The sequence below is a fragment of the Pelodiscus sinensis genome, chromosome 4 (assembly GCF_049634645.1).
Source record: "Pelodiscus sinensis isolate JC-2024 chromosome 4, ASM4963464v1, whole genome shotgun sequence".
In the NCBI taxonomy this organism is placed as follows: Eukaryota; Metazoa; Chordata; order Testudines; family Trionychidae; genus Pelodiscus; species Pelodiscus sinensis.
In genome coordinates, this window is record NC_134714.1 from 133373196 (window position 1) to 133508807 (window position 135612).

Below are 135612 nucleotides of genomic sequence, written 5' to 3' on the forward strand. Positions count from 1 at the left end.
TTGCCAGCAGCTATTTTGTACCAGCACCCTTGCGGAACCAGAAAAGTATGGGGTCTCGGGTGTTTGGGGCTCGGGTGGGGGGAGGCCAGGCACTGAGTGTTTATAGGGTTGCCAGGTGCCCGGCATTTTCGCCTTCTGGCTGGGGAAAAAATCAGAAAATACTGGACATTTCAGGTGTCTGGTATTTTCTGAATTTTTTTACTGGACAGGAGGCAAAAATACCAGACTGTGCAGGTGAATACCGGACACCTGGCAACCCTAGCCAGGGTGAGCATTTATAGGCAGATGCCAACCCAGAGCAGGAGAACTGACCCCCTCAGAGGCCCACACCCTCTGGGAAGAGAGATGTAATAGACCCACTTGCTGTTTTTTTGAGCCCCCATTCTAGCTCCCTTCCCCCGCTCCAGGGGCGAGGGCAGGAAACGTGGGGGTGGGGTGGGCTCGGCTCTGATTGAACAGCTGCCTCCCGAACTGTAGGAAACTTCAACAGTCTTTGCGAACCGCCCAGCCCCTCTGCCGGAGAAATTCTGATCGATTGTGTCCAAAGCTGCAGGGAACAAAATTAAATGTTTCCCCTGAGGATTCAAACAGACATGGGGCTGGCCTTGGTGCTCGATAAAGAGACACCCAGCTTGTTGGACACATGGATTAGGTCTTTACGGGGTGCATTGGTGGATGTGTGGAATCCCAGGGAGGGCATGTTCTTTCTGGTCTCTGTGCCTCAGTTTCCCCAGTTTTCTCTATGGGGCGGGCAGGTGAATTGGCTCTCCCCCCAGTGGGAGGCAAGCTCGGCCAATCAGCACCCAGCTCACTGCCTGATGGACGGAAGCGATTTCCTTGCTGTGCCCTGGGCGTGGCCTTTCCTAAAGCTGGGGGGGTGGTTTCCCCGGCCCAGACTCCAGGAGCCCCGTGTGGCCCAGCCGCCCTCGGCAGCGAGTCTGACCCAGACCGGACCCCTCAGAGGTTTGTGCACCGGCCAGGCAAGAGGCAGCCGGAGATGATCCGGCACATGGCGCCTTCACCAGCTTCCCCAACAGCCCCAGTGCTAGGGCAGGCTGGGCCCAGCCAACAACCGGCACCGTGATACCGACAGTGTTGGCCAGGCTCACGGGCACAGGGGTCTCTCCAGGGATGCCGGGAGACACGGACAGAGCACGGGGGGCGGGGTGGATAATCAGCTGGACGTGGGTCCCCAGGGGATGCTCTGGCCAAAAGGGAGGAGGGCGCACGAAGGGGAATCACGAGTCGGAGCAGGGAGTTTATTGAACCTCGGGCTTTGACCCTGATGTGAGCGCAGCCGCGATCCCGGGCCCAGTTCTAGAGCCCTCGGTTCAGGGAGCGGGCGGATCGGTCGGAGAGGGGGTGGGACGAGCCACATCAGTGAATCAAAGGTTAGAAAACATGGCCCGGCGCCCGTGACTTAGCTACCAAAGCGGAGCCCCACCGCTGACTCCAGCTCAGTCTAGACGGAACAAATATTTCCTCCCGGGCTCCTCAGGCGAGCAGAGAAGTTCTCAGGTGACCCCGCGGCTGGACGTGGGAGCTGGACCCCAGCAGTGAAGGTTAAGCTGGGAGCAACGTGCCCCGCAGCGCGGGGGACTCTCCGTCAAGGGGCCGTTTCTAGGAGACCTGCTCTCATACACACAGGAATTTCCTGGGGGCCATTCTCTGGCCATTGCTCCGCCTGGTCCCTCCAAGCCTGGGAATCTACCAACCTGCTCTATGGCTTCTGAGAACCTGGTTTCTTGCTGTAGGAAGGTAAACTGAGTCACGGACTTTGTTCTCTGAAACATTCCCCCGTCTCCCTCTTCCTTCCACCCAGCCTCCTGCTGTCAGGAAGGGGCCCAGCTGGGCCGAGATCAGCCGCCCGCCAGGCGAGCCCTTCCGCTGCTCAGCCAGTCGGTTCTCCCCACTCAGCAGACAGGAGGGATGGAGCGACTCCGGGAGGACGTCACCTGCTCCATCTGCCTGGACGTCTTGGAGGACCCCGTCTCCATCGAGTGCAGCCACAACTTCTGCCGGGGCTGCCTCGCCACTCACTGGCACGGGGTCTCGGCCCAGGCACCCCCGTGTCCCGAGTGCCGCCGGCCCTGCGCCAGGGACAGGATGATCCCAGACACGAGGCTGAGAGCCCTGGTGGAGAAAATCACGGAGCCTCCGCAGGACGCGATAGAGCCGGTCAGACCAGACAGGCCAGAGGGGGAAAGGGGCCGGGCTCCTGCTGGCCCCTGGGCAGGGATGGGCTGGATCTAGGGGTGGGGAATGGGACATGAGGACCTTCATCTCTAGGGGGTGCTGGCTCTGATTTGGGGGTCAGGAGACTGGCTGGCTCTGGGGTGGGGTCCCAGCTCTGACCCTGCTCTCTCCCTGCAGCAGGGGCCAGGGGCTCAGCAGGGCCCGGGGGCTGAGCTGGAGCCAGGGCGCCCAGTGCAGCTGGTGTGTCTGGACGAGGACGGGGGCCTGATCCTGGACGAGGAAGCCCTGAGCCGCTGCCTGGAGCAGGGTGGGGTGGGGGGCGCCCCCGTCTGCCTGGTATCCGTCATCGGGGAGCAGCGCCGGGGCAAATCCTTCCTGCTGAACTGCCTCCTGCGCCGGCTCCGCAGCCCGGTGAGTGGGGGATGGGACACCCAGCTATGCCCCGCCCCTTATTCCACAGACCCCGCCCTCCCTAGCCAGGGTTTGCCCTCCGCTACCTTTTCATCCAGAGCCCCACCCCCTTCACCCCAGGCCCAGGGTGGCCAGGGCTCCCATTTTTGGTCATCACAGAAACCTGGCCGTGTCCGCTCAGCACAGCCGACCAGATGCTAAAAGTCCAGGTGGCTGCAGTAACCGGCCTCTGCCACTGGGGGGCGGGAGGGGCAGCGGCACTTGAGGGGGTGACTGGAGCTACATGGGGGAGCTGCTCCCCACTCACAGACCCGTGGCGAGGCCCCAGGAGACGGGTGCTGCCGCCCAAGGAGAGGATCCCGCCTGTCTCCCCTTCTGCCCCACTGTGCCCCGATTGCCCCAACCCTTGGCCCCACCTTATACTGCTGTGCCCCAGACCAGCCTGCCCTGCTGTTTCTCAGATTTGCCCTCCTGCTGCTGTTCATCTGACTCCTCCTCCCGCCTCCTGTGCCCCAGCCCCCTCCCCGCAATGTGCCCCTGTAGCTGAGACATCTCCCTCCTCAGCCAGGGCCCCTCCCCCTTCTCCACAGGCCCCGCCCCCTAAGCACCCCAGACCCAAACCCCGCCCCCAAGTGACCTCTCTCTGGTTCCCCCACAGGAGGCCGGGGACACGGCGTGGATGGAGCCAGAGGACGAGGCGCTGGGAGGATTCGAGAGCTGCACTGGGAAAGCCAATGTGACCAAAGGGGTGTGGATATGGGGCCAGCCCCTGTGGGTCCAGGAGCAGGGGAGGAAGGTGAGTGTGGCAGACGGGTGGATGGGGCTGTAGGGAAGGACAATGAGGGAATGGGGGGCAGGATTCTTTGGGGAGCAAGGAGGCTGGAGGGTGCTGGAGTAGTGGGGGAGGGGAATGGGTGAATGCGGGGTGGGGGGGAGAATACCAGCCCTGGGTCTCCCCACACAGATTGGATGGAATAGAGGATGGGGGGTGCTCACAGCCTGAGTCTGCTCCCCCAGAGGCTGTCTGCAGCCAGCCCACCTAGGCCACGCTGGTGTCAGTTCAGGGACCCATCATGCTGACGGGTGAATGTGTCCGTGTGTCTGTCCCTGCAGGTGGCCGTGTTCCTGGTGGACACCGAGGGCTGCCTGGATCTCCAGCGTGACATGGAGACCAGCATCAAGCTCTCCGTGTTCAGCATCTTGCTCAGCTCCTACTGGGTGGGGGCGCTGGGCTGCAGGGAGCGGGGGTGGGGGTTTAGCAGGGGGGTGCTGTGCTACTAAGAGCGGGGTGGGGCCCAGCAGGGGGCGCTGTGCTGCAGGGAGCGGGACGGGGGCCCAGCAGGGGGCGCTGTGCTGCAGGGAGCGGGGCGGGGGCCCAGCAGGGGGCGCTGTGCTGCAGGGAGCGGGACGGGGGCCCAGCAGGGGGCGCTGTGCTGCAGGGAGTGGGGCAGGGCCCAGCAGGGGGCGCTGTGCTGCAGGGAGCGGGGTGGGGACCCAGCAGGGGGCTCTGTACTACAGGGAGCGGGGTGGGGCCCAGCAGGGGGCGCTGTGCTAAAGGGAGCGGGGCGGGGGCCCAGCAGGGGGCGCTGTGCTGCAGGGAGTGGGGCAGGGCCCAGCAGGGGGCGCTGTGCAGCAGGGAGCGGGGTGGGGCCCAGCAGGGGGCGCTGTGCTAAAGGGAGCGGGGCGGGGGCCCAGCAGGGGGCGCTGTACTACAGGGAGCGGGGTGGGGCCCAGCAGGGGGCGCTGTGCTAAAGGGAGCGGGGCGGGGGCCCAGCAGGGGGCGCTGTGCTGCAGGGAGTGGGGCAGGGCCCAGCAGGGGGCGCTGTGCTGCAGGGAGCGGGGCGGGGGCCCAGCAGGGGGCGCTGTGCTAAAGGGAGCGGGACGGGGGCCCAGCAGGGGGTGCTGTGCCAAAGGGATCGGGGCGGGGGCCCAGCAGGGGGCGCTGTGCTGCAGGGAGCGGGACGGGGGCCCAGCAGGGGGCGCTGTGCAGCAGGGAGTGGGGCAGGGCCCAGCAGGGGGAGCTGTGCTAAAGGGGCGGGGCACTCACCTCTTCTTCCAATCATTTTCTAGATCTTCAACATTTCCAGCACGTTTACGCGGTTGGAGGCCGATTACCTGGAGGTGAGGGGGCCGCGGGATACACAGCCAGGCCCTGCTGTGCCGACACAGGGATCCGGGCGGTGTGATGATCGGAAAGGGGGCAGGAAATTCCAGACACTTTGGCCCAGGCCACGGTTTGGGGGCCGGGAGCCGGAGCAGCAATGGATTGTCAGGCATTAATACGATATTAGCGACTGTTGCATTTGCAGGTCGTTAGCATTCCCTGGCAGCTCTGATGCCCCAACCCCATTGGCTCTCAGCGGTTGAGTATCACAGCTGGGAGCCAGCTCTGTTGGGGACCCAGAGGAGAGGGGATCTCTGTGTTCTGGTCCCCATGCCCCCCAAGTGATGTAAAAAACACCTGCAGACTTGTGTTGCCAGGAGGTGACATGTTTGTGGTGGGAGACTCGTTCCATTGGACTATTTCTAACCAGCGCTCACCCTGACCCCATGTCCCACCCCTCACCTCTATCTGTGTGTGGGCCTCCCTTCTCCCGCCCTCCCCCCATGCCAGGGGCTCTGCTTGGTGCCACTACTCTCCAAGCTCAGCACCTACAAACTTCTCTTACCCCATTCCCCCAGAGCGGTTGGCTCATTGGCTGCTGGTGCTCCTCCCCAGAGCTAAACAGAAATGGGACTTTTCTGGTTTTCCAATTTCCACCGGAAGCAGTCGTGTTTTTCTCGCTGACACCGAACGCATCCCCTGAAATGTGCAATTAGATGTGGCCTCGAAACTTTATCTTGTTGCAGACAGAAAGAGAAATGCCATCGAGCTGTGAGTCAGTCAAATAGTTCAGCCAGTCAAATACTTATCTAATATCTATAATAGGTGACATATTCATTAATAGCTGCCAGGTATTGGTTGTTTTTTAATCACTATTTGTGGGCAGCTGTTTGTTTTTCCAGTACTCACCGTCCATTGTCGGTTGATTTCTTAGTGACCGTGGGTAGAAATGGAAACTAAAAGGTTTTGTTAAAAATGGAAAACAAAATCAGAATGTTTTATGCTCGTTTTCATTTGCAAAGACGTTTCGGACTCCAATTATTGACTTGCTCGGTTGCCTTTCTCCACCTTTGATGGCTCCTTTTCTACAATCACCGTTGTGTTTTCTGAGCTGAGTTCCTACTTTCGTGTCTGATGACGGGTGTTGAGTTATAGGTGTTTGAAACGATGTTTTTTCGCTTCTTTTAATCTAGTTATTCTCTTTGCTGATCAGTTTTCACTGAACATTGTTCAGGTTTTGTTCCGATTTTCTTTTATTTCAGTGGCATTTGTCTCAGTTGCATATTTTGCAAGACGAATCTTGATTGGTTACCTTTAGTCGTGTAACCCCCTTTTTCCTCCCCCGATTATTTGGGGGCAGGTCACACTGACAGGTGTGCCTGGGCACCCGATGGTTTTAACATAAAAGGAGATCCTGAGTACCCCAGTGGAGATGATGTTTAGTTGGGGAAAACCCTATTTCCCCCTTGCTGTAGTTCCTTGCTCCAAAAGAACATACAATGCTGGTGCCTCCACCTGGCTGGCTCTGTGCACACTTGCTGGTGTGCCTTGGGAGCCTCCAGGAATAAACTCATTCCAGCAATAAACTGGATCTAACTCCAGAACAACAATTACAAATCATACATAATGTACATCTAATAGATTGTGTTAGAATGAACAACCTTTACTTAACCACTTAAAGAAACAGGGTTAAACAAATGAACAGTGAATAACATCAATTAACAAAGCACACAGAAGTAAAAGGAACTTATAAAGTTGGCATCTGCAGAGCCAATATTTATCCCACCCCAGAGTGTGCACACCCCTGGACTCAGAGTCCCGGACTCTTGCTTGCGCGGATGCACTTGAAGAGCTGCAGCCGTAGTGGAGATTGTCTGGAGGTGGTGTGTGTTTATGTGGGTCCAAGCTGTGCAGCAGCCCTGGTTCTCAGACCCACTTCCCCAGATCATTTTTGATCTGAGGAAGTGGGTCTGGCCCACGAAAGCTCATCATCTAATAAACCATCTTGTTAGTCTTTAAAGTGCTACATTGTCCTGCATTTTGCTTCCACACACATGGAGAGACCCGGATCCCACAACAAAGTCACTTCCTTCCTCGTTTCCTCCAGGGCTCATGGGAATTGTCGTCTCTGGGGCTAGACTGCAGCACACGGGATCTTCCCAGAAAATAAACAGACACACCTTGGCTGTGTCTAGACTGGCCACTTTTTCCGGAAAATCAGCCGCTTTTCCGGAAAAACTTGCCAGCTGTCTACACTGGCCACTTGAATTTCCGCAAAAGCACTGACGATCTCATGTAAGATTGTCAGTGTTTTTGCGGAAATACTATGCTGCTCCCGTTCGGGCAAAAGTCGTTCCGAAAAACTTTTATGCAAAAGGGCCAGTGTAGACAGCTCAGATTTGTTTCCCGCAAAAAAGCCCCGATGGCGAAAATGGCGATCGGGGCTTTTTTGCAGAAAAGCGCGTCTACATTGGCCACGGACGCTTTTCCACAAAAAACGCTTTTTCAGAAAAGCGTCCTGCCAATCGAGACGCTCTTTTCCGCAAATGCTTTTAACGGAAAACTTTTCCGTTAAAAGCATTTCCGGAAAATCATGCCAGTCTAGACGTAACCCTTTAGTAAGAGGACTACAGTCATTTGTGAGACGGTGTTTTATTCAATGTGGGGAAAAAACCCTTCTCTCTCTTTTTCTCTCAGATGTTTCTTCGTGTTGCAAAGGAGGTTGGAGGAACCTGCAATCTACCATCAATTCAGGTTCGTCCTCATTTCCCATCATGCCCTCTGACAGTCTGCCCCACTCTGTTCACCCCTTTTACAGGACTATGATGAACTGAATACAGCTTTGTGAGGTATCGTTTGAAAACTCATAATTTGCTGATCATTATTGTTCCGGTAAAATATGTGTGGCAGCACTGTCTGTAAAATTGTAAGATTCCGCTCTGTGATATGACTAAGACATATTTGAAGTCTGTGAAATGGCCACACACCAGTTCCTCGGAGACAAAAGGCAACATGATGCCTCAGCCAGACAGCAACACAATCCAATGGGCCCTTCTCTACTTAAATGGCTGTTCTTTGGCAGGAAAGGGTGTGGGGGGGGGGGGGACTACATCTTGACAACTAAACATTTTGAGATTCCAGGTGTAGAAGGAGGCTCTGCAGGCAGGTGCCTTTGAGAAAGCCCAGCTGTTCAATGAATACAGACCTGCTGGTTCTAGGTCCCACTCCCATCGGCCAGACAAATTGTTCATTGTCTTTGTTCCTAGAGCACCACAGAGCCCCAGACCTGGGGCTGGAAGCAACCACCAGCTCTGCCCCTCCTCCCCCCACCGTGCCCCTCTGTGACCCCTCCCTGTGCTCTCTCCTGCAGCCTCTGGACCTGTTGGTGCGGGACTGGCAGCTCTCGGAGCCCTGCGGTGCAGCCGGGGGGCAGGAGTATCTCAGAGACATCGCCCGGGTAAGGTTCAGGGCCGGGCTGTTCATGGCAACAGCTGACTCTGGGGTTGGGGTGGAGCTGAACAGGTCCATGGGGGGGCTGATTTCCCGCTGACATCTGCAAATGTCCCTTTGGCTCCTGCAGGATCTGGAGGCCACTGCTGAGCAGCCCCTGCTGTTGGAAGCCCTGCAGGCAAGTGGCACCCGGTGCTACCTACTGCCCCACCCCGGCACCAGGTTCACCAAGAGCGGGGCAGGGACACCGCATGGTAAGAGCCATCTTCTGCCCTCTTCCTCCCCAGCCCCATCTCCCTGCCTTGCTCCCCCCCTCCCCAAAATCCCAGTGCCAGGCTCACCACATTGACTTAGAACTGGCTGTACTGCCCACTGCACAGGGATGCCCAGTGGGTCATGCCTGTTGCAGAAAAAAGTCTCCTTCTGAGCTTACTTGATTTCACACACGGATGCATTTTCTGGAAATACACTAATCTGTAAGGCCTAAGGCTTTAAATTGCAACTCGTTGTAACCTTTGTCAAACTTTGTAACCCTCCGCAACTTTGCTTTATAAATTCAGCAGCTTCCTGTCAGCTGCAACTTTGTAACCTCTGTAACTCTTAGCCACTTTGTTTGTAACTTGCTCTACACTGCATTCTCCTCTGAGTGATGGAGAGAGAGAGAGAGAGAGAGAGAGAGAGAGAGAATGTAACTGCAAGTCTGGGAACGTGGATCACATGGTGAGGAGTCATCAGACTGCTCCTTTGCTGGATAAAAGGAAGTCTGAGCATGCTCCCTGGTGACCAGATGGATCAGTCACAAGGGCCGTACAGACACAATATAAGGAGAGTACGCACATGACAGAACTCTCTTTTCCCCCCTGTTCCTGAGAAGCACCTCTCTACAGCCATGTAGAGACCCCCCCCCCCCCCCCAGCCATGATCAGCAGCCAGGCCCTCCAGGATCTACGTGCCTTGGCTCCTAACGCAACCCATATGCCTATGTGAGTGTATGAGGGCAGGAATGAATGTGAGTGAATGAATGAAGGGCTGCGTGTGTGTGTGAGAGAGACAGAAAGACAGAGAGAGAGAGAGAGAGAGAGAGAGAGAGAGACAGAGAGAGATGGTTCCCTTTTAGTTTAAACCTTTGGTGGCCGCTCTATTTTTAGTTTAACCTTGTAGTGCAAATAGTGGAGTGCTGTTTCCTCAGTTAATAAACTCATGCTAGTGTAACCCTAGGTGGTCTCCAGTGGGAATTTTTTGGGTAACAATGCCATCTGTGGGGGGAGGGAAGGGGGACGTGGGGGGTGCTGCTGGGCCCCTCCTTTTAGGTTTTCAAAACTCCCCCTACACTAGACAGCTGGCCCCTCCCTGCTGCCCTGCGCTGTCCCCTTTTCCTCAGGCAATGGAGGAAGGTGCAAAGCGGCCACTGCCCAGAGATGGGGCCTCATTTCCCTGGGCCCAAACCAGCCCCTTCTTCCCCACCCACCCATTCCCCATTCATTTGTGCCCTGCCCCGGACACCTGGGTCCTTCCCCCTGCAGACATGGAGCCAGACTTCCGGCAGCACCTGTGCGACTACGTCAGCAGCCTGGCGCGTGCCACATGGACCCACGTGCGGACGGACCGAGCCGGGAAGGTGCTGAGCGGGGCCCAGCTGGCTCCCAGGATCAAGGTGGGAAAGCGGGGTCTGTTGGGGGGGAGGAGCAGCTGGCACAAGGATAAAGGGGGCTGCTGGCAAATGGGGGGGGTCTCAGCCGGGGATGCCATGCTGGGGGGATGGGCAATGGGAGGCTGAGCTGTCGCTGATCCCGGGGCACCATGTTCTGTTCCTCACAGGACGTCTCCCGATTCTTGAAGACCAAACGCTACGACTTCTCCTCCCCTGGGAAGGTACCGGGTTGTCCCCCACCCCTATGTCACTCTGCCCAGCCTGGGTTTTCCTGTTGCCCCGGCCCCAAGTCCTCCCACTATGAGAGAACTGAACTGAGCTCGCAGGGGGCACCACCCTCCCCCCCATCCCCCGAAATGCCCTGATCCAAGCCCCCCAAGGAACCAGAGAACCAGCCCCCTCCACAGGCCTGGTGGCTGTAGGGCCGTGCTAGGGGGGGTTAGAAGGTGCTGATGCTGCCTTGGGGGGAGTGTGGTGAGTGGGGGAGGAGACCGCAGCGGGCGGGGTCCTGGAGGAATGGAGGGAGGTGGTGTGGTGGCACATCAGGGTTCCCCTGACTCCTGCACCCCCGTAATGCCCCGAACAGACTCCACCAGCCAGTAGAACAGAGGGAGTTTATTGCTTCTCCAGGACACAGCCCAGCACAGATGTCATCTGGTTCCAGGGCAGGCCTAGGATGCCTCAGCCCCCTTGAGATGGGAGAACCTGGGCCCCTAAATCCCAGCCCCTTGCTTAGGCTGCTTCCTCCATGATACCAAAGAGAAACTCAGCAGCTCTCTTCCAGCCTGGTCCCCCAACCAGGTGCGGGTCTCCACCCTCCTCCCTTTGTCTCCCTCCCTGGGCGGCTGAGCCTGGGTGTCTGGTGAATCCACATTTGGGAGAGTCAGTGAGAAATTCCCATCCCAGCGCAGGGGGACCCTGGGTCACAAAGCAGACAGCCCCCCCCAAAACATCACAGGGGGTGAGTGGGGGCTCCCCATTCTGGCATGGACCCTTCCCTGCTTCCCCCACAGATGGCTGAGTCATTGGCCCAGATGAGAGAGGAGAAAAACAGCAAAGCCGTAGAAACTGCCAGGAGGGAACATCAGCAATTTGTGCAGGAGCTGGTGAGTATGGAGGGGCTGTGGGGTGGGAGTTGGGAAGGGTCCTGCCTTGGGCAGGGGGCTGGACTGGACCCCCTGAGGTCTCGTCCAGCTTTATGATTCTAAGGGGCTGCAGGGAGGGAGGGACGGGGACCAGCAGGGCAGGGGGCAGGGCTGGGCCTGCAGGAGCTGTGGGGCTGAATTTAGGGGGCTGCAGGTGTGGGAGGCAGCGCCCCCTGTGGCTGGGTGATGCAACTGCCCATCCCCAGTGGCCGATCTGTCCTGGCAGGACCGTGGCCACCAGAGCACGCGCAGTATCCTGAGCATGGAGCCTGGGAAGATGCGGCGGCACCTGGAGGGGAAGCGCCAGGAGCTGCAGGGCCGCTGCCGGGAGCAGCTGCGGGGCCAGGCCCCCCAGAGTCAGGCTGCCCTGCAGGAGCTGGAGGAGGAGCTGGCCAGGCAGGGGGCCCGGTTCCTGCAGGCCTACGAGCAGCGTTTCCAGGTAAATCAGGCCGTGGGGCTGGGCTGGGCTGTGCATTGGGGCGGGAGGGTCCTAGGGGGGGGATGGGCACAGGCGTGGAGGCAGGTGTCACTGCGGCTGTGGCCAGTGGCGTTGGGCCGGGGCCTCCCCCGACGGGGGCTGGGCAGGTGGCGGGAGCCCCGTGAGGACGGACGGCGGCTGAAATTCCGAGGGCGGCAGCACCCCAGGACAGCCGGGTGACGGGGAGGGTGGGGCGGGGGTGGGGGGGGTCAGCCCAGGAGGGAGAAAAGTTGATTCTCCGGGTTCGTGTTTGGTTCCAATACTTTCTCTTCCCCGGGCACAGGGCGAGGGGAAAGAGGACAAGTGGGGGAGTTTTCCCCTCGCGTCCCCACTGCGTGTGTGATAAAAAGGGGGGGAGAACACCCCAAAATCCCAGTCCAACAGCTGCAGCTCATCTCCCCCAGCTCCGCCTGCCTGTGGCCAATGGCGCAAGGCCAGGAGGGGACCCACAACAGCCCCCCCACATCTCCTGGTTGCACCCTCCCCTGGCAGTTCCCAGGAGATAAGGGAACCTCCGATGGTACAGAGATGATCCAGTCCCCACCCCCGTCCTGTCCCCTCTTCCCCACAGGTGACCAAGGAAAACAGCAAAGTAATAGAAGATGCCAAGAGGGAATATGGACAATTTGTGCAGGGGCTGGTGAGTGCGGAGGGGCTGTGGGGTGGGAGTGAGGAAGGGTCCTGCCTTGAACTCCTGAGGTCTCGTCCAGCTTTATGATCCTATGGCACCGGTAGGGCTGGGCTGGCAGGGGCTGCAGGGAGGGAGGGACGGGGACCAGCAGGGCAGGGGGCAGGGCTGGGCCTGCAGGAGCTGTGGGGCTGAATTTAAGGGGCTGCGGGTGTGGGAGGCAGCGCCCCCTATGGCTGGGTGATGCAACTGCCCATCCCTAGCTGCCGATCTGTCCCGGCAGGACCGTGGCCACCAGAGCACGCGCAGTATCCTGAGACTGAAGCCAGCGGAGATGCAGCGGCGTCTGGAGGGGAAGCGCCAGGAGCTGCAGGGCCGCTGCCGGGAGGAGCTGCGGGGCCAGGCCCCCCAGAGTCAGGCTGCCCTGCAGGAGCTGGAGGAGGAGCTGGCCAGGCAGGGGGCCCGGTTCCTGCAGGCCTACGAGCAGCGTTTCCAGGTAAATCAGGCCGTGGGGCTGGGCTGGGCTGTGCATTGGGGCGGGAGGGTCCTAGGGGGGGGATGGGCACAGGCAGGGAGGCAGGTGTCACTGCGGCTGTGGCCAGTGGCGTTGGGCCGGGGCCTCCCCCGACGGGGGCTGGGCAGGTGGGCGGGAGCCCCGTGAGGACGGACGGCGGCTGAAATTCCGCGGGCGGCAGCGCCCCAGGACAGCCGGGTGACGGGGAGGGTGGGACGGGGGGGTCAGCCCAGGAGGGAGAAAAGTTGATTCTCCGGGTTCGTGTTTGGTTCCAATACTTTCTCTTCCCCGGCACAGGGCGAGGGGAAAGAGGACAAGTGGGGGAGTTTTCCCCTCGCGTCCCCACTGCGTGTGTGATAAAAAGGGGGGGGAGAACACCCCAAAATCCCAGTCCAACAGCTGGAGCTCATCTCCCCCAGCTCCGCCTGCCTGTGGCCAATGGCGCAAGGCCAGGGGGGGGACCCACAACAGCCCCCCCACATCTCCTGGTTGCACCCTCCCCTGGCAGTTCCCAGGAGATAAGGGAACACCCCTCAGTACAGAGATGATCCAGTCCCCACCCCCGTCCTGTCCCCTCTTCCCCACAGGTGGCCGAGGAAAACAGCAAAGTAATAGAAGATGCCAAGAGGGAATATGGACAATTTGTGCAGGGGCTGGTGAGTGCGGAGGGGCTGTGGGGTGGGAGTGAGGAAGGGTCCTGCCTTGAACTCCTGAGGTCTCGTCCAGCTTTATGATCCTATGGCACCGGCAGGGCTGGGCTGGCAGGGGCTGCAGGGAGGGAGGGACGGGGACCAGCAGGGCAGGGGGCAGGGCTGGGCCTGCAGGAGCGGTGGGGCTGAATTTAGGGGGCTGCAGGTGTGGGAGGCAGCGCCCCCTGTGGCTGGGTGATGCAACTGCCCACCCCTAGCTGCCGATCTTCTGTCCCGGCAGGACCGTGGCCACCAGAGCACGCGCAGTATCCTGAGACTGAAGCCAGCGGAGATGCAGCGGCGCCTGGAGGGGAAGCGCCAGGAGCTGCAGGGCCGCTGCCGGGAGCAGCTGTGGGGCCAGGCCCCCCAGAGTCAGGCTGCCCTGCAGGAGCTGGAGGAGGAGCTGGCCAGGCAGGGGGCCCGGTTCCTGCAGGCCTACGAGCAGCGTTTCCAGGTAAATCAGGCCGTGGGGCTGGGCTGGGCTGTGCATTGGGGCGGGAGGGTCCTAGGGGGGGGATGGGCACAGGCAGGGAGGCAGGTGTCACTGCGGCTGTGGCCAGTGGCGTTGGGCCGGGGCCTCCCCCGACGGGGGCTGGGCAGGTGGGCGGGAGCCCCGTGAGGACGGACGGCGGCTGAAATTCCGAGGGCGGCAGCGCCCCAGGACAGCCGGGTGACGGGGAGGGTGGGACGGGGGGGTCAGCCCAGGAGGGAGAAAAGTTGATTCTCCGGGTTCGTGTTTGGTTCCAATACTTTCTCTTCCCCGGGCACAGGGCGAGGGGAAAGAGGACAAGTGGGGGAGTTTTCCCCTCGCGTCCCCACTGCGTGTGTGATAAAAAGGGGGGCGGAGAACACCCCAAAATCCCAGTCCAACAGCTGGAGCTCATCTCCCCCAGCTCCGCCTGCCTGTGGCCAATGGCGCAAGGCCAGGGGGGGACCCACAACAGCCCCCCCACATCTGGTTGCACCCTCCCCTGGCAGTTCCCAGGAGATAAGGGAACCTCCGATGGTACAGAGATGATCCAGTCCCCACCCCCGTCCTGTCCCCCCTTCCCCACAGGTGACCAAGGAAAACAGCAAAGTAATAGAAGATGCCAAGAGGGAATATGGACAATTTGTGCAGGAGCTGGTGAGTGCGGAGAGGCTGTGGGGCAGGAGTGAGGGGCGCCGGCAGGGCTGGGCTGGCGGGGGCTGCAGGGTGGGAGTGAGGGGCACTGGCAGGGCTGGGGGGGCAGGGTCAGAGTGGGGGGGCTGCGGGTGTGGGAGTGAGGGGCGCCGGCTGGGCTGGGCTGGCGGGGGCTGCGGGGTGGGAGTGAGGGGCACTGGCAGGGCTGGGGGGCAGGGTCAGAGTGGGGGGGCTGCGGGTGTGGGAGTGAGGGGCGCCGGCAGGGCTGGGGTGGCGGGGGCTGCGGGGTGGGAGTGATGGGTACTAGCAGGGATGGGGGCAGGGTCAGAGTGGGGGGGCTGCGGGTGTGGGAGGGAGCAGCGCCCCCCTGTGTCTGGGTAATGCTCCTGCCCGTCCCTACTGGCCGATCTCCCCTCCCCGCAGGACCGCAGCCACGGGGGCCTGTTCAGCTGGCTGAGTGCGGCGCCTGCGGACAGGCAGCAGCGCCTGGAGGGGAAGCGCCGGGAGCTGCAGGGCCGCTGCCAGGGGATGCTGCGGGGCCAGGCCCCCCAGAGACAGGCTGCCCTGCAGGAGCTGGAGGAGGAGCTGCAGAAGCACCGAGCCCAGATCCCGCCGCACCACGAGCCGGGCTTGCAAAACCCACAAAGGAATAATCCCGTGGGGCTGCTGGTGCTGGGGGCGGTGGTCGTCGTCGGCGCTGCGGTGGCCGTCAACCCCGGGCTGTTGCCACGGGCGCTGGCCATCGGGGCTGGTTTGAAAACTGCCCTGGTGCGGGCGCTGCGTTTCAGGTGGTGATCCCTTTAAAAAGCGACCGGCACCCACCCCCCAGGGCAGGGCAGGTCTGGGGGCCTCTGTCCGCAAGGGGCGAATCGATGGATTTCTGGTCGATCGATCGCCCTGCCCCGGGGTATGTGCCCCGAGCCGGCCCTGCCCCACGGTGTGTGACCCGCCGGCATTGCTAGCTTTGCCACTACCTTTTTGCTTCGCTTTTCATATTTTCTCCTCTTAGGACAGGGAAGGGATCGTTTGGGGGGCGGTTCCCCCATTTCCCCACTGACTGGAACGACGACGCAGTGGGGTGAGGCAGGGTTGCCAGGGGGCCGGTTTTGAATTGCACAGCCCGGCGTTTGAGCTTTCTGTTCGGGAAACGCTTTGAGAAAATGGAAATGAGCCAAGAGAACTGTCGGGTTTTTGCTAGCGAAGACGGAACGTCGATGGGGGCGGAATGTCACCTGCGCCCGGTATTTTGGCTGAAACCATCTGGCAGCGCTAGTGGGGGGAGGCTGGACCCTCAGAACTTCCTTCCCGCTGATTCTCCCCACGAAGCTTGAATTTGCCCGCTCGAAACCTGGCTGCGAGTGGGGCTGTCGCGTCATCACAGGGAACGTTTAGACGATGTCGTCTTGTCATCTGCGCCAGAGCAAGAGGGAGCCATTTCTGCCAGGGTGGGGGGCAGAGGCCCAGCAGTTGGCCAGGGCCTTTGAGCAGCCGCAAACTCGGCCCTCCAGGCCCATCGGGGGCTGAGCACCCCTGCCAGGCTTGAAGGAGCGTTTCAGCCAAGGCCGGCTGGGGCAATTTTCCCCCGGGGCCTTTGCATCACCCCTCTGGGCCTTTCCTCCCCTCCCCTCCCTTCCCCTTCCCTCCCCCGCAGACCAAATAAATCAGACGTTGGTTTGAAACAATAAGCTCTCTGGTATGTTGATTGGAGGGAAATAGAACTGGGGAGGGACGGGGAAAGAAACTGGGAGGAAGGGGGAGAAGGCAGGACTCAGGATGGGGCTGGTGCCTGCCTCAGGGGGTCCCACCTCCTCTTGTGCAGGGCCCTCGGTGGCCATGGGGAGGGGTAGAGGCAGGTGTGGGGGTAGGGGGACTTGGGAAGGAGCAGGTGTGGGGGTAGGGGGACTTGGGAAGGAGCAGGTGTGGGGGTAGGGGGACTTGGGAAGGAGCAGGTGTGGGGGTAGGGGGACTTGGGAAGGAGCAGGTGTGGGGGTAAGGGGACTTGGGAAGGAGCAGGTGTGGGGGTAGGGGGACTTGGGAAGGAGCAGGTGTGGGGCTAGGGGGACTTGGGAAGGAGCAGGTGTGGGGGTAAGGGGACTTGGGAAGGAGCAGGTGTGGGGGTAAGGGGACTTGGGAAGGAGCAGGTGTTGGGGGTAAGGGGACTTGGGAAGGAGCAGGTGTGGGGCTAGGGGGACTTGGGAAGGAGCAGGTGTGGGGGTAAGGGGACTTGGGAAGGAGCAGGTGTGGGGGTAAGGGGACTTGGGAAGGAGCAGGTGTGGGGGTAGGGGGACTTGGGAAGGAGCAGGTGTGGGGGTAGGGGGACTTGGGAAGGAGCAGGTGTGGGGGTAGGGGGACTTGGGAAGGAGCAGGTGTGGGGGTAGGGGGACTTGGGAAGGAGCAGGTGTGGGGGTAGGGGGACTTGGGAAGGAGCAGGTGTGGGGGTAAGGGGACTTGGGAAGGAGCAGGTGTGGGGGTAAGGGGACTTGGGAAGGAGCAGGTGTGGGGGTAAGGGGACTTGGGAAGGAGCAGGTGTGGGGGTAGGGGGACTTGGGAAGGAGCAGGTGTGGGGGTAGGGGGACTTGGGAAGGAGCAGGTGTGGGGGTAGGGGGACTTGGGAAGGAGCAGGTGTGGGGGTAGGGGGACTTGGGAAGGAGCAGGTGTGGGGGTAGGGGGACTTGGGAAGGAGCAGGTGTGGGGGTAGGGGGACTTGGGAAGGAGCAGGTGTGGGGGTAGGGGGACTTGGGAAGGAGCAGGTGTGGGGGTAGGGGGACTTGGGAAGAAGCAGGTGTTGGGGTAGGGGGACTTGGGAAGGAGCAGGTGTGGGGGTAGGGGGACTTGGGAAGGAGCAGGTGTGGGGTAGGGGGACTTGGGAAGGAGCAGGTGTGGGGCTAGGGGGACTTGGGAAGGAGCAGGTGTGGGGGTAGGGGGACTTGGGAAGGAGCAGGTGTGGGGGTAGGGGGACTTGGGAAGGAGCAGGTGTGGGGGTAGGGGGACTTGGGAAGAAGCAGGTGTTGGGGGTAGGGGGACTTGGGAAGGAGCAGGTGTTGGGGGTAGGGGGACTTGGGAAGGAGCAGGTGTGGGGGTAGGGGGACTTGGGAAGGAGCAGGTGTGGGGGTAGGGGGACTTGGAAAGGAGCAGGTGTGGGGGTAGGGGGACTTGGGAAGGAGCAGGTGTTGGGGGTAGGGGGACTTGGGAAGGAGCAGGTGTGGGGGTAGGGGGACTTGGGAAGGAGCAGGTGTGGGGGTAGGGGGACTTGGGAAGGAGCAGGTGTTGGGGGTAGGGGGACTTGGGAAGGAGCAGGTGTGGGGGTAGGGGGACTTGGGAAGGAGCAGGTGTTGGGGGTAGGGGGACTTGGGAAGGAGCAGGTGTGGGGGTAGGGGGACTTGGGAAGGAGCAGGTGTGGGGGTAGGGGGACTTGGGAAGGAGCAGGTGTTGGGGGTAGGGGGACTTGGGAAGGAGCAGGTGTGGGGTAGGGGGACTTGGGAAGGAGCAGGTGTGGGGGTAGGGGGACTTGGGAAGGAGCAGGTGTTGGGGTAGGGGGACTTGGGAAGGAGCAGGTGTGGGGGTAGGGGGACTTGGGAAGGAGCAGGTGTTGGGGTAAGGGGACTTGGGAAGGAGCAGGTGTTGGGGGTAGGGGGACTTGGGAAGGAGCAGGTGTGGGGGTAGGGGGACTTGGGAAGGAGCAGGTGTTGGGGGTAGGGGGACTTGGGAAGGAGCAGGTGTGGGGTAGGGGGACTTGGGAAGGAGCAGGTGTGGGGGTAGGGGGACTTGGGAAGGAGCAGGTGTTGGGGTAGGGGGACTTGGGAAGGAGCAGGTGTGGGGGTAGGGGGACTTGGGAAGGAGCAGGTGTTGGGGTAAGGGGACTTGGGAAGGAGCAGGTGTTGGGGGTAGGGGGACTTGGGAAGGAGCAGGTGTGGGGGTAGGGGGACTTGGGAAGAAGCAGGTGTTGGGGTAAGGGGACTTGGGAAGGAGCAGGTGTTGGGGGTAGGGGGACTTGGGAAGGAGCAGGTGTGGGGGTAGGGGGACTTGGGAAGAAGCAGGTGTTGGGGTAAGGGGACTTGGGAAGGAGCAGGTGTGGGGGTAGGGGGACTTGGGAAGGAGCAGGTGTGGGGGTAGGGGAACTTGGGAAGGAGCAGGTGTTGGGGTAGGGGGACTTGGGAAGGAGCAGGTGTTGGGGTAGGGGGACTTGGGAAGGAGCAGGTGTGGGGGTAGGGGGACTTGGGAAGGAGCAGGTGTTGGGGTAAGGGGACTTGGGAAGGAGCAGGTGTTGGGGGGGTGGCTGCTGGAGCACTCCATGGCACCGACCGGGTGGGGTGTGTCGCTCACATGCTCCCCTGCTGCCGGGATAGCTGCTGGCAGAGGGTGTAGCACGGCGCCCGGTCAGCCCGGGGCTCCTGCAAGTCCGTGTCCCACCCCTGCGCCTCCCACTCAAGGCACCGCTGTAAGGCTGCAGGCATGCGGTGTGTCCCGCTCCAGGTCTTCGCAGGCGTGTCTGGGCGGGCGGCTCTTGCGGGGCGGGGAGGAGGCGCGGGAAGTGTTGGATGCACTAGGCTCGCGGGGGGCCCAGCTGTGAAGAACAGCGAGAAGGCCGGTCACCCCAGGAGACACAGCACCTGAGGCATTTCCCTCCCCTCTGAGGCTACGTCTACACTACAGGGGGGTTGCGCCAAACCGGCCATTTCTGCGCAAAAACCCGCGGCGTGTCCACCCCTCGAGCGCACTTTTGTGCAAGTCCGTTGACGGTGAATCGGCCGAAGAGAGGAGGTTTTGCGGGGCAGGTATTCCCCTTTCTACAAAGAATCACTCCCTTTTTGCACAAGAGCTGTGGTGCAAAAAGGTGTGTGTAGACGGGCAATGGGGGTGTTGCGTGAAAAGCGCCCGTGGAAAAAAGCACAGGTGCCCTGGTGGCCATTCTGTGAAGCAATCCCAGCTTTCTTGTGAGTGTGGACACTTGTGCCAAAGAGCATTGCTTTGCGATGCACTTTTGAGGTGTGGGCACGCTCTTGTGCAAGAAATGTTTGTGGAAGATCGATAGATTGGGGGGATCTGACCATCTTTGCACCCCCTGGGAAGCCCCTGATTTCCCCAGGCTGCCTGATTCGTTCCACCTTTACGTAGCTCCCACCCTCTCCCCCTCTGCACCTCTTCTCCTTCTCGACACTTCCTGGTCTCGGACTCGCCTTGCCAGCCTGGCCAGGGCCTCTGTGTCCCTCCAGCCTGCCCGCCCACTGCCTGGCAGTAGCAATGTGAGAGCAGGGCTGCATCGCCCCCTCCGCCCCCCTCTTCTCCCCCCCCAGAGCAGCACAGACGTGAGCCAAGGAGTTAAGTTTCGTTTCTCAGAGCGAGAGAGGCCAGTGCTGAGACGGACGGACTGGAGGGCCGGGGTAAGACGGGGCATGGGAGGTGGCTTGACCCAATCTACCCAGTTCACTGCCTTGTTTGTGCCAGGGCCTGGCACCCCCTGGCCCGGCCGCTCAAGTCCTGGCACCCCCTGCTCCCTCCCCTGTTTCACTAGCAGGATGGAGCCTTTCCCCTCCCAGGGCAGGACCCTCCCCCCTGCCTGTTCCCCCTTCCCCGTGGAAAAGACCGTCCTCTCCAGTCCGTTTCCCACCATTTGGGGGAGCCTGGTTGTGCCCCCCGCGTCGCTCTCCCTGCCCCAGCAGTGCTAGGCCTGGCCAGACACCGGGGAGCGCTCAGCTGGGGTCTGTGGGTGCAGATTCCTAGCCAGGGGGGATGCGCTGCCGGGGCGGCCGGGGCAGGTCGCACCCCCTCCGGCAGACACACACACAGGGAGCAGCTCATCTGCCCCAGCGCTGCCCTGCTCCGGCTCACGAGAGTGTCACTGGAAATACGGTTAAATCACCGAGAGCCAGGCAGGGCTTTGGCTCTGGGGCACCCCCAGGACGGGGCTTGTCGTGGCTTAGCCAGGACCAGCATTTACAGGCGGACGCCGACCCAGGGCAGCGACCCCGGGTGGAACTGACCCCCCAGATGCCCACACCCTCTGGAAGAGCGATCCGATAGACTCGCTTGCTGTCTTCGGAGCCCCCGTTCTAGCTCCCTTCCCCCAGTGCATACTGGCACTGGGAGCGCTCGGCTCTGATTTATGCCGCCCAGCACTCCCCTGCTTCCAACGGCCGGGCCAGCAACACCCAAGTGTCCTGCGAACCGGGCAGCTGCTCTGCTGCTGGTGCTGTGCCAGGAGACCCCCTGCTGGTTTGACAGTAGAGCTGGTCCCCTTCGGGGCGCGTTGGCGGCTGCGCGGGATCCCAGGGTGGGAAACGGGGAGTCTCCAGCAGAAACGGGAGGTTTTGGAGTTGCAGGACCAGAGCAGTGGAGCTAGGTCAGGGCATGTTCTTTCCAGTCTCTGTGCCTCAGTTTCCCCAGTTTTCTCTATGGGGTGGGCGTGTGAATTTGCTTTCCTCTGAGTGGGCGGCAAGCTCGGCCAATCAGCACCCAGCTCGCTGCATGATGGACGGAAGCGATTTCCTTGCTGTGCCCTGGGTGTGGCCTTTCGTAAGACTGGGGGGGGGGGTTCCCCGGCCCAGGCTCCAGCAGCCCCGTGTGGCTCGGTAGCGAGTCCGACCAGACCGGACCCCTCAGAGGTTCGTGCACCTTCCAGGCAAGAGGCAGCTGGAGATGACCCAGCACATGGCGCCGGACAGGCCGTCGGTAGCAGAGAAAAGTCCAATTTCACCCTCCACCCCAGGCAGGCGGGGCCCCAGCCAACAACAGGCGCCATGATCCAGCCACAGGGCGCGCTGGCAGGCTCACGGGCGCAGGGACTCTGTCCAGGGACGCTGGGACTCCGACAGGGCGGGGCGGGTAATCGGTGACCCTGTGGCCAAAGGGCGGAGGATGCACAAAGGGGAATCACGAGTCGGAGCAGGGAGTCGTCGCACCTCGGGATCTGGCCCTGGTGCGACCACAGCTTTCTGGAGCCCTCGATTCAGGGAGGGGGGATCGGTTGGGGAGGGGACTGGAGGAGCCAGAGGATGAGCCAGAGTTTAGAAAACGGGGCCCGGAGTGAGGGAGTCCGGGGGCGCCAGTGACTGAGCGACCAACGCGGCCCCCCGGGGTGACTCCAGCCCCGTCTAGACGTAACCCCCCAGGGAACAAGTATTTCCTCCCGGGCTCCTCCGGCGAGCTGGGAAGTTCTCAGGTGACCCGTGGCTGGACATGGAGGCTGGACACGAGGGCAGGGCTTGCCCGGGAGGGGAGCGACCGTGGGAGCCACGTGCCCGGCAGTGTGAGGGATTCTCCATCGAGGGGGCTGTTTCTAAGAGTCCTGCTCTCGTCCACACAGGGATTAACCGGGATTAGTTCTTCGGCCTGTTCTACCCAGGAGCTCCGCCTTAGCCCTCTCCCAGGCTCTGCAATGGCTTCTGGGAACCCAGCTTCTCCCTCTGGTTCTATCCAGGGGTCTGGATCACGCAGTGGGCAGGTAAACCGAGTCACACAGCTTGTCCTCTGAAATATTCCCCTGTTCTCTCTCTCTCCCCTCCAGCCTGCTGCTGCCAGAAGGGGTCCAGCTGGACTAGAATCAGCCGCCCTCCAGCCGAACCCGTCTGGTCCTCAGCCGGTCGGTTCTCCCCACTCACTGGCTGGAAGGATGGAGCAATTCCGGGAGGACGTCACCTGCTCCATCTGCTGGGACCATTTGAAGGACCCCGTCTCCATCGAGTGCGGCCACAAGTTCTGCCGCAGCTGCCTTGTCACTCACTGGCGCGGGGTCTCGGCCCAGGGACGCCGGTGCCCCGAGTGCCGCCGGCCCTGCGCCAGGGACAGGATGATCCCGGATAGGAGGCTGAGAGGCCTGGTGGGGAAAATGGCCGAGCCCCCGCAGGCCGCGAAAAAGCCTGTTCGACCGGACAGACCAAAGGGCCAGAAGGGGCCGGGCTCCTGCTGGCCCCAGGGCAGGGACAGGCTGGAACTATGGGTGGAGAATGGGACGTGGGGCCCTTCTACTCTAGGGGGCGCTGGCTCTGATGTGGGGGACTGGGGCCTTGGTGGCTCAGTGAGAGGGATCCAGTCTCTGTCCCTGCAGCAGGAGCCGGGGGCTGAGCCGGAGCCGGGGCGCCCGGTGCAGCTGGTCCGTCTGGACAAGGAAGGGGACCTGATCCTGGACGAGGAGGCCCTGAGCCGCTGCCTGGAGCAGGGTGGGGTGGGGGGCGCCCCCGTCTGCCTGGTGTCCATCATCGGGGAGCAGCGCCGGGGCAAATCCTTCCTGCTGAACTGCCTCCTGCACCGGCTCCACAGCCCGGTGAGTGGGGATGGAATGTGCAGTAATGGCTCCGCCCTCCCCAGCCAGAGACCCGCCCCCTCTACCGCAGCAATAGCTCCGCCCCCAGCACCGCAGCAATAGCTCCGCCCCCTGCACTGCAGAAATAGCTCCGCCCCCTGCGCCACAATCATGGCCCTGCCCCGTGGTCCTCAAGCTACACTGCCCCCACCTCCCCAGGCAGGACCCTCCCCTTGCACCAGGCCGAGGCCAAAACGGGTGGAGCCCCACCCTTCAGCCATGCCCCACCCACATCTCCCTTGGCCCCTCCCCCTTCCCAGCTCCCACTCCCTGCCCCCTAAGAACGTCAGATCCAACCCCCATTCTTGCTCCTTCCAGCAGGCCAAAGGCAGCTCGTGGATGAGCGGAGGCGGTGCATGCCTGGGAGAGTTTGAGTGTCACTCTGGGACAGCGAGTGTGACCAAGGGGGTGTGGATCTGGAGCCAGCCCTTCTGGGTCCAGGCCGAGGAGAGGCAGGTAAGTGGGTAGGGAGCGGCCAGTGGGATGGGGCTACGACAACTGGGGAAGGGGAGGGAAGTGAGGGGAAGGGGGAATCCTATGGAGCAGGGGAGGACAGAGGGCTGGAGGGGGACTGGAGCAGGAGTGGAAGGGGAAAGGGAATTGGGGGAGCTTGGAGGAAGGGTCCTGTGGGTGGGCGGGGGACAGGAGGATGGGGGACTAGTGGGAGAGAGGAATGGGAAGGCCTGAGGGGTGGTGCCCCAACCTTGGGATGTCTGATGGACACATGGGGCGAGAAGTGCCCACAACCTGCTCCTGGTCCCCCAGGGCCCATCCCCAGACAGTGCTCTTAGGCCAGGCCCCATGGAGCTGGGCATCAAGTGAGCCAGAGTGGGCAGCATGACGCACCTCTCTCAGTGGCGGGTGGATGTGTCCGTGTGTCTGTCCCCGCAGGTGGCCGTGTTCCTGGTGGACACCGAGGGCTGCCTGGACCTGCAGCGTGACATGGAGACCAGCATCAAGCTCTCCGTGTTCAGCATCTTGCTCAGCTCCTACTGGGTGGGGGCGCTGTGCTGCAGGGAGTGGGGCAGGACCCAGCAGGGGGCGCTGTGCTGCAGGGAGCAGGGCGGGGGCCCAGCAGAGGGCACTGTGCTGCAGGGAGCGGGGCAGGACCCAGCAGGGGGCGCTGTGCTGCAGGGAGCGGGTTGGTGCCCAGAAGGGGGCGCTGTGCTGCAGGGAGCGGGGTGGGGCCCAGCAGGGGACGCTGTGCTGCAGGGAGGGGGCAGGGGCCCAGCAGGGGGCACTGTGCTGCAGGGAGTTGGTCAGTGCCCAGCAGGGGGTGCTGTGCTGCAGGGAGCAGGGGGGGCCCAGCAGGGGGCGCTGTGCTGCAGGGAGCGGGTTGGTGCCCAGAAGGGGGCGCTGTGCTGCAGGGAGCGGGGTGGGGCCCAGCAAGGGGCGCTGTGCTGCAGGGAGGGGTCAGGGGCCCAGCAGGGGGCACTGTGCTGCAGGGAGTTGGTCAGTGCCCAGCAGGGGGCGCTGTGCTGCAGGGAGCAGGGCTGGGTCCCAGCAGGGGGTGCTGTGCTGCAGGGAGCAGGGGGGGCCCAGCAGGGGGCACTGTGCTGCAGGGAGTGGAGTGGGGGCCCAGCAGGGGGCGCTGTGCTGCAGGGAGCAGGGCGGGGGCGCTGTGCTGCAGGGAGGGGGCAGGGGCCCAGCAGGGGGCGCTGTGCTGCAGGGAACGGCACATGGGAGGGAGCGCTCAGCCAGGGAGGGAACACTCAACTTTTTCTTTGGATTATTTTTTAGATCTTTAACATTTCCGGCCAGTTTACGCGGATGGAGGCCGATTACCTGGAGGTGGGTGGGGCAGGGGATTCCCAGCGCGCCTGACGCTGCCCTGCCGGCCAGGCCCCAGCTGGGGGACCCAGGAGTCCGGGTGGTGTGAGGGCTGGACAGGGCTTGCGGTCTAGAGGCTTTGGGGCTGTCATCGGTGGTCAGAAAGCCCCAGGGATCTGCCCCGGGCCGAGCTCCCGGTGCAGCGAGTCTGAACAGAGACAGATCGGGGAGGGGGACGAGGCTTTTGGTCTGCAGGAGGCTCCGTGAGCGCCCCAGGAAGAGCTGGACTCGAGCTCTGGACGGCGCCTCTCCTGGCCCTTTCTTAACCCAGCCCTGCAACCCCGCTCTGGTTTGGTAGGCGCCCGTCGGCTCAGCTGCCAGGAGACTCTGGGACCCAGAGCTGAGGCAGGTGGAGCAAGGGGCTGCCCAGAGAGACGCCCCCCTCCCGAAACCAGCATTTCTCACAGCTGCGGGGTGGGGACGGCGCATGGACTTGGGGTTCCCAGCTGTTCACTCGCTCACCTCAGCAGTTCTCTCCTCGGGGTCAGTTTGCCCGTCGCACTGTCCAGATGCTGAGTCGTTAGGTCTCTGGTTTATTTGGGGCCAGTCTTGGTCCCCCGCTGCGGGGGGATGTTCTGTTCTCCACGGAAACTTTCCTCCCCTCTCTCCATCCCAGATGTTCATCCAGGTGGCGAAGGAGATTGGCGCGACCTGCGATCTGGCTGAGATCCAGGTGAGTCCACGTTTCCCATCACCCCACCTGATCCTTACCGGCCCCCCCTCCGTTCCCAGAGTCCCCGACATCCCCTGTGTTAGACCAGGCCCCTTGTGCCAGGCGCTGGACAAACCCAGAGCAAACAGCCAGACCCTGCCCCATTGGCCCTCCACGCCCACCTCCTGTCCAGGGCCTGGGTGCTGGTGGCCTGGCTCAAGGCAGCCTCCATCTCTGCCCCCCTTCCTGTGCCCCAGCCCCAGCCCCAGCCTGACCCCTCCCCGGGCTCTCTCCTGCAGCGCCTGGACCTGTTGGTGCGGGACTGGCAGCTCTCGGAGGCCTGCGGCGCGGCCGGGGGGCAGGAGTACCTCACAGAGATCACCCAGGTAATTCTCAGGGTCCGGCTGTGCGTGGCAACAGCTGATGCCGGTGTGGGGGCGGGGCTGAACCGTCCCATGGGGGGCTGACTTCTCGCTGATGGTCACAAATGTCGCTTTGACGCCTACAGGACCCAAAGTGTTTTGCGGAGCAGCCCCTGGTCTTGGGAGCCCTGAAGTCGAGCAGCACCCGGTGCTTCCTCCTGCCCCACCCCGGCACCGGGTTCACCAGGCGTGGGGCAGGGAGAGCAGGCGGTAACTCAGCCCCCATCTTCTTCCCACTTATCTCAGGGTGCTTCCCCTGCCTCCATCTCCCCTTCTCCACTGCCCCCACCCTGCCCCACTTCCCTCCTGCATCTCCTCACCCCGCCCCCAGCTCCCCTCCTCCACTGCCCCCACCCAGCCCCACTTCCCTCCTGCATCTCCCCAACCTGCCCTCAGCTCCCCTCCTCCACTGCCCCCACCCTGCCCCACTTCCCTCCTGCATCTCCCCATCCCTGCCCCCAGCTCCCCTCCTGCATGGCTCCCACCCTGCCCTATCTCCTCTTCTGCATCGCCTCCACCTCTGCTTCCACCCCACCCTGTCCCCACTGTGAAATCCCAGGGCCCAGCTCACCCCACGGCTGATCCCAGACTGCCCTGTCCACTACAGCGGGGTGCTCCCTGGGTTATGGTATTGATATAGGAGGGGATGGGGACCTCAGGAGGGAAGGATCCCAAGGGAAGCTGTTGGTTCCCCCTTTCTGGCCTTCAAGGCCCCCCCCCCCCCCGGCCATGGAAACAACTGACTGCCCCCCAATGCAGCTTCTCTGCCCCATGGATCCCACATTACCCCCCCCCCCCCGCAGGGTGGGGGAGGAGTCTCAAGCAATTCCTGCCCCGAGATGCCATCTAGCTCCTGTGTCAAAAAAACAGCTCCCACGTCCCTCCTTAACTGTGCCCCGCCCCGGACGCCTGGGTCCCTTTCCCCTGCAGACATGGAGGAGGGTTTCCGGCAGCACCTGTGCCAGTATATCACCGGCGTGGCGCGCGCCTCAGGGTCGCAAATCTGGAGGGACCGAGCCGGGCAGGAGCTGAATGGGGCCCAGCTGGCTGCCAGGATCCAGGTGGGAGAGTGAGCCCTGCTCAAGGGGGGAGAGGCATTAGTGTTAATGTTGGCAGACAGCAAAAGAGCCTGCAAGGAGGCAGGTGGGCAACTCAGCCTGGGGCACAATGCTGCAGGGGGCGCTGTGCTGCAGGGAGCGGGCGGGGCCCAGCCGGGGGCCCTGTGCTGCAGGGAGCAGTGTGGGGGCCCAGCAGGGGGCGCTATGCTGCAGGGAGCAGGGTGGGGGCCCAGCAGGGGGCGCTGTGCTGCAGGGGGCGGGGGTCCAGCAGGGGGCGCTGTGCTGCAGGGAGCGGGGCAGGGTCCCAGCAGGGGGTGCTGTGCTGCAGGGAGCGGGGCGGGAGCCCAGCAGGGGGCTCTGTGCTGCAGGGAGCGGGGCGGGGGCCCAGCAGGGGGCGCTGTGCTGCAGGGAGTAGGTGGGGGCCCAGCAGGGGATGCTGTGGGATGGGGGGCAGGGTGAGGGGCTCACCAAGGAACTGGCTGAGCTGCCCCCTCAGTGCCATCAGACATTGTGCCCCACAGGAATTCTCCCAGGACTTGAAGGCCAGAAGCTACGACTTCTCCTCCCCCAAGAAGGTACCGAGTCACCCCTCACCCCTCTGTGTCTTCTAAGCCTGGGTTCTGGGGGGCTGGTTTCTATGCACCCCAACCCCAGGTCCTCCTGCCGTTGCCTGCTGGCACTAAGCCAGGAGTGGGCACCACAGCAGCTCCCCGAACATCCTGATTGGGGCTTCCCCCCCCCCCCGAGAGATGAGGGGGTGCTGGGCAGAGAGCCTGGCTATGGGGTGGCTGTCTCCACTCTCGGGGGATGGGGGGAGTTGTGGGCCAGTGGGCAGGTGACAGCAGGGATCAGGGTCCTATAGAAACGTGGGGAAGGTGATGGGTGGGGGAGGGGGGCCTAACTCAGAGACGGTCCCATCCCCCTTCCCACCCTGCCCCCTTCTCCCCCCCCAGATGGCTGAGTCAATGGCCGAAATGAGGCAGGAGAAGAAAAACAGAGAAATCATAAAAGCCGCGAGGAGGGATTATGAAGATTATTTGCATGCACAGGTGAGTGCAGAAGGGCTCGGGCGGGGCTGGGGGGCTGCAGGTGTGGGGAGGTAGCGCCCCCTGTGGCTGGGTAGCGCTACTGCCCATCCCTAATGGCTGATTCCCCCCCCCCCCCCCCCCCCGCCCGCTGGGTATACCCTAACCTCCAGAGCATGAGCCGCTGCAGGGACGTGGAGCCCGCGGAGATGCAGCAGCGCCTGGAGAGGAAGCGCCGGGAGCTGCTGGGGCGCCGCTGGAGGCAGCTGCAGGGCCGGACCCCCCAGAGACAGGCTGCCCTGGAGGAGCTGGAGAAGGATCTAGACAGGCAAATAGTGAGGTTCATGTCTGCCTACGAAGAGCGCCATGAACGGTGGAAGAAGAACGTGAAGATAGGCCAGTGCGTAGGGGGTGCTGTCCTAGGAGTGGTGGGCCTGGGTATCGGGGGCGGAGTAGGGGTAGGTCTGGCTGCGAAAGGGGGCCTTGGCCTGGCAGGGGCGGACGTGGGCTGCAAGGTGGGGGCCTGGCTGGCGGACAAGATTTCTTAGAAATAAACAGACACCAACACCCCCTGGCACAGGGGTCAGGGGAGGGCGGGGCAGGGTGTTTGTATCAGCAGCACCTCCTGCAGGGGAGACATAGGAGAAAGGAAACATCAAACCCATCCCAGAAAAGGCCCTGTCCCAGCCCTGAGCACCGGGGATCCCTGCGGGCAAAGGGATTCTCATGGAATCTAGATAATCAATAACCAAATAAATATACTGATAGATAGATAGATGGGTATGTGGGATTAGATTAGATTAGATTAGATTAGATTAGATTAGATTAGATTAGATTAGATTAGATAGAAAAAGCCCAACCGGTAACTAGATAACCACAGAACACCGAGGTGGATCGGTTTACAGCGGGATCAGCAAGTTTGATTGGTTTTCATTTTCAACAAGCGTGAGAACAATGGATTCCCACGTTCCGCATTTGGCGGCAGTTGTTGTTCTTAACGTTTTCTCCTCCCCTGGAAACATTTGGGTCAAAGGGATAATTGGGGAGGACTGTTCCCCTCATTTCCCCACCGATTTGATGCAAAGCGGGGAGGGAGGTGTGGAAGAAAACATTGTCCTCACTCTGAGTTTGTGAGCAACAAGCAGCCAGAGGCAGTTTTATTACGAGCTGCAGCAAGGGAAAAACTGGTTCGGACAGGGGGGAAGCCCCCCCCCCCCTCCACCCCGAAGCAGATCTTCGAATACAAGCAATTCTGAAGCAGTTTCTATACTGTCTATTAAATATAATAACAATACCAATTAGTCTCCTTCCCTTTCCAAACAGCAATGGTTAACAGTTATTTAGTTCCACCCAAATGCTCCTTTTCTCAAGGTCCCTGCCAGAGTCAGCGTTCTACCCTTATCTCCGTATGGAGGCGAGAGGCGAAGGCAGCGTCTAATTACAGATCTCGCCTTGTCAGGCCACAGACTTAGCCTGACTCTTGCTCTCTTGTTAACAAGACCAAGGTGGCTGCACACAAATTCCCTTATTCCCTTTTCCTGCCTCCACAGAGGTTAGAAGATCTCTAAATGCCCTTCCAACTTGTTCAGGTTAGTCTCCCAATGACACCTACATTTTCCCACCAGAAAAGCACATCAAAAACAACACTTTTCCCACACACAGAAATGTGTTTTGTGATGAAAACTCAGGTTTTTTGGTGACAAAAAGTCTCTAGAAATAGTTCCATCAGCTGGGAGGAGGGAGGATCGCAGCAACTGTATGATCATAAGGGCAGGAAAGAGGGAGTCTGAACTCATCTAAGTTGACTCATGTTACGGTCCGAGCGAGGACAGGAGTAGTGAGAACCGGGACACAACCCCACAGGGGCTGTGAGCCCCAGACTTACATTTCACTAGCCCAGTATTAAGTGTGAGCGTCTCAGCTATAGTAACAGCCTTAAATGGAGTCCCAAACAGTCCCCTCAGGCAGCCCGATCTATGTCGTGTAGGGGAGCCTGGTCGGCCGTTCCTTGACCACAGTGCGGATCTCTAACAAGCAAACCCAGGCCTGTCTCAAGTCTGGTGCACGTAGCACGCAGGCAAGGCTGGGGGGAGCTTTGAGAGGCAGGAATGTTTTGCACCATCATGCAGGTTAAGCCTGGGACAGCGAGCCCACGTCAAGAACACGTGACAAACGACCTTCATAGAATACTAGGACTGGAAGGGACCTTGAGAGGTCATCAAATCCAGTCCCCTGCCCTCACGGCAGGACCAAATACCATCTAGACCATCCCTGAGAGACATTTATCTAACCTGCTCTTAAATATCTCCAGAGATGGGGATTCCACAACCTCCCTGGGCAATTTATTCCAGTGTTTGACCACCCTGACAGTTAGGAACTTTTTCCTAATGTCCAACCTAAACCTCCCTTGCTGCAGTTTAATCCCATTGCTTCTTGTTCTATCCTCAGAGGCCAGGAAGAACAATTTTTCTCCCTCCTCCTTGTGACACCCTTTTAGATACCTGGTCCTAGTACTTCTGTTTCTGATCAGCAAAAATCCCAGATCCAGCCATAACACTGTTAATCACACCCGTAGTTTTTGCAACAACCTGAGTAACCGGCTGTACCCCCCAAAACGGGCATAATAGCTGCCTTACGCAATACGTCATCGACCGGTAGAGACAATTAGAATGACCAAGTTGGGGATAAATATAAGCGTAGAACCCAGCATCGGTGGAAGGGACGGGGTAAGGGGCCCTCACAGGCCTGGCCTTTGGGCAAGGCAAGTGAGGCGGATGTCTTGGGCCTTGCGCTGCCAGACTCCTGCCCACCCAGCTGCCCACTCGCTGCCCTAACTGGGAGCCGCGTGGCTTGGCCAATCACAGCCTTGAGCCCTGCAAACTCTTCGCCCGGGCCTGGGTCCTCACTTCCTTACTCGCTGCAAGAAAGAAGTTGGTGCCTGTTCCTACCGGCAAATGCTTTGTGGCCGCCTCTGTGCGCAGGGAAGGAAAGAGGCCGCGGCCTTCTGTCCGACAGCTGTAAGTTGCAAACAATGGAGCGGTGTGTGAGTTACAGAACTGAGGTCATGTCTGTGTATATCCTTGAAGTGAAGTATCCAATGGATTGCCCTGGGTGTAGGTGTTACCCTATTGCCTATGTACCTCTCCCGTGGGTTGGAACGGATTTCTGTAACTCGCCATTGCTTTCCGCTACTATTCTATGTGTAATAAACTTAGAGAGCCAGTTTCTCCTGGGTGTCTAGTGGCTACTTTCGCATCTATCCCAAACACACCACACCTCTTCCTCAGGAGAGAGATCGCTGGATCATTCCCTGGTTGGTCCACCCCCTCTGGGGCACCTGGCGCTGGCCACTGTTGGCAGGCAGGACACTGAGCTAGATGGACCTTTGTTCTGACCCGGTATGGCCGTTCTCATGTTCTTATGCCCTGGCCTGTTGGGACGTGTCACCTTCTTCTAAGTAATTTTCCATCTTAGCACCCCTCTTCCCCCACTGCCAGCTCTTGGGCTTCCAGTCCGGCCTCCTCCCGCTCTTGTGGCCAGCATCCCTAGCAGGGCTGTGACGTCTCCGCTCGGTGCTGGCTTTGTGTCCTGTCTGACACAGGTGGAACCCAAAAGCCAGCTGGGGGCTGAGGTTTAGAGGGGAGACAGCGCACGTCCTGGTTGCCAGCCCAGCCAGCCAACAAGGGCCTCAGAGCACCACATACCCTGGCTGTGCTGCTCCGGTCGTACCTCCTGCTCCTCGGGTGGGGGTGATGGGATCCCGGGGTCCCACCTGGAACTGTGGGCTCTCCATGCCCCTTTCTCTCTTTAGTTTGGGCTGTCCCTGACTGAGCTCTCCCAAGGGCCAGGTTTCGGGCTCTGATGTTCTCCTGCAGCAGCCAGTCCCTGGTGTATGTCCTGAGGCCTGACCCAAAGGCAGCACGAGATAAGTCAGGCCCCATCACAAGCAGATGTTTGTTTGGCAGTAGTGTCCGGGACACGAAGTGGGTAGCAGTATTGCTAGCAGTGCTAACACCCATGCATCAGAAATGCATTCTGGCCCAGCCATTCCCAGAGACGTGGAATCTGCCCCAAATACAGGTGAGACCTCATTGACCATCACCCCTAGTTGTACCACTATGTTCACCCCTTCTGTAAACCTCTGATGAATTTGGTACCACCTATGCCTTCTGAGGGATCAGTGAAAACTCATAATTTGCTGATCACTATTGTCCTGGTAAAAGATGTGTGGCAACATTGCACGTACAGTTATAAGATTCTTGGGGAATAAAAACAAACCAGAAACTCAGAATCCATGTCCAATCTGATCAACGGTGTCTGGTTCACATGTGGATTCAGTTCTGCAGTTTCTCTTTGAAATCTGGGTTTGAAGTTTTGTTGAAAGACCGCTACTAGGAATTCTCAGGGACTGGGAATGTCTGGCTTACTACAAATACTTTTTTTAATTGCTGGTTATTGAACTTTGATTCCCAATATCTTACTTCACTTACTAATTATCTGCCCTGAGGACTAAGATTTGTGGATTTTGTACTTTTGGTCTGACATTAATAATTAATTCGCTAATTTGTTAATTTCTTTCACTGGTCTTTGTGTTTCAGCAACTGGCTTTGTGATTTCAATGACTAGTTTCCTGCTTTTAATTACTTCTTTTTCTGACTCCGATTATTGGCTCGCTGAATCCCATTATTGACTTTCTTTGTCTTCAGCGATTGCTTTCCTATAATCAACCATTAAGTTTTCTGAGTTCAGTTACTATTGCTTTTTTATAACACCTAGTATTAGAATAATTCATAATAATTAATAATTATTAATGTTGAGTAACTGGCATTTGAAACTGTTTTATTTCTTAATTTAAGCAATATTTGCTCTTCAATTATCAGTTTTTATTCAATGTTGTTCATTGCCGATCCTGACTGGTCACCTTTAGTCATCTTCAGAGGGATGTTTTGGTCAAAATTCACCTCTTCCTTCTTCTTCTCCTTCTCTCTCTCTCTCTGATATTTTTTCATCTTGCAAAGGTTGGAAAGACATGTAGTCTACCCCAAATACAGGTGAGACCTCATTTACTGTCACTCCCTTGTGACCATCTGCATCCCTTTCATAAAACTTTGATTAATTTGGTACAAACTATGCTGACTGAGGTATCATTGAAAACTCATAATCTGCTGATCATCATTGTTCTGATAAAATATTTGTGGCAACATTGCACATACAGTCATAAGATTATGGGGGAAACTTAAAAAATCATGGATAGTCTTGTAGCACCTTAGAGACTAACAAAAATGTAGATGGCATCATGAGCTTTTGTGGGTACAACCCCACTTCTTCAGATGACTGGGGGTCCAGTTTCCAAATAAACAGCAGAGAAAGAGATGGGGGAGAGAAGGAAAAATGGGGCAAATTGTCAGTTACAGTGCCCATCCTAAATGAAGGTGATAGAGTGGTGGGAAATAAGGACAAGCCAGAAACTCAGAATCAAAGGACTATCCAATGTCTCAGACTCCCCATCTACAAAACAGAGATGATAAAACTTCATCTGTTTGCACCGTGAGCTCTTTGGCTTGAGACTGATGCAGATGTGCACAATGGGGGGCCTGATCTTAAGGGGGGCAAAGCACCTGGCAAATTGTGGTGCTAATCTCCCCTACCACAAAGCCCCTCGCTCCTTTCAGTAAACTGCTCTTAGGTAGAGCCCAGCCCACTTCCCGTCTGTGGAAGAGGGTCTGTACTCCACGGGGACCCTTCCGAGTTTCTCAGGGCAAGGGCCTGATGCAGAGCCCTATTATCCCAGCAGGGGTCTCTCTTTCTGCTTTTTCCTTAACTTCTTCCACTCTCTGACTCTCACTCCCCATTTCTACCTGCATCCTCCAGCACAGGCAGTGGGTATAAGAGGCAAGAGGAGGCATTGTCTTCCCTGGGTCTTAATGCTCGCTCTCTCTCCTCTTCCTATCCCTATTCTGATCCTTCCTGCCGGCTTCCACCGCTGGCTGTTGCAGCCTGGTGTGTCTCCCCCCGGAGCGGATCTGTTAACTTGCTAGTGAAAATCCTTCCCGCTGGCCAGACCTATTAGCCTCGTATTGGCCCTGTTAAAGAGCCATTCAGTGGTAATGAAGCGGTTTGTGAATTTACTGACAAGTACCGTTGTGTGTTGCTACGGCTGTTTAAAAAAATGTTTTCAATATTTCATCCTCATGTGGCTGAGGATTGTAAAAATCACAGCTCTAAAAAAAATCCTTGCATAGATTTTCTAGATGCACAATCCGAGTATTTAGCTTTGGCCTTATATGCTTGCATCTTCGACATGCAGTTTTTTAAATACATTCTGCAAAAGAGCACCCTTATCTAAAACACACATTGTAGTTACTACAGTAGCACAACGCGCTTCCAAAGTCTTCCCGTCCCATCTACCCATCCCTGCTCTCCTTTCACCCTCCTGCTGAAGAGGAACCTTAAACAGGCATCCTTTTTGCCTCCAGATAGCTGGACCAAATGAGTTTCCATTTCTTTATTTCTGACTATTTGATGAATTAGTTTGGAGAGACCCCTCTACCAAAATCAGTATCTGGCTAAGATACAAAACCCTCTGTTCTGCCTAAAATCTTTGGAAACGTATTTTTAACCTAAACATATTATGGAATTTCATAAATATGTTTATTGGTACGGAGATCACACAAAATAAATTTTGGCGGTGTCCCACCAGGAGACGACGTCTATCCCTGCCCACTGAAGGAGAGGCAGGGAGGGTGTTGGGGAAGGGGGTGTGAGTGGCAGATGCTGCGTGCCAGGGAGGGTGTTCATAGAATCATAGAATAATAGGACTGGAAGGGACCTCAAGAGGTCATCGAGTCCAGCCCCCCGCCCTCAAGGCAGGACCAAGCTCCGTCTACACCATCCCTGACAGATGTCTATCTAACCTGTTCTTAAATATCTCCAGAGAGGGAGATTCCACCACCTCCCTTGGCAATTTATTCCAATATTTGACCACCCTGACAGTTAGGAATTTTTTCCTAATGTCCAATCTAAACCTCCCCTGCTGCACTTTAAGCCCATTACTCCTTGTCCTGTCCTCAGAAACCAAGAGGAACAAATTTTCTCCTTCCTCCTTGTGACACCCTTTTAGATATTTGAAAACCGCTATCATGTCCCCCCTTAATCTTCTTTTTTCCAAACTAAACAAGCCCAGTTCATGAAGCCTGGCTTCACAGATCATGTTCTCTAGACCTTTAATCATTCTTGTCGCTCTTCTCTGCACCTTCCTCTGTTACCAGGGGCCTCCTCCTCTTCCTTCCTCCTGGCAGGTTCTCAGGCAAGGGCTCGCTGCCTTTCACATGGCCACGCTTGCCCTGGAGTGGATGCTGCCCTGGGAGTGCGGGCATGAGCCTGCGCTGTGTGTGGCACGGCTGTGGGAGTGTGTCCATGACCCCACCAGCCTCATTGTTTCTAAAGGAGCAGAGCTGCACCATCACCACGGCCCCATTTTGAAATTACAATTTCAAACTAGACATTATTCCCTGGGAATTATAGCCTAGTATTTTGCAATAAGAAACCTGTTATTTCAAAATAATTATGAAATACTTGGCTGTCTGTGTGGACGCTCGCCTTGTTATTTTGAATTAACTCCCTCCTACAGACATGCCCCTAGGGACTGTCTGAGCCTCCTCATGCCATCACCAGGGTCTTTCTAGCAACTGGAAGAGAATATAATAGGAGGACAGTGACCATCACTTGGCCTCTCTCCCACCCCACCCGGCCTCAACTCAACCCAGGGAAGAGTGGCTGGAAGCCAGAGACCTGGAAGTGGAGAGATTGGTCCCAGGCTGAGGGGGGAATCCAGCCCGTGCATTGAAAACTGAGCTGCCTGGCAGTGAGTGGGGAGAGAAACACCTTGATTCAGTCCTGTCAGGCTGGAGACGGCCCACGCCCAAGGGTGCAGGAGGGGTTGTGAACCCCAGGAGTTCCTGTCCCCCACACTGGCTGGCAGGTAAACCTCAGCTTGTGACAAGGCCTGACTTTTGCTCTAGCGTCTCTTGCTGCCTCCAGTTCAGGCTTTACACCAGGCCCAGGTGTCAGGCTCTGACGTTCTCCTGCAGCGGCCAGTCCCTGGGTGAGCACTGCTGGAGAGAAAGGGGCATGGAGAGCCCACGGTTCCAGGTTGTACCCCGGGATCCCGTCACCCCCACCCGAGGAGCAGGAGGTCCGACCGGAGCAGCATGGCCAGGGTGTGTTGCGCTCCGAGGCCCTTGTTGGCTGGCTGGGCTGGCAGCCAAGATGTGCTCTGCCTCCTCTCTTGTGCCACTAAGCCTTAGCCCCCAGCTCTCTATCAGGTTCCACCTGTCAGACAGGAAACAAACCAGCACCGGGCGGAGACGTCCCAGCCCTGCTAGGGATGGGTGCTGGGCACAAGAGCCAGGGTGGGGTGAGGCTCGGGAGAGGGGAGGCCGGACTGGAGTGACATAGGCAGGCAGTGGGGGAGGGTAACTGGTCAAGATGGGAAGTGACCCAGAAGAACGTGACACGCCAGCAGGCCTGGGCAGAGCGATAAGGGAGAGGGCAGGGCAGGGAGTTTGCTCCAGGAACCCCTGCACAGGGAGGAGGGAGACAGAGTGGGAAGGATGCATGCGTCCCTGGCCTGAGTAAAGGTCCGTCCTACCCTCAGCACTGGGAACCTGGGAAAGGAGAGAGAAAGGGAGAGGGAGGGAAAGGGGGAGATCTGGCCATCTCTGAGGGGTCTCGTCAATCCATGTCTGATTTCTTCCCCTTTTATGTCCCCCTCCCCCCAGGTGGTCTCTGCTTCTTGCTTTCCTCTCCCTGTCTGATCCCCCCTCTTCTCTCTCTGCACCCTCTGGTCTCCCACTTGCCAGCCTGGGCCCAGGCCTCTGGGCTTCTCTGTGTCCCTCCATCTCCTGCCCAGTGCCCAAAGCAGCAACCCCAGTGCAGGGCCACATCCGGCCCCCCCCCCCCGACACACCTCTCGTCCCGCCCCAGGACAGCACATAAGACGCAGGGCATTCACTTTCACTTCTCAGAGCGAGCAGGGCGGCTCAGAGACAGGCTGGCTAGAGGCCCGGGGTAAGACGGGGTAGGGGAGGTGGTTTGACCCGATTTACCCAATTTGCTGCTTTGTTGGGTCCAGGGCCTGGCACCCCCTGACCAGGCTCCCACCTGTTTCATTGGCAGGATGGAGCCTTTCCCCTTCCCAGGGCAGGACCCTCTCCTCCCCCGCCCCCGCATGTTCCCCCTTCCCCATGGAAAAGGCCATCGGGATGTGGAACTGAGGTTGAAGAGGATTATTAAGGGAGCAGGAAGGAATCCATTGATCATCCTTCATGTAGGAATAAATGATACAGCTAGATTCTCGCTGGAACGAATTAAGGGAGACTATGCTAGGCTGGGGAGGATGCTTAAGGAAACTGAGGCTCAGGTGATCTTTAGTGGGATTCTGCCTGTTCCTAGAGAAGGGCAACAAAGATGTGACAGGATTATGATGATCAATAGATGGCTTAGGCAGTGGTGCTATAAGGAGGGCTTTGGGATGTATGGTCACTGGGAGGCATTTATGGACAGAGGACTGTTCTCTAGAGATGGACTTCACCTAAGTAGGGAGGGAAATAGACTTCTAGGATGGAGGCTGGCTCAACTGATTAAGAGAGCTTTAAACTAGGAATAAGGGGGAGACGGTTGGGAGATGTCCAGGTAATCTCTACGCCGGATTTTAACACTGAGAGGGAGGAAAACGAAGTAAGAGAGGATATAGCTGGGGGTAGGAGAATGGACATGAGGAAGGGTAGGGTGGATACTAGTCTAATAGGTCATATTGGAGGTATAACGTCCATGCCAAATTGGGTAAAGAATGTGAATGAGGCCAAACTGCAAAAATGAAGATGTTTGTACACCAATGCGAGGAGCCTAGGTAACAAAATGGAGGAACTAGAGCTACTGGTCCAGGAAGTGAAACCAGATATTATAGGAATAACAGAAACATGGTGGAATACTAGGCATGACTGGAGTACAGGTATTGAAGGGTATGTGCTGTTTAGGAAAGACAGAAATAAGGGTAAAGGTGGTGGAGTCGCATTGTATATCAAAGATGAGGTAGATTGTAAAGAAATAAAAAGTGATGGAATGGAGAAGACAGAGTCTGTTTGGGCAAAAATCACATTGGGGAAGAAAACTATCAGACCCTCCCCTGGGATAGTGCTTGGGGTGTGTTATAGACCACCAGGATCCAATATAGATATGGATAGAGACCTCTTTAATGTTTTTAATGAAGTAAATACTCATGGAAACTGCGTAATCATGGGAGATTTCAACTTTCCAGATATAGACTGGAGAACTAGTGCCAGTAATAATAATAGGGCTCAGATTTTCCTAGATGTGATAGCTGATGAATTCCTTCATCAAGTAGTTGCAGAACCAACAAGGGGGGATGCTATTTTAGATTTGGTGTTGGTTAGTAGTGAGGACCTCATAGATGAAATGGTTGTAGGGGACAACCTTGGCTCGAGTGATCATGAGCTAATTCAGTTCAAATTAAATGGAAGGATAAACAAAAATAAATCTGAGATGAGGGTTTTTGATTTCAAAAGGGCTAACTTTAGTAAATTAAGGAAATTAGTTAGGGAAGTTGATTGGACTAAAGAAATTATGGATCTTAAAGTGGAGGAGGCCTGGAATTATTTTAAGTTAAAGTTGCAGAAGCTATCAGAAGCCAGTATCCCAAGAAAGATGAAAAAATGTATAGGCAGGTGTGTTAGACCAAGCTGGATGAGCAAGCATCTCAGAGAGGTGATTAAGAAAAAGCAGAAAGCATATAAGGAGTGGAAGATGGGAGGGATCAGCAAAGAAAGCTACCTTATTGAGGTTAGAGCATGTAGGGACACAGTGAGACAGGCTAAAAGTCAGGTAGAGTTGGACCTTGCAAAGGGAATTAAAACCAATAGTAAAAGGTTTTATAGCCATATAAATAGGAAAAAAAGCAGTAGGACCACTAATTACTAAGGATGGAGTGGAGGTTAAGGATAATCTAGGAATGGCCCAATATCTAAACAAATACTTTGCTTCAGTCTTTAATAAGGCTAATGAAGAGCTTAGGGATAATGGTAACATAACAAATGGGACTGAGGATAAGGAGGTAAATATTACCATATCGGAGGTAAAAGCCAAACTTGAACAGCTTAATGGGAGTAAATCGGGGGGCCCAGATAATCTTCATCCAAGAATATTAAAGGAACTGGCACATGAACTTGCAAGTCCATTAGCAAAATGTTTTAATAAATCTCTAAACTCAGGGGTTGTACCATTTGACTGGAGAATTGCTAATATAGTTCCTATTTTTAAGAAAGGGAAAAAAAAGCGACCCGGGTAACTATAGGCCTGTTAGTTTGACATCTGCAGTATGCAAGATCTTGGAAAAAAATTTGAAGGAGAAAGTAGTTAGGGACATTGAGCCTAATGGCAATTGGGACAAATTACAACATGGTTTTACAAAAGGTAGATCGTGCCAAACCAACCTGATCTCCTTTTTTGAGAAAGTAACAGATTTTTTAGATAAAGGAAATGCAGTGGATCTAATCTACCTCTACTTTAGTACGGCATTTGATACAGTACCACATGGGGAATTATTGGTTAAATTGGAAAAGATAGGGATTAATATGAAAGTTGAGAGGTGGATAAGCAACTGGTTAAAGGGGAGACTACAGCGGGTTATATTGAAAGGTGAACTGTCAGGTTGGAGGAAGGTTACTAGCGGAGTTCCTCAGGGATCAGTTTTGGGGCCAATTTTATTTAATCTTTTTATCGCTGACCTTGGCACCAAAAGTGGAAGTGTCCTGATAAAATTTGCGGATGACACAAAGTTGGGAGGTATTGCCAATTCAGAAAAGGATCGGGATATCATACAGGAAGATCTGGATGATCTTGTAAATTGGAGTGATAGCAATAGGATGAAATTTAATAGTGAGAAGTGTAAGGTTCTGCATTTAGGGATTAATAACAAGAATTTTAGTTATAAGCTGGGGACACATCAGTTGGAAGTAACGGAGGAGGAGAAGGACCTCGGAGTCCTGGTTGATTATAGGATGACTATGAGCCACCATTGTGACATGGCCGTGAAAAAGGCTAATATGGTCTTGGGATGTATTAGGCGAGGTATTTCCAGTAGGGATAAGGAGGTGTTAGTGCCATTATACAAGGCATTGGTGAGACCCCATTTGGAATACTGTGTGCAATTCTGGTCTCCCATGTTTAAGAAGGATGAATTCAAACTGGACCAGTACAAAGAAGGGCCACTAGGATGATCCGAGGAATGGAAAACCTGTCTTATGAAAGGAGACTCAAGGAGCTTGGCTTGTTTACTTTAACCAAAAGAAGGCCGAAGGGGGGACATGATTGCACTCTTTAAATATATTAGAGGGATAAATACCAGGGAGGGAGAGGAATTATTTAAGTTTAATACCAATGTGGACACAAGAACAAATGGATATAAGCTGGCTAGTAGGAAGTTTAGACTTGAGATTAGACGAAGGTTTCTAACCATTAGAGGAGTGAGGTTCTGGAACGGCCTTCCAAGGGAAGTAGTGGGGGCAAAAGATCTATCTGGTTTCAAGATTAAACTAGATGGGTTTATGAAGGGGATGGTTTGATGAGATAACATGATCTTGGTAACTAATTGACCATTCATTATCAGTGGGAAATAGGTCACTGGAGGGATGATAGGAGTTACTATAGAGAACTTTCTGGGTGTCTGGCTGGTGAGTCTTGCCCACATGCTCAGGGTTCAGCTGATTGCCATATTTGGGGTTGGGAAGGAATTTTCCTCCAGGGTAGATTGGCAGAGGCCTGGAGGTTTTTCGCCTTCCTCTGTAGCATGGGGCACAGATCACAGCTGGAGGATTCTCTGCATCTTGGGGCCTTCAAAGTATTTGAAGGCTTCAATATCTGAGATCTAGGTGAGAGGATTATTCTAGGAGGGGTGGGTGAGATTCTGTGGCCTGCACTGTGCAGGGGGTCGGACTGGGTGATCATAATGGTCCCTTCTGACCTTGGAGTTTGAGTCTATGGCTACGTCTACACTGGCCCCTTTTCCGGAAGGGGCATGTTAATTTCAGAATCCGTAATAGGGAAATCCGCGGGGGATTTAAATATCCCCCGCGGCATTTAAATTAAAATGTCCGCCGCTTTTTTCCGGCTTTTAAAAAAGCCGGAAAAGAGCGTCTACACTGGCCCCGATCCTCCGGAAAAAGCGCCCTTTTCCGGAGGATCTTATTCCTACTCCCACCAGTGAGACCACTGAGAGCCGGGCCAATCAGCACCCAGCTCACTGTATGATGGACAGAAGCGATTTCCTTGCTGTGCCCTGGGCGTGTCCTTTCTTAAGGCTGGGGGAGTGGTTTCCCCGGCCCAGGTTCCAGCAGCCCCGTCTTGCCCAGCCGCCCTCGGCAGCGACTCCGACCCAGATCGGACCCCTCAGAGGTTTGTGCACCGGCCAGACGAGAGGCAGCCAGAGATGATCTGGCACATGGCGCCTTCACCAGCTTCCCCAACAGCCCCAGTGCTAGGGCAGGCTGGGCCCAGCCAACAACCGGCTCCGTGATACCGACAGTGTTGGCCAGGCTTACAGGTGCAGGGCTCCAGGTGCAGGCTCACAGGCACTGGGACACTAACAGAACACAGAGGGGGATGGATAATCAGCTGGACGAAGCCCCCAGAGGACTGTCTGGCCAAGAGGGAAGAGAACACACAAAGTGGAATCGCGAGTCGGAGCAGGGAGGTCGTTGAACCTCGGGATCTGGCCTTGGTGTGACCACAGCTGCAATCCTGGGTCCAGTTCTGGAGCCCTCGGTTCTGGGAGGGGGGATCAGTCAGAGAGGGGGCAGGGAAGGAGCCATAGAAAACATGGCCCAGAGTGAGGAGTCCGGGGGTGCCAGTGACTGAGCAACCAATGCGGAGCCCCACCACTGACTCCAGCCCAGTCTACATGTAGCCCCCCAGGGAACAAATATTTCCTCCCGGGCTCCTCAGGCGAGCAGAGAAGTTCTCAGGTGACCCCACGGCTGGACGTGGGAACTGGATGCTCCATCAAGGGGGCTGTTTCAATGAGACCTACTCTTGGTCTCACAGGAATTTCCTGGGGGCTGTTCTCTGGCCACTCCGCATTGGTTCCTCCAAGCCTGGGAATCTGCCAACCTGCTCTATGGCTTCTGGGAACCCGGTTTCTTGCTGTAGGAAGGTAAACTGAGTCACAGAGCTTGTTCTCTGAAATGTTCCCACATCTCCTCCTTCCTTTCACCCAGCCTCCTGCTGTCAGGAAGGGGCCCAGCTGGGCTGGGATCAGCCACCCTCCAGCCGAGCCCTTCCGCTCCTCAGTCGGTCGGTTCTCCCCACTCCGTGGGCGGGAGGGATGGAGCGACTCCGGGAGGACGTCACCTGCTCCATCTGCCTGGACGTCTTGGAGGACCCCGTCTCCATCGAGTGCGGCCACAACTTCTGCCGGGGCTGCCTCGCCACTCACTGGCGCGGGGTCTCAGCCCAGGCACCGTGCTGCCCCGAGTGCCGCCGGCCCTGCGCCAGGGACAGGATGATCCCAGACACGAGGCTGAGAGCCCTGGTGGAGAAAATCACGGAGCCCCCGCAGGACGCGATAGAGCCGGTCAGACCAGACAGGCCAGAGGGGGAAAGGGGCCGGGCTCCTGCTGGCCCCCGGGCAGGGATGGACTGGATGCAGGGGTGGGAAATGGGACACAGGGCCCTTCATCTCTAGGGGGTGCTGGCTCTGATGTGGGGGGCAGGGGCCTGGCTGGCTCTGCGGTGGGGTCCCAGCTCTGACCCTGCTCTCTCCCTGCAGCAGGGGCCGGTGCAGCTGGTGCGTCTGGATGAGGAAGGGGGCCTGACCCTGGACGAGGAAGCCCTGAGCCGCTGCCTGGAGCAGGGTGGGGTGGGGGACGCCCCCGTCTGCCTGGTGTCCGTCATCGGGGAGCAGCGCCGGGGCAAATCCTTCCTGCTGAACTGCCTCCTGCGCCGGCTCCGCAGCCCAGTGAGTGGGGGATGGGACACCCAGCTATGGCCCCGCCCCTTGTTCCACAGACCCCGCCCTCTCAAGCCAGAGCCCCACCCCCTGCACCACAGAACCCGCCATGCCAAGACAGGGAATACCCTCAGCTACCTTTTCAGCCTGGGTCCCACCCCGTTTACCCCAGGCCCAGGGTGTCCAGGCCTCCCAGTTTTGGTCACCACGGAAACCTGGCAGTGTCCCGTCAGCACAACCAACTGATTGTTAAAAGTCCAGGTGGCTGCAGGAACCGGCCTCTGCCACTGGGGGGCAGGTGGGGCAGCAGCATTTTTGGTGGATCCTGCTGTGCCCCGAACACCCCCCGCCCTTCTGTGCCCCGACCGGGCAGGCTCTGCATCAGCAGCGAATGAGCCCTGGAAGGGGGGGAGGGGCTGAGCAGGGGTTGGACAGAGAATGACATAACGGGGGGGGGGGGGGAGAGAACAGGGGGTGGAGCCTCATGGAGGGGCGGGGCAGGGGGCGGGGCTAGGGTTCGGGGCTGGGTTTTCAGGCATTAGAAAGTTGATGACCTAGGCAGGCCCCGCCCCCCGAACACTCCAGACCCAGCCCCAGCCCCCAAGTGACCTCTCTCTGGTTCCCCCACAGGAGGCCGGGGACACGGCGTGGATGGAGCCAGAGGACGAGGCGCTGGGGGGATTTGAGAGCTGCACCGGGACTGACACTGTGACCAGAGGGGTGTGGATGTGGGGCCAGCCCCTGTGGGTCCAGGAGCAGGGGAGGAAGGTGAGTGGGGCAGGCGGGTGGATGGGGATGTAGGGAAGGACAATGAGGGGAAGTGGGGGGGGCAGGATCATGGAGGGCACTGGAGTACTGAGGGAGGGGAATGAATGAATCTGGGGAGGGCAGGTTACCAGCCCTGGGGCTCCCCACACGCACTGGAAAGGGTAGGGGGTGGGAGATGATCACAGTCTGCTTCTGCCCCAAGCCCTGTCTCCAACAGAAGCAACCAGGCCAGGCCCCAAGGAGCCAGTCAGGGGAGGTGCCAGGGCTGGCGACACGAGGGTGGTGTGAGCACAGGGCGGCTGTGGGAGCTGGATGTGTCCGTGTGTCTGTCCCTGCAGGTGGCCGTGTTTCTGGTGGACACCGAGGGCTCCCTGGACCTGCAGCGCCACATGGAGACCAGCATCAAGCTCTCTGTGTTCAGCATCTTGCTCAGCTCCTACTGGGTGAGCTGCAGAGAGAAGGGAAGGGGCCCAGCAGGGGGCGCTGTGCTGCAGGGAGCAGGGTGGGGGCCCAGCAGGGGGCGCTGTGCTGCAGGGAGCAGGGCGGGGGCCCAGCAGGGGGCGCTGTGCTGCAGGGAGCGGGGCGGGGCCCAGCAGGGGGCGCTATGCTGCAGGGAGCGGGGCGGGGGCCCAGCAGGGGGCGCTGTGCTGCAGGGAGCGGAGCAGGGTCCAGCAGGGGGTGCTGTGCTGCAGGGAGCAGGGTGGGGGCCCAGGAGGCAGCGCTGTACTGCAGGGAGCAGGGTGGGGGCACAGCAGGGGGCGCTGTGCTGCAGGGAGTAGATGGGGGCCCAACAGGGGGCGCTGTGATGCAGGGAGCGGGGTGGGGGCCCAGCAGGGGGTGCTGTGCTGCAGGGAGCAGGGTGAGGGCTCAGCAGGGGGCGCTGTGGTGCAGGGAGCAGGGTGGGGGCCCAGCAGGGGGCGCTGTGCTGCAGCGAGCAGGGTGGGGGCCCAGCAGGGGGCGCTGTGCTGCAGGGAGCAGGGTGGGGGCCCAGCAGGGGGCGCTGTGCTGCAGGGAGCGGGATGGGGTCCCAGCAGGGGGTGCTGTGCTGCAGGGAGCGGGGGGGGGGCCCAGCAGGGGGCGCTGTGCAGCAGGGAGCAGGGTGGGGGCCCAGCAGGGGGCGCTGTGCTGCAGGAAGCGGGGTGGGGGCCCAGCAGGGGGCGCTGTGCTGCAGGGAGCGGGGTGGGGGCCCAGCAGGGGGCGCTGTGCTGCAGGGGGCGGGGCGGGGGCCCAGCAGGGGGCGCTGTGCTGCAGGGAGCAGGGTGGGGGCCCAGCAGGGGGCGCTGTGCTGCAGGAAGCGGGGTGGGGGCCCAGCAGGGGGCGCTGTGCTGCAGGGGGCGGGGCGGGGGCCCAGCAGGGGGCGCTGTGCTGCAGGGAGCGGGGTGGGGGCCCAGCAGGGGGCGCTGTGCTGCAGGGGGCGGGGCGGGGGCCCAGCAGGGGGCGCTGTGCTGCAGGGGGCGGGGCGGGGGCCCAGCAGGGGGCGCTGTGCTGCAGGGAGCGGGGCAGGGGCCCAGCAGGGGGTGCTGTGCTGCAGGGGGCGGGGGCCCAGCAGGGGGTGCTGTGGTGCAGGGGGCGGGGCGGGGGCCCAGCAGGGGGCGCTGTGCTGCAGGGAGCGGGGCATGGGCCCAGCAGGGGGCGCTGTGCTGCAGGGAGCGGGGCAGAGGCCCAGCAGGGGGCGCTGTGCTGCAGGGAGCGGGGCAGGGGCCCAGCAGGGGGTGCTGTGCTGCAGGGAGCGGGGCAGGGGCCCAGCAGGGGGCGCTGTGCTGCAGGGAGCGGGGCAGGGGCCCAGCAGGGGGCGTTGTGCTGCAGGGAGCAGGGCGGGGCTTGGCACGGAGTGCTGGGGAGTTGGAGGAGTGTGGCGGGGTACACTGTACTGTGTGTACTGGAGGGGGGGTTGCAAGTGGGGACTCATCTTTCCTTCTCATTATTTTCTAGATCTTTAACGTTTCCAACACGTTTAAGCAGACGGAGGCCGATTACCTGGAGGTGGGTGGGGCAGGGGATATGCAGCTCACCAGAGACTCACCTACCAGCCAGGCCCCTGCTGGGGGATCCAGGAGTCCGGGCGGTGTGTGGACTGATATAGGGGAGGAAATTCCCAGACCATTTGGGAAGGGAAAGGAAACTAAACAATGCGCCTCTCAGTGAGTGGTTGTATAGTCGTCATAGTGACAGGGACTGTTTTGTCCCCCTTTTTTCTCCTCCTCTCAAATTCATGTTCCGACATGAGCTGTGCCCACCAAAGCTAATGGCAGATCCATTCCAAATGGCTTATTGTGAAATAGTGTCCACGCTGCAGGAAGCTCCCCTAATGTGGACGCGCCACCTCGATTTAGAGCCCCAGGAGGCGCTGGGAGAAGTTGCTTAGAATGGCCGGGGGAGGGGCTAGTTCGAAGTAGCAGCCCTGGAGCATCCACACTCCCGCTATTTCGAAGTGGCTATTGGGAAGAGGCGCGATTCCTCGCGGAGGGAGGGTTCCAGACGTGGGAACAAGCCGCCCGTTAGTTCGATGTGATTTCAAAACACTGGGATTGCTGGGGGGGACACTCGCTTGGTGATTTCGAAATAACGCCAGTTCCCTGGAAATAACGGTGCAGTGCAGATGCCCCCTAAGGCCACGCCCACACGGCAGCACCATTCCTGGAGGTACCCGAAATAGCTCGTCTGTGTCCTTTGAGCGCACCCGCTATTTAGATCTGTAACGGGCTCGCTGCTCCCTCACCCTGCAAACCTCATTGCTCCAGGAGGAAGGGATCTTTCCGAACAGCGATTTAAAGGGAACATCCGCCCAGCAAACCAGTGAGTGTGAAGTAACAGGCTTCTTATTCCAGAATAATAAACCCCCATTTCACAAGGAATAACACGAATATCGAAAATAGCCACTTTGAACTAGCTGGCATGTGAGCGGTCCAGGGTGCCTCCCCAGGCCAGTCAAAATAATTACTGCCCAGCACCTCCTGGGGCTCTAAACTGATGTAGCACATCCACATTAGGGGAGCTGCCTTGAACTCGTTTTGAGGTATCTCTGCAGGGTGGCCAGGCTTTTTCCAAATAGTTATTTCTGGAGTCATTAATCCAAAGGGGATTATTTTCAAATCCCCTTGTATTGCAGACACACCCTAAGGTGTCACAGAACTATGTGTTGGTTTGAAAGTTACCGACTGACACAGCCACCCCCTGAGACTTTCTGGGTTAAGTTACTAGTTTTCTGACTGTGATTATTGTCTTGATCAGTTCAATCATTAGCTTTCTGCACTTTCAGTGACTGCTTTTCTACAATCAACTATTGTGTTTTCTGAGTTCAGTTATTGATTTCATAGTTTATTACTGGTGTTGGGTTATTGGTGTTTGAAACTATGTTTTAATCCAGTTAATCTCTTCATTGATCAGTTTTCACTTCATGTTCATCAGGTTTTATTTTATTTTAGTGGTTTGTTTATCATAACTAATCTTGATTGGGTACCTGTAGTCATTTGTGGGGTGAGGTTTTGTTCAAAATAGAAGAAAAATTCCTTCTCTCTCCCCCTCTCCTTCTTTCTTTCTGCCTCTCAGATATTTCTCCGTGTTGCGAAAGAGGTTGGAGGGACCTGCAATCTGCCCTCAATTCAGGTAAGTCCTTATTTCCCATCATGCCACGTCCATCAGCCTCACTCTGTTCACCTATTTTAAAAGACTGTGATAAATCTAGTACACAGTCTGCCTTGTGAGGTGTCATTTGAAAACTCATAATTTGCTGATCGTTATTGTTCCATTAAAATATGTGTGGCAGCACTGTCTGTAAAGTTAGAAGATTTCACACTATGATATTACTAAACCATGTTTAAAGTCTGGGAAACAGCCACACACCAGTTCCTTGGAGACAAAAGGCAAAATGATGCCTTGGCCAAACAGCATCACAATCAAATGACCCTTGTCTTCCTAAATGGCTGTTCTTTGGCAGGAAAGAGTGTTGGAGGGAAAAACTACATCTTGATTAAGAAACATTTTGAGGTTCCCCTCCACACAGACTTTCTCTCTTCTGAATGTAATTTTGTGCTGACTCTCAAAGAAGAGGGAACACTGTGAGAAGGGAAAGCAGACACCCCAAATCCACCCTCTCCTTTTCTGTTTGTCCACAACATGGACAACACCTGAAAAACAGAGGAATCAGCACTGGATGGGGGAGGGAAATTTGGCCAGTCAGACGGGTGGAAGATGTGGTGAAGGACACTTTGCTTGAATTCTCTTTGCTTGATGAGTGGGCATTAGGTGTATTTTACTTGTATTTTCTTGCGGCCAATATTGGCTTTTATGCCTCATTATTTGTAATTGCTTAAAATCTCTCTCCAGCAGCTAATACATTAGTTTCCTTTTTCATCTGCACCAGTGTGTTTGGATTCATGTGCAGTTTAGACCTCCCTGGCCTCGCACACTCATAGGATCAGAGACTCATAGAACCCTAGAACTGGAAGGGACCTCGAGAGTCATTGTGTCCAGTCCCCTGCCCTCACGGCAGGACCAAGCACTGTCTAGATCATCCCTGACAGGTGTCTGTCCAACCTGCTCTCAGATACCTCCGGGTATGGAAATTCCACAATCTCCCCAGGCAATTTATTCCAGTGTTTCACCACCCTGGCAGGTAGGAAATTTTTCCTGGACTTCCATCCCTGGCCAGGCTGCCGCTGACCCCGGTTCCAACCAGGCTTGTAATGCTGGCTCTGCCGCCACTGGCCCTGGATGCCAGCCCTGGCTCCTTGGCCACTGGCTCCAGTCCCAGTCCTGCAGAGCCAACAGCCCCCTGCCACTGGTCTGCAGACCCAGGGCTCTGTGGTCCAGGGACATCCCTCCTTTGCTAGATCATAGAGGTTGTCGGCATTTGGAGAGAGCAGGATTTGCTCGTGGCCCTTTCTGTGGCTCACACATTGGACTGTCCATGGGCGGGTGTTGTCCAGGGGGCCGGGCAGTGCCACACACACACTTCTGGGGCATGGCTGAGCCTGGGAGTTGGCTGGTGCTGCCCTGCAAGATGGCTGGCTCCAGCGCTCACACAATGGGGCTGGGAGCGATTTACCCGCCGGAAGCAGGGGGTGGGCAGACACTAGTGGCCAACCTACAATAAGGTTCCTCAGCTCTCGCCCTCACGTGCCCCCTCTGCTTGTGCTACATGGACGCCACTTCATCATCTCCATCATCTTCATCCTCCGGACCCATGGGAAGGAGGCCCTTGTAGAATCCACTGGGACTTCATCAGGGTCCACCCACCACCAACCTCAGCCTGGGCCAGTCCCCACAAGAGACCCACTTCACAGAGCCATGGGACACTGCAACAGGGAGGGACCTCACGGCAGGACCCAGCACCATCTAGACCATTCCTGACAGGGATGTGCCCAACCTTCTCTTAAATATCTCCAGAGCAACCCCCCAGGTAATTTATTCCCTAATGTCCAGCCTGGGCACTACTCAAACCAGGGCTACACGGGAAAGGGGCTGGCGGTTCTGACGGCTCCCGTGATCTCCGTGCGCCAGACTGGTCCATGAGCCAGCCCTCTGGGAATTCAGGCATAGGAGGAGGCTCTGCAGGTAGGTGCCTTTTACCAGGCCCAGCTGGACAGTGAACACAGACCTGGGATTGCTGGTTCTAGGCCCCATCCCGCCAGCCTGACCCCTTCTTATCATTCATTGTCTCTGTTCCCAGCGCACCACTGAGCCCCTGCCCCAGACGTTGGGCTGGAGGCAGCCTCCAGGTCTGCCCCCTCCCTGTGCCCCAGCGTGACCCTCCCCATGCTCTGTCCTGCAGCACTTGGACCTGTTGGTGCGGGACTGGCAGCTCTCGGAGGCCTACGGCACGGCGGGGGGGCAGGAGTATCTTGGAAAAATCGCCCGGGTAAGGCTCCAGGTCAGGCTCCCCGTGTGTTCCTGACAGCAACTGATGGGACATTGGGGAAGAGCTGAACTGTCCCATGTGGGGGCAGGAGGGAATTCCTTCTGACATGTGCAAATGTCCCTTTGGCTCCCATAGGACCTGGTGGCCCCTGCTGAGCAGCCCCTGGCATTGGAAGCCCTGCAGGCCAGTGGCACCCAGTGCTACCTACTGCCCCACCCTGGCACCAGGTTCACCAGGAGCAGGGCAGGGATGCTGAGTGGTGAGAGCCCATCTTCTGCCCTCTCCCTCCCCAGACTGCTCCCAGCCCCATCTCCCCTCCTGAGCTCACCCCATTGGCTTAGAACTGGCTGTACAGCCCATTGCACAGAAATGCCCAATGGGTGAAACCATCTGTGGGGGCAGGGGAGGGGGACATGTGGGGGCTGCTGCTGAGCCCCTCTTTTTAGATCGTCAAAGCTCCTCTTGCACTAGATGTCTGAACCCTCCCAGCTGCCCCGCGCTGACCCCCCTTCCGTCAGGCAGTGGGGGAAGGTGCAAAGCGGCCACTGCCCAGAGATGGGGCCTCATTTCCTGGGGCCCAAACCAGCCCCCCACCCCATTCCCCATTCGCTTGTGCCCTGCCCCGGACACCTGGGTCCTTCCCCCTGCAGACATGGAGCCAGACTTCCGGCAGCACCTGTGCGACTACGTCAGCAGCCTGGCGCGCGCCGCAGGGACCCGCGTGCGGACGGACCGAGCCGGGAAGGCGCTGAGCGGGGCCCAGCTGGCTGCCAGGATCAAGGTGGGAGAGCGGGGTCTGCCCAAGGGGGGGCGGGCGGCTGGCAGAGGGCTGAAGGGAGCAGCCAGGAAATGGGGGGTCTAATCCGGAGGAGGCATGCTTGGCGGGAGGGGCAATGGGAGGCTGAGCTGTCCCTGATCCCGGGGCACCATGTTCTGTTCCTCACAGGCCGTCTCCCGGTACTTGAAGACCCAAGACTACGACTTCTCCTCCCCTGGGAAGGTACCAGGTTGTCCCCTTAGCCCCCCTCGACCCGTGTCACTCTGCCCAGCCTGGGTTTTCCTATTGACCCCGACCTCAAGTCCTCTCACTATGGGAGAACTGAACTAGGCCTGCAGGGGGCACCCCTCTCCTCCCCCCGCCATGTCCTGATCTGTGTCCACAGGCCCAAGAGATAAACCAGCCCCAAGGAGCCTTAATAGAGAACCAGCCCCCTCTATAGACCTAGTGGTCATAGGGCCAGGACTAGGGGTCATAATAAGGGTCTGGCCCTGCCTCTGCGGGAGCATGGTGGGTTGGGGAGGTGACAGCAGCGAGCGGGGTCCTGGAGCAATGGGGGGAGGTGGTGAGTGGGGGGCTCCCCATTCTCACATGGACCTGTTCCTGCCCCCTCCCTGCTTCCCCCACAGATGGCTGAGTCAATGGCCCAGATGAGAGAGGAGAAAAACAGCAAAGCCGTAGAAACAGCCAAGAGGGAATATCAGCAATTTGTGCAGGAGCTGGTGAGTGCGGAGGGGCTGTGGGGAGGGAGTGAGGGGCACTGGCAGGGATGGGGCAGGACTGAGCTGGCAAGGATTCTGGGGCTAAATTCAGGGGGCTGCAGGAGTGGGAGGCAGCGCCCCCTGTGGCTGCGTAACGCTACTGCTCACCCCAGTGGCCAATCTCCCCTCCTGGCAGGACCGTGGCCACCAGAGCACGCGCAGTATCCTGAGCATGGAGCCTGGGAAGATGCGGCGGCACCTGGAGGAGAAGCGCCAGGAGCTGCAGGGCCGCTGCCGGGAGGAGCTGTGGGGCCAGGCCCCCCAGAGACAGGCTGCCCTGCAGGAGCTGGAGGAGGAGCTGGCCGGGCAGGGGGCCCGGTTCCTGCAGGCCTACGAGCAGCGTTTCCAGGTAAATCAGGCCGTGGGGCTGGGCTGGGCTGTGCATTGGGGCGGGAGGGTCCTAGGGGGGGGATGGGCACAGGCAGGGAGGCAGGTGTCACTGCGGCTGTGGCCAGTGGCGTTGGGCCGGGGCCTCCCCCCCCCCCGGGGCTGGGCAGGTGGGCGGGAGCCCCGTGAGGACGGACGGCGGCTGAAATTCCGAGGGCGGCAGCGCCCCAGGACAGCCGGGTGATGGGGAGGGTGGGGCGGGGGGGGGTCAGCCCAGGAGCCCCGGCAGCAGGTGGACACGTGGCAGGAAGGAACCATCCCAGCCCACCTGGGTCCGGGTCTGTCCCCGACTGAGCACTGGGCTACTGTGGGCTGGGAAACGCCTGTTCATAGCTCAGTTCCCACGTGCCTGGCTCTGTCCCAGGACAGTCTGCACCTGGGTCTGTCTGGCCTTTCCCTTGTAAGTGAACGGGCCCCTCGTGGGAGGGAGCAGAGCCACGGAGCAGGGGGAGGAAGCGGGGGGGGGGATATTAAGACCCAGCGGTGCCACAAATTTTCAGATGCCCTACACAGCTGTGTGGTCTGCCTGGGGTATGGTTGGCCCTGGTCCGAGCCTCCTGCCCACCACAAGGTTCACTCGGTTTCATTGCTAACATGTGGTGCTCTGGTGCTTAGTGTGAGCCATGCTAGTCATTCAAAGACCATGGGTTCAAATCCCACCCCAGTTGATTTATTGAGTGGGGAGTACGTCAGGGGTGTCTGCTGTCGGGCCAGCTGCACACTCCGGTGATCGAGGCCTTCCTGTCTCTCCTCCATCGGAGGTTTATAGGGTTGGTGCTTTGGGAGCTGAAGCTGTGGCTGGTCTTGCCGATGACATGCTCCTCATAATCTAGGATCCGTGCGACCTGGCACAGGCGGAGGCCTACCAAGCCGTCTATTTGGCGGCCTCCTCCACCCATGTCAACTGTGTCAAGACTGGTGGTCAGAGATGGGTGGTGGGCAGGTACCGTCCCACCATCAGGCCGTCAGGCAGAGCATGGGTCTCCTGCTCTAACTGGGTGTTTTTCTTTCCCCCATGCATCCCTCCCCACTGGAGAACTGCCAGGGTTTGGAGGCCAGGGTGGGTGGGCGGCTGCAGAGATGGACAGGACTGCTCCAGTGTCTCTCCCTGCAGGGAAGGGCACTAGTGGCCAGGTTCCAGAGGACAGCTCTGGAGTTCTTTTGGCCAGGGCTGCACTGGATCTCTGCAGCGGTTCTGTCTCTTCTCCTGGAGAAGGGGCCCAGAGACTGGTTTACATGTGAAACCAAGTCCGGACCTTCCACCTCCAGGCCCTGCAGAGACTCCTCTATAGTGCAGGTTGCCCGGCGTGGAGCTTTTTGTCACACGCCTTCCTCAGCTGCCTCCGAGGGCTCCGACACAACCGGCAGTTTGTTTGTATCAACCTGAGGGGCCTTTCGCGAGACCTCTCAGAGCTGCTGGAATTCTACCAGGATCTCCTCCAGACCTGGAAGCTGTTCTCGGCGACCAGGTCCATTGTGGCCACCGAGGGAGCAGACCTCCGCGCGGGGCCCCTGCTCCACAACCCAGCCTTGTGTGTGCAGGTGGCAGAGTCTCTCTCGGTGCCAGAAGCTGATCCTGGCAGAAACCAGCAAGGTTGGAGACCTCCTGGACTACAACAGGGGGGACTGGGTGGATCCTCAAGTGCTCGCTCAGTGCATGGGGTTCTCCCTCCCCCCCCCCCCGAACTCCCCTGCGCCTACTCCAGGAGGTGAAAGCGGCTTTTCCGCAGCCCTCTCTATTTCTGGCAGCAAGCCGTCAATGCAAGCCCTCCTGCCTTTTTTCTTGGGACCCTGTTCCATGGCCCTCCCCCCCCAATATTCCCACCCCTGGACCCCCAGCCGGCTGCCAGATCTGCAGCCAGTCTGTCTCCAAACCGCAGCAAGAGAACACCTGTACACACTCGTGCTCCATATGATACATTTCCTCAGCCTCGTGTCCTGCCCGACACCAAGTGGCGGGACTATCTAAGACCTGAGGGGGGTGGGGAGCGCTGAAAGGCCAGCGTGTATTCCACCCTAATCTCATGGCCCATCAGGGACATTCATTGGTGGCTCCTTCACGGAGCCATGAGCACTTATTCTGGCTGCATTTTTCCCCTCGCCTTTTTATTTATTTACACCCCATCCATGGCTGCACAAGTCATGAGACCTCCTCGTCAGCTTCTTCCTGGCCCTGGCAAAAGCCGCCATATACAGTAGATTTCTGATAATCCGGCACCTTTTGGACCTAGGTGGAGCCAGATTATCAGATTTCCCGGAGAATTGGGAGGTCCGGTACAGCTGCACGGCTTAACAGCTGGCCAAGACACAATCTCCCTCCCTTTCCCCTCCCCTTTTCTCTTCCCTTCTCCTCCCTCCTGTAACCTGATCCTCCTCCTCCTCCCCTCCCCTTTCCCCTTCCTTGAAGCAAAACTTCTCCATACTGTAACAGGATCCCACTCCCCTCCTCCAACCTTATACTCTGTCTGGTTACATCCAGCAAGTGTGCTGAGCGGCAGGCTTTTTAATCAGCATGTCAGGAGCGCTTGGCATTTTGATGCCAGAGTATCGGAAGTGCCGAACAGCTAGATGCCAGACTATTGGATTTGTACTGTACAGCACCTGGATGCTGGACAAGGGGGTGCAGTGAAACTGTGGGGCTTATTTCCTTTCCTTCCTAGTGTGACGGATCCAGGCAGAGTTCCTCCAGGAGGTGTCCACTGACTCCCTGAACAGCTTTGAGGAGCAGTGGGCATAGTCTGGGGTTCTCTGCTCGGTGTCCCCATCCGGCTTCCCAGTTTCTAACCTCTGACTCACACCCCCAACTGTGTTTTTTATTAGTTTCCCAAGTCCTCAGTAGAACCCCAGTCCAGTCAATCCTCCCACAAAGCTGGGGAAGGGGTTTTTAGAAGTGGGTGGGCTGACGCTCACCCACCCCTGAATTTCAAATAGGAACAAGTGGGGAAAAACTGGATTCTCAGAGGTTGTGTTTGTTTTCTAGCACAGGGCGAGGGTGGAAGGGGCAAGTGGGGGAGTTTTCCTCATGTCCCCACTGAATGTGCGCTACACGGGCAGGGGGAGGAAGGTGTCAGAACAATGAGAAATCCCAGTCCTGCAGCTGCAGCTCATTCTCAGCCAGCTCCACCTGCCAGCTCTGATGGTGCAAGGCCAGGAGTGGCAGTACAACAGCTCCTGGTTGGACCCTTCCCTGGTAGTTCCCAGGAAATAAGAGGCCACCCCCCTCCACTGCAGTACAAAGATGATCCAATCCCCACCCCCGTCCTGGTCCGTCTTCTCCACAGGTGGCCAAGGAAAACAGAAGGGAAATAGAAGCTTCCTGGAGGGAATATGAACAATTTGTGCAGGAACAGGTGAGCGCTGAAGGGCTGTGGATGAGAGGGGCACTGGCAGGGCAGGGCTGGGGGCAGGGCTGGCAGGGGCTGGGAGGTGGGAGTGAGGGGCACTGGCAGGGCTGGGGGCAGGGCTGGGCTGGCAGGGGCTGCAGGTCAGGATTTGGAGCTGCGGGTGTGGGAGGCAGCACCCTCCTGTGGCTAGATAACTCTGCTATCCGTCCCTACTGGCCGATCTCCCCTCCTGGCAGGACGATTCCCACAAGTGCCTGAGCAGCTGCCTGAAGGTGGAGCCTGAGGAGATGCAGCGACGCCTGGAGGAGAAGCGCCGGGAGCTGCGGGATCGCTGCCGGGGGGAGCTGCGGGGCCAGGCCCCCCAGAGTCAGGCTGCCCTGCAGGAGCTGGAGGAGGAGCTGGCCGGGCAGGAGGCCCAGTTCCTGCAGGCCTACGAGCAGCGCTACCGAGAGAAGGAGGCCATGAGGCTGGGCATGGTCACTGGTGGGGCTGTTGTGGGAATAGTGGGAGGGGTTGTGTCTGGGGGGGCCAGCATCGGGCTGGGTGTGGCTGCGGCTTTCGAGGCAGTGGAGGCATCAGTGGCCGTGGGATTTGGGGTAGGAAGTCTTAGCTCGTTTGGGATGGGAGCTGTGGGGGCCGGGCTGTGGGCCCGGTTTCGAAAGAACCAGAGGGGCCCCAATGCCCCAAGGCAGGGGACAGAGGAGCAGGACGAGGCTGAGGACTCTGAGCGGAAGCCCCTGCTGCAGGCTGACACCTAGTGGAGAGGAGCCAGCACCCCCAGCCCTGAGCACCGGGAACCTCAGTGTGCGGCAGACAGACAGACCGACAGGGGGAGGGGCCTCTAGGAATCCATGAAACTTCCAACCTGCAGTTCAATTTCAGGAGCACACCCAGACTGAAATTTTTCAGGCTCCTCCTGCTCCTATCAAAGAATCAAAGAACCATCGAGCTGGAAGAGACCTCAGGAGTCATCAAGTCCAGCCCCCTGCTGTAGGCAGGACCAATTCCAACTAAATCAACCCAGCCAGGGCTTTGTCAAGCCGAGACTTAAACACCTCTAGGGATGGAGACTCCACTACTTCCCTAGGGAACCATCCCAGTGCTTCACCACCCTCCTAGTGAAATAGTTTTTCCTAATATCCAACCTGGACCTCTCCCACCACAACTTGAGACCATCGCTCCTTGTTCTGCCATCTGTCACTACTGAGAACAGCCTCTCGCCAGCCTCTTTGGAACCTCCCTTCAGGAAGTTGAAGGCTGCTCTCAAATCCCCCCTCACTCTTCGCTCCTGCAGACTAAACAGACCCAACTCCCTCAGCCTCTCCTCGTAGGTCATACGCTCCAGCCCCCTCATTATTTTGGTTGCTCTCCGCTGGACTCTCTCCAATGCGTCCACATCCTTTTTGTAGTGGGGGGCCCAGAACTGGACATAATACTCCAGATGTGGCCTCCCCAGAGATGAATAAAGAGGAATAATCACTTCTCTGGATCTGCTGGCAATGCTCCTCCTAATGCAACCTAATATGCCATTAGCCTTCTTGGCTACAAGGGCGCACTATTGACTCATATCCAGCTTCTCCTCCACTGTAACCCCCAGGTCCTTTTCTGCAGAACTGCTACTTAACCGGTTGGTCCCCAGCCTGTACCAATGCTTGGGATTCTTCCGTCCCAAGGGCAGGACTCTACACTTGTCCTTGTTGAACCTCATCAGATTTCTTGTGGCCCAATCCTCCAATTTGTCTAAGTCACTCTGGACCCTATCTCTGCCCTCCAGCGTATCTACCTCTCCCCCTAGCTTAGTGCCATCCGCAAACTTACTGAGGCTGCAACCCATCCCCTCATCCAGGTCATTAAGAAAGATATTGAACAAAACCAGTCCCACATCTAGAACATATCTTCTGTTTAAGTTGGCTCAATTTAGCTTGTTAGGAATAACCACCTGTATTATTGATAACATGCTTAATTGGTAATGGGCGGAGATCCTGTGTAACCTTTCTAGTTTATTGGCTTTTGTGCTTATCGTGCGTCCGCCGCGAGACCTATCAAATGATTTCCACTCTGCCCATCTGTTGCCTATATAATCTAATGTATGTTTTGATTAAATCAGTGCTCACCAGGTTAACCCCTGATGGATACTCCACCAGCTGTGTGAACCAATAAATCCTCTGCTTGTTTTCATCTGCACCCAGCGTGTCCAGAATTATTCCCTACACCTGTAGAAACCTTTCTTGTGATCCTTTGCATCCCTTGCCTTGTGAATTGCAATTCCAATTCCACATTCGCCTTCCTGATAACCCCCCGGCATTCTCGACCTAGACATTTATACCCTTCCCTGGTCTCTGTCCAAGTTTCCATTTTTTGTAAGCTCCCTTTTTGTTCTTAAGTTCACCAGGGATTTCCCCTGTAAGCCAATCCGGTCTGCTACCATATTTGCTTCTCTTGCTACATATCAGGACTTGGGGGTGGGGGAGTGGGAGGGCCTCCGTGGGCCGGATCAACCCGGAGGCCCTTTTGCCCACCCCTGGTCTAGCCCATCCTTGAGAGGTATGTGTCTAGCCTGCTCATAAATATCTCCAGTGATGGAGATTCCACAACCTCCCTGGGCAATTTATTCCAGTGTTTCATCACCCGGACAGGCAGGAACTTTTTCCTAACGCCCAGCCTGGGCACTACTCAAACCGCGGCTACAAGGGACAGAGCCTGGTCCTGCCTCCCTATGAGCACTTCTCAAAGAATAATCACGTGGGGTGGTTGGGGTGGGGGTGGGGTGGTCGTTGCCGTCGGTGCTGGGGTGGGCGTCAGCCCCAGACTGGTGTCACAGGAACTGGTGTTTGGGGCCAGATGAGAGTGCTGCCTGTTAGATGGTGATCACCCCCTGTGCTATAGTGGGGGGCTGTCTTCTCTGTAAGCCGGGGTCCCCCTGTGCTGGGAGGGGAGATTCTCACTTACTTTCTCAAATGTGGATTAACCAGACACCCAGGCTCAGCCACCCAGGGAGGGAGACAAAGGGAGGAGGCGGAGACAAGCACCTGGCTGGGGGGCAGCGCTGGGAGAGAGTTTTAGTTTCTGTCCGGAATCATGGAGGAAGCAGCGTAAGGGGGCTGGGATTTAGGGGCCCAGGCTCCCCCATCTCAAGGGGGCTGAGGCATCCTAGGCCTGGCCCTGGAACCGGATTACATCTGTGCTGTATCCTGGAGAAGCAATAACCCCACCCTGTTCTACTGGCTGGTGGAGTCTGTTCGTGCCACTACAGGGGTGCAGGAGGCGGAGGAACCCTGACTCGCTGCCACACTCCCCCTTCCGCTGCCAGAGAGGAATCTCCCCACAATCCCACTCCCATCAGGGAAAATGGTCCCAGAACAGAGGAGACCTCCTCCCTCTTTGCTCAGCTCATCTCTGCCCCAGCATCACCAGCTCCCTCCTCTCAGCCTGCACGTGACTCGAACTCCCACGGTGTCACTCTAGGACGTTGCTTCTCTTCTTGCAGGTCCCGGCCAGCAGCTGCTCTGAGAACTTCCTCCTGTGGCTCCCGGGCGGTTCCTGAGACCCAAGCGCCATCTGGGCCCCTCACGGTACCACGTCGGCCGAGCTAACTCTCTTGCTTCCCTTCTAGTAGCTGGACCCGCCGGTGCCTGTTTCCGTCAGGTCCCCACATCCCCAGGAGCAGGGACTGAGCCTCCCTCCTGCCCCAACTCACTCGCAGTCCGTGTCTCCTCCTGCACCCCGGGGCTCACTTTATCTCTCTGGGGCGCTCTGCGGCGGGCGCTTGGCTCTTGTACTAGGCTGTACATTCCCCACCTCCTTGCAGACACTGTCCAGCTCTGATCATTTCCAACAGCCGACCACGGGATGATTTACACCCGCACAGTGATCAGGCAGGTGCCATTTGCTCTTTCCAACATTGTGTTTCCTCTGCTGCTTCCTGTGCCTGACACCTGCTCCCTTCTAACCGTTTCTCTAACTCCTGCTCCCTGCAGAGACGGGCTGAGCACTGCTCTGACGCTGCCTCTGACTGCTTCGTTGGCTCCCCGTAGCCTGATCTCTGCTCCTGAAATGTCTGGGCTCTTCTGCATAAGTCTGATTCCTTATTCAATTCCCTCAACAGCGCCCTGCCAGCCATGAGCCAGCCTTCTACAGGGAAGGGTTAGCTCTAAAGCAGGGGTGGGCAATAATTGTTGATGGGTGGGGGGACAATCCATGATTTTGGTAAGTGGTCAAAGGCTTCAGTTTTCCATGATATCAATGGAGACAATGCGGAGTCTGGGGTGGAGGTTGGGTGCAGAAGGCAGCTTGGGGTAAGGGACTAGGGTGTGAGATCCGGGAGGGAGGTTGGGTGAAGGAGGGGATTGTGATCTGGGGCCACACACTGGGCTCTAGGAGGAGGTGCAGGGTCTGGGAGGGGTGTGTGACCTGGGGTAGGGGTGCAGGGGCTTGGTTTGTGATCTGGGACAGGCATTGGAGTGCAGGGTCTGGGAGGGATATGAATGAGGAGCAGATTCTGGCCTGGGGAGGGGGTGTAGGAGAAGGGAGCGCAAGGTCTGGGAGGGGGTCGTAACCTGGGGCAGGAGTGCAGGAGGGGGTGCAGGGATTAGGGCTGTGGCCAGGATTAGAGGATTGGGGTGCAGGGTCTGGGAGGGGCTGCTCCCAGCCCCTACCCCCCTCCTGCGCTGCCCCTGCCCTCTTCCCTGAACCCCAACTCCCTTCTTGTGCTGCAGCCTCCTCATAATCCCTGTGCTGGGCTCACCCCATTGGCTTAGAGTTGGCTGTACTGCCCACTGCAGAGGGATGGGGCCTCATTTCCTGGGCCCCACCCCCATTCCCCATTCACTTGTGCCCTGCCCCGGACACCTGGGTCCTTCCCCCTGCAGACATGCAGCCAGACTTCCGGCAGCACCTGTACGACTACGTCAGCAGCCTGGCGCGTGCCGCAGGGACCCGCGTGCGGACGGACCGAGCCGGGAAGGCGCTGAGCGGGGCCCAGCTGGCTGCCAGGATCAAGGTGGGAGAGCGGGGTCTGCCCAAGGGGGGGGCCCGGCTGGAAAACGGCTAAAGGGGGCTGCCAGCAAATGGGGGGGTCTAATCCGGGGGAGGCATGCTCGGGGGGGGCAATGGGAGGCTGAGCTGTCCCTTGTCCGGGGGCTCCATGTTCTGTTCCTCACAGGACGTCTACGAAGACTTGAAGACCAAACGCTACGACTTCTCCTCCCCTGGGAAGGTACCAGGTTGCCCCTGCCCCCTGCTTCATCTCCCCACCCATGCCCTGATCCAGGCCCCCCGGCTCCCAGCCCCCAAGAAATAGACTGGCCCCAAGGAGCCCTGTCAGGGAACCAGCCCCCTCCACAGGCCTGGTGGCCGTAGGGCCAGGACTAGGGGTGGTATAAGGGGCTGGCCCTGCCTCTGGGGGGTGTGGTGGGTCGGGGAGGTGACAGCAGCGAGTGGGGTCCTGGAGCAATGGGGGGGAGGTGTGAAGTGGGGGGCTCCCCGTTCTGACATGGACCCTTCCCCTCCCCCACCCTGCCCCCTCTTCCCCCACAGATGGCTGAGACATTGGCCCAGATGAGAGAGGAGAAAAACCGCAAAGCCGTAGAAACAGCCAAGAGGGAACATCAGCAATTTGTGCAGCAGCAGGTGTGTGCAGAGTGTCTGCAGGGCTGGGGGGGGGGGCAGGGACTGTAGGGTGGGGTGGGGGGCACCAGCAAGGCTGGGGGTAGGTCTGAGTTGCATGGGGCTGCAGGTCAGGATTCAGGGGCTGTGGGCGTGGAAGGGAGCAACACCCCCCTCCCCATGGCCGGGTGATGCTACTTCCCATCCCCTCTGGCCGCTCTCCCCTCCCGGCAGGACCGTGGCCACAGGGGCCTGTTCAGCTGCCTGAAGCTGAAGCCTGCGAGGATGCGGCGGCGCCTGGAGGAGAAGCGTCAGGAGCTGCAGGATCGCTGCCGGGAGGAGCTGCGGGGCGAGGACGGCCCCAGACAGGCTGCCCTGCAGGAGCTGGAGGAGGATCTGGCCAAGCCGGGGGCCCAGTTCCTGCAGGCCTACGAGCAGCGCTTCCTAAAGAAGGCCGTGGGGCTGGGCCTGGCCATTGGCGGGGTGGTTCTGGGAGCAGTCGGAGCAGGTGTAGGGGTGGGGGTTGGAGCGGGGGTGGCTGCCATTGTGGTGGCGGTGGAGGAAGCAGCGGCCATCGGCGTTGGGGCAGGAGGCCTCGGAGCGATAGGGGCAGCTGTGGGCGGCTGGCTGGGGGCCCGGTTTGGGCGGAAATCGGCTGAGAACCAGGGGGGGACCAACGACTCAAGGCAGGGGGCAGAGGGGCAGGACAGGGCAGGGGATTCCGATCGGGAGCCCCTAGTGCAGGATGACGACTAGTGGAGAGGAGCCAGCACCCCCAGATCTGAGCCCCGGGAAGCTCTGTGTGCCGCAGACAGACCGACCGACGGGGGAGGGGCCTGTGGGAATCGATGGAACTTCCAACCTGCCATGCGATTTGGGGAGCTCACCCAGACTGGTGCTTTGCCACCGGAGCGATGCAGAACCTGCCCCCAGACCCTGCGCCCTGAGCCCCCCACACCCCCCCCCCGCACCCCTCTGCCCGCACTGTCACTGCTTTCTTTGCAACAAGTGTGAGAAACAAAGATTCCCCTGGTTTGCGTTTCTTTGTGGGGGGGAGGATGGGGGGGGGCGGTCACATTTTCATGAAAAACCCCTGGAAGGAAGAATTGGAGTTTTTTCTCGCTCATTTTCCGTTGCATTGGAGCCAGCCAATAGGGGCGCGGGAGGGTTGAACCCCCAATCCCGTTCCAGCGTTTCTCAGGTCACTGTCCCACTGTCAGTGACATTTTTCCACCCAAAGGTCACTGAGTCGCGATCGTTTGCTCCCCAAAGGAAATGGGGTTTGGGAGGAAAACACACTTGGGGTGGGACAAAGGGGGCTGAAATGTGGCCCCCCGGGAAGGGGGAGCCCAGGCTGTGTCCTCATGCGGGGAGTCCCGGGGAGGTTGAGTTCATGGCTGTGACCCGTGTTACTCTCCGAGGGAGGAGGGGGAATTGTGCTCCCAACGTGGGACCCTGCCAAGCCACCTCCGCTGCTCCCGGCTCCCCTGGGGGCCGCTCACACCCCTTCATCCAGGAAGACAAGGCCAGGGGGTTAAAGGAGGAGAAACAGGAATCTCCCTCAATGGAGTGTCCCATTCTCTGCCCCCCGTTCCCAGCCAACCCCCTGGTCTGGGGCTGGAGACTGGGACCCAGAGCGTCTTAGGGGGTCCCTTACCATGTCCCTCACCTCCGTGCAGCCTGGTGAGAAGCCGGGTGCAAGCCCCAAGCCTGCTGGGAGCGTCCACACGGCACCCTGAACGCGAAACGATCCACACGATTGGCTCTGCTTATTTCAAACCCTACCCCGCGCCCAATGAGGAACTAGCGCTATTTCCAGCCACCCCTAAACCCGCCTGGAACAAGGGCCACAGGGAAGCTGCCACAGCGCGCCCCTGAGTTGGAAAAATAATTCGAAACAACGGGCGTGTTTGAGGACGCGGGGTCGCTATTTCGGGGGAAATATCCCCCAGTGTCGCCGTTCCCTTAGATTTCACCAACCATGCACAATGTGTGAGCATCCTGAGCTCCATCACAGCCTCTAGATGGAGTCCCCGACCCCCCTGGGCATCCCGCTCCATCTGGGCCCCCCGGGAGCCTGCCTCTGTTAGAGGTGGTGCCCTACATCGGAGATCCCAACAATATTCAGAGGATCATGCCAGCTGGACCCCCCCTCCGGTTCCCTGCCAGAGCCCCCCGGGCTGCCCCAGCCCCCGCCCTCCCCTGGGGCATGGCCCCACAGCCGAGTCCCGGAGCAGCAAGCAGGAGCCAGACTCCATCATGAGGATCCCATCTGGCTTAAGGTCTGTGAGTCGCTGAGCGCAGCGCCCCCTAGTGGTGACTGGGGACCAGCACTGGGGAGAGCGCCCCCTGCTGAGCCACCTGCCCCATTTGCTGCAGCATGGCGCCCCCTGGTGCCACACTGCAGCATTAGATCAGAACTGACTGGAGGCAGGAAATTCCCCCCCTCTCCCTCCCTCTCCCCCGCCAGCAGCACATGCCCTGGAAGTGCCAAGATAGGAACCAGCTGGTTTGGCTCTTTTGGCCTGTCCCTCCCTGATGTCCTCTCACCTGTTTGCCCCCTCCTCATGGACCGAGCCTGCCCCCCACTCTGCACAGGGTGTGGGCCCCTCTCTGGTTGCCCCCCTTCCAGCGTGGCTGTCTATGATCAGCCAGAGAATAGTGATAACCACCATTGGTAAGCGTCATCATTAGACTTCAGAGGCAACACAGGCTGAACCTAGTCTTCCTGGCAGCAGCTCCCAGTCCCCCTCCTACATCCCAGATGGGCTCCACCCGTGCTCTTTCTCCCACCCTTCCACTGAAACCATCAGGAGTGACAGAGTCAAAACCAGCATTTGTAAGTACCGTCATTAGGCTTCAGAGTTAACAGATTCTACCACAGGCATAACTCTTTCTTTGGCTCCTGTAATGACCCACCATTTCCCCCACCCACATGGGTTCCACCCTCAGTCTGCTCCATCTTTCTTATCCACCAGAATAATCAGCAGTTGAATTTACACTGATGGGTCAGGTGTCATCATTAGGTTCAAGTGTTAACAACGCCATTGGGCTATAAGAGGCCATTGCTCACCTCTTGGAGCTATTGCGTCATGCTCGCTATGGACTCAGGTACCCCTCACACTGGCTCGACAGCTTTCTTTGCAGCTGGGAGGGTTAGAGAATGAATGTATTAAATAAGGCAGAGATGCTGTCGAATCCAATTATTCCACACTAGCCTCAGCAATACATCATCCAGGCTGAGTGTTGAATGGGAAAGGAGAACTGTTGTGCTTAAGACACAGGGAAGGATTCCGGGACTCCTGGGTTCACCTCCCATCTCCCTGCATGACCATGGGCAGGCCACTGAATTGTTCTGTGCCTCAGTTTCCCCTCTCCGCTCTGGCCTTATCTGTCTATTTAGACCGTGAGCAATGTGGGCCGGGGACAAGCTCTTGCAAATATTGGGGATTTCACTATGGGTGTGCAATCCACAGTGACCCCACTAGGTTATGATCTCAGTAACAAACTCTTTTATTCTTGGCATCCGCGACTGAGGAATTTGCCCCTCAGCATTTCCTATGAAGTCCCTGAGCTGTTAGTGAGAAATCTGGCTTTGTCTGGTCTCCCCATATCACGGGTGGGAGTGTTTTCCAGGGAAACCGAGGCGCAGCTTTGAAATGCGTCGCTTTCCCCTCACGCGCTGGCCTGCACTCATGCTGAGCTGGCTCGTTATGGCCTCTTGGCCGGTAAATGATTGGCTGGTTCAGTTCCAGGCTGCCTCTCTGTACAGATACACGCACATACACGCATGCAGACCCAGATGAAATCTAAGAAACACGCTTCCCAGGAACAAGTTTTGCCTTGTGCTGGCTTCATCAGTTCCTATTCATTGATTAACAATGCACACGGGACCTCTGCCAATCTGCAGGGATCATGCATGATGTAGAATGAAAGCCTGAATACTTTGCCAAAGCCATTCAGCTGTGCTTCCTTGACCTTCAACATGTGCAGATGATACCAAACTGGGTGGGGTTGCGACTTCTTTGGAGGATAGGGACATAATTCAAAATGACCTTAGCAAGTTAGAGAAATGGTCAGAGGTAAACAGGATGAGGTTTAATAAAGAGAAATGCAAAGTGCTCCACTTAGGAAGGAACAATCAGTTCCATACATACAAGATGGGAAGCGACTGTCTAGGAAGGAGCATGGCGGAAAGGGATCTAGGGGTCATAGTGGACCACAAGTTGAATATGAGTCAACAGTGTGATGCTGTTGCAAAAAAAGCAAATATGATTCTAGGTTGTATCAACAGGTGTGTTGTAAGCAAAACTCGTGAAGTCATCCTGCCGCTCTACTCTGCACTAGTTAGGCCTCAGCTGGAGTACTGTGTCCAGTTCTGGGCGCCACATTTCAAGAAAGATGTGGAGAAATTGGAAAGGGTACAGAGAAGAGCGACAAGAATGATGAAAGGTCTAGAGAACATGACCTATGAAGCCAGGCTTCATGAACTGGGCTTGTTTAGTTTGGAAAAAAGAAGATTAAGGGGGGACATGATAGCGGTTTTCAAATATCTAAAAGGGTGTCACAAGGAGGAAGGAGAAAATTTGTTCCTCTTGGTTTCTGAGGACAGGACAAGGAGTAATGGGCTTAAAGTGCAGCAGGGGAGGTTTAGATTGGACATTCCTATTATTCTATGATTCTATGATTCTATGATTCTATGTGCCTCTGGTTTACACCGGTTTGGGGGAGCCTTTTTTAGATTTGTTTACTTTTTGATGGCAGTGTCTGGGAGCCCCAGAGACAGACCAGCTCCCCACTATACTAGTTAGTGTATAAACCCCAAGCAGCAAGGTGAGTTCTGCCTCAGAGAGATTAAAGCATGTGGAACTTTTCACAAAAACATCCCTTCTCCCCACTGTGTCGTAAGTGTTTGAGTTAAATGTAGATTTGGGACTTACAAAGCAAACAAGTCCATGCTTAGATTATGAGTTTATTGGGGAGGGACTGTCTATAACTCTGTCTCTGCACTGTGCCTCAGATAATGAGGGCCACACTTTCTGTAAGGTCTATGCAGCAACCACAAGAATGGGGTTCCCAGTCTCAGTTGATGCAGAACCTGGCAAAATGGGGTCTTCTATCTTGGTCTATGCAGTGCCTGGCACAAGGGGAGTGTGTGTGTGTGTGTGTGTGTGTGTGTGTGTGTGTGTGCGCGCGCGCGCGGGATCTTGACAGGTTCTTAAATTGTGTAACAAGATTGTACAATATTAGTGGTCAATATAATTCCTTAGTGGTTAATAATGAATATGGTGAATAAAGTAAAATATTTGACAAAGAAGGGTACTTGAGTGACCTTTTTTAAAAAGGGAGTCAAATGGGTCTAAAATGACATTCTTTCACCAAAGAGATTTCAACCAATTCAACAAATATCAGTTAAATACAGAGATTTTTCTCCCAACGGTTTCTTAGTTCTTTGAGACAAATGTGTGTATGTGTGTGTGCGTGGGGGGGGGGGGAATACACAATCCAAATACAATCTGAATATTAACTCAGCAAGAATTCCTCTTGAGGTTGCATTGTGGATGTGAGTAAAAAGTGTGTTCAAAAAGCTACTGCAATAAAATTGAAATCTTTAACACTGAGAGGTTTTATCCCCTCTGTTTATTGGACATCGGAGTACAATAGAGATTCCCAAAACCAGGCAGAAGTGTTTTCAACTGCCTAAGAACTCCTTTGTCTTCAGAGTTAATCTGGGCTTAATTCCTCACTGTGTCTCATCTCAAAATTTTCCTAGATCTCCAGTCACCCATAGAGGCATCTAGGGTGGCCAAGCCCTTAATTTCCAATGGCCAAAAATGGACACAAATTCCAGCACCACCAGAAAAGATGCCAGGCAGGGGCAAGAAGGCCTCTGTATTTCTGATTCTGTCCGAGAGCAGCGAGGAGCCGTACAAGCCCGGGGGTGGCGGGCAGAGAGGGCCCTCGCGAAGCGGCACACGCACACACACGCCTCATTGAGTAATGCTGGCGAGGCGCGCCCAGGCGTGACGACCCGGGGCAGCAGGTGTGAGGTGTATTTAAACCGTGCCTAGGAGGCAGGCGCGGGAGGATTGCAGGAGACGGGCCCGTGGAGGATGGAATCCCTCGGCCTTCGGCGACTGCTGCTGCTCGGGATCTGTGAGTCACGGGAGGGGAGGGAGATCTGCCTGCAGGACGGGGTTGGTGCGGTTTGGAAGCGGCTCTGCAGGCATGTTGTGGTGAGGCTGAGATCGGCACCGAGCGACTGTGCAGCTGGGGCCAGGACCTGCAAAGCAGGGCTGGGGAGAGAACCCAGGAGGCCTGGCTCCCAGCCCCTGCTGCTCCAACCACTAGACCCCACTCCCCTCCCTGAACCAGGGAGATAATCCAGGAGTCCCAGCTCCCAGTCCCACCCCCCTTCACTCACTAGCCCCCTCGCCCTTCCTAAAGCCAGAGAGAGAACCCAGGATCCTGCCTCACACTCTTCCTGCTCTAACCACTAGCCCCCACTCCCCTCCCTGAACCAGGGAGATAATCCAGGAGTCCCGGCTCACACCCTTCCTGCTCTAACCACTAGTCCCCACTCCCTTCCCGGAGCCAGGGAGAGAACCCAGGATCCTGGCTCACACCCTTCCTGCTCTAACCACTAGCCCCCACTTCCTTCCCGGAGCCAGGGAGAGAGCCCAGGAGTCCTGAGTCCCAGACCTCCCCTCCCCCCAGTCTCACTCTTTAGCCCCCCCCCCCCGCCACAGAACCCAGGAATCCTGATCTGCCCCTACCCCCGCACCCGCTCTAACCACAGCTCCCAGGGACCCCTGAGGGGGAGCAGGGGGGGCTCCCAGCTGTGCCTGGGGACCGGTGAGACCCCTCCGGGGCAGAGGAAAGGGGCCGTGGCCAGGGCTCCGTATCAGGGCAGGGCTGTTTACATTTGGGGCTGGAGCGGAGCTGGGACGCAGGGAAACCCTCATTTCCGAGAAGAGGTCGCTGCCCTGTTTGTTCACTGCCTCTGAGCAGGTGCAAAAAGTCTGGTGAAACTCCAAACTGCCATGAGCAGCTTCCTCCAAGCCAGGGCTCAGCTCAGGGCAGGGCTGCACCACTCAGCTCCCAGGCAAACCTGCAGTGTCCTGGCTCCCAGCCCCCTGCTCTAACCACTAGACACCACTTCCCTCTGGGAACTGGGGACAGAACCTAGCACAGCTGACGTGGAACCCTCCCTGTTCTAACCACTAGCCCCCACTCCCCTCCCAGAGCTGGGGACAGAACCTAGCCCCTCCCTCCTGACACCCAGCCCCTTGCTCTAACCACTAGCCCCCACTCCCCTCCCAGAGCTGGGGATAGAACCTAGCCCCACTGACACCCAGCCCCCTTGCTCTAACCACTAGCCCCCACTCCCCTCCTAGAGCTGGGGATAGAACCTAGCCCCACTGACACCCAGCCCCCTTGCTCTAACCACTAGCCCCCACTCCCCTCCTAGAGCTGGGGATAGAACCTAGCCCCACTGACACCCAGCCCCCTTTCTCTAACCACTAGCCGCCACTCCCCTCCCAGAGCTGGGGATAGAACCTAGCCCCACTGACACCCAGCCCCTTTCTCTAACCACTACCCCCACTCCCCTCCCAGAGCTGGGGACAGAACCTAGCCCCACTGACAACCAGCCCCTTGCTCTAACCACTACCCCCACTCCCCTCCTAGAGCTGGGGACAGAACCTAGCCCCACTGACAACCAGCCCCTTGCTCTAGCCACTAGCCCCCACTCCTCTCCCAGAGCTGGGGACAGAACCTAGCCCCACTGACACCCAGCCCCTTGCTCTAACCACTACCCCCACTCCCCTCCTAGAGCTGGGGACAGAACCTAGCCCCACTGACACCCAGCCCCTTGCTCTAACCACTAGCCCCCACTCCTCTCCCAGAGCTGGGGAGTCCTGGCTCCCACATCACTGCCAGCCCGTTTTAATTCTGGGGTCCACCCCTCCCAGCGCCCCATCAGACAGGGCTCCCCCTTTCCCACCATCTTCCTGTGAGCTCCTCAGACCCCGGCTCCTCAGTGTGAATCTCTCCAAGCAATCTCTGCTCCCGGTACATCCCCGGGCCCGCCAGGGGCTCAGGGCATCGCCCGCTGCCTGGGTGTTGCCTCGGTCTCAGCTCTGCCCAGAGCCCCCTCTCTGGGGATGCCCCGCCTGTGGGGGCCTTTGCTCGCTCTCTGTCCCTCCTCGGCGTCCCGGGGTTCCTCCCCCTCTCCCCCCTTCTCCTGCCACAGGGTGTCTTGCCAGGGCCCAGCCTCCTGCCTCCACACGTCTCCTCGCACCCAGCGCAGCCTCCCTGCAGCTCCCCCGCAGCCCTGCCTTCCTGCACATCCTCTCCCCAGCCCCCCAAACCTCCCCCAACTCCTCCCCCTTGGGCTTCATCATCCCTGCGTCCAGCCCCTCCCTGGCTCGGGTTCTGGCTCCGAGTTGGCCAGGCTCCCGCCTGCAGGCAGCCTCTCACGCAATCTCCTCCCCGGTCCCTCTCCCATGGCCCTGAGCATCCTCCTTCGAAACCCAGCCCTGCCCGGCGGGGTGCGGTCCCAGGTCCAGCACCCCCTCCGGTGCCTGCTGGTGGCCGATGGATTCCCAGATTCCCAGAGCCGAAGGGCCCATCGCGACCAGCTAGGGGTGAGCTCCCTGGAGACCATCAGCCTGTCCCTCGATAACTCCTAGGGCGGAGCTCTCGGGAAAACAGCCAAACTTGATTCAAAAATCAAGGACCCCACCCTTAGCCTGGGGAAGTTGTTCCCATGGTTAATTTCGCTCCCCATTAAAAACATGCACCTTATTTATAGGCTGAATTTGGCAGCCACGTCCACCCTTGGCAGTTTTGTGAGAACAGGTGCTAGGTGTGACGGTGCTTCTCATCCTTTACTGATGGGCAGACCCCTCGAAAATGAGGGGCCGACGTTCCCTCGAGTCTTTTCCATGTGCTGATTTTCCCCCTTCCGTGTGTGGAATAAAATTGTTCCATGCACCAAGGCACGTGCAAATGTGCACCACCAATAAAACCACAAAACACCCAGCAGGGGGCGCTCTGCTAATCAGCTGGGTGGCATTTCAATCTCAGCGGCGTGGCCGCACAAGCACACGTTTTACTGGCGGGGGCCCCTCTCAAAATCGATTGTCTGCACAAATACAGTGGAATGCTTTTTAGTCCGTTTTAAGTTTAAAGTCTTTTGGGGACCCCTTTGACACAGGCCACAGGCCTCCCAGGGATCTGCGGACTGCTGTTTGAGAATTACTGTTGTGTATCACTTACAGGCGCAGATGCCACACGGCTAGCTGTAGGATTTCTGTGTGTGTATCACAGCAGATCCCGCGGAAAAAACCTTCCAATCTTGATTTACCGATAGTTACGGATGGAGAATCTTCCCCGACCCTTGATTAATTGTTCCAGTGATTCAATCCCTCCTCGTTTCCCATCGGAATGTGTCTGACCTCAACTTCCACCCACTGGATCTTGTTAGACATTTCTGGGCGCAACTGAACGGCCCATTAACAAATATTCACTCCCTGTGGAGGTCGTTAGAGAAGGTGACCAAGGCAGCTTTTAACCCTCTCTTTGTTAAGCTAAATAGATTGATTTGGGGCATCTCACCATAAGGCAATAAAAAAACCCTTAAACACCAAGGACTGGTCCTGTAGCACCGTAGAGACGGACAAAACATGCGGATGGTGTCATGAGCTTTCGTGGGCACAGCCCACTTCTTCAGATGAGTGGAGCAAGAGGCACCGGGGGACAAATATAAAGCAGAAAAAGGGGAGAGGAGCAGGAGGGGGAAAAGGAGCCTTAACTCATTCTCACGGCTCTTCTCTGCACCCTGCGGCAACGTTATCCACACCCCATCTCCCCTCCCGCTGCAGGGACTTGTTCGGGGGAGTTTTGCCAAAGTTTCCGCGCTGGGAGCTGCTCGTGGGAGGTTTTCTCACAGCCACCTGCAGGTGCTGATGCTCTGGCCAGTGCATTTCGCGGGGAAGACACGTGTTTTGCTTCAAGGGGGGGGGCAGGTTCTGAGAAACGTGAGTCAGGCACCTCGCCCTGGAGTCTGAACCGAAAAGAGCACGTGCCGGTCTCGGCAGCAGCGGCGCGAGCCGGGGGCTGATTGTGAGGAAAACGTTTCCAGAGTCTGACAGGCTTAGGAAGGCTGGTTTTGAGGAACTGCTGCCCGGGGAGGGGCGCACTGGATCACGACAGCTCTCTGGTTTGTGTAGATTGGACCAGTCCTTGCCGACAGCTGCAATCTGGGTTTGGGGTTTAAATTCCATGGTCAGCCATAGTCACTGCTAACCACTAGACTCCACTGCCCTCCCCGAACCAGGGATGGAGCCCAGGGGTCCTTCTCCTCCAACCCAGGGGCTCTAGTCCACAAAAGTTAGTGCCTCAAAGATGGACGCTCTCCCTGCTGAGTCCACTGGACATATTGGGCCTGGGCTGTCCTGGAGTCAGATACCAGGCCCTGCTGCACCACCGTGGCCCTCCAGATGAGACCCCGCCCGGGGCTACCAACGCAGGCTCCTCACCCTTGTTTTCTCTCCCTTACAGGCCTCCAGCAGGGAGCAGCGGCTGCAGGTAGGAAGCCCCAAACTCTGCTCCGAACTTGTGGCAGGTGATTTCAGCTGCCCTCTTCCAGGCTCCCGATTGGCTGGTTCCACCAGCCATGGAGCAGTGGTGGGCGGGGAGTAGGGACAACGGGTCCCGAAAGGAGGATTGACGCATTCCCCAGTGGGCTACTGCGAACCTGCCAATGCCCCGAGACCGGGGCTGAGACCCGGGGGTGGAAATTCAGCACTGGGATGTGTGAACCCGGGTGCTGCAGGGAAGACACGGGAAGGGACCGTCCCCTTCTCAACACTGGGGAGGCCTCACCCCGAGTCCTGTCTCCATTTCGGAGCGTTGCGCTTTAGGAAAGATGTGGCCACGTGGAGAGAGTCCGGAGGAAAAGCAAGACCCTGGGAAACGCTTCCATTCGCTGAGCGATGGGGAAAGGCTCACACCCCGGGCTGTGTTGGGTCTTGAGAAGAGAAGACAGCGGGGGGGGGGGCGGAGGCCCATCTTGAAATGGGTGCAGGGCCGTTATACAGCGGCGGGTCACCCGGGGGTCTCCATGTCACTGATGGTCGGCCAAGGAGCAAAGGGCTTACTCGGCCGCAGGGGAGAGTTAGGTTAGAAAGTAGAAACTTTACAGCATCACAGAACACTGGAACTGACAGGGACCTCCAGGCTCATCGAGTCCAGCTCCCTGCCCTCACGGCAGGACCAAGCACCGTCTAGACCATCCCTGACAGGTGTGTGTCCAACCTGCTCTTACGTGTCTCCAGGGATGGAGGTTCCACAACCTCCCTTTATTAAGCTCTGGACCAAGGTTTCCAAGGGCGGACGTGGGATCCCCATTCCTGGAGGGTCTAAAGATCAGGTCGGCCAAACACGGGTCAAGGACGATATAGACTTACTGTGTCGGCGTTGGGGGCTGGACTCAATTGGCCCTTCCACTCCGACATTTCCAAGAGTCTATACAGGCTGGACCTCTCTAATCTGGCCCTCTCTGGCCGGCCACATCCATGGTCCGGCGTGATTTGAGCTCGCCGGACGTCCACTTGTGGGTGTGGCCAAGTTTCCTGCAGTCCCATAAAGTTTGTGTCCAGCTGCCCATCCTGGCTCTGTGTCTGGGCTGTTCTTTAGCTCTAATTTACCCCTTGACGTCTTCTAAGCGCCCAGGAAGCAGCGGCAGTGTTGGGAATATTGACTTCTGTGGTCTGGCAAATTCTCTGGTTCAACATCAGTCAGGTCCTGAGGGTGCCGGACCAGAGAGGTTCAACCTATATTGATAGACTAGGCAAGTGAAGCCATTCCCTCCTGCTTTAACCACTGGACTCTGCTCCCCTCCTGGGGTAACCGCTCCTCCTTTGATTTCTCCCATGGGTGGAGTCGATTACTGGGGGATCACTCAGTTCCCTCCTCTCTCCAGGACCAGCCTGTGGCCAGCAGAGAGTGTTAAACCGAATCGTTGGTGGGACCAATGCCCAGAGAGGGGAATGGCCCTGGCAGGCCAGCCTGCAGCTCCGCGGGGAGCACTTGTGTGGAGGGACCTTGATCGGTGACAAGTGGATCCTCTCGGCTGCTCACTGCTTCATCGGGTGAGTCTAGAACTTCGGGGCTAGCACAGGGGCAATAAAAGTCTGCATCATGGGGCAGCTTGACCTGTGGGTCTCCTCTCCTGCTGAGAGTGCTCAGGGCTGTTCTGGACCACAGCAAGGCCTCCAGAATGGTGTCGAGAGCTGTGCATCTAGAGCTTTGAGAAAGCAGAGCTGGACATCCAGGGCTGTTTCACCGCCTAGGGCAAGAAAGCTAGAATCACGTGCGCCACTCAGAAAGCTAGAACCATGTGTTAAATCCAGAATGAACAAGCCTCCGTCTACGGCTCTAGACCAGACCTGTGCTCAAACCACGTACGCCGGAGACTCTAGGAGAACATCCTCAGCTTAAATCTCAAGCACCTACAAGATCTAGAAAGGTATTCAGAGTCTATAGTACACAGCAATGAGTCTAGAACCATGCACCTAATCTAGAATGAGCCACGAGCAGTGAATGTAAAGTGGTGTGCACCATCTGCAGTTGTGGAGCTAAACTTGTAAGCATAATCTAGAAATTATGGAACCATTAATCTAGAAAGAGCAACAGGAGCAGTGATTCTAGATCTGCAAGCACCATCTAGAACAAACATGGAGACATGGAACTAAAACAGCGTGTACCAACCACAGCAAAGAACCTCATGCTTTCTACATCTAGAATTAGCCTAGACTCACAATCGAATAGTTTTATACACTGCCTGGAGCCGTTCTAGAGCCATGGATGTAAAACAGTGAGCAAGACAGTTGAGTTCTGGAGGCACAATCTAGAAGGAAGCTAGAGCCACACATCTCCAGCTGAATCCAGAGCGAGTTTAGAGCCATGCATCTAAAGGGATGCCCACCAAGAGACACAAATCTAGAGCCGAGTGCATCCTACTCGATAACCCCAGAATGGGGAAGCAAGAAGCATCCAGAGGCATTGAGATAGAACAACGTCCCCCACCCAGAGTCAGGAAGCAACCTCGAGCTATGTGCCCTATCTAGAACAAGCCACTCCAGAGCCGCGGGCCTATAACAGTGGAGTCTAGAACCCAGCACTTTCCCAGCCCGGTCATGACACCCCCTTTCTTATCTCCCCGCAGGAAAGACACGACCAAGGACCCCGCTGCCTGGAAGGTGGTGCTGGGGCGTCTGCAGCTGAGCGGTGGCCCGCTGCAGGGGGTCGTGCGCAACGTCTCCCAGATCATCACCCATGAGAAGTACCAAGACTACACCCAGGGCATGGACATCGCTCTGCTGCGCCTGGCGGAGCCCGTCCCCTTTGGCCGTGACGTAGCCCCCATCTGCCTGCCCTACCCCAGCCACCAGTTTGCCTTTGGGTCCCAGTGCTGGGCCACCGGCTGGGGCCGGGTGATGGAGGACAGTGAGTGAAAGGGGAGAGCCCACTGGGGGAAGATGGAGACGTCTCACCCACCCTGCTCAGCTGGGGCAGGCTGGTCCCCAACTGGGCCCAGAGTGAGTCTTCTCCTCCCCCTCTCCGCAGGGACCCTACCACCCCCCATGCCTCTCAAGAAGGTGGAGCTGGACCTGCTCAGTGCCGAGACCTGCAACTGCATCCACAGCAACCTGCGGCAGAAGGAGCTGTCCAGTCCGGCCAGGCCGGGGCTGATCTGTGCCGGGTTCCAGAGTGGAGGCGTGGGGCCCTGCCAGGTGACTGAAAAGGGGGTGCCCAGTGGGAGCAGATGAGTTAGGGGAGGAGGCAAAGCATTGCCCCGAGCCAGGGGGCGAAGGGACCCCGCCCTGACTCCCCTGCCCATCCCTTCCCAGGGTGATTCGGGCGGGCCGGTGGTCTGCTCCGAGAACGGGACGTGGTTCCAGGCCGGGATCCTCAGCTTCTCAGTGGGCTGTGCCCGGCCCCACAGCCCCATCCTGATAACCGAGGTCACAGCCTACGCCAGCTGGATCAAGAACCGCACCGGGGGAGCCTCCTTTGCTGTCCAGACGGGGCCAGCCCCCTTCAGCAGCGAGGAAGGGAAGTGCAAAGGTACGGCCAGTGGGGAACGGGACATGGGGCCTTTCCCCTCTAGGGGGCGCTGGTTCTAGTCCAGCCCCAGGACTGAGGGTTGGGCTGGCTTAGGAGGGCAGGCGAGGGGCTACTGACTCCTAATCTCTCCAGGCTGTGGGAAGCCGAAGGGATACGAGCTGAACTTTTCCGCCACGGGGGCCTGGCCCTGGTACGTGAGCCTGCAGTTTGGAGGGCAGCACGTCTGCGGGGGAGCGCTGATCTCCGAGAGCTGGGTGCTGGCGGCTGCTCACTGCTTCATCGAGTGAGTGAGGGGCACCAGGCTGGGTGACCTAGCAGGGGCTGGGAGGAGGAGGGAGGGAGAGGAGGCCCCCTCCTTGGATATCCATGTCTCTGGCAGATACGAATGGCTGTCTGTAATGTCTGCCCTGCCCAGTTTTAATAGGCAGCAGGTTTGAGACACACAGAAAGAAGTGTCTCCTCACTCAATGCACCAACAACCTGTGGAACTCCTCGCCAGAGGATGTTGTGAAGGCCAGGAGTTGAACAGAGCTCAAAAAGAGCCAGATAGATTCATGGAGGTTAGGTCCATCAATGGCTATTAGCCAGGATGGGCGGGGATGGTGTCTCTGGCCTGTTTGCCAGAGGCTGGAAATGGGCAACAGAGGAGGGATCACTTGATGGTTCCCTGTTTTGTTCCCTCCCTCTTGGGCACCTGGAATTGGCCACTGTGGGCAGAAAGGACACTGGGCTGGAAGGACCTTTGGTCTGACCCCGTCTGGCTGCTCTGATGTTCTGATGTTCTCCCCCTTTGAACCCCACTCTGCTCCCAGAGCCAGGGACAAAACCCAGCAGCTTACCCCCCTCCTCCAGTCCCTGCTGCTGTATCCTACTAGACCCCACTCCCTGCCCTGAGACGGGGATAGGACCCCGGGAATTCTGGTTCCCAGCCTGCCCCCGACAGATCGGTGACCCCCGAGGGGCTGTGTTGCAGGCGGCAGGAGCACACGGACTGGAAGGTGCTGCTGGGCGAGCGGCGGGAGGGGGCAGAGCCACGCTGGCAAGAAGAGCGGGGCCTACGGAAGCTGATCCTCCACGGGGCCTTCGTGAACGTGACCGAGGGCAGCGACATCGCGCTGCTGCAGCTGGCCCAGCCGGTGGGGTTTGGGGAGCACCTCTGGGCCATCTGCCTCCCTTACGAAACACACCGGTTCCGGCTTGGGGGCACCTGCTGGGCCAGGGGACGGGAGAAAGGTACGTGGCACACGGGGCCTTTCCCCTCTAGGGGGCGCCAGATGGGGTCTGCCCCCCAGCTGGTAACTGTCTGGCTCAAGAGGCCCGGGTTGGATTCAGGGGTAGGACGTCCTCACTTCCAACCCAATGTCTCTGTGCTTCCGCAGCTCGGGCACCCACCCCGCAGCCACTCCAGGGGGTAGGGGTGGCTCTCGTGGGACCAGTGGCCTGTAACTGCAGCTACAACCAGTCCATCTTAGGTGGTGAGGCCGTGCCCATCCTCCCGGAAATGCTTTGCGCTGCTCAGCAGGAAGAGACCACCAGCTGTGAGGTGAGTGAGCTGTGGGCCCAGCATGGCCCCAGGGTCTTCAGAACATCTGGGCAGCCTCAGGAGCTGGCTCTGAAGGACCCATCAATGGAGACATCCTCCCATCTTCTGTACTGGGGCCTGGTGCTGGGAGGGCGTCCATCCCTCCGTCTCATCCCTGCCCCGTTCTCAGATGCTCCGGACTGTCAGGGTGCAGACGACTCCAATGTAAATCTTGGCTCCTCTAGAGCTGTCCATGGTGCTGAAAAGTCCTATCCCCCAGGGCTGAAGTTGGGCATGTACCCAGCACTGGGGGGGAGAGGGGGGGGTTATGGAACTGCCCATCATGTTGTAATGTCCAATTGGCCATTGCTGAACCAACCAGCATTGCCCTGGGCATGCACCCAGCCATTTACTGGCCTCATGGAACTGTCCATGGTGCTGATATGGGCTATTGGCCCTGGCTGATTGGGTCAGGCTCCTTTCTCTCCCCTCTCCCCCCTCCACCTTCCTGTGGAACTGTCCATGGTGCTGATATGTTCTATTGGCTCAGGCTGATTGAGTCAGGCTCCTTCCTCCCCACCTTCCTATGGAACTGTCCATGGTGCTGGCATGTTCTAATGTCCCTGGCTGATTGGATGGGCATGTTTCCCCGCCCCCGTCCTCCTGTGGAACTGTCCATGGTGCTGGCATGTTCTATTACCCACTCAGGGCTGGGTAAGGCCATGGATCCAGTATGTCCTGGTTCTCTGGCTGAGCTGTCCCATTTTCCATGGCTAATCCTGCCTTGGGTTGGGCATGGATGCAGCATCCTCAGATCCTCATGGTGGGAGGGGAGGCCCCTGTGACTTCTGACCCACTGTACACTGGGGTAGCTCCTGGTCATTCACGGGGGGGGGGGGAGATTCCACTTAATTTCTGGGACTGCTCCCAATGCAGCCACTCCAAGAGGAATACCCGGAGTATCCCCTGGGCCACAGCTTCCAAGAATGCGCCCACCTGGGAGCTCCTGCAACTGTCCCTTTGCTCTTGGCCATGCAGGGCGATGATGGGGGGGCACTGATATGCAGCGAGAAGGGCACCTGGTTCCTGGCGGGCCTCTCCAGCTTCAGCAATGGCTGTGGGAGGAAGAGCCAGCCAGGCGTGTACACGGACGTGAGGGCACACGAGAAGTGGATCATGGACATCACACGGGATGGTTACTTTGCCAACCAGCCCATGCCAGTGCCGGCCATCACAGAAGAGGACACCTGTCCAGTGGAGCCGACTCCAAGTAAGGGGAGATCAAGAAAGCAAATTCCATTTCCTTGCAGGGTGCATCTAGGTCACGGCTCGGAAGGGAGCCCATGAAGGAAAACCAGGGTGCTCCACAGGGTCTTCCTGCTCTGCCCAGGCAGCCGGTGCTGTCCCCAGTGCCCACTGTGACACTAGGGGGCGCTGTGCTGCAGGAAACAATGTGGGTGGCTCAGAGACACTCCCTGACTGTGTCTTCCTGCAGGTTCTGGTGGAGCAGGGACAAAGCCGGTGCCCACGGTGGGCACCACAAGTGGGCAAGGTGAGTCTCTAGGCAACTGAGGGGACATTTTCACTCCTCAGGCAGGCTGAGGGGTATCTGGCAGCGTGGTCTCACCACAGAGCGACCTGCAATCGGCCCCTTCCCAAGCAGAGCCACCGCCCGGCTCCTGAGAGAAGACTTCCACCCTGCCTGGCCAGAGCCCGGCCCTGCCACCACCAGCCCCTCCAGTGCTGTGCTAGGGCGCTCCCAGCTCCAGCGGGTGGAGAAGAGCAGAGCAGGGGATGTTCCCGCCTGGCAGACAGTGGTAAACCTGATGCCACAGGGTCCAGCAGGGGGCGCTGTTGGGCAGGGAGCAGGGCAAACCTCAGCAGGGGGCGCTTTCCCTGGGTAGGCAGGGCTGGCCCCATGCCCCAGGGTGGTGCTAGGGGGCACTCTGGGGCAGGGAGTGGGGAAGAGCTCAGCAGGGGGCACTCTCCTCTGACAGGCAGGTCTGGCTCAGTGCCCACAGCAACACTAGGGGGCGCTGTGCTGAGGGAACCAATGTGGGTGTCTCTGAGACACTCCCTGACTATGCTGCTCTCTCCTGCAGGCTCCAGTGGAGCAGGGACAGAGCCGGTGCCCACGGCTGGTACCACAAAGGGGCAAGGTGAGTCCCTAAGCCATGTATCGCTCCCCAGGCAGTGTAACTGGTGTTCAGACGTGGGTGCTCCCTGCAGAGTGACCTGCCCCTCCTGCAGTCTGCCACCCCACCCAGAGCCACCTCCCAGCTCCTAGGACCAACCTGCCCACCCTGCCTGCCAACCTCCCCCCTCCCACCTACCCTTGCCAGCCAGAGCCCAGCCCTGCTGCCGCCAACCCCTCTAATGTCTCGTTAGGAGCACCAGGCTCCAGGTGGTGGGGAGGGGCAGAGCAGGGACTTGGCTTCCCTGGGCGTCAGTACTGCCCCCCGATGCCCCTGTGACACTGGGGGCGCTGTGCTGTGGGAACACGCCCTGACGATGCATCTCTCTCTCCTGCAGGCTCCGGTGGAGCGGGGACAACGCCGGTGCCCACGGCTGGTACCACTAAAGGGCAAGGTGAGTCCCTAAGCACCCAAAGGTGCTTTTTCACTCCCCAGCCACCCTGTGAGTGCTCCAGAGTGTGCTCCCTACAGAGCGACCTGCCCCTCCTGCAATCTGCCCCTCCCACCCAGCGTCACCTCTCAGCTCCTGGGACCCACCTTCCAGCCTGCCTGTCAACCCCCCTGCCAGCCAGAGCCCAGCCCCACTGCCCCCAGCCCCTCTAGTGCAGCACTAGGAGCACCAGGGCCTTAGCTGGTGGAAGGGGCAAAGCAGGGGATTCCCTTCCCTGGGTGTCAGTGTGGACTCCAGTGCCCCGCTGTGACAGTAGGAGGCGCTGTGCTGCGGGAACCAATGTGGGTGGCTCAGACACTCCCTGACCAACCTGTCTCTCCTGCAGGCTGCGGTGGAGCGGGGACAAAGCCGGTGCCCACGGCTGGTACCACGAAGGTGCAAGGTGAGTCCCTAAGCACCTGGGGACACTTGTACAGTCCTGTGGACACTTAAAGGGTGTTCAGACGTGTGTGCTCCCTGCAAAGCAACCTGCCCCTCCCAACCAAATTCCACCCTGCCTGCCAACCCCCCAGCCGTCCAGAGCACAGCTCTGCCACCACCAGCCCCTCTCATGTGGGGCTACGGGGTGCTGTGGGGCAGGGAGTGGAGCAGGGCCCAGCAGGGGGCACTCTCCCCTTGCCAGCATGGCTGGTCAATGCCCCAGGGTGGCACTACGGGTCGCTGTGCTGCAGGGAGCAGGGCCAGGGCCCAGCAGGGGGCACTGTGCTGCAGGGAGCAGGGCCAGGCCCAGCAGGGGGCACTCTCACCTCCCAGTAACTGCTCATGCTAATGCCCCCGTGAGACACTAGGGGGCGCTGAGCTGCAGGAACAATGTCAGTGGCTTGGAGACCCTCCCTGACTCTGTGTTCCTGCAGGCTCCGGTGGAGCGGGGACAAAGCCGGTGCCCACGGCGGGTACCACCAGGGGGCAAGGTGAGTCCCTAAGCACCTGGGGACACTTTTATATACCCCAGGCAGGCCGAGGGGCATTCAGACGTGTGTGCTCCCTGCAGAGCAACCTGCCCCCTCCTGCAATCTGCCACCCCACCCAGAGCCACCTCCCAGCTCCTGGGACCAACACACTGGGGCAGTGGTCCCCACAGGTGACATAGTGCCCGCCAGGCCATTTCTGTGCGCCCGCTGAGTGATCGGGCGTGTGGCGCATGGGCTGTTCCAGTCCCGGTTGCATGGCATATGGGTGGCCCCGCCCCTGGGCACGCGGCACAGGAGCAGTACTGGCCCCGGGCACATGGCGTATGGGCAGCCCCACCCCTGGGCATGCGGCACAGGACCGGCGCCCTCCAGGCGTGTGCACGGCCCCAGCCCCGGGTGCATACGCAGCCCCGCCCCCGGGTGCCCAGCGCTTGAGTGGCCCTGCCCCAAAATGTTGGGGACCAATGCACTGGGGTATGCAGCTAGCCCTGGCAGCCACCCACCAACCCAGCCAGAGCCCAGCCCTGCCACCACCAGCCCCTCCAGTGTGGCACTAGGGGGCGCCGTGCTGCTGGGGGGCGCTGTTCCTGCTCCGGGGACCCGTGTAGGCGATTCACACGCTGACTAGACCTCTCTACCCTGCAGGTTCCACTAAAGGCTGGGCAAAGCCAGAGATACCTGGTGGTGCCACGGAAGAGGAAGGTGAGACCCCGAGGCTCCTTTTTCACTCCCCTGCAACTCCCACGGGTGGTCTCATTGCGGAGCCTCCTGCCCCTCCCACAATCCGCCCCCTCCCAGCCAGAGCTCCTGGGACCAGCCTTGCTGCAAACCACCCAGCCAGAGTCCAGCCCTGTCACCACCTGCCCCTCTAGTGCAGTGCTAGGAGGCATCAATCTACAGGGAGCAGGCCAGGGCCCAGCAGGGGGCGCTGTGCTGCACGGAGCGGGGCAGGGACCCAGCAGGGGGCGCTCTCCTCAGGCAGGCAGGGCTGGCCCCAATCCTCCAGTGCAGCACTAGGGGGCGCTGTGGAGCAGGGAGCAGACAGGGACCCAGCGGGGGGCGCTCTCCTCAGGCAGGCAGGGCTGGCCCCAATGCCCCAGTGCAGCACTAGGGGGCGCTGTGGGGCAGGGAGCAAGGCAAGGACTCAGTTGATGGAGCTGTCCCCTACTGCCAACGCTGCTCTTGTTATACCAGCCGGGCGCTAGGGGGCGCTGTGCTGCAGGGACCCATGTGGGCCTGCGCAGACACTCACTGACTGACTCTCTCCCCTCCAGGTGCCAGTGGCAAGGGGCAGAAGCCAAGGCCGCCTGGTGGTGCCAAAGGGGGGCACGGTGAGTCCCTAGGCACCTGCGGATGCTTTTTACCCCCCATCCGCCCCGAGAGGTGTTCCAGAAAGTGTGCTCCCTGCAGAGCCACCTGCCCCTCCTGCAATCTGCCCCTCCCAGCCAGAGCCACCTGCCCTCCCTGCAATCTGCCCCCTCCCAGCCAGAGCCACCTGCCCCTCCTGCAATCTGCCCCCTCCCAGCCAGAGCCACCTGCCCTCCCTGCAATCTGCCCCTTCCTGATCAGATTCCCTTCCCAACTCCGGGGAGCAAACTTCCACCCTGCCTGCCAACCACCCAGCCATCCGCAGCCCAGCCCCGCCCTGCCACCCCCTGGGGCTCCTTCTTCCCTCCCCTGCATGTCTCAGGGGTGGTCAGGAGTGTGGTCTCACTGTGCCCCCTCCCAATCAGACCAACCCTGGGACCAACCTCGCTGCTAATCGCCCAGCCAGAGCCCAGCCCTGTCACCACCTGCCCCTCTAGTGTGGTGCTAGGGGGCATCAACCTGCAGGGAGTGGGTCTGGGCCCAGCAGCGGACACTCTCACCTGGCAGAACTGGACCAATGCCCCAGGGCGGCACTAGAGGGTGTTGTGGGGCAGGGCCCAGCAGGGGGCGCTGTGCTGCACGGAGTAGGATGGGGGCCCAGCAGGGGGCGCTCTCCTCAGGCAGGCAGGACTGGCCCAATGCCCCAGTACAGCACTAGGGGGCGCTCTGGGGCAGGGAGCAAGGCAAGGATTCAGTTGATGCATCTGTCAAGGCTGCTCTTGTTATACCAGCCGGGCGCTAGGGGGCGCTGTGCTGAAAGGACCCATGTGGGCCTGCGCAGACACTCACTGACTGACTCTCTCCCCTGCAGGTGCCAGTGGCAAGGGGCAGAAGCCAAGGCCGCCTGGTGGTGCCAAAGGGGGGCAAGGTGAGTCCCTAGGCACCTGCGGATGCTTTTTACCCCCCATCCACCCTGAGAGGTGTTCCAGAAAGTGTGCTCCCTGCAGAGCCACCTGCCCACCCCTGCAATCTGCCCCCTCCCAGCCAGAGCCACCTGCCCCCCTGCAATCTGCCCCCTCCCAGCCAGAGCCACCTGCCCCCCTGCAATCTGCCCCCTCCCAGCCAGAGCCACCTGCCCCTCCTGCAATCTGCCCCCTCCCAGCCAGAGCCACCTGCCCCCCTGCAATCTGCCCCCTCCCAGCCAGAGCCACCTGCCCCCCTGCAATCTGCCCCCTCCCAGCCAGAGCCACCTGCCCCCCTGCAATCTGCCCCCTCCCAGCCAGAGCCACCTGCCCCCCGTGCAATCTGCCCCCTCCCAGCCAGAGCCACCTGCCCCCCTGCAATCTGCCCCCTCCCAGCCAGAGCCACCTGCCCCCCTGCAATCTGCCCCCTCCCAGCCAGAGCCACCTGCCCCTCCTGCAATCTGCCCCCTCCCAGCCAGAGCCACCTCCCAGCTCCTGGGACCAACCTTGCTGCAAACCACTCAGCCAGAAACCATCCCTGTCACCACCTGCCCCTCCAGTGTGGTGCTAGGGGGCATCAACCTGCTGGGAGTGGGCCTGGGCCCAGCAGGGGGCGCTCTCACCTGGCAAGCAGGGCTGGCCAGTGCCCCAGGGCAGCACTAGGGGGCTCTGTGCTGCAGGGAGCAGGGCAGGGCTCAGCAGGGGGCATGCTCCCCTGGCAAGCAGGGCTGTCCCAATTACCCAGGGTGGCACTAGGGGGCGCTGTGGGGCAGGGAGTGGGGCAGGGCTCAGCAGGGGCACTCTCCCCCAGCAGGCAGAGTCCCTCCCTGTGCCTCCCTCACTCCCCCCCAGCACTTTCCACTGGATCCCAGGGTAACCTCTTTCTACATTGAACTACGTGCTAGTGGCTCAGTACCCAGCCAGCCCACCCCAGAGGTGGCTGCATTTCATGGCCAGATGAGCCAGGCCCATGCAGCTTCCCTGGCCAGCTGCTCCCCTGCAATTCCTCCCCAGAGGCGGCTGCATCTCAGCCCCAAGCCAGTGATCCCTGTGTCTGCAGCTTTCTGGAATCCGCCCAGATATAACCGTGGATGAAGATACCCCGGGGCCTCACTGCCTGTTGTCTTTCTGGTCACTTTCGCAGGTGGAAAAGGGAAGGGTCCCAAAGGGAGGCTCCGTTTCTTCTAGCCACTGACCCGCATCGGAGAATTCTGGCACCTCCCGGCCCTTCTTTCACCCACTGGAAGAGCGCCCGGGGCTAATCGGCAGCTCTCTCCGTTTTCTGTGCGGGCCCAGCTGCCGAGATGTCGAATCAGGCACGAGAGAGGCCTCCCGGTTTCCATGTGTGAGGATCCCTTCCCAGCGGGATCTCCCGCCCCCAGAACCAGCGCCCTCTGGATTTGGAAAGCACATTGCCTGGTGCTGCGATGCGCCTGGCTCTGGGGCGGAACGTTGCTGTTGATTACGGTTCCTGCTGTTATTTATGCTACAAGAATAGGCAGCCTCTGGAATCAGGGACTCCCGTGTACTGGCCATTGTGCTGGCCCTGACCGAGTTTGGGGGCCGCACTGCACCGGATGCCTCACAGGTCTCGACTCGGACCCTGTCAGGGTGGGCACTGCACAGACCCCAGTCAGATCGGGCCTGGCTTTGTCACAGCCCCACGGGGCGACGGCCGTACCAAGAATCCAATAGCCGATATATAGTGAGCGCGGGCTGACCCCAGCCCTCTGCAATGCGGGTTCATTCCTGTGCTCTACGGCTGTCCCGGGGGGTTGCGATGCTCCTGGGTGTGCCAGGGCGTCACACGAACGGGACCCGGTTCACCCGCACACGCCTGGTCTGTGCACGATTGTTAAAATCACAATAAACCCAGAGTCACTGAACGCAGCAAAGGGCTTCGCGCCTCAATCGAGAGTTTAACATTCGGGAGATTTCACGGGATCCTCTGCCCCCCGACAGGCTCCCGCCCTGCTCCGTACAGGGCAACGCCCCAGCACCCTGCTTCATTCCCTGCAGCGCAGCGCCCCCTGCTGGGCCCTACCCACTCCCGGCAGCGCAGCGCCCCCTGCTGGACCCCCCCCCTGCTCCCTGCAGCACAGCGCCCCCTGCTGGGCCCCCCCCCCTGTTCCCTGCAGCACAGCGCCCCCTGCTGGACCCCCCCCCCTGTTCCCTGCAGCACAGCGCCCCCTGCTGGGCCCCCGCCCTGCTCCCTGCAGCACAGCGCCCCCTGCTGGGCCCCCACCCCACTCCCTGCAGCACAGCACCCCCTGCTGGACCCCCCCCCTGCTCCCTGCAGCACAGCGCCCCCTGCTGGACCCCCCCCTGTTCCCTGCAGCACAGCGCCCCCTGCTGGGCCCCCCCTGCTCCCTGCAGCACAGCGCCCCCTGCTGGACCCCCCCCTGCTCCCTGCAGCACAGCGCCCCCTGCTGGACCCCCCCCTGTTCCCTGCAGCACAGCGCCCCCTGCTGGGCCCCCGCCCTGCTCCCTGCAGCACAGCGCCCCCTGCTGGGCCCCTGCCCTGCTCCTTGCAGCACAGCGCCCCCTGCTGGGCCCCGCCCACTCCCTGCAGCACAGCGCCCCCTGCTGGGCCCCCACTGCTCCCTGCAGCACAGCGCCCCCTGCTGGACCCCCACTGCTCCCTGCAGCACAGCGCCCCCTGCTGAACCCCCGTCCTGCTCCCTGCAGCACAGCGCCCACTGCTGGGCCCTGCCCCGCTCCCTACAGAACAGCGCCCCCTGCTGGGCTCCACCCACTCCCTGCAGCACAGCGCCCCCTGCTGGACCCCCGTCCTGCTCCCTGCAGCACAGCCCCCCCTGCTGGACCCCCGCCCTGCTCCCTGCAGCACAGCACCCCCCTGCTGGGCCCCACCCACTCCCTGCAGCACAGCGCCCCCTGCTGGGCCCCGCCCACTCCCTGCAGCACAGCGCCCCCTGCTGGGCCCCGCCCACTCCTTGCAGCACAGCGCCCCCTGCTGGGCCCCCGTCCTGCTCCCTGCAGCACAGCGCCCCCTGCTGGGCCCCCGTCCTGCTTCCTGCAGCGCAGCGCCCCCTGCTGGGCCCCCGCCCCGCCCCCTGCAGCACAGCGCCCCCTGCTGGGCCCCCACCCTGCTCCCTGCAGCACAGCGCCCCCTGCTGGGCCCCCACCCTGCTCCCTGCAGCACAGCGCCCCCTGCTGGGCCCCCGCCCCGCCCCCTGCAGCACAGCGCCCCCTGCTGGGCCCCCACCCTGCTCCCTGCAGCACAGCGCCCCCTGCTGAGCCCCCGCCCCACTCCCTGCATCACAGCGCCCCCTGCTGGGCCCTGCCCTGCTCTCTGCAGCCCAATGGCCCCCTGCTTCCCACTCCCAGCCCTCCTCCTCATCTGGGGTCCCACCAATCAATGCATCCCCTCCCTCCCAGCACCTCCTGCCCACCCATCAGTTGTCCTGTAGCACCTGGGAGTCACTGTGGGAGAGGGGCGGACTGGGGTGGGAAGGAATGAAGAAGGGTGTGATGAGGGTGGGAAGAGGCAGGGAGGGGTTGGGGGCAGGTGTGCAGAGGGGGCGGGCACCCCACTTAACACTGAAAGAACAAAGAGCTGCTAAGAGGCGTGAACATATTCCCATTTAAAGAGGACTGGCAGCTTTTATGCCCTGTCTTGGCCCTGGTTAACCCCAGGGCCTGTTTGTGGGTCTTTGATAAGAGTCTTCTTGCCTTGCGTCCTTTTGGACGGCAACGTCTGGAGAGTTCCAACTGCCACCGATCCCATCGACACCTTGCAATTAACACCGCCCGTCACGTGGTTCCTACACAGCCTGAATCCCAAGGACACAGATGTGCCTTTCAGAAGGCAGCCTACCAGGAAATAGGAGGGAAGATTAAAGATGTTATCAGCTGGATTTTATGTCCATGTGTGTTTCGGAACACTTTGAAGGCTGGTTGTGTTATCTCCGCTGACACCCACCACCTGTTGCTGGGACACAAAGGAGTGTTCCTCCTCGACGTTGCATTCCCAGCACACAAGAACTAGGAATCACCACATGAAGTGAATAGGGAGCAGGTTTAAAAGAAACAAAAAGTTTTTCTTCTCGCAGCTCACAGTCAACCTGTGGAACTCCTTGCCAGAGGAGACTGTGAAGACGAGGTTCAAAAAAGAGCTAGGTAAATTCACGGAGGTTAGGTCCATCAATTCTTTTCGCCAGGATGGGTAGGAATGGTGTCTGATGAACAGAGGATGGGAATGAGCGACAGGGGAGGGATTACCTGTTCTGTTCGCTTCCTCTGGGGCACCTGGCATTGGCCACAGTCCGCAGACAGGACACTGAGCTGGACGGACCTTTGGTCTGACCCAGACTGGCCTCTGATGTTCTCTTCTGGGGGCTGAAATCTTTCGTGTGATGAAATCAGCAACCCGATTGCAAGCCTGGGACTGATTCTATCACCAAAGGTCTGGACAAGAATGGTGAGTCTCTCTTCGGTTGCTTGCAGGAGCAGGCAGGTCTGTAGCGGCCTCCCCTTAGCAGCGTAATGACGTCATCTACACCCATAACCAGCTTTTGATCCAGGCCTCTGCAAGCCAGTGGACAAAGGTCTCGTAAGATCCGACAGCTACAAGTTGAAGCTAGCTGAATTCCGGCCAAACAAAAGGGACCCCTTTTCGAACCGAGAGGAGTTACCCGCAGCAGCGATGCACCGACAGTTTTGATCCTGGCCAGTTTTGAAAGCCAGAGTGTCTCTGTTTTCTCCCAGCGACCTGCCCTAGTTCAAGCAGGACGTCAGAGAGGGTCTCGGGTCTGTGTTAGCCGGGGGGTCGGATTAAATGACCCAGGACGGTCCCTTCTGGACTAAAGTCTGTGGCTCTGTAACACGGTGCTCTCCCCCTACGCCCATGTCCGATGGCACCTCGCCGGGTGGCTGCAACTTTCGCCCAGACTCTGCATTACCCATGATCCTCTGCTCCGCCGTATCCCCTCGAGGAAGCCTCCTCAGCCATCGCCCCCCCGTGGAACCTCCCGCCCCCTCTCCCTAGCCCATCCTGCCACGCCACCCCCAGCCCTACAACCTACCCCCCACCCCCTGCTGCTCAATGGCCCATTGTCCCAGCGGGGACGGGCAGGCGACAGCTGGCTCCCAGGTGTGTTGATCTAGAGGGCGGCAGCCGGCTAGTTAAATTGAGCGGAGCCGCCGGGGCCGAGGCAGATCTGGGCAGCTCAGAACTCCGGCCGGGGAACAGGCACTGGACCCCCAGACAGGAGCCCTGTGCGTTGCCGGACCCACAGCAGACGGTATTCCTGGGGGCAGGGAGGAGGGGCAGATCCAGGCTGGGGGGATGGGTGCTGGGCAGAGGGGCTGGCATGATGGGGAATTTGGGGGGCAGCACTATACCCCACTGATAGCCACTGGGCTAGTCAGGGCTCCCTTACTAACTACCTTCTCCCCAGAGACCACTGCCCTTCCCTGTGCCCCCCAATGCGGCAGGCGGCTGTTCCCAGCTGCCCCTCCCCAGAGACAGCTGCATCCCAGCTGAAGGCTGGTCTCTTGTACCTACCGAAGTTGGTCGAATAAAAGCAATTTCCTCCCCCTGCCTTGTCTTGCTGAGGGTTTTGTTTATCCTGTGAGCACTAGAAGTATCAAGTAAGATCAGGGCCCCTTGTGCCAGGCACGGCATGGACCCCGGCTGAGATCAGGGTCCCGTCATGCAGGTGCAGCACGGATCCTGAGCAAAATTACTTCCCATTGTGATGGGCGCTGCCCAGCCACGCAGGGAGGGAAAGTCCTTGTCCCGAAAAGCCGACTCTGGAACCCAACTAAGGCAGGATCATTTTGTCCATTTTACTGATGGGGAAACTGAGGCCCGGAGAGATTCAGAGGCTTCTCCCATCACACAGGGTCTGTAGCAGAGGCATGACAGGGACCCAGCAACTCTGGCTCAGTGCCTCTCAGTTCTCTTCTACCTTCCCCGTCGCAAGGTAGCGCAGCCAACAGATGGCAAAAGCCACCTGCAAGTTACCTGCCCGGAAAGAAATGACCATTATTTATTCCCTGTAAGCTGGGTGCTTGGGTGGCCACCTAAGAGCGATTCCAGTGCCACCTGGCTGATTAGCAGAGCACCCACAACCGGCAGTATGCGTTTCCACTGGTGGTGCACATCCCCACAGGGCTCAGTGCACAGAACAAAATTTATGCTGCACATGGATGGAACAAAACTAGAAGGAACATTGGCCAGGACCCAGGACTAAATTAATATTGAAAATACTGTCCTGTGATCACTGCATAATCTGTGGAACTCACTGGTGCAGGACAAGGCTCGGGCCAGAGGTTTATCAGGAGTCCAAAGGGACTTTTCCTGGAGAACGGGACAGCTCGAGTTATAAACTTAAGGCATTTAAATCAATGTGTTAGAAGGGGACACAAATTTGATGCTTTCCAGTCTGAACCCACCTCTGATCAGTAAGGGGCAGGGGGATTGGCCTGTTAGAGATGGCACATTGGGCGAGATGGGCCCCTGGCTCTAGTCTGGGGTGGCAGAGAAGGGGCAGGATGCCAGGCTAGATGGGTCTGATGCGAGGCTGAAGAAACGGTAGAATACGTCCCTCTGTCAGTGGCAAAACAAAACCAAAGCAACCATGTGCATGGCCACTAGGGGGCACCAGAGGTGGCTGGGCCCAGCTGGCCATCACCTGGGGACTCCTGTGTAGGGACCCCAGGATTTTGGGTAGGAACAGAGCACAGCGCCCTCTGGTGGCCATACCCAGCCAGAACAGCAGCCCTAATGTAATCGCAACTTACAGGCTATGGACAACTATCTCCGACCTCTAGAGCAGGGATGGGCAAGCATTTGGGGGGGGGGCACTTCATTAATTTTGGTTCATGCTTGTTGGTTGGCTCTGGACCCCCAGAAGGGGCAGGGCCTCAGGCAGAAAGGGGTGGTTCCCTGTAGGGGCCATACGCCCCTGGCTGGAGGTGGAGACTTCGTGTGCTCCCCTGCTTGCAGGTGTCGATTGGGCTGAGAGTAGAGGCGCGGCAGGGCGGGATGGGCCGGATCAAATGCTTGGTGGGGTTATCTGGTCCATGGGCTGGAGCCTGCCGACCTCTGCCCTAGAGGTTAGTGTCAGGCATTGTTTATTCATTATTATTCATTATTGTTGTTGCTGTTGTAAGAGAAATGGATGGGGTTATGCAAATTAACAAATGCACGTTCAAGAATGCAGATTGGGCCACGTATCATTTGCATAAAGCTACCAGGTTCTGTAAGGTCTGGTTGACACTGACAGTGGTAATTGGCTCTTTCTTTCTCTTGCCGTATAAGGGCATTAACCTGTGGAACTGCCTGCTACTGGATTATGGTCAATGAAGGATTCTCTTTCTGTCGCTCCCTGTAGGGGTTTTGGAGGGTGACGCCCTATCGTGTGCACGCGATCCCTTCGTGTCAGCCATGCACAAATGTATCGCCTGCATCCTCCTCCTCTTCCTCCTCCCCATGGTCTCTGCCCAATGCCAGACAGGCACAGCTGCTGCATGCAAGAATGCAACTTTCGTGCCCGGGCACAACCTGCTGGGGGAGGGCATAGATGTGACCACGCTAGGCCGGACGGGGACCCACGTGGTGGACACCAGCCGGTGGCGCAGCCCGAATGGCACCTGCACCCTGTGCCGGAACCCGCTGCAGGGAGGCAAGTGGCAGAGGCTGCCACTGGCGGCCGTGGACTGGCGGGTGCACAGTCGGTGCCAGTGGCAGCTTGGCGGCTCAGTGCAGCCGTCGGCCCTGGGCGCGGTGGCGGCGGCGGCGGCCGTGGTGCAGAACGACTGGAAGGTGGAGTTGGACGTGACAGGGGGGCGGAAGATTAATGGCCAGGTGGGGCTGGCCGGCTCGCACTCCAAACTGGCTGAATTCGTCACGCAGAAGTCGCAGAAGGACAGATACGCCTTCATCAGCCACGAGGTTTCCTGCCCCTATTACAGGTAAACGGGGCTGGCTCATCCGGCACTGAGATGCAGCTGACTCTGGGGAGGGGCAAACATGCTGGGAAGTGCTCAGCGTGTCCCTGAGTGAGCCAGCTCTTATCCCAGCAGCCTGCAAGCAGAGGCAGAGTTTGGGGTGGTTGGCAGGAGCACTGTGCACCCCAAACTGCACGGGAAGCCGGAGCCCCAGAGGCAGAGAGTCCGGATGTTAGTTATCATCCAACAGGGGATTCCGATGCTGCCAGTGAGTGGGGGAGGAACCCTGCTGCCAGCACCGGCTCTGGCTAGTGTCCCGGGGCCACCTTACTCAGGGGAGGGGGAAGAGACAGGGCAGAGCAAGGGCGGGGAGAGGGCAGATCAAGAGCAAGGAAAGGCAGGGCCTAGCGTGGACGGGGGTTGTCCTGATCCTTCTCCAGTCTGGGGGGAATCATGTGGCTGGTGACCTCCCTCACCCCAACTCGCCCTCACCAGTTGCCTCTGGTTAGAAATTTCCTAATGACGTGCTCCAAGGTAGGTGGAAAACGTAAGTTGCCTACAGGAAGTGATTGTAGCCTTTTGTACAACAGCTTCACTTGTCGGACGAGTAACAAAGTTACTCATATCTGTGGTGGGGGGGGGGGGGAGAGCCACTGTTTTCCACCAGGGGAAAGCGGCAGATCTACTGTACCTGGCTATGAGGAAGGCATCTAATACAACTCTGCATGGGGAGTTGAGTTCCATCGGAGAAGATGGGGACCCACAGAAGAATCCAGCCCAGCAGACCCTTTCTTTCAGCCCTCAAGCTTCCTCCGGAGAGTGTGGATGGGGGCTTGCCCCACTTTGACTCCACCGCCTGGCTGGAACACAGGGCAGAGTGTTTCAGGGAGCAGGTCTTTCAGGTGCAGGTGATGATGTGGGTGAGAGGAGAGATACTGAACGGGCCAGGCAGTTGAAATTCACCACTATGCACCAGGGAACTCCTGGGCCTCTGGCATCGGTGTTAAGGTCACAGGGGTGCTGGCTCCAACCAAGCCCCAAGGCAGGGGACTGGCTTGTTCAGGCGGGCAGGGGAGAGACATCGGGCCTTTCGCCTCTGGGGTGCCAGCTCTGATCTGTCCCCAAGTGATGGGACTGGCTGTTCGGAGGGTGGGGAACAAGGGATTTGGTCTTTTCCTCTCTAGGGGGCACCGTCTCTGATGCACCCCAAGGTCTGGAAGCTGGCCTATCCTTTGGGGGAGGGGAATGGGGCACTGACCTTTCCCCTCTAGGGATCGCATTTCTAATCTGCACCTGGCTGGTTATGGGGGATTTTCTAATTGTCCCATAAATTCTCTGGGGCAGGTTTGGGATCAGCGGCACCCCTCCGCTCACTGACCACTTCATCCAGTCTGTGAAGAACCTCCCCAGCGTGTACAACAAGACCTCCCAGCTGGAATACCATCACCTGATTCACACCTATGGCACCCACTACCTGACGCAGGCATCCTTGGGGGGCCGGGTGCGGGATGTGACCGCGGTGCGGGCCTGCCAGGCGGCGCTGGATGGGCTGTCCCTCAACGACATCAAGGACTGTCTGAGCGTGGAGGCCGCCGTGAACATCGGGGTGGACTCAGACCAGGCCAGCGTCCGCGAGTGTACGGAGAAGAGGAGGAGGATGCGCTTCCCGCAGGGTTTCCACGAGAAGTACCGGGAACGCTACGTGGAGGAGGATGGAGGGAAGAACACGGACGACTTGCTCTTCTCCAGGAACTACGCGGGGGCCTTCTCCAACTGGGTGAAAACCCTGAAATCCCACCCTGGCCTGCTCACCTACTCCCTGAGGCCAATTCACACCTTGTTTGGGCAGGACGACCCCAAGCGGGAGGCGCTGAGGCAGGCGGTGGGCAAGTACATCCGGGAGAGGGCCCTGTGGGGGGGTTGTGCTAAGAGCTGTCCCCAGGGGATGCGGCACAGCGCTCGCGACCCCTGCTCCTGCGACTGCCATGGAGACAACATGACCAACGCCATGTGCTGCCCACGGGAGCGGGGCCTTGCCCTCCTGTCAGTGACGGTGGAACAAGCCAGTGATCTGTGGGGTGATACTTTCTCCGCTACGGACGCCTACGTGAAGCTTTTCTTTGCCATGAGGGAGCTCCGGACCCACACCCTCTGGAACCGGAGAAACCCCAAGTGGAACAGACGCATGGACTTTGGCTCTGTCCATGTCACGGACACCAGCCAGCTCCGTGTCGAGGTCTGGGACAAAGACCATGGGTGGGACGACGACCTGCTGGGGTTCTGCAACATCCAACTGATGGCCGGGGGGCCCCACCACAGGGAGTGTTACCTGAAACACGGCCGCGTCAGGCTCCATTACAGCCTGCACTGTGGGCCCCACCTTGGGGGCCGGAGCTGTTCTGAGTACGTTCCCCAGCCCCCCCAGCACACCATAGCCATAGGGAAGAACCCCTTCTGATGAGGAGGGGCACAAGAGTGCATTGGTCAATAATGCTCCATCTTCCCCAAAGCATTTCGTACCTCCAACGTTGCTGACGCTACTGGGCTTCATGCTGTTACTCCTGCTCATGAATCGGTGTCCCCTAAGCTCATAAAAAGCCTCTCCCTTCCATGGACCAGTCACCCTCACAGATCCCCCAGGAAAAACATCCCACACGAACTGCCTCATGCTGCTCTGTCAAACCAGTGCATCTATGGACTGTCTCCAACCAACCAACCACTTAATGTAGCCAATGCATGCAAGCTATTCATCCAACCAACCAACCAACCAACCAACCAACCAACGTAGCTATCCAATACATCCATGGACTGTCTCCAACCAACCAACCACTTTATGTAGCCAATGCATGCAAGCTATTTATCCAACCAACCAACCCACCAACCAAACCAACCCACCTACCAATGTATCTATCTGATACATCCATGGATTGTCTCCATCCAACCAACCACTTTATGTAGCCAATTCATGGAATATTTATCCAAGCAATCAAGCAACCAACGTAGCTATCCAATACATCTATGGACTGTCTCCAACCAACCAACCACTTGATGTATCCAATATATGCAAACTATTCTTCCAAAAAACCAATCAACCAATGTATCTATAAGATACATCCACGGACTGTCTCCATCCAACCAACTATTTTATGTAGCCAATGCATGCAAGCTAGCCAGAGAACCAACCAATCATCCAACGTATTCATCCAATACATGGACCACCTCCAAGTAATTAACCAACCAACTAACTGACCAACCAACTAACTGAAACAACCAATGTCTGTATCCTGTGCATCCAATGTATCCACCAAACCAATTAACCAAGGAATGTATCAAGTTCACCCAAACTTTCTATCTAATCAATTAGTCTATGTATCCTCTACATCCAACATCTCCAATCAATCAACCAACTGTTGTATCCAGTGCTCCCAACATATCCAAGCAATCAATGTAACCGGTGCATCTAAGCTATCCAAATAACTAACCTACCCACGTCTCTCTCCTACGTATATATCCAACATGTTCAACCAACAAAGCAACTCATCCTTCCATTTATCCATCCAATGTGTATATCCAGTACATCCAACCAACCCATGTGTGTCCGTCCATCCATCCATTATCCATCCATCCGTCCAATGAATGTATGTAGTGCATCCAAGCTGTGTCTCCAACCAATCAACGTATGTGACCAGTAGACCATCCAAGCAAACGTATCATATCCTGCATTCAGTTTATTCATCCAATCGATAAACAAGCAATGTTATCCAGGGCTTCCAACCTATCTATGAAACCAACCAATGTGCAGCACATCCAATGTTGGCATCCATCCATCCATCCATCAATCCAGCCAACCAACCAGCCAACCAACCAATAGGTGTTACCAGTACAGCCAAGCACCCAAAGCATGTATGCAGTACATCCAACCAAGCTGTCCACCCAAGAGATGATCAGGACCAAACATCAGCCCCTGCCCTATTGCGGCTTCAATAATGAACCCTTTGCAGAGACTCGAAGATACTCCAGGGGTAGGCACAGTTCTAAACACCTAGAGGGTGGTTCATTTGGGGGCTGTTCTCTGTTGTCTCTTTTGCTTTCCAGAACACCCAGTAGCTCTGACCTTAATTATCTTATCATGAACATGCAGGCCCCATGCTCCACCCCCACCATCCAACTGGATATTCCCTGCTCAGATGATCAACAGTCATACTAATATATCACTTGCCATTGGTAAGATTCACAGTGAACACCGAGTAGGAGCTGTCTCGGGGTTGTTGATTCAGGCTGTCGGCCGACTCAGGGAGATGGCATTACATTAGGGTCATACTGCAAAGGGAACATTACCCCTATCTGTAGGATGTAAGCATCCTGCTGGCTCATGCCTACTGATGTCTGCTGAGAGCCTAGATCACTAGCTCCATTGGGTAGTTAGCTGTTGAAAGAGAGTTGTTAACTCTGAACCCTACTGACGGCCAGACAAATAACTCCAGCCTGGAAAACTACCATGCAGCTTTGCAGCTCCCTCACCACATGATTTGCTTCTGGGTGGCTTCCAGGTCTCTAGCTCTTTGCAATTGTATCTCCCCTGCTTCAATAAACATTTGTGAAAGGAAGTTTGCAAGCAGGAAGCCTCGTTATTCTTCTCACCCCACTAGGATGGAGCGAGATGGAGCAGATGAGAGATGAGCAATACACATTGGGGGACCCTGGGGAATGATAGGCTGCAGGGCAAAAGGCATGGCGAGACAGGGAAGCTAGACATTGGGGTGAGTTTGCTCAACGGGGAGTCCATTGTCATGTGGCCAACACCAGTCAAAGGGAAAGGTTTTGCGAGAGACAGAGAGTGGGTAGAAAAGGGACACGAAGGAATCAATCTGTAGTTTCACAAGGGGGTTTTACCAGCACATGGGTGATAATTGCAGGCTCATACTTTTGCTGAGGGATGCTGGAGGAGATCTGAGGCCTTTCACATCTCCGGGTCCCGATACAGCCGGGGTTCCCAAACTGTGGGACGTGGCTTCATGATGGGCCATGATACAGCCCTTGGTGGGCCACCATGGACAGGGTTGGAGGGTGGACGGGGGGAGATTTCCCCCATAAATGGTACACACCAGCTGTGGCCAACCCGAGGCTCGCGAGCCGCATGCAGCTTCCCCCACCCCACCCCACCCCACCCCCCGGGTGCAGCTCGCGAAGCTCCCTCCCACCCCTCCTCCCCTGTGGCTTGAAAGCAACCCCCATGCCTCCCAAAACTGCCGTCTCCTCCTGGCTCCCTGTGCTGACCTGGGCAGGGGAGCCATCCGGTGAGGCCATGAATGCTGCAGAAATAAAGATGGCAGCAGGTGGCAGGAGCCTGCTGTGGCCAAAAAACCTCAAAATGCATTTAAATGCGGGTTTTTTAAAGGGGCAGAGGCTTTTTTTTTTTTTTGCTTGACAACTTTGCCCCAGCTGTTCATGTTGGATCCACTGCTATCTTGGCTCTTTGCCCAGAATGGGTTGGCCACCCCGGTATACACTGTTGGAGTGGTGACATCCCCTGCCTAGGACCAGAAGAGCCCAGCACCCAAGGCAGGTGGCAGAGGCCGAAGTAGAGCTGCCATGCGGAGGGAGGAGGGAGGAAGGGGAGGAGAAGGGGGCAGCCCCCAGAAATGGCGGCTCCCAGGGCAGCTGGAGGAGGCTGGAGGGTTCACGATGGTTCTCACTCTGAGCTACCACACTGCACAGTCAATGGCTGTTGGGGACCCTGGAGTTTCACCCTCGTTCACCATTCCTAGCTTGACAGCAGCTGAAACAGGCTGGAGCTGCCCTCCCTGCCCATCCCGGCTGTAAGTAACGGCTGCTCCCACTCGGCCAGGGCATGCGACCAGGCCACGGGTCGCTGGACTCCATTTTGGTGCCTGTGTTTTCCCACAGGCTGGGCTGGCAGCCTAGCGTGGCACAAAGCGTTCCCGCCGTAGGAAGAGCCTGCGTAAGGGGGGGCAGGAGACCCCGATTTGTCCTCCCTCCCCCACCACTCACCCCCCGAAAGATGCTGGGAAGCACAAAGAACTCAGCCTGGAGAAGGGGAGCCCAGTCTGTGCCATGAGAATCGGAAGGCCGGCTCGTCCCATCAGCCAGGGGGAGAAATTGCTAATTCGCACCGGCCGTCTAGTGTGCCAGGCGCAGTGTGCGGTCAGGGCCGCATTATGACTTTCGTGGGCCCTAGGCACATTTTACGACGACGATGGTATAAAGACGAATATAATCCAGGCTGGATTATAGTCCTCTTTATACCAATGCAGTCGAAGTACGTATCTCCCTTATTGCGAGACGTAAACTGCGCTGAGGCTAAGTGGGCCTCCTATCCGCCATCGTTCAGTTGGTGCTTATGGCCGAGGCGATATTGGCCATACAGTTTACAGTCACTACGCGTCTCACTATGGTACAAAATAATAGTGCCTATATCAAAGTGTTCTCCATTTTCATTACTTAAAAGGTACCTATTATAAGTAATTTCATCAGTAAGTTATCATCTATTTAGGTTAGGGATTACCTTATATAAATAATTTATTAATTTTGCAAATATGGGATTGTTATTCACGAAATACGTGTGAATAAATTTGAATGGTATGAAGTGCACATGTATATTTTATCATGTCTATATTGTGTGCTTAATTAGAACATTTGAAAAAAACGGGTACATCTCAAATATACTCACCTTATTTCAGAATTGATGATAAGTAGTTCCATAAAATTATTACACGTTTACATGTGAAAGAAATTATTTAGTAAAAATCCAAAAGTGTATTACTGACGGAAATTCTGTTACAGTGTAATAGCCGATTGTTGAGTTGAGCTCTAACTTTCGATTGGAATTATTGCAATTCATAATATAATATAAACAAATTACATTTTTAAATACTGGGGTTTTTTTTGTATTTTAATAAACATTTTTGTAGGCCCTAAAAGTTTCGTGGGCACAAGGTACTTATGCCTTCGTGGGCCCCTCCCACCATAATAATATCAATATTAAAAAATATTTTTGATATAACTTGAAATACTTCAATACTATTTTTTTTCTGTTTTAGGCAAAATTTAATAGATTTTCGTGGGCCCTAAAAGTTTCATTTTTTCCTGATGTGAGAAAAAAATTCAAACATTTTCTTCGACCCTAAAAGTTCATTTTTTTTCTTCTGATTTTAAAAGAAATTAAAACATTTTCGTGGGCCCGTAAAAGTATCGAGGGCTCTGGGCACGGTGCCTACTGTGCCTAATGGATAAGTCAGCCGTGTGTGTGGTTGTTTATTCACAAGGTAATCTGCTGGGATCTCTTTCCGACCACTTCCCATGGGGCTTTCTGTCCTTCATGCACTTGTGTTGTGCTTTGCCCTAGCCACTGTGCTAGGCATGACGCATCTGGGCCATCTCCGGTCAGTTAGCACAGGCATGTGGGGCAGGAAGGGGGCTGTATTAACGAACCTGCCTGGTGCAGAGCGCTGGGCCGTGCAGGACAGTATAATCCTGGGTAACGCACAGCTGCGCATCTGGGGAACTGGCTGGCGTCTCCGCTCTGTGAGTGACTCAAGGCAAGTACTCTGGTCACTCAGTCATCTGGCGCCACCTGCTGTTGTGCTGGGTGATCGCGGCGCCCAGAGAGGCCGGCTGAATTACCAGTAGCGTGAGGCTATGTCTCCACTACAGAGTTTTTTCGGAAAAAAACTTGTGTTCAAGGCCTGAGTGCAAACGTGATTCTGGGCTGCATTCACAGGTGTGTTATGAGCAAGACACAAAAAGTCATTCTTCCGCTCTACTCTGCACTGATTAGGCCTCAGTTGGAGTATTGTGTCTAGTTCTGGGTGCCGCATTTAAGGAAAGATATGGAGAAGTTGAAGTCCAGAGAAGAGCAACAGGAATGAGGAAAGGTCTAGAAAACATGGCCCGTGAGGGGAGACTGAAAGAACTGGGCTTGTTTAGTTTAGAAAGGAGAAGACTGAAGGTTCAGCTAAACTATAAAGATCTTTCAGAAAAAGGTGATGCAAATTCCACAGGAATTAGCATAGCTTCTTCCGATCGCATTTTCGAAAGCGGCTCTTTCAAAAATGGAAGCAAGTCTAGAGGCAGTTTTTTCCAGAACCCCTCCCCCTTTTTCAAAAAAACCCCGCTCTTCCTAAAAAAGGATGTTTACACGGTCCTTTCGAAAAAGAGGTTTTTTTTTTTAAAAAAAAAACCTTCATTTTTTAAAGATTCTTTTTCAAAAATGCGATCCCTTGGAATTTGCATATCTTCTCTCGAAAGATGAGTGTAGTTTAGATGTACCCCGAGAGGCGATATGATAGCGGCTTTCACGTATCTAAAAGGGTGTAACAAGAAGGAGGGAGAAAACTTGTTCCCCTTGGCCTCTGAGGACAGGACAAGAAGCAATGGGCTTAAACTGCAGCAAGGGAGGTTGAGGTTGGACTTGAGGAAAAACTTCCTGTCAGGGTGGTTAAGCACCAGAATAAATTGCCTAGGGAGGTTGTGGAGTCTCCATCTCTGGAGATATGTAAGAGCAGGTTGGACACACGCCTGTCAGGGATGGTCTAGACGGTGCTGGGTCCTGCCGGGAGGGCAGAGGACTGGACTTGATGACCCTCGAGGTCCTTTCCCATTCTGTGATTCTACTACGAGCGCGCAGTCTGGCACTGAGAAGTCTTCCCACCCGGGAGCTTGAAAGCTCGGCTCACTCACGCACAGAAGCTGGCTCAGCAAAAGATACGACATCACCCACCTGGTCTCCCGCCTACCCATCCCGTCACTGTGGCTCCGTTGGGTGCCTCCTGTGCATTTTGGCCCCTGGACGAGGGGTGCAGCTCTTAATGCTGGTAGCCTGCGTTGGGTCCTACTCCTCTCTGAGCCGGGGAGTGGGGGGACTTTGGCATGTGTACCCATGAAGGCAGGAATAAGGTGAACGCAGGGCCGGCCTTGACAGGGGAGTTCTGTGGTTAAGAAGCAAGGAGCACGCTCAACCTGCCGTGTGAGGCCATACAGGAGGCGGAGGCAATGGGGGAAGGAGGAGGTGAGGCCCAGAGGTGACAGGAGGGATTCCTTTGCTACTTTGTCCTGTCCTCCCCCTCACATACTTCTACAAAGGTTCCATCATCCTTGGTGCTCCCCCAGTGACCCGTCTCCCTGGGCGGCTGCTGCTGCTCTTAGCACAACCCAGCTCGGCTTCCGGCCTGGCCCTCGGTGGGAGAAGGAGCAGGGGGAAGAGGTGGGAGTATAGGTGAGTAATGGGTGGGCGAGATTCTGTGGCCTGCACTGTGCAGGGGGTCGGACTAGATGATTGTGATGGTCCCTTCTGACCTTAAAGTCTATGAGTCTATGAAAGCGGCGAGGAGTCCTGTGGCACCTTATAGACTAACTGAAGTGCAGGAGCATAAGCTTTCGTGGGCAAAGACCCACTTTGTCAGATGCACTAACATGGCTACCCCTCTGATATATGAGTCTATGAGTCGTTTAAGTCATCGTTTCGCTTTCAGGCAGAGCGGCCGTCACTTGGAAAGCGCTGAAGAAGCAGAGTCCTTTCATGGTCACCTTCTGCCAGGCAGAGGGGCACCCAAAAGCACCAGATTCAATCGCGAAGGTTTCCCTTCCTGACAAGGCAACGCAGAACTGGTGGGAGCCCCCCACCCAGCCACCTGGGAGATTCACACACCACCCCTGGGCCTCTCTAAGGAGCAGCGTTCCCCCACTCGCCCGCACAGAGTCGGGGCGGAGCAAAGACACTTCTAGCAAAAGGCGAGAAGTCGCCTAGCATCCACTTGAGAACAGGGTTCATTAGCACCCTCCCGAGTTTGGTCAGCAGTGTCTTTTGCCCCAGGCTCTGGGATCCAGCACCCAAAAGTTCCCTTCACGTGTCCCTCCGGTCTCAGGTGTTGGCCTTGCTCAGGGAAGGCCCAGAGATCGGAGGTGTATCTGCGGGAGAGGGGAAAGTCCCTTATCTGGTAGCCGTCTGGGTGCTCGGTTTGGCCTCAGCTGCCCTGCCCGGCACCCTGCCCTCCCAGCTGCTCCGCATTCTCTTGGGTGTCCCATCACTGAACACAGCACTGAGAGAGTTCAGCATCCTACCACTGATCAAGTGGATCGACCTGCTTATCGGTGATTTCAGCTCTCCTGGCCTGCAAGCCAAGGACCCTCCATTGGGTCTTCACACACAGTAGAAAGGAAGGGTCAACTGGCGTCTTGGACAGCCCCTCGCCAGCCGCTCCAAGAACACGTCCCCATCTCTCCAGTAGGTGGCCCTCTGTCCCCCAGTGAGAGAAGCCCCCTGCAGGGGGAACGCCTTGGTGCTGCAGCCCTTGAGTTGCACAAGTGGGTCACGAGCCATTAGTGCACCGGCCCTCGTGAACAAAGTGACTTGCCAGCCACAGGTGATCTTTGGAGCAACGCCGCCCCCTCGTGCTGCCCACCTGGGCAAGGTTGGGTGCACCCATGCAAGCAAGGTCAGCTCTTGATGTTCTGTTACCCCAGAATTGTGGGGACTTGATCGTGAGCTCCCATAACAACCTGGTCACCCACAATGCACTGCAACAACACCACCAAGGATGCTGGTCGGGGGATTCTGGGAGGCCTACCCATAATGCACCATATTCTCTGCTGACCTAGCGACTCAGGCAGCCCAGACAAAAGTAATCAAATGCTGCCATGTGGATCAGTCAGCCCCCAAAAGATCTGACGATGATATTTTCGAGGGTGGACATGACATGTGGTCCCGGTGTCCAGCTGGAAATGGTGCTTGGTCTTCCCTGATGACTGTATTCCAATCCTCATTACAAACATTTCCTGGAAAAGGTAACTCCTTCAAAGAACAGCTGGGGTGTAGCACGTAGGAGAAATAGAAGTTAGCTAGTAGTAAGCAATATTGTCTACAAACGATTTTCCCGTCATCAGCGTTCTCCTGAAAGTTGGAAGAACAAAGACATCAGAGAGCTGCTAAAAGGAATTCATTGAATAATATTTACATAGAAATTACAGCTTTTATGGCCTCCTTCTTGGCTCTTGATAACGCCGTTTGTTAGTCTTTGATAAGACAAGCTTGCCGATCTGCTTGCCTTTTGATGAAAAAGCTCGAAGAGTTATAATTGCCCATGCATACTGTGGACAATCTTGCCAGTAAAGCCGTCTGTCACATTTTGGCAACAAAACATGAATACCAATGACACGCACCTGGACTGCGTTCTAAAGTAAGTGTTCAAGGAAATAGTAAGGAAAATTAAAGGGCCGATGCATTATCATTTGTGTAAACACATCTGGGTGATCAATGGCCAATAACGTTTCTTCTCTGACGCCTGAGGTCTGTTGCCCTGAGAGGACAAAGAATTCCTCACAGGCATTACCCTAGCTATCTGAGATCCATTCTATGATAAATCCGCTACCACATCGCAAATCTATAATGCCCTATGTCCTCCAAAGATCGTGTAGAACAAGAATGGTCAATAGCTCTTCAATTCCGTAAAGGCCCAGGCAGCTTTGTAGTGGCCTGACTTCACTGGAATAAATAATCCAATCTACATCGGTAACAAGCTTTCTATCGTGGTCTCTGCAATCTAGCAGACGACACTGATGGTGTCTAGGAAAGAGTCCTACAGAAACGGAGCTAGGGGTGAGAGTGGATCATAAGCTTAATATGAACCAACAGTGAGACATGGTTGCAAACAAAGCAAACATGATTCTGGGAGGCATGAACAGGAGTGTTGCGAGCAAGATACGAGAAGTCATTCTTCCGCTCTGCTCTGATCTGCGCGGATTAGGCCTCAGTTGGAGGATTGTGTCCAGTTCTGGGCACCACATTTCAGGAAAGACATGGAGAAATTGGAGAAGGTCCAGAGAAGAGCAACAAACATGATGAAAGGTCTAGAGAATATGAGCTATGGGGGAAGTTTCAAAGAACTGGCTTTGTCTGGTTTGGAAAAGAGAAGATTGAGAGGGGACGTGATGAGTACATCTAGACTACACAGCTCCGTCGACAGAGCCATATAAAGTAGTTTACGTGGCATACTCAAAGATTCGGGGATTTAAACAATCCCCGCTTTGTTAAAATAAAAACGGCCGCCGTGCTGTGCCGACGATCAGCTGACCCGGCACAGCGCAGCAGTCTAAACGTGGCATGGTCGACAAGGGAAGCCTTTGTTGACCGCTCCGGTATGCGTCGTGAAACGAGATTTACCGGAGTGGTCGACAAAGGCTTCCCTTGTCGACTGCTCCGTGTCTAGACTGCCACGCTGTGCCAGATCAGCTGATCATCGGCACAGCACGGTGGCCATTTTTATTTTAACAAAGCGGGGATTATTTCAATTCCCGCTTCTTTGACTATGAGAGTAAACTACTTTACATGGCTCTGTCGACGGAGCCATGTAGTCTAGACATACCTGATAGCGGTTTTCAAGTATCTAAAAGGGTGTCACAAGGAGGAGGGAGAAAAATTGTTCTCCTTGGCCTCTGATGATAGGGCAAGAAGCAATGGGCTTAAACTGCAGCAAGGGAGGTTTATGGATAGACAGGAAAAGCTTCCTACCTGCTACCAGTAAAACACCGGAATAAACTGCCTAGGGAGGTTGTGGAATCTCCATCCCTGGAGATATGTAAGAGCAGTTTGGATGACATCAATCAGGGATGATCTAGACGGTGCTTGGTCCTGCCGTGAGGGCAGGGGACTGGACGTGAAAACCCTGCAAGGACCCTTCCAGTTCTAGCGTGCTAGGATTCTAGGATCCAACAGCTGCAGGCTGAAGTGAGCCAAATTCAGACAGAAACTAAGGCCACAAGTTTTAACAAAGGGGGTGGTTAAGCGCTGGAGCAATTCGCTGAGGACGCTGGTGAATTCTCCATCACGGACACTTTGTACATGAACGGTGGCTTTTCCCCCCTGAAGGATCTGCTCTCGCTCCCATGGGAATTCGTTTTCCTGAAGTTGGGAGAGTTGGGACGCTGGGAATGGGCGACAGGGGGGCATTCACTTGATGATTCCCTGTTCTTTTCCTTCCCTCTGGGGCACCGGGCGTTGGCCACTGTCGGCCGACAGGACACTAGACTGAGAATCACACGGCCCCTGGTGGACCTAGCTCTGTGGATCCATCGCACTGAGCTCCGTCCCTACCCCACGCCGATGTCAGGGGTACGTCACATGGTGACCACCCCTCGACGCTCCTGTAGCCCCCAGCCATTTCGGGGTGCAGGATGATGAGGATGCAGGCTGGAGCATGGGGGGCAGGAAAGGCAGGGACCAGGCGGCCTTTAGCCGGTGTGAGGGGCAGAAGAAGCAGCAGAACTTTGAACGGAGCCGCCCCAAGACACACAGTGAGCCCCACACCGAGGCGCTGGGCCCAGCCACTCTCCGAGGGGCAGGGAGCCTGGATGGAAAGTCTCAAAGCCGGCCCAGCCTGGCGTCCTGCTCCCTGCGTCCCATCCACCTCTTGCTGGGACAGAACAGCCCCAAGCAGGAGGCGCCGAGGTGGGGACAGGTGCTGGTCGTGGGAGTAGGACCAAGGGACACCCACAATGACGGTGAAGCGGGCCACCAACTTGTCGCCCACAGCAAGGTCTCCTGCCAGGCCGGGAGGTGCTTCCTCGCCATGAGGAAGTGCCAGCTGAAAATGCCCCCCCCCTCCCCAGCTGGCTCCCAGAGGCTGGATCTAGCAGGTGGCAGGCAGATGCCGGAGCCTGGCTGTTTCCTGGATGCCCTGGAGCTGGGTCATTTAGGGGCAGCGGAGCTGGTGGGGTGGGCTGGAAGACCCTGCAGTGGGGCAGGGCCCCAAGGCTGGGGTGAGGGGTGGGGAGCAGGGAATGTACCCCACTGCTAAGGATGCTGCTACCCACGGCTCCTTGCTTAACCATCCTCTCCACCCAGATCACAGCCCACCCTTGTGCCCCACACCAGAGCTGGCTGCATCTCAGCGCCGGGCAGGTTGCATGTTTGATCCCTGGGGCAGATCTAAGCCAAGTCCCGGCCACGGTGAGGCCTTGGGGCACCCTGGTCCCTGCCCCCCGGCACAGCCTGGCTGGCTGGGGCTTGAAGGTTTTGGTCTAACCCCCGAGCTGGGCTCAATGTGACGCTGCAGGTGAAATTCCCTGCCCTGGGCGAGAGCCGCTGACCATCTGGCCTCGTTCAAGGAAAGATGCTGGGAACGACAGGGTGGGGGGAGCTGGGACTGTGAGGGAGGGGGCAGGAGAGCCCATAGGCCCAGTGGAGGAGGGTGAACGGCTGTGCCAACCCCCCCCCCATGGTGCCCTATAGCCCCCAGTCCTCCTCTGCCCACAGATCTACCACCCATCAGGGCACCCCCCAAGCCGCCCCCAGCCCCACTACCCCCTCCACCCCCTGCTGCTCAATAGCCCATTGTCCTGGCAGGGGAGGGGCAGGCAACAGCTGGCTCCCAGGTGTGTTGATCTAGAGGGTGGCAGCCGGCTGGTTAAATTGGGCCCAGCCGCCGGGGCCAAGGCAGATCTGGGCAGCTCAGCCTCCGGCCGGGGAACGGGCACCGGACCCCCAGACGGGAGCCCTGCGCGTTAGTGGACCCACGGCAGACGGTATTCCTGGGGGTGGGGGGATGGGCTGGGAGGGGCAGGTCCGGGCTGGGGGGAGGGGCCAATCTAGGCTGTGACAGGGGAGGGGAGAGCGGGGGGCTGACGTGGTGGGGGAGTCAAGAGGAGCAGCACCGTCCCTTCAATTCTGTGTGGCCCATATGGAGCTCTGGGAGTGGGAGGCGGCTCCGGGTGGGGGGGTGGGGCCGAAGGATACAGATGACAGGATGGGGCCCTGGGTTGAGGCAAGGGGCCAGGGGGAGGGCTCTGGGACTGGCCCAGGGATGAGGGGGTCAGGATGCAGAAGGGGGCTGTGGGTTGAGGCAGGGGGTCAGAGGGAGGGCTCTGGGACTGACCCGGGCATGAGGGGGTCAGGATGCAGAAGGGGGCTGTGGGTTGAGGCAGGGGGTCAGAGGGAGGGCTCTGGGGCTGGCCTGGGGATGAGGGGGTCAGGATGCAGAAGGGGGCTGTGGGTTGAGGCAGGGGGTCAGAGGGAGGGCTCTGGGGCTGGCCCGGGGATGAGGGGGTCAGGATGCAGAAGGGGGCTGTGGGTTGAGGCAGGGGGTCAGGGGGAGAGCTCTGGGGCTGGCCCGGGGATGAGGGGGTCAGGATGCAGAAGGGGGCTGTGGGTTGAGGCAGGGGGTCAGGGCTGGGGGGAGGGCTCTGGGGCTGGCCCGGGGATGAGGGGGTCAGGATGCAGAAGGGGGCTGTGGGTTGAGGCAGGGGGTCAGGGCTGTGGGGAGGGCTCTGGGACTGACCCGGGCATGAGGGGGTCAGGATGCAGAAGGGGGCTGTGGGTTGAGGCAGGGGGTCAGGGCTGGGGGGAGGGCTCTGGGGCTGGCCCGGGGATGAGGGGGTCAGGATGCAGAAGGGGGCTGTGGGTTGAGGCAGGGGGTCAGGGCTGGGGGGAGGGCTCTGGGGCTGGCCCGGGGATGAGGGGGTCAGGATGCAGAAGGGGGCTGTGGGTTGAGGCAGGGGGTCAGGGTTGGGGGGAGGGCTCTGGGGCTGGCCCGGGGGTGAGGGGGTCAGGATGCAGAAGGGGGCTGTGGGTTGAGGCAGGGGGTCAGGGTTGGGGGGAGGGCTCTGGGGCTGGCCCGGGGGTGAGGGGGTCAGGATGCAGAAGGGGGCTGTGGGTTGAGGCAGGGGGTCAGGGCTGGGGGGAGGGCTCTGGGGCTGGCCCGGGGATGAGGGGGTCAGGATGCAGAAGGGGGCTGTGGGTTGAGGCAGGGGGTCAGAGGGAGGGCTCTGGGGCTGCCCTGGGGATGAGGGGGTCAGGATGCAGAAGGAGGCTGTGGGTTGAGGCAGGGGGTCAGGGCTGGGGGGAGGGCTCTGGGGCTGGCCCGGGGGTGAGGGGGTCAGGATGCAGAAGGGGGCTGTGGGTTGAGGCAGGGGGTCAGGGCTGGGGGGAGGGCTCTGGGGCTGGCCCGGGGATGAGGGGGTCAGGATGCAGAAGGGGGCTGTGGGTTGAGGCAGGGGGTCAGGGTTGGGGGGAGGGCTCTGAGGCTGGCCCGGGGATGAGGGGGTCAGGATGCAGAAGGAGGCTGTGGGTTGAGGCAGGGGGTCAGGGTTGGGGGGAGGGCTCTGGGGCTGGCCCGGGGGTGAGGGGTTTGGGTGCAAGAGGGGGCTGTGGGTTGGGGGGGCTCAGGACCGGGGTGCTGGGAGGGGTGCCAGCTCTGGAATGGGGGTGTGGGCTTTAAGACGGGGAGCTGGGGGGGCAGGAAGTGGCTCGGGGTGCGGTGGGAGACTTGGAGCTTGGGTTTACCTGGGGGGCTCCTGGTCCGGCTTCTGGGGGCAGCATGCGGCTCCGTAAAGCACCCCGGCCAGTGGGAACACAGAGTCAGTGCCCAGGGGTGGGGCAACACATGGGCCCCAGGCTCCCCTCCCCCCCCAGGGACCTCCCCTAGCGGCTGCCTCCCCGCCTGCCCCCGTCGGAGCAGCCCCATGCTTGGGACGGTGAGGAGGGTCCCTGCTGCCCTGGCTGTGGCAGCGTCGGGGCGGCGCCTCCCCGCTGCAGCCCGGAGCCCCCGCACGGCTTGGAGGGACCTGAGATCTCCGTATGCACAGCCCCTGGTGCTGTCTGCGGCCATTCCCCCGCGCCCTGCCCCAGAGCGCGGCAAAGGGAGGGCCCAGCGCTTCGCCCTGCTCAGACGTGCCCGCCCGCCTTCTCGGAGCCCCGCACGCAGGGATAGGGACTCGGCTTCCCTGCCTCCTGCTGTCCCCGTGACAATCAGCCCGAGCTCGGGAAGCCGCTAGCAAAGCCTCATCTGCTCGTGCCCAGAGGGGACTTGGCGAGAGCCGAAATCTCAACCATTCTGCCTGCCCCGAGCATGCCCAGAGTAGGGCTTGGCCTGGCATTGCTCCTCCGGGGTGGGGCGGGGCCAGGCAGCAGAAGGGAGAGCGTGGGGGGGGTCTCACTGCTGCTGGGGGGGGGGGTTCAGTGACCCTCCAGCCCCCACAGCGTGGAGGAGGAAGCGTCTGATCCCAGCACCGAGGGGATAAAAGCCAGACCAGGGGGGAGCTATAATGGAAGAGACAGATGGGGCAAGGAGCCGGGGCCAGACGGGGGAGGGCAGAGATGCTGTGACTGGAGCTGGAGGAGGGGAGAGGGAGGCCGGGAAGGGGACCTGTTGGGGTAGGGTGGGTGGGTACGGGAAGGCTAGAAGCCTGAAGTAAGATCAGAGCCTGTCATACCAGATGCAGCCTAGATCCCACTGACTGAGCTCAAGACACTATTGTGACGGGTGCTACCCAGACAGGGGGGAGAGAAATTCCCTGTCCCAAAGAGCTGACGTCCTACCCCAACAAATGCATGATCATTCTCCCCATTTTACTGAGGGGCAAACTGAGGCCCAGAGAGACTCACAGGCTTGTCCAACATCACACAAGGGTCTGCAGCAGAGATGCGAATAGGACCCATTGCGCTAAGGGCAGCTTGAAACGGTTCTCCTGAAATTGCTGCACAACCTGTGGAACTCACCAGTGCAGGATAGGAATAGGGCCAAGGGTTCATCTGGATTCTGAACAGGACCTGTCTGTGGAGAATGGGAGAGCCAGAGTTAGCATCCCAACAGGTTTCAATCCATGTGTTTGAAAGGGATACAAGTCAGATGCTTCCCATTCTGGCTTCTCTTAGAAAAGGCTTTCTGGTGTGCATAGGCCTAGCGGGGGACAACAAGGGTTCAGCCTCCAGCCCACGAGTCGGAACCAGCTGTGATTGGGCTGCAGGAACATGATCCTCAGTCGGTGGTCAAATCCACCACTCCCCTTGTCTCCAGGGGGCCCAGAGGCCAGTCACAGCCAGCTAAAGTCTGACAAGTATGGGAATTTGTGTGGCAATACACCGCCCCCTAGAGGTCAGACCCGGCTAGAGCAGCGGCCCATGAATGAAAAGGGAGATGAGCATCTTCTCCCCTGGTGGTGAGTGACAGCTATTACTAATGCAACAGGAAGGGGAGGGGTTATGCCAATGTACAAAGGGGTGTTCCAATGTGAAATTGGGGAGCTGTTTCAACTGCATAAAGCCAACAGGTTCCTGGATCCCAGACACGCAGCAGATGTGATAGACATTGTGATTGACGGAAACAGAGGTATTGGAGGCCGCTTGCTTGACCTCTCTCCAGATAGCCAAGTTAACCAGCGGAACTGCCTGCTACAGGATTATGATTAATGCAGGATCTCTTTATGTCTCTCTCTGTAGTGGGTTTCAGAAACAGACGCCCTTTCCTGTGCCTGTCGCCCCAGCCATGCCCAATCTTAGAGCCTTCCTCCTCCTCCTCTTCGTAGTTCTCCTCCCTGGGGTCTCCCCCGACTGCCAAACGGGCACGGCTGCTGCATGCACAAATGCGACCTTCGTGCCAGGGCACAACCTGCTGGGGGAGGGAATCGACGTGACCACACTGGGCCGGACTGGGGCCTACTTGGTGGACACCAGCCAGTGGCGTGGCCCAAATGGCTCTTGCACCCTGTGCCGGAACCCTGTGCAGGGTGGGCAGTGGCAAAGGCTGCCACTGGCCGTGGTGGACTGGCGGGCCCAGGTCGCGTGCCGCTGGAGGCTCAGCAGCTCGGTGCAGAAGTCGGCGATGGGCATGATGGAGTCGTTGTCGGCCGTGATCCTGAACAACTGGAAGGTGGGGCTGACGGTGTCTGTGCCGCCCGTCGGTGTCTGGCTCGGGCTGGCCGGCTCGCACTCCAAACTGGCCCAATTCGTCATGCAGAAGTCCCGGCAGGACAAATACTCCTTCATCAGCCACGAGGTTTCCTGCCAGTACTACAGGTAAGCCCCAGCCGGCACCCCTCCCGACACAGAAAGGGCTCACCCGGCCCTGAGATGCAGCTGGCTCTGGGGAGAGGCGACAGAGGAACAGTTTTCAGTGATGTCCTTTTTGTCGAGGAGCCGAACATGCTCCCAGCCCCGAGTGTCCCCCAAACTGGGGCTTTGCAATGTCCGGCTTTCTTGTGGCCCGTTCCTTTAGCAGAGGAACAGCTCAGGATTGGATTTGCCCTGAGCTAACAGAGAGAGGAGGGCGAGGGACGTCCGGCACGAGGGATAAGGACAAAGCGCTGACCACCAACTAAAAGTTTTTGGGTGGGTAAGGCGTAACAAAACAAGCTACCAGGCAGTTTCCTCCTCCACCTCCCTTCCAGCCAGAAGGCTGACCACCCCTCCGGCCGACATCTCCCACGAGCCCAATGTGCTCAGGTCCTTGGTCATCAGAGGTGAAAGATCACACGGGGTCCTGGGCTCCTCTCTTGCGAAATGCTGAGTAGTTAAGTCCGTCCAGGCTGTGAGGAGGGTGACACAGAACCACAGAGCTCTAGAACTGGAAGGGATCTTGAGAGCCATCAAGTCCAGTCTAGCACCATCTAGCTCATCCCTGGCAGGCGTGTGTCCAACCAGCTCTTAAATCTCTCCAGAGATGGGGATTCCACAACCCCCCTGGGCAATTTATTCCAGTGTTTAGCCACCCTGATAGACAGGAGCTTTTTCCTAATGTCCAACCTGAACCTCCCTTGCTGCAGTTTAAGCCCGTTGCTTGTCCTATCCTCAGAGGCCAAGGAGAATAATTATTGTCCCTTCTCCTTACAACATGGGGCCGTCTGGCCGAGGAAAGTCCACGGCGCTTTGTCCCCCTGCGTGGGGTTTGCCAAAATTCAAATCGATCTGTCCCTGCACTCGCCTCTCAGGGCTGCCTTGATGGTCCGGCCGTGTTGACCACCTCTCGCAGTCCCACAGTCTCCTCTTGCACCTGGGAGACACCTTCCAGGCACAGAACCACAGTCCTTTATCGGGGGGGGGGGGGGTACCTTCCAGGGACAGAACCACAGCCCGTTATCGGGGGGGGGATACCTTCCAGGGACAGAACCACAGTCCTTTATCGGGGGGGGGGGGTACCTTCCAGGGACAGAACCACAGCCCGTTATCGGGGGGGGGGATACCTTCCAGGGACAGAACCACAGCCCGTTATTGGGGGGGTACCTTCCAGGGACAGAACCACAGCCCGTTATCGGGGGGGTACCTTCCAGGGACAGAACCACAGCCCTTTATGGGGGGGTACCTTCCAGGGACAGAACCATAGTCCTTTATCGGGGGGGGGAACCTCCCAGGGACAGAACCACAGTCCTTTATCGGGGGGTGGGGGGTACCTTCCAGGCACAGAACCACAGCCCGTTATTGGGGGGGTACCTTCCAGGCACAGAACCACAGCCCTTTATGGGGGGGTACCTTCCAGGCACAGAACCATAGTCCTTTATCGGGGGGGGGGGTACCTTCCAGGCACAGAACCATAGTCCTTTATCGGGGGGGGTACCTTCCAGGGACAGAACCATAGTCCTTTATCGGGGGGGGGGGTACCTTCCAGGGACAGAACCACAGCCCGTTATGGGGGGGGTACCTTCCAGGGACAGAACCACAGCCCGTTATGGGGGGGGTACCTTCCAGGGACAGAACCACAGCCCGTTATGGGGGGGGTACCTTCCAGGGACAGAACCACAGCCCGTTATGGGGGGGGTACCTTCCAGGAACAGAACCACAGCCCGTTATTGGGGGGGAGTACCTCCAGGGACAGAACCACAGCCCGTTATCGGGGGGGTACCTCCCAGGGACAGAACCACAGCCCGTTATCGGGGGGGTACCTTCCAGGGACAGAACCACAGCCCGTTATTGGGGGGGGGTACCTTCCAGGGACAGAACCACAGCCCGTTATGGGGGGGGTACCTTCCAGGGACAGAACCACAGCCCGTTATTGGGGGGAGTACCTCCAGGGACAGAACCACAGCCCGTTATTGGGGGGGTTACCTTCCAGGGACAGAACCACAGCCCTTTATCAGCGGGGGGGTACCTTCCAGGGACAGAACCACAGCCCTTTATCGGGGGGGGGGGGTTATGTTCCAGGGACAGAACCACAGCCCTTTATCGGGGGGGGGGGTTACGTTCCAGGGACAGAACCACAGCCCTTTATCGGGGGGGGGGGGGGGGTTACGTTCCAGGGACAGAACCACAGCCCTTTATCGGGGGGGGTTACCTTCCAGGGACAGAACCACAGCCCTTTATCAGCGGGGGGGTACCTTCCAGGGACAGAACCAGAGCCCTTTATCAGGGGGGGGTTACGTTCCAGGGACAGAACCACAGCCCTTTATCGGGAGGGTACCTCTCGCCCTGCCTGGCAGACGCACACCGACAACAGAGTCCCCAAGCCGTCGGTGTGCTGGGAGATTTTCAGTAGCCTGGCACTGAGAGCGCGAGCAGGGAGTTAGGACCTTGCTTTCCACAGCTGGCACGGCACCTTTGAGGTGCAGGTGATGACGTGGATAAGGGGAGGGACACTGACCAGGTCAGCCAGCTGAAACTCATCACCAGGAGCCCTTGTTCTCTGGCCCTGGGCCACTGTTGGGATCACACCAGAGTCACAACCACCCAGGCTCAGATCCGGCCCAGGGTGGGGCCTGGGACGGCTCGGGGGGCTGGGAACGGGATCTTTGGCATGCGTGGGTGTCCATGGAGGATGTTCTAATTGTCCCATACATGTCTGGGGGCAGGTTCCGGGTCAGCAGGACACCTCCGCTCGCCCAGGATTTCATCCAGACGGTGAAGAACCTCCCCAGCGCGTACAACAAGACCTCCCAGCCCGAGTACCATCACCTGATCCAGACCTACGGCACCCACTACGTGTCCCAGGTGTACTTGGGGGGCCGGGCGCGGGACGTGACCGCCGTGCGGGTCTGCCAGGCGGCGCTGGAGGACCTGTCCGTGGAGGAGATCGAGGATTGTCTGAGCATGGAGGCATCCCTCAACCTCAAGCTGATTTCATTAGGGGCCGGCTTCAGCAAATGTAAGAAACAGAGGACGGCGATGAGCTCCCAGCAGAGTTTCCATGAGCACTACCGGGAGCGCCTGGTGGAGGTGGAGGGAGGGCAGAACACAGCCGACCTGCTGTTCTCCAGCACTTCCGCGGGGGCCTTCTCGGAGTGGGCGAAAACCGTGAAGTCCCTCCCCGGGCTACTCACCTACTCCCTGAGGCCGATTCACACCTTGGTGCAGCAGGACTCCGCCAAGCGGGAGGCGCTGAGGCAGGCGGTGAGCGAGTACATCCTGAAGAGGGCCTTGCGGAGGAATTGCATCCAGAGCTGCCCCCGGGGGGCCTGGCCCAGTGCCCTTGACCCCTGCTCCTGCACCTCCTCCCCTGGGGATGGCTTCATCAACCCCTTTGGCTGCTCGCGGCACCGGGGCCTTGGAAAACTGCAGGTGACGGTGGAGCGGGCCAACGGCCTGCGGGGCGACGTCTTCTCCAAGACAGATGCCTACGTCAAGGTCTTCTTCGCGGGCAGGGAGATCCGGACTTGGATCATCGGCAACAATGACAATCCCGTCTGGAATAACGTTATGGACTTTGGGTCCGTCCATGTGACCGCCGCCAGCCAGGTCAACGTCGAGGTCTGGGACAAAGACCGGTGGAGGGATGATCATCTGGGGTCCTGCACCATCCGACTGACGGCCGGGGGGCCCCACCACAGGGAGTGTTACCTGAAACGTGGCCACATCAGGCTCCACTACAGCCTGCGCTGTGGGCCCCACCTTGGGGGCCCGAGCTGTTCTGAGTACGTTTCCCAGCCCCAACCCCAACACGCCATAGCCATGGGGAAGTACCCCTTGTAGTAATGCTGTGGGTGGGGAATTGAAGAGAAGCATGGGATGTGCCCCAAAGCATTCCTAGCACCTACTCTGCTACTGGACTTCAGCTCTTATTCCTGCTTGGAAATTGGTGTCTTCTAAGGCCAGAACAGCCTCCTTTCCTTTGGACCTGTCACCTTCACAGAGATCCCTCTGGAAAAACATCCCACCATTAACTGCCTCATCCTGCTCTGTCAAACCAGTGAATCCAGGCACTGACTCCAGCCAATCAATCACTTCATGTTTTCAATGTATGCAAGCTATTCATCCAGCCAATCAACCAACGTAGCTATCCAGTATATCCATGGACTGTCTCCAACCAACCAACCAACCAATGTATCTCTCCGGTATTTCATGCATTGTCTCCTGCCAACCAATCACTTCATGTATTCAATGTATGCAAGCTATTCATCCAACCAACCAACCAACCAACCAACCAACCAACCAACCAACCAACCAACCAATCATCCAACCAACGTAGCTATCCAATACATCCATGGACTGTGTCCAACCAACCAATGTATCTATCTAGTACATTCATGCATTGTCCCCAACCAACCAATCACTTCATGTATTCAATGTATGCAAGCTATTCATCCAACCAACCAACCAACCAACCAACGTAGCTATCCAATACATCCATGGACTGTCTCCAACCAACCAACCAACCAACCAACCAATGTATCTCTCTGGTATTTCATGCATTGTCTCCAGCCAACCAATCACTTCATGTATTCAATGTATGCAAGCTATTCATCCAACCAACCAACCAACCAACGTAGCTATCCAATACATCCATGGACTGTGTCCAACCAACCAATGTATCTATCTAGTACATTCATGCATTGTCCCCAACCAACCAATCACTTCATGTATTCAATGTATGCAAGCTATTCATCCAACCAACCAACCAACCAACCAACCAACCAACGTAGCTATCCAATACATCCATGGACTGTCTCCAACCAACCAACCAACCAACCAACCAATGTATCTCTCTGGTATTTCATGCATTGTCTCCAGCCAACCAATCACTTCATGTATTCAATGTATGCAAGCTATGCATCCAACCAACCAACCAAGGTATCTATCTAATACATCTATGGACTGTTTTCAATTAGCCAACTAACTACCCACCCAACCACCATATGTATCCAATGCATCCATCCATCCATCCATCCATCCATCCATCCAACCAATGTATCTATCCAAGACATCTATGGACTTTCTCCAACCAATTGCCAACAAGCCAGCCAGCCAGCCAATGTTTGTATCCACTGCATCCAATAAACCAAAGACTGTATCAAATTCCTCCAAGCTACCATCTAATCCACTCATGTACGCATCCCCTACATCCAACATCTCTATCCAGCCAGCCAACCAACCATTGTATCCAGTGCTTTCAACAGATTTAGACAGTGAAGAACAACCAAGCAAGTAATGTATCCTGTGCATATAACTAACCATGAATGTCTCTTTCCTACGTATATATCAATGTGTTCAACCAATCAAAGCAACTAGGGATGTACAATTTCAATTATTTGGCTAATTGAACAGACAATGCAATTTGCATCGACTATTTGTTTAGTCAATAAGGGCACTTCTGCCTTTGAAGTGTAGCAACAGTGCTGTGGGGAGCATGGGGCCAGTGGGGGATTCGCTGGCCCATGCTCCAAGTGGCATTGCAAAGCAGCAGCGCCGCATAGAGGCCAGAGTCAGAAGGAGAATCTCCAGGTGACCCTGGGGTCCATGCAGCGCTGCCACTTAGATGCACCCTCTCCTCTTCCCCCCCCCTTGCTGCCTCTTTCTGATGGAGGCAACAAGGGGGGTAACTGACTAGTCAACTCACCTGTCGACTATCCGATAAGCATTTGCTTATTAGATAGTCAACTAGTCGTTCACATCCCTAAAAGCAATCCGGCCTTCCATTATCCATCCAATATGTATATCCAGTACATTCAACCAACCCATGAGTGCAGCGCATCAATTCTGTATATCCATCCCTCTGGTCAATACAGGTATGCAGTGCATCCAAGCTGTCTCTCCAACCAACCAACGAATGTGACCAATACATGGAACATCTGCATGCAAACAAACTCTACAATGCATGCAGTGTATTCATCTAATCAACCACTGTATCAGGAGCTTCTAGCAAATCTCTGAAACCAATCCGACATCCAATGGTTTGTCCATCCATCCAGCTATCCAACCAACGAACATTCAAAGCGAGTGCAACAATGCACTCAAGCAACGTATCCACCGATCCATCCACCTAACCAATAGGTGTTTGTCTGTCCATACAGCCATCCAACCAACGAACATTCAAAGCGAGTGCAACAATGCACTCAAGCAACGTATCCACCGATCCATCCACCTAACCAATAGGTGTTTGTCTGTCCATACAGCCATCCAACCAATGAACGTTCAAAGCGAGTGCAACAATGCACTCAAGCAACGTATCCACCGATCCATCCACCTAACCAATAGGTGTAGGCGGTCCAACCACAAAATCAACATAGCCGTCCACCCAATTAATAAATAGGTGTAGCCATTGCAACCAATCAACCAAAGCATGTGTGAAGTGCATCGCGCCACCCGACACGTGCAAACAGAGGAGCCCAATTTGCCACCCAAGCTATCCATCCACTCAGGAAATACAGCGCAATGATCTGTCGAGTGCATGCAGCCAAAAAGTGATTGGCAGGAGCAAATGCCAGGCCCTGTCCTATTGTGGCTTTAGAGTTAACCCTGTGCAGAAACCTGAAGGCACCCCAGAGATGGGTGGGGTTCTCACACTCTGATGGGAGGGGGCTGTTCTCTGATTCTCATTTCCTTTGCTGCCCAGAACTACCCAGTAGCTTTGGCACTAATGATCTCATCAGGAATACCCAAATCCTACCCACAATCCAGCTGGATGTTCCTTCTCAGATGATCAGCAGCAGTGCTGATCTATCACCTGGATTCACAGTTAACACCCCGAAGAACGTACCACAGGGAAGTGATTCTGGCTGTCAGCAGACTCAGGGAGATAGCATTGCATTCAGGCGGCACTAAAAAGGGTGAATTTCCCTTATTTCCAGGATTAAAGCATCTTCCTGGCTCACTGCATCTGCTGAGTGCTTAATAGATCCATGGTGTGATTAATTGGTAGAGGAGGGCTGTTCACTCTGAACCCTACTGACTGCAAGACAAAGTTCTCCAGCCTGGAAAACTGTCACCAGCTTTGCAGCTTCCTCACAAAATGATTTGCTTCCAAGATCTCTGTGTCTATGCAAATTTCTCTCCCTGCTTCAATAAACATTTGTGAAAGGAAGTTTGCAAGCAGGAAGCCTCGTCATTCTTCTCGCCCCACGAGGGTGGAACAAGATGGATGAGCAGGTGTCATGCATTCTGGGGGACGCTGTGCTGCAGGGAGGGGGGCAAGGCTCAGCAGGGGTCACTTTCCCCTGGCAGGCAGGGCTGGCCCAATGCCCCAAGGCGGCGCTAGGGGGTGCTGTGGGGCAGGGAGTGGGGAAAGGCCTAGCAGGGGGCGCTCTCCCCTTGCAGGCAGGGCTAGCCCAATGCCCCAGGGCGGCACTAGGGGGCGCTATGGGGCAGGGAGCAGGGGCAGGGCTCAGCAGGGGGCGCTCTCCCCTGGCAGGTAGGGCTGGCCCAATGCCCCAGGGCGGCACTAGGGGGCGCTATGGGGCAGGGAGCAGGGGCAGGGCTCAGCAGGGGGCGCTCTCCCCTGGCAGGCAGGGATGGCCCAATGCTCCAGGGCGGCGCTAGGGGGTGCTGTGGCGCAGGGAGCAGGGAAAGGCCCAGCAGGGGGCGCTCTCCTCTGGCAGGCAGGGCTGGCCCAATGCCCCAGGGCGGCACTAGGGGGCACTGTGGGGCAGGGTGGGGGGGGGGCAGGTCAGTCAAACCTGTAATCTTTAAGAAAAGCTTATGAAGGGGAAAGGCTTTTTTCTTGGGTTCCTTTCGCTGAAGTACCCAGTGCCTGTGTGGCTGCACAGGGTGGCGGGGGAAGGTTTCAAAGATGCTGCCAGGCTGCCTATTGGGCCTTGCGCAGGGGCTGCAGTGGGGAGCCCTGATACTGCCGCAGTCCAGGGAGAGGCCATCCTCCGGCCCCAACATGGAGCAGCCGTGGCTGGGGGGGGAGTAGGGTTGCCAGGTGTCTGGTTTTCTACTGGACAGTCTGGTCTGTCCGGTAGAAAAATTCAGACAATACCAGACACGTGCAATGTCCGGTATTTTCCTGGCGGGGGTGGGGGAGCAACTGGGAGGCGGGGCCGCGATTGGCGCGGGGAGCCCTGTGGTCGCATGCAAAAGCCGGGTGGGGTGGGGTGGGGGCCGAGACTCCCCCCGCCCAGCTTTGGCACATGACCAGAGGCTCCCAGCGCCAATTGCGGCCCTACCCGGCTTCTGCTCACAACTAAAGGGAGTGCTTGCCGGGGGTGCGGCGCGAAGGCCTCCAGCTGTGGCCAGTGGCTGCACCCCTCCCCCCACCAGGCCTGCTTCCCGCCCCCCCTCCTCCTGTCTAGCCCCACGGCCCCTGATCCCCCCCTCCCCCGCCAGCTCTGCTTCCCGCCCCCCCTCCTCCTGTCTAGCCCCACGGCCCCTGATCCCCCCCTCCCCCGCCAGCTCTGCTTCCTGCCCACGATCAAGTGTGTCCGTTTTTTTGGCAGGGTCTACCTGGCAACCCTAGGGGGGAGGCGCCACTCACCTGGCCGCAGGATGGAGCTGCCATGGCCCAGGGAGAGGGGCCCGGCCCTGTGGGCCGCAGCATGGAGAAGCCGTGGCCAGGGACGCCCTGTGTTGAGCCGGCGGGGCAGAGGCCAGTAGGTCGGGCTCCTAGGCAGGGGGCCATGGATGGAAAAAATGAGCAAGAACATTGGCTCGTAACTCTCCCCCCCACACACACCCAACCCCCAGTCTTGAACCTCTTCCCAAACCCACAGCCCCTCTGGCACCCTAAATCCCTCATCCTCACAGTCACCCCAGATCCTGCCCCCCTCTGCACCCCAACCCCCAGTCCTAAGCCCTCACCGAACCCCCCCTTGCACCCCAAATCCCTCATCCTCATTCACACCAGATCCCGCTCCTCCTCCTGCACCCCAACCTCCTGCCTCACCCCACAGCCCCCTCCTGTACCCCCCACACCTCACCCCCAGTCCCGCTCCAGAGTCTGCCTCCCCCGGGCAGAGACCTCTCCCTGTCCCACACCCTAACTCCCTGCCCTACTCCCTCAGCCCCACCCCCGCCACACACTGTCCCTGTGCGGAATGACTTTTGTGACGCAACACGTCACCTCCAGCTCGGTGCACACCAGGGAAGTGGTGCCAAGCACAGACCCCTGCAACCACACTCGGGACCCACATTGTGCCGGGCGCGGCACAGACCCCAACTGAGATCAGGGTCCCGTCAGGCCAGGCCTTGCACGGCCCGGGCACTAGTCCACCTCCTCCCGCCCCGAATAGCCCAGGACAGAGGATCCCTCTGACCTGAGCCCGGGAACAAGCATGTGGCTGAACCAGCTGTCCCACCAAGACGACCCGCAGCCTGGACGTCTTCCTAGAACCCAGCATGGAAGTATTTAAACCCCCCTCTAGTCCCGCCATGCAACCCCCCCCCCCCCCCCCACACACACACACATTATTTCTGGCCTTTTTCTCCCACTCCCCCCGGCAGAGCCCTTAGAATTAGAGGTGGGGAACTAAGTGGCCCCCGGCTTGCCTAGATCCGGCCATGGAGGCTCAGTCCCTCCTCCCAGCATTGGGGAGCCGGCGCTGGCACTACAGCCCCTCACCCAACCCCACCGCACCATGGGGCTGGAGCACCCCAAGCTCTGGTGCGGGAGGGGAATGTGGGGAGCGTCTCTGCTTCTCCGAGGGGGCCCATGTCGCAGAGAGGTTGGTTGGGTTTCTTTGCCTCTCGCTTGTGTGCAGCCCCCGGCTGATTTGCCTGTGGGTCAGCGCCCCCCCCCCCACCCAGCAAAGTTCCCCACCTCTTGACCCTGCCAATCCCACAAGAAAGAGAGAGATTCCCCGCTCCCCCGAAAAGTGAGTTCAAATCCCCTCCATGGAATTCAGAGAGGTTGGTTGGGTTTCTTTGCCTCTCGCTTGTGTGCAGCCCCCGGCTGATTTGCCTGTGGGTCAGCGCCCCCCACCCAACAAAGGTCCCCACCTCTTCATCCTGCCAATCCCGCAAGAAAGAGAGATCCCCCTCCCCTGGGGGCTGTTTTGAACGGCGCTACAAAGTTCGCGATTTCCCACGCTCGGGGGTAGGAGGTTTCCTGTTGGCTTCCCACCGTCTGCCCCCGCCCCACCCCCCCATCTGAGCTCCCCTGCGACCCAACACCTTGCCCCCGTCCTGCTGCAGGGCTCTGAGCCCCCCGGAGAGGGGACCCCGCCCTGCTGCAAAGGGGAGGGCCCAGCCAAGAGGCTGGCTGCGGGCCCGGGCCCGGTTTCACTTTCGATTCCCTGGCGCGGCTTCCCCCAAGCGCCTCGTCGCCAGCCGGGTGCGGTCCGCTGCTGCGGGGAAGGGGTCGCGCCTTTCCCTGGGCTGTGAGCGCCCTCCGGCCGTGCCCGCTGGGGTGAGATGAGCGGGGGGTTGTGGGGTGCGGAGGGAGACGAGCGTCTTGAAAATGTTCCAAACCAGCCTCCTCCTGCAGGGCTGTCCCAGTGCCCCAGTTCGGCGCTAGGGGGCGCTGTGGGGCAATGCCCAGTAGGGGTCGCTTTCCCCAGGTAGCCAAGGCTGGCCCAATGCTCCAGGGCGCCGCTAGGGGGCGCTGTGGGGCAGTGAGGGAGCAGGGCTCAGCAGCAGGGCTCTCCCTGGGAGGCAGGACTGGCCAGTGCACTAGGGCAGCACTAGGGGGCGCTGTGGGGCAGAAAGAGGGCAGGGCTCAGCAGGGGGCGCTCTTCCCTGGCAGGCAGGGCTGGTTACAGTGCTCCAGGGCGGCGCTAGGGGGCGCTGTGGGGCGGTGAGGGGGCAGGGCTCAGCAGGGGGCGCTCTTCCCTGCTGGGGAAGGCTGCAGTGCCCCAGGGCTGCGCTAGGGGGCGCTGCGCTGGGCTGCAGGGGATGAATTGTATGGGTTTTTTTTTCAGGAATTACAAACACAATGTAAAGTCATTTCTCTCCCGCTCCCTTGCCAGCCCCAAGGAGCTGAGCCCCGATGGCCTTTGAGACGATCCGCCGGGGACGGGAGCGACTCATCACCCTCCTGCTGCCAACCCCCGACCTCGTCTTGGACGAAGCGGCCTCGCTGGGGCTAGTCACCGAGGAGGAGTACGAGGCCTTGGAGAAGATCTCGGAGCCCAGGGAGCGGATCCGCCGGCTGCTGATAAAGATCCAGAGGAAGGGGGAGTGCGGCTGTGAGCAGTTCCTGGCATGTCTGCAGATCCTCTTCCCCGACTTCCCGCCGGATTTACAGCCCCCGGCACGCCGTGAGTGGGGCCTTTCTCAGTGATTAGCGGGATTCTGTGTGAGAGACCAGATGGAGTCAGGAGACGCTGCCAAGTCACTACGTACTGGGGATGGGTTGGACCTATTAGAAAGGGACTGGGGCGGGGTCAGGCTCTCCTGGGTGAGACGCTCCAATGGGTGTCACATTCCTAGAAACCTGAGGATTTATTCCTGTATCCCCCTGTAGTACATAAGAACGACCAGACGGGGTCAGACCAAAGGTCCATCCAGCCCAGTATCCTATCTGCCCCCAGTGGCCAATGCCAGGTGCCCCAGAGAAATGACCCCTCTCCTGTCACCCACTTCCAGCCTCTGACAAACAGAGGCTGGGGCCACCATCCCTACCCGACGTGGCTAATAGCCATTGATAGACCTAACCTCCATGAATCCATCTAGCTCATTTTTTAACCCTGTTAAAGTCCTGGTTGTCACAGCCTCCTCTAGCAAGGAGTTCCACAGATTGACGGTGGCTGGCCCCCAAGACACCTCGCCCTTCTCTCTGGACCAGGGCAGTGCCTGGAATTGTGAAGAAATCTGTCAGGCGCTGAGATGGCATCTCTTTGTTTTCCCTGTGCAGAGGGTGTAACACAGACAAACGAAGCAGAGAATCCAGAAGGTAGCGAGTCCTCCAAGAAGACTGCACAAGAAAATTTAGAAGCTGATGTAACCTCATGGAGAAAGGATCCAGAAAATCCAGAAGGCGGCGAGTCCTGCGAGAAAACTGGACAAGAAAATCTAGAAGCTGCTTTAACCTCAGGGAGGAATGATCCAGAAAATCCAAACGTTGGGGAGTCCTCCGAGAAAGCTGGACAAGAAAATCTAGAAGCGGCTTTGACCTTAGGGAGGAATGATCCAGCAGATCCAGAAAGTGCTGTACCGCATGAGGAGAATGACCGTGGGAATGCAAAACCAGAAGATGCCATGTTCTCAGAGAAGAACGATCCAGAAAAGATGGAAGAACCTAAGATGCCGGGAGACGTGTTGTCATCTGGGGAGAGACCAGTGACACCAACTTCTACCACATCTCTAATGAAGAGCAGATCAGAAACCCTGGAAGCTGCTTTGCCCTCCAAGAAGATTGATCCTGAGAGTCCAGGAGGTGCCAGGCCTTCAGAGAAGGATACAGTTGCGGTGTCCTGCGAGGGAGCTGATGCTGAAGGTACAGGATGGGTCTCTAGATTTGCCCTGGAGGGCAGTCCTTAAGAAGTATTTATGGTGGCTGGGCACTGAGCACAGGATCCTGGGCGGGTTCTCCCTGGGGCTGTATGGCGAGGGACAGAGGGAAAGCGGGGCTCGATTTCACATGTAGGAAGGGTCTAATGCCCGAGTGCTTGGACCCCTTGTCAGAGCGGAAGGTGCTCGTGGATTGCTTGTGGACATCCAGGGGGAGGAGCGGTGGTGCTTTCAGCACCCTGGAGCTCTATGGATTAACAGGTTCACTCAACCACGAACCCCACCTCAGACAGCTTAGTGCCTGGATCTCCATTTCAGCAGCTCCCGCTACAAACTCGGCTCCTCTCTTTTAATCGGGGCGAAGGTAGAATTCCAGGGAGCCTGGAGTTCTCCAAGGGGTTTATGAGATGGAGCAAGACTCGAAGGTCACCTCTTGGAAACCCTCGGCTAGACAACATGGATGTACAGGCTCCTCCCCTCCGTGAACGTGAACTTAAGCGATTTTCACTTGTGTTGCTTTGCAGGGTCTGGAAATCACCCCTGTTGTGGAGAAGAAGGGACGAGCGCAGCAGTAAAAGGGAACTTGGAAGGTAGGGGCTCTGCCATTGTGTTAGACCTGAGCACGTAGGTGAGACCCGCCAGCCAGACCCCGGGTAGGACTTCTCTGTCGTAACTCAGAGCCCATCACCAGCGGGTGGAGCTATTTGCTCCTGGCCCTTCCCTTTTGGGCTACATGCCGCCGTACGCAGCCTCCTATTCCCATCCCCCTCCATGCACTTGTCAAGGCTGTTGGGTTTTTTGGCCCCATTGCTCCCTTTGGAAGGCTGATCCAGAACGACCCTGCTCTGATCGTTACAAATCTTTGTCTCCTCTCAAACCCGCACCTGTTGACGGCCCATTTATATCACGTTTGTTCTCGTCGATATTTGTGCTGATCTTCAATAACGTCTGTTGGGTATACAGCGTTACTCCATCTTCCCCTCTCCTTCCTATTTTAAGAGGGATAAGGGATCTTTCGGAAAAGGCTTTATTTTCCGAAAGATCCGCGTCTAGACTGGCACTTTCTTCCGGCAAAGCTCCAAGCTGAAAAAAAGCGGCAGCCATTTTTATGCTAATGAAGCGGGGGAGATTTAAATCCCCGCTTCATTAGCAATTGCGATACGTCTAATTTGCATCCCTTTTATGAAAAAGGGATGCAATCTAGATGTAGCCCTGGTGTTTATCCCGCTGCTGTGTGTATGGAGAGCAACCAGATCTCCCCTCGGACTTCTTGTGAAGTCAGGCGAGCTCTTTGGATCTCCTCTCACAGAGTAGGTTTTCCATTCTTCAGATCACCCCGCAGCCCTGCTCTGCCCCGTCCCAGTTCGAATTCATCTGCCGTAGACCCGGCAGACCAGATGGCACATAGGAGTCCACATGAGGTCTCACCCTAAGGACATCAGAACGGGCACACTGGGTCAGACCAAGGGTCCATCTATCCCACGGTCCTGTCTTCCAACAGTGGCCAATACCAGGTGCCCCAGAGGGAGGGAACAGAACAGGGAACCATCAAGTGATCCCTCTCCGGACACCCATTCCCAGCCTCTGACAGAGGCTCAAGACACAATCCCTCCCCATTCTGGTCAATAGCCATTGATGGACCTAACTTCCATGAAGGCATCTAGCTCTTTTTGGAACCCTGTTACAGTCCGGGCTTGTGAAATGGCAGCAACACCTGCCTGTCTGTGCTGGAAATAGTGCCCTGATGCACCTTAGATCTACGTGAGTCTCTTTCATGACCACATCCTATTGATGGTGCATAGCCATGCTGTGATCGATCAATACACCCAGGTCTTTCTCCTCTGTCCCTTCCAACTGGTAAGAAGTCCCCAGTTTATAGCAAAAATGCTTACTAGCCCCTAAGTGCATGACCGTGCGCTTTGCACTATTAAATATCTATTACTCCCATGTTCAAAGTCTTCCAGATCTTCTTCTACAAGATTCCAGTCCTCTCCCTTGTCCCTCCACACCATCAGCCCGATCCCCCCCAAGCTCAGCCCAATCACCGAAGCTGTAGGAGCCTTAGCAAGATCTCCCAATGTTGTCTTCCCTGCACATTAACACATCCCACTTTCTGTGCCATGGTCACTGATAAAAATGTTTGGTCCCTAGAGCGGGGTGGCCAACCCGTTAAAGGCAAAAAGCCACAATAGTTGGGGATATCGCGCAAAGAGCCGAGGGGAAAAAAGTTTTTGAGCAAAAAAACCGGAAAGCCCCAGCTGCATTTGGTTGAGAGAAAAAAAAAGGCTGCCCCTTTAAACAAAACTCTGGGTGGCTTTTTGGCCACATCAGGCTCCTGTTGGCCGGCGCCATCTTATCGGTGCCATTTTGCTTCAACGCGCCGGACGGTGAGCACAGGGGACAGGGGGCCGTTTTTAGGGGCAAAGGGGCAGCTTCGCGAGCCACAGGCTTCACAAGCCGCAATTAAAGGGGGAAGAGTCACATCCAGCTCAGAAGGCACGGGTTGGCCAGGCCTGCCCTGGAGTGATCCCGGAGGAGCTCCATTCGTAACCTCCGACCTGATGGTTTCGTATGTCTGCTTTTGTAAGCAAGTGGTTTTGAAGTGAGGTGACACTGGTGGAATGCCAGGTGCGTCAGACACTTGACGGGTACAATCGTCTGCCCCAGCTGAGAAACACTCCTCTAGGGTATCTGAGCAGGCTTCTCTTCTGGAGCCACTCTAGACTCGGATGTCTCCATGTCAGAGAGCAGGCCCCAGACCCCAGAAGTTGCCATGGTGATGGAGAGGAGCGGAGCTGAGACACCAGAAGATTCTGCATCGGTGGGCAGGAGCGGAGCTGAGACACCGGAGACCTCTCCCAGCAAAGTTCCCGGAGGTAGAGTCCAGACAACATCTCTCCCCGCCCTCCCCACAGTCTCTCTCCCAGCGCAAGTCCCCCAGCCCTGAGTTGGCCACAGGGGAAGTCAATAAGGGTCCCCCACGTTTCTGTGGTTGGATAGAAGAACGTCCCTATCTCTTCTGCGGGCCATGCCTTGCAGAGGTTATGTCTAGACTACATCCCTCTCTCGAAAAAGGGATGTAAATTAGATTGAAATGGCAAAGGAAGCTGGGATTTGAATCTCCTGCGCTTCATTTGCATAATGGCGGCCGCACATTCTTTCGAAAACGGGCATTTCGAAAGTGAAACCGCTGTCTAGACTCCTCATTTTTGAGGGGTACAGGATCGTTCAAAAAAGGAGGTTTTTTCTGAACGAACCATGTCTAGACAGCGGTTTCACTTTTGAAATACCCGTTTTCAAAAACGCGCAGCCGCCACTATGCAAATGAAGTTCAGGAAATTCAAATCTCGGCTTCATTTGCAATTTTGATGTGTCTAATTTACATCCCTCTTTTGAAAGAGGGATGTAGTTTAGACATACCCAGAGTGTCCATTCACGAAACGTGGAAGATGCTGGGGTTGTTTTGCAAATACTACTTGTCGAGCTGACTGGAGAACAGAAAATGGTTTTGGGGCAGATTCTGAGTTTTTGAAATTTTGGGTTTTACCCCTCCCCATCTGGAACTAACACCCCCAAATCCTCCAGAAATGAAAATTGGGGGGTGGGTGGGAGAAGACATTATTTCTGAGCCAGTGGGAACGCATGTGGCCCAACCGTGAGTAGGGATGTTAAATTTAGTTGAATCAACTAATCGACTAGTCAATGGGATTCCCATTGATTAGTCAATAAAGCAGGGGAGCCCCAGAGGGGTTAGCTCTTCTCCCTGGGAGCTAACCCCACTGCAGCTCTGCCTTTTAAATGTATTAAGAGGTTGCAGACTCTTCATACATTTTAAAAGCAAAAGTGCAGCATTTGGGGCCAGGCACGAACTGGGAATCAGCCGATTCCCAGCTTGTGCCAGGTCCCTGCTGTCCCTCTGCCTCTCCTGCCCCCACGGAGACAGTGCTGGAGGGAACCAGCTTTTAAGCCTGCTCCCCCTAGCACCGACTCCTGGTCATTCCCCCCTGCAGCAAGGAGGGAGAAGTGACTAGTGGACGGACTAGTCAATTAGTCACATCCCGAATTGTGAGATACCCTGCTGTTTCCAGCCATGGTTGCCTAGCAACTCAATGAGCACGGCTGGGCTCAATAAACTTGCCCTGAGGCCATGTCTACACTTACCAGCCAATCAACACTACAGCAATCCCTGCAGCGGTGTCGATTGAGTGGGTCTAGGGAAGGCACGCTAAATTGATAACAGAGCACTCTCCGGTTGGCTCCAGTACTCCGGCTTCCTGAGAAGTCAGAAGTTGGTGGGAGAACATCTATCGACATGGGGCGGGGTGGACACCGCTGTAGGTTGACCGAAGCTCTGTCTGCTTCAGTTACATTATTCCCATAGCTGGCGTAGCACAACTGAGAATGACTTGCCTCAGTAATGTAGACAAGACTGCGCTCCCTGACAGACGGACCCACAAGTCCCTATTTAAGCCAGGTAGCCACAGCAGCAGCCACAGCATCGACTCAATGCGTTCCTCATCCACAGCCCCACCAGACCTACTCCCGCCCAGCCCTTCCTCAGTCACATGGCTGCTCCACTCCTGCCCTGAACCCCTGGCTCTAATCCCCGGCTGGCTTCTTAACCGTGTGTCCGCTTCTGCCCTTCTGCTCCACTATGACCAGTAGGCCAGACTGCTGCCCCAAGTCTTGGTCACACCATCTACACCTCAGTGTGGGACATCCAGTCCCAGAAGTGAGGGGGTCTTGGTAAAGGGAAGCATTCCTCAGAATTAGCAGAGGCAAAGGGGCGTGAGTGGATAGCTGGGTTAGTCACCTCCGTTGTGATGGTGCTTGGAACGGCTGGTGCCTGTCCCCGCACTCACACGCTGGTCTCGGTTCCCGGTGGTGAGGACCAGGAATCGCCGCCGAGGCCAGTAGCTGTTCACCTGTCTGGAAGCGTGAGGAGACTCCGCTCCAGCAGGGTGAGGGCTTTAGGTCTAAATCCTGGGAAAAGAGAGACCGAGAGGAAGCTGTGACCCCATCCCAAGTGGTGACGCCTTCATTTCCCACCTGCAGGGAGAAGAGCTTTGAAGACCGTCCTGTCCAAGCTGAAACTCAGGAAGTTCAGAAGCCGGAAGCTGAGGCTGAGGGATCTCCTGGAAATCAGCCCGGAGAGCCTGAAGGATTGGACTCCTCATGCCTTGGTAGATTTGCCTTGGCACTTCCTGAGGAAGCTCATGGCTCTGAACGGGACAGCCAGAAGCACAAGCTTTGGGCAGGGGGCATCTGACGAGGACACAAGTGAGGACGAGGAGGGTGGGGTGAGAGGGGACGTGTTCTCTCTGAGGGAAGATGACTCTACGGTTTCTCTGCACCCCCTGGACGTTCTCTGCGCCGTGCTGCTTTGCTCAGACAGTTTCCTGCAGCAGGAGATCCTGTCCAAAATGTCCATGTGCCAGTTTGCCCTGCCTCTGCTGCTGCCCGCCCTCGACTCCCCCAGGTGCACCCTGCTGCTGTGGGCCATGCGGGACATTGTGAGGAGGTGGCGGCCGCACTCCCTGGCAGAGAGCCGAGGGTTCAGGGAGGAGAGCCTGGTGCTCACCCCAATGCCAACCGTCTCCTTTGTGCGGCTGGGCAGCTGCCGCTTCTCCAAGTCCCAGCTCCTCAACGAGGTTCTCAGCCCCGCCCAGCAGCACCACGACTTCTTTGTGCATCGGGACATGGAGTCTGGGAATGTCCCACGGGAAATCGCCGACGGGCTGGTCGAGATTGCCTGGTACTTCCCTGCCGGGCAAGAGAATTTGGATCTTTTCCCCGAGCCCGTTGCGGTTACAAACCTGCGCGGGGACATCGAGTCACACTGGCTGCAGTTCAGCTTTTTAACAGAGATCTCGTCAGCGGTGTTCATCATCACTGAGAGCATCAGTGAGAGAGAATACGCCCTGTTCTCCTCACTGCAGGGATCTACCACTCAGTACTACTTCATCCTTAACAATCAAGGTCAGAATACCGAAGAGACATTGGCCCTTCTCAATAAATTAGCCCTGCTGCTGGACATGAACAAATCGCAACTTCTTGTGAAACAGAAGAGCAACAGCGCGGAGCTGGTGAGAAAACTACGATCCACCCTGCGGGGCATCATCAGCTCCTCTCCCAAGACCACAAGCACCCGAGACATGGCCGGGACAGCCCGGGAGCTCGGCATCCAGGTGGATGAAGACGGTGGAGCCTATCGGACAGCACTGGAGCACGTTGAAGAAATCACTGCGGAAATCCAGGACGTGGCAAAGTACAAGAAGGACGTGCTGAGGCTCCAAGGGGATCTGTGGAGGAACTTGGCCAAAGTGGAGAAAGAGCTGTGCCGCATGAAAGACCAACGGGATGTCCCTCCAGAAGACTACCGGTCCCAGCTGAGAGAGCGGTGGTTGGAGCTACGCAGGCAGCAGAATCAGTGTGACCTCACCAGCGGGATGGTGAAATTTATTAGCGGGATAGGACAACTGGGTCCAGCCGAGAAACATCACTTCCTGAAATGGATGAAGTTCCACCTGGACGGCATTGCCCGGGGGAACCTCTCTAGGCTCCGGGCTGAGTACAGAGAGAAATGTCACGCTCTAGGGGACGATGCCCAACAGTTGGCAGAACTAGATGGACTCATCTCGGCCAGCTCCCTAGGGCTGGAGCATTTCATGCGTGAGCTGGGGCAATTTTACGAGGCCGAATGGTCGATGGTCAAAGAAGCGAAGATGGGGAACAACCAAAGACAATTCACCTGCCTCCCCGGCATCGCGGCTGAGCTGATGCTGGAAGGGTTTCCCATGGAGCTGATCGATGGAGATGCCTCCAACATCCCCCTGCAGTGGGTGACCGACGTTCTGACTCAGCTCCATGCCAAGCTGGGGGGAAGGTCCAGGATGCTGGTTCTAACAGTGCTGGGAGTGCAGAGCACTGGGAAATCCACCCTCCTCAACACCATGTTCGGCCTGCAGTTCGCAGTGAGCAGCGGCCGATGTACGCGAGGAGCCTTCATGTCGCTCATCAAAGTAGCAGAGACCTTTCAGCAGGACCTGGGCTGTGATTTCCTTCTGGTGATAGACACAGAAGGCTTGAAAGCCCCCGAACTGGCCAAGCTCGAGGACAGCTATGAACACGACAACGAGCTGGCCACGTTAGTGATAGGACTGAGCGACATCACCATCGTTAACATGGCCATGGAGAATGCCACGGAAATGAAGGATGTTCTGCAAATCGTGGTCCATGCCTTCCTCAGGATGGAGCAAATCGGGCACAAACCCAACTGCCAGTTTGTGCATCAGAACGTCAGTGATGTGTCTGCGCATGAGCAGAACATGAGGGACCGGAAACACCTCCTGGAGCAGCTGGATGAAATGACCAGAGCTGCCGCCAGGATGGAAAAGCAAAGCAGGGAGATGAAATTTTCCGACATCATGGACTATGACCCAGAGAAACACAGTTGGTACATCCCTGGGCTGTGGCATGGAGTCCCGCCCATGGCCCCAGTGAATATGGGGTACAGTGAGAGCGTGAGGGAGCTGAAGAAATACCTGTGTGAATTCATGAGACACCGATCACCTCACAGACCCCCCAAGGACATTCCCCAGTTCATCGAGTGGTTGGGCAGCCTCTGGAACGCCGTGAAACATGAGAACTTCATCTTCAGTTTCAGAAACAGCCTGGTGGCCGAGGCCTACACCCAGCTGTCTGTGAAGTTCTCAGAGTGGGAGTGGGAATTCCGCAAGGAGATGCATCTCTGGATATCCAAGGTAGAAACCACCATCCAGAACCAATCCCCAGACAACCTGGGTCCAGGCACCTTTGAGAAGCTAAGGCTGGAAGTTCACCAGCTGCTGCATGATGGGGAGCAAAAGATGCTGCAAAATCTTCAGACCTACTTTGAGAGTGGAGCCGGGAACCTGCACCTGGTAGAGAAATACAGAGAAGATTTTCTTCGGAGCACGACATTTCTCCGGCACGAACTGGAAAGCTATCTTCTCTGCAAGTCCGAAGAGGCCATTCGTATCCAAAAAGGTCGGAGCAAGATAGACCATCTGCAGGCCAGGTACATGAAAACCATTGAAGGGAAGGTGGATGGGCTCTTGCGGCAGTGCAGGGAGAGGGAGAAAGAGCTAAACGAAAAGGAACTGAAAAAGGAATTTGCCAAGATGTGGAAGGAAACCATAGCAGAGCTGCCACTGGAGAGCTTACCCCTACGCCAAATCCACAAAGACATCCACTACCACCTGTGCAAGGACCTGGAGAACAGAGGGAGTTTGGTCAAGCAAGTGCTCCATCAAGCCCAGAGCTTGCTCAGCTACCGAAACAAACCTTTCCGCATCAAGAAGGAATATCTAGACTTGGTGTGGTACAAAGCAGCGATGGAGTTTATAACCCAGCAATGTTCACGTGAACTCGAAGAGTTCGCCAAGTCCCTGGTGGAGGAATGTAGGAGGTACATTGGGCAGAAGGTCCAATCTGGTGGGGATTACGACCAGACTTACTGCGGGGAGCTGCTGTGGATCATCAATGACATGCTCCAGCAGAAGATCGGGGGAAACATTCGCACCAGCGCGTCCTTCGAAGTCGACTTGAAGCTTCACATCCTTGGGGAGGCAGCCAGCGCCTTCCAGCAGATGCACGAAGATTTCCTCAAGAAGAACGACCCTCAGCGCCGCCTGGAAGAGCTGAGACCTCAGTATTTCTCCACCTTCAGAGACCTTTACTACGAGAAAGATGCCTGCCAGAAGAGGGCTTTTGATTTCTGTGACCAATGTCTGAGACCTGCCTTGTGGGACTATATGAAAAAGAGGCTGGGGATTGAGATAGTGGACGACTTTCTCAGCAGCAGAGAGTCCATCGAGTACGGCAGCCGGAGCTTTTTCCAGTTCACCGTGCAGAAGAAACTGCTGGAGGAGATGAACTTCGATAATTATGTGAAATACATTGTTGACTATGAAGGGTTTGTCAAATCCTGGATCCAGACACGCCTCTTTGATCACTACAGAGAGACCAGAGGTTTGGGGGATCTGGAGAGAGCGGTTCTAGCCACAATAATGAAGAAAGTCCAGGATGCTCTGGAGAGCTCTGAATGCAAAGAAGCCCTCACCGTCTCTGAGTTCTTGGACCACTTTTGCCAAGCGATGTGCAAGGAGCTGGTGATCTCCAAGGACAGTTTGGAGGTGATCCTCTTCATGAACACAGCTAGCGTTGGACAGTTCTTGGCCGATATCCAGGCCTTCCTCCCCCAGGTGGAAGAAAGCGTCCTCTCGGGGTGGGAAGAACTAGCAGGGGACATGGTCTTCACGCAGCTCCAGTTTCAGCCCCAGGATGAGATTTTCAAGCGCGTGTTCGGCTGCGGGAAGCAGTGTCCATTCTGCAAAGTCCCCTGCGAAGCAGGTGGGAGCGACCACAAGGAGCATTTTGCATCAGTGCATCGGCCGCAAGGGCTGGGGAGGTTCAGGGAGGAGATAAGTAAAAGGCTTGTGTATTCTTTATGCTCCTCTGATGTGGTTTCTGGCAACTCATTCAGAAGCCTGTTCACAGCCTTCCAGTGGCAACCCTACAAAGATTATCGCCGATTCTTCCCCACCTGGCGCATCCAGCCGGACCCCAGCATCAGTGCCTCGGATTACTGGAAGTTCATATTCAGAAAGTTCAATTCCCAGTTTGCCAGGGAGTACGACGCCTTGCCTGCCAATCTCCCGCCGGATTGGAAAAAATTAACCAAGGAGCAGGCTCTGCAGAGCATCCGAGAGGCCTTTAACATGGAATAGGGGCTCTGTGTTACGGCGCAGTCTTTCATTCCATAACAAGGCACCGTCAATCTTAATCCTGCTGTCTTGTAGCTTCCCATGGCTTGATTTGCCACCTGAAAGGACATCCCTTCTTCGTGTGTAATTGCCTTGGTTAAAACAAAATTAAATTGAAAAGAAAGCAGCTCCTTTGTGTGACATCGTATCGGCACTTCCACGGCTCCTCAGCAGGGCTGCGACCTTTAGACACCCCGCACACACCTCTGCCAGTTAATCTGAGTAACCAATAGCAGTTGTAGGTTGTTCTCCTCCATGGCGACCAGCCACCACAAGTAAGTGAGGGACGTACTTTGCCATTGGGTTCTTATTTGCAGACAGCAGAGGACTGGGGAAACTCAGGACTTCTGGGATCGTTCCCTGGTTCTGTGGGAAGAATGCCTTAGCGGTCATGTCATAGACCCCTCTGTGCATCCATCACCCCCAGCTCAACCTCTTCTGACCAATCCCTTCCAATAAGTCTGCACCAATCCTGGTCTCCTCCTTCGTTACACATTCCAATCCCCAACTGAAAACAGCATCATCATAGGACAGACAATTATTGCTATGGGGGATGCTACCAGCTGTGCCTATAATATATGTCTACCCTGGGCTTCTTCCCACGGTGAGGCAGAAATATGGCAGAGACATTTCCCTGATGGTAGGTTGGTGGGGTCTATAAAATCCTGGCTGATGTGGAGAAATTAAGAACAAGTTATTTATTTGTTCCCAAAACATAACTAGAGGTCACCACATGAAATTAATGGGAAGCAGGTTTAAAACAAACAAAAAATATTTTTTCCACACGATGCAGAGTCAGCCTGTGGAACTCCTCGCCAGATGATGCTGTGAAGGTCAGAACTATCACAGAGTTAAAAAATAACGAGATAAATTTATAGAGGACAGGTCCATCAATAGCTATTAGCCAGGATGGTGGCCCTATACTCTGTCAGAGGCTGGGAATGGGTGACAGGGAGGGATAATTTGATGGTTCCCTGTTCTGTTCAGCTCCTTTGGGGCACCTAGCATTGGGCACTGTCAGCAGAAAGGATACTGGGCTACATGGGCTTTTGGTGTGGCCCAGTATGGCCATTCTTAACTTCTTGTGGTTTATAACATTTCCTAGGTGTCTTCTGGGACATATCTAGAGACCTTCCCACGTTGACCCTGGTGGTCCACGAGCCACCTCCTGCTGAAATCTGGATCTTCCATTGGGCGGGTCATTGGCTGGCCATGAAGGGGCCAAGCTAGAATGGTGGGGAGCGTTCATAAAAGTTTTCCTGGCATATTCAGCTCTGAGGGTGCGTCTAGACTACAGGCTTTAGTTGACAAAGCTTCTGTTGACAAAGAGCATCTAGACGACATCCAGTTCTGTCGACAAAGCAAGCCACTTTGTCGACATGACAGTGTGGATGCAAAGGACAGCATAGATGCAATAACGCCTTCTGTCGACAGAACTCTGTCGACAAAAGGCGTTATTGCTTGTAGAATGAGGTTTACAGCCGTTGACAAACCTGCTGAGTTCTGTCGACGTTGTGTCGACAGAACTCAGCGGCAGTGTAGACGCAGGTATAGTTTTGTCGACAAAAGTCCACTTTTGTCAACAAAACCCTATAGTCTAGACACACCCTGAGGGTACGTCTAGACTACATGCCTCTGTCGCCAGAGAAAAACAAAAACCGTCATGCCGATCAGCTGTTTGTCGGCACAACACGGTAGTCTGGATATGCGGGGGTCGACATCAAAGGCATTTGTTGACCTCCTAGGTAAACCTCATCCCAGGAGGCATAACGGGGAGGTCGACAAATGCCTTTGATGTCGACCCCCGTGCGTCCAGACTACCGTGCTGTGCCGACAAACAGCTGATTGGCACAGCGGCGGCAGCCATTTAAATTTAAATTAAGCGGCGATTATTTAAATCACCGCTTCATTTTCCTATGTCGGGTAGCCTAATCTACATGCCTCTGGCGACAGAGGCATGTAGTCTAGACACACCCTGAGGATGTGGAGAACAAAGGCACCTGTCTCCAGGAGGCGGTAACATTGTTGCCTGAGCATTGTGAAGTTCTACACTCTGGTGGGAGGACACGCGGTATCTTTTGAATGCCCCAGGCAATGAATTCTCACACTTGAAGGAATGTTCTAGACCAGGGATGGACAAATACCAGAGACCGGGCCAGATCCGGTCTGCCAGGCTTAGCCCCTGCTGGGCCCCCACTGCTAGATTTACCAGCGACTCTGCAGGTCTGGGTGATTGCCGTTCCCAGCCAATGGGAGCTGCGATCGCCTGTACCTGCGGAGGCGCCGGTGAATATAGCAGTGGTGGCTCGCCAGGGGATATCCCTTGTCCTGGCTCCCCACCCCCCCAGCCCCCACTCTGTTCCCAGAGCCAAGGATAAAAACGTAGAGTCCTGCCATCCATCTAGCCCCTAATCCAATAAACCTTCCTCTGAATAACACATGGTCTTACAGACCCCCAGGCTGTGTCTAGACTGGCCAGTTTTTCCGGAAAATCAGCCGCTTTTCTGGAAAAACTTGCCAGCTGTCTACACTGGCCGCTTGAATTTCTGCAAAAGCACTGACTTCCTATTGTACAAAATCAGTGCTTTTTGCGGAAATACTTTGCTGCTCCCGTGCGGGCAAAAGTCTTTTTCCGAAAGACTTTTGCGCAAAGGGCCAGTGTAGACAGCTGAGATTTGTTTTCCGCAAAAAAGCCCTGATGGCGAAAATGGCGATTGGGGCTTTTTTGCGGAAAAGTGCGTCTAGATTGGCCACGGACGCTTTTCCGCAAAAAGTGCTTTTCCGGAAAAGCGTCCTGCCAATCTAGACGCGCTTTTCCGAAAATGCTTTTAACGGAAAACTTTTCCGTTAAAAGCATTTCCGGAAATTCATGCCAGTGTAGACGTAGCCCCACAGATTTGGTAACCAACTGAGATCTGCTCTGGTCTGTACTGAATTTTCTTGTCTATCTTCTCGCTCAGCAGAGTGGAGAGAGACCTTTTGTTTTCTACTGAGCATAGTGGGACAGTCAGACTGATGCTTTATCCCTCGCCCTGCCCCTTTTGGCTGGCTGATAGTTGTAAGGGGCTTTTTTGTAGGTCCCAATTTTGTAACATTTTATTTCAGTTGGAACCACTGTCTTTATCTTCGAAAAAAAAAACGAGGGGTTGGGATTGGCTTTGTTTTTCTCTAGGCCAGACAGTGCTGGACTTTAAGATAATACATTTCAAAGAAAAATCAGTGGCTGCTTTTCCTCCCTCCTCAAGTAGGTGGGAGATGGGTGAACTTGGGTTAGGATGAAGGGATCCCACCGTTTTACGGCCCACCCCTGTGCGAGACAGTAGTTGGCAAAGCTCTACAGTTCTTGCGTCAAACTGGGCAATCCGGGAGAGACACGGAGCCCCGGTTTCCTGTCAGCAACGCCATTAACTTCAACCAGCTCTGATATTCTAGCTCCAAGGACCTGGTTGATGTCAGGCACGAACCCCTGGCAGCCTCACCACACTCTGGCTCCCAGCGCTGCTCAGTCCCCAAAATATCCCAGGGCAGTGCCAGCGCTGCTGGGTTAAGGGGAAGGCCCAGCTGTCAATGTGCTCTAACATCCTGGGTTACATCCAATTCACACAACAGGCAGCGTGGGAGTGATTGCACAAAGTGCTGTGCCTATGTGTTCCACTACTGTGTAACACAGTTACCTGTTCACCAGATTCAAGCATTGCTCCTGTGCAACACCTGCTACAACAGGGGCCTGGATCTCAGTTGGGGTGAGCAATCTGGGCAGCAGCTGGCAGAGGGGGTCCAGACAACATCTGGCACTAGTGAGGTAGAGAACAGGGACACGTCCTATTACAGAGGGCTGGATTAAATTGTGTGGCTTGCGCACAATCCCAGCTGCAGGGGGTCCCTGCTGTTCACCCTCAACCATCTCAGCCTTAAGCAGGAGTGAGGCTGGCTCTCAACCTTGGGGAAAAGCGAGCCCAGAGCCAAACAGCAAGAGAATCGCCCTTTGCTGTTTTTCTTTAAAATAAGAACTACTAACAATTTCCTCTTTTGCTAGTGCAGTGTTTATATAGGCATGGCAGCGGGATCTAGGGGTTAGAGCATTCGTCTGCTACTCAGACTTGAATTCTTCTTAGCGCCGCCCGCAGCCCATTGTGTGCCCAGCCTCAGTTTCCCCTTCTGTAAAGGGCCAGCGCCAGAGCTCTCCTCTGCAAAGGGAACGCACTAGGCATCGTACCAGGCTGCCCACAGAACTAAACCCACACACTTCCAACCCAGCGCAGAGACAAAGGGCCTGTGCTTTCCGGAGGCCCCGGGTTCGTGACGGAGAATGTAACAACAAAAGTAAGCCGGCCGGCGTTGGGTCCAGTTTTGTCTTGGTGAGATTTTTAGTTAATTAATAAAAAACAAAAACATCTTAAATACAACGCAGTTCCCTACGCCGCCCCCGCGCGCACACAATTCTAACCAACATTTTCTTCTTATACAAACGTTGTCCCCGAATCTCGCTACCGATCGGCTGGAAATAACAGTCCAACGCACTCCATAGCAACTTGACCAGGAGCCCCACCTCTGCGCTCCGAGGCAGGAAGACTTAGAAAAGGGGGAGGAAAATTGGCCCTTTCCCGCTAGGGCGGCTAAACGTAGCTGAGGGGATCGAGCGAGGCTGAGTCCCTCGTGTTCTACCCTCTCCTCTGTCGACAGAAATGTTGCCAGGAGCAGCTCGGACACACGCAATGCTCAAAGGATGAGGGTTGTGGTTAATAAGGGGTGTTTGATCCCCTTCCTTTTAAAATGGCCAAGCCGGGGGGTAGCTGACTCCTTTGCTCTCCTCCCCTCCATGGGCAGTGTTACCTTAGGTCCCTGTTCTATAGGGGCCAAGGTGCCCCGGGAGACTACCTTTCCTAGCAC

At 57.4% G+C, this 135612-nt stretch overlaps 8 protein-coding genes across 22 annotated transcripts; all 8 read left to right on the top strand.

Annotated features, from left to right (window-relative positions):
- The first annotated feature begins 1397 nt into the window (after window positions 1-1397).
- Window positions 1398-55353, top strand: LOC112544696 (uncharacterized). The gene is made up of 21 exons (XM_075928845.1): window positions 1398-1758; window positions 1918-2178; window positions 2374-2607; window positions 3266-3403; window positions 3721-3825; window positions 4678-4728; window positions 7409-7465; window positions 8082-8168; window positions 8292-8415; window positions 9685-9815; window positions 9980-10033; window positions 10826-10918; window positions 11184-11396; window positions 12007-12075; window positions 12347-12559; window positions 13165-13233; window positions 13508-13720; window positions 14324-14392; window positions 51001-51213; window positions 54533-54601; window positions 54832-55353. The coding sequence occupies exons 1-21, from the start codon at window positions 1723-1725 to the stop codon at window positions 55351-55353; spliced, it is 3021 nt and encodes a 1006-aa protein (XP_075784960.1). The 5' UTR covers window positions 1398-1722.
- Window positions 19612-28516, top strand: LOC142829289 (RING finger protein 112-like). 3 transcript variants are annotated; one of them, XM_075928656.1, is made up of 12 exons: window positions 19612-19770; window positions 21894-22649; window positions 23010-23144; window positions 23580-23684; window positions 24429-24479; window positions 25135-25191; window positions 25440-25556; window positions 25679-25802; window positions 26523-26653; window positions 27172-27225; window positions 27604-27699; window positions 27849-28516. In XM_075928656.1, the coding sequence occupies exons 2-12, from the start codon at window positions 21999-22001 to the stop codon at window positions 28221-28223; spliced, it is 1896 nt and encodes a 631-aa protein (XP_075784771.1). In that variant the 5' UTR covers window positions 19612-19770; window positions 21894-21998; the 3' UTR covers window positions 28224-28516. The 3 variants fall into 3 exon arrangements, with proteins under 3 accessions (XP_075784771.1, XP_075784770.1, XP_075784772.1); XM_075928655.1 differs by having other exon boundaries at window positions 19620-19770; window positions 23007-23144; XM_075928657.1 differs by having other exon boundaries at window positions 19620-19770; window positions 23007-23144; window positions 25470-25556.
- On the top strand, window positions 41934-49361 carry LOC142829035 (RING finger protein 112-like). The gene is given in 6 exon segments (XM_075926104.1): window positions 41934-42706; window positions 43328-43465; window positions 43804-43908; window positions 45398-45448; window positions 47015-47071; window positions 49239-49361. Coding segments are annotated over 6 exon segments (1107 nt in total). The 5' UTR covers window positions 41934-42073.
- A 4112-nt stretch (window positions 55354-59465) lies between the features above and the next one.
- On the top strand, window positions 59466-61221 carry LOC142829290 (RING finger protein 112-like). Its single transcript, XM_075928663.1, has 4 exons — window positions 59466-59594; window positions 59757-59810; window positions 60131-60223; window positions 60434-61221. Exons 1-4 carry the CDS (start codon window positions 59466-59468, stop codon window positions 60953-60955), a joined length of 798 nt encoding a protein of 265 aa, XP_075784778.1. The 3' UTR covers window positions 60956-61221.
- A 5055-nt stretch (window positions 61222-66276) lies between these two features.
- Window positions 66277-83568, top strand: LOC102461837 (serine protease 53-like). Of its 11 annotated transcripts, XM_075928645.1 has the most exons (19): window positions 66277-66355; window positions 70766-70792; window positions 72189-72357; window positions 73434-73714; window positions 73835-74001; window positions 74119-74335; window positions 74468-74618; window positions 75309-75568; window positions 75715-75878; window positions 76896-77127; window positions 77353-77409; window positions 77960-78016; window positions 78390-78446; window positions 78829-78885; window positions 79358-79414; window positions 80060-80116; window positions 80689-80745; window positions 81594-81650; window positions 82829-83568. In XM_075928645.1, exons 1-19 carry the CDS (start codon window positions 66313-66315, stop codon window positions 82870-82872), a joined length of 2211 nt encoding a protein of 736 aa, XP_075784760.1. In that variant the 5' UTR covers window positions 66277-66312; the 3' UTR covers window positions 82873-83568. The 11 variants fall into 11 exon arrangements, with proteins under 11 accessions (XP_075784760.1, XP_075784759.1, XP_075784762.1 ...); XM_075928644.1 differs by lacking the exon at window positions 66277-66355 and having other exon boundaries at window positions 69587-70792; XM_075928647.1 differs by lacking the exons at window positions 66277-66355; window positions 81594-81650 and having other exon boundaries at window positions 69587-70792.
- Window positions 83569-89098: 5530 nt separating this feature from the next.
- LOC106732760 (perforin-1-like) lies at window positions 89099-92059 on the top strand. The gene is made up of 2 exons (XM_075928665.1): window positions 89099-89625; window positions 90946-92059. Exons 1-2 carry the CDS (start codon window positions 89099-89101, stop codon window positions 92057-92059), a joined length of 1641 nt encoding a protein of 546 aa, XP_075784780.1.
- Window positions 92060-107876: 15817 nt separating this feature from the next.
- Window positions 107877-112285, top strand: LOC102462056 (perforin-1-like). The gene is made up of 2 exons (XM_006134368.2): window positions 107877-108406; window positions 111169-112285. Exons 1-2 carry the CDS (start codon window positions 107877-107879, stop codon window positions 112283-112285), a joined length of 1647 nt encoding a protein of 548 aa, XP_006134430.2.
- A 6439-nt stretch (window positions 112286-118724) lies between these two features.
- LOC102457746 (interferon-induced very large GTPase 1-like) lies at window positions 118725-132394 on the top strand. 3 transcript variants are annotated; one of them, XM_006134353.4, is made up of 6 exons: window positions 118725-118874; window positions 119434-119724; window positions 120321-120902; window positions 121441-121506; window positions 123640-123792; window positions 125972-132394. In XM_006134353.4, exons 2-6 carry the CDS (start codon window positions 119454-119456, stop codon window positions 130684-130686), a joined length of 5787 nt encoding a protein of 1928 aa, XP_006134415.2. In that variant the 5' UTR covers window positions 118725-118874; window positions 119434-119453; the 3' UTR covers window positions 130687-132394. The 3 variants fall into 3 exon arrangements, with proteins under 3 accessions (XP_006134415.2, XP_006134416.2, XP_014434665.2); XM_006134354.4 differs by having other exon boundaries at window positions 123661-123792; window positions 125972-132393; XM_014579179.3 differs by having other exon boundaries at window positions 118729-118874; window positions 119386-119724.
- Window positions 132395-135612: the final 3218 nt, after the last annotated feature.

What these genes read in the sequence shown, in the direction of transcription:
- LOC142829290 (XM_075928663.1), top strand. Translation starts at nt 59,466, where the DNA reads ATGCAGCCAGACTTCCGGCAGCACCTGTACGACTACGTCAGCAGCCTG. An exon ending in AGCTGGCTGCCAGGATCAAG is followed by an intron (nt 59,595 to 59,756) that starts GTGGGAGAGCGG and finishes TGTTCCTCACAG; the next exon opens with GACGTCTACGAAGACTTGAA. An exon ending in AGCAATTTGTGCAGCAGCAG is followed by an intron (nt 60,224 to 60,433) that starts GTGTGTGCAGAG and finishes CCCTCCCGGCAG; the next exon opens with GACCGTGGCCACAGGGGCCT.
- LOC106732760 (XM_075928665.1), top strand. Translation starts at nt 89,099, where the DNA reads ATGCACAAATGTATCGCCTGCATCCTCCTCCTCTTCCTCCTCCCCATG. An exon ending in GTTTCCTGCCCCTATTACAG is followed by an intron (nt 89,626 to 90,945) that starts GTAAACGGGGCT and finishes TCTCTGGGGCAG; the next exon opens with GTTTGGGATCAGCGGCACCC.
- LOC102461837 (XM_075928644.1), top strand. Translation starts at nt 70,705, where the DNA reads ATGAGACCCCGCCCGGGGCTACCAACGCAGGCTCCTCACCCTTGTTTT. An exon ending in TGGTACCACTAAAGGGCAAG is followed by an intron (nt 78,447 to 78,828) that starts GTGAGTCCCTAA and finishes TCTCTCCTGCAG; the next exon opens with GCTGCGGTGGAGCGGGGACA. An exon ending in TGGTACCACGAAGGTGCAAG is followed by an intron (nt 78,886 to 79,357) that starts GTGAGTCCCTAA and finishes GTGTTCCTGCAG; the next exon opens with GCTCCGGTGGAGCGGGGACA.
- LOC102457746 (XM_006134353.4), top strand. Translation starts at nt 119,454, where the DNA reads ATGGCCTTTGAGACGATCCGCCGGGGACGGGAGCGACTCATCACCCTC. An exon ending in TTTACAGCCCCCGGCACGCC is followed by an intron (nt 119,725 to 120,320) that starts GTGAGTGGGGCC and finishes TTCCCTGTGCAG; the next exon opens with AGGGTGTAACACAGACAAAC. An exon ending in TCCCAGCAAAGTTCCCGGAG is followed by an intron (nt 123,793 to 125,971) that starts GTAGAGTCCAGA and finishes TCCCACCTGCAG; the next exon opens with GGAGAAGAGCTTTGAAGACC.
- LOC102462056 (XM_006134368.2), top strand. Translation starts at nt 107,877, where the DNA reads ATGCCCAATCTTAGAGCCTTCCTCCTCCTCCTCTTCGTAGTTCTCCTC. An exon ending in GTTTCCTGCCAGTACTACAG is followed by an intron (nt 108,407 to 111,168) that starts GTAAGCCCCAGC and finishes GTCTGGGGGCAG; the next exon opens with GTTCCGGGTCAGCAGGACAC.
- LOC142829289 (XM_075928655.1), top strand. Translation starts at nt 21,999, where the DNA reads ATGGAGCAATTCCGGGAGGACGTCACCTGCTCCATCTGCTGGGACCAT. An exon ending in TCCAGGCCGAGGAGAGGCAG is followed by an intron (nt 23,145 to 23,579) that starts GTAAGTGGGTAG and finishes CTGTCCCCGCAG; the next exon opens with GTGGCCGTGTTCCTGGTGGA. An exon ending in TGGGGCAGGGAGAGCAGGCG is followed by an intron (nt 25,803 to 26,522) that starts GTAACTCAGCCC and finishes TTTCCCCTGCAG; the next exon opens with ACATGGAGGAGGGTTTCCGG.
- LOC112544696 (XM_075928845.1), top strand. Translation starts at nt 1,723, where the DNA reads ATGGCTTCTGAGAACCTGGTTTCTTGCTGTAGGAAG. An exon ending in TGGTTTCTTGCTGTAGGAAG is followed by an intron (nt 1,759 to 1,917) that starts GTAAACTGAGTC and finishes CTCCCCACTCAG; the next exon opens with CAGACAGGAGGGATGGAGCG. An exon ending in ATCTCAGAGACATCGCCCGG is followed by an intron (nt 8,169 to 8,291) that starts GTAAGGTTCAGG and finishes TGGCTCCTGCAG; the next exon opens with GATCTGGAGGCCACTGCTGA.